Source organism: Tursiops truncatus, chromosome 5 (assembly GCF_011762595.2).
Source record: "Tursiops truncatus isolate mTurTru1 chromosome 5, mTurTru1.mat.Y, whole genome shotgun sequence".
NCBI lineage: Eukaryota > Metazoa > Chordata > Mammalia > Artiodactyla > Delphinidae > Tursiops > Tursiops truncatus.
Window position 1 is genome coordinate 87215151 of NC_047038.1, and position 142419 is coordinate 87357569.

A 142419-nucleotide genomic window follows, 5' to 3' on the forward strand; every position below is an offset into this window, starting at 1 on the left:
TATCATCCCTTCCCAAGTGGTATCTTTTCTCTGATCACAGTTCTAAGAAGCTTAGGCTAAAAGTACATCCATGACATTGATATTTTAAAAGTTTGTAATATATTCTAAGTGTCCATCCTTAAGATCCCCTAAGGGTTTCAAAAACCCAAACATGAGGGCTTCCCTGGTGGCGCAGTGGTTGAGAGTCCGCCGGTGCAGGCGACATGGGTTCGTGCCCCGGTCCGGGAGGATCCCACGTGCCGCGGAGCGGCTGGGCCCGTGAGCCATGGCCGCCGAGCCTGCGCGTCCGGAGCCTGTGCTACGCAACAGGAGAGGCCGCAACAGTGAGAGGCCGCAACTGTGAGAGGCCCGCGTACCGCAAAAAAAAAAAACAAAAAACCACCAAACATGAAAAACTAAAAACAAAATGCAAATAAAGTTGAAAAACACCTCTTGCTTTATTTTACAGGAAAATTAATAGTATTTGATTCTTACAGTGGTTTGGATTTCGTCCCTTTAAAACAGTATAGGCAGATGCTCTGTGCATTTTCATAAAGGAGCAGCATGGTTTGGCTTGTTTTTTGAATCTTAGCGTCCCTAAATGTATGTAGCAGTTGAATCAGCCCTTTATGTCACTAAAGGTTTTGTAGAGCTGTGATTATAATATTGATCCAAAAGCTAAAAGCATAAGAAACTAGGAACTTGGAGTATCATCCACCTTTAAAGAAAATGCCCATAAATAGCCTTGCCTGTAAATGTTAAAGGACTCATATTTCAGTTGATTTTCTATATTCATTGCACTGCCACTTAATGACATAAAGCATAAACAGAACTGTTTTAAAAGTAAAGAGGCACAAAAACCCCAGTATACTGCAAGATTCCACAGCATGTCAATGTTTCTAATACCTGTAGGTAACCTGGATAACTAGAAAGGAGAAATCTGGCGATTTAAACTAGACAACATTTTATACTTTGTTAACTTGGTGACTCCCTTGGCTTTTACTGCCCTTCCTCAAGAGTGATTTGTGTGGAGTCTGTTTTCTTTTCTTCTACCTACAATGGAATAAGTGTATATTCTTGTTAAATTCTTTACTGAAAAATTTCAAAACACCTGTGTGAAGGAACCTGACAAGAATACAATGATGCTTGGAAATTTCTGCATGCCAAAACAAGGTAAAAGGCCAGTTAAGGAATCACTTTGCTATCCTGCAGAAATTAACACATTGTAAATCAACTATACTTCAGTTTAAAAAAAAAAAAAGATCCAGTTAAGGTTGGGTATTAAAATCATATATCTGTAATGCTTTAGTTTTTCTCTTCAAGGTATTATACAGCTTGTAATTCCTAAAAGGCAAGTATGTTTTTTTATCAAGACTCTCGCCCTTAGAGAGACTGAAAAGACCCAACAAAATTCCAAAATGCTAAAGATATGACGAAAGAGCTCCCCCCAGCAATTCTGTTTTTATTACTGTAAGTTATATGTTGTTTTACTAAAATGATAATACATAGCTAATAATAATTATTTTCCCCTATTCCAGAACTGGAATCCAGGCTCAGAGAACAAATAACTTACTCAAGTAGGCTGTAGCACTGGAATCAACAGGTCATGGAAATGCCAGAAACTGAAAAACTACTAAGAAATTTTCTGACTCCTTGATGTTAGCTTCTTGTGAACACCTCCTTTTAAAATGTTTTGTTTAAAAGACTTGGTGAAAGATAGTATTAGACGTGTCACGGTAATTTCTTGTAATTTCAAGAGTCATTTTCAGAGGATAACAACAATAAAAAGGTTTACTTTTCCTTTCAGAGAAGCATAACTTCCTCTACAGAGGGAAAGACAGACCAGAGAAAGAAGGAAAAGCAGGTGTTCAAAATGTTACACAACAGTGATTTTTAATTATGAGTCAACATGGATTCCATGCTAGCATTTTGCAACCCGAACACAAAGCTAATCACCTAGGAAATACGAGGGCACGTTCATAGAATCTAGAGTTAAGGAATAACGATAGTAACTGGAAATTGTCTCTATTATAGAAGGAAATGTTTATGGGAATTACTGGATCAGTAATCGTCGATTCAAATATTCAAAATAAAGCAACAGTGGCCAATTACTAGTGAGACACAGGCACTATGAAAGTGAAAACTGTCGCCCTGTAACAGACGCCTGTCACATAAATTCTAAGCTGTTTGGTTTAAAACGTATTCATGCGCACGCGGAACCCCGGAAAACCAGGGAGTTAAAATCAGAGCAAATACAAGATTTCTATACAGGGCACATGACAGAGAACAAAAGAGGTGGGGGAAGGAAGACACCCACCCCTGGTGTCTCACATAAAAAGCTCATAAATCAAAACCGTGAATGAACGGTTATAGTGTATGCAAGGCATAGGGTACAGTTTAATACGGGAGGGGTGGGGGGAGCAGGTTCCTTTTTAAAACTGGCTTTCGCCTCTTCAACCCAGATCTTTGTGCCTCCGTGCTACCGATGAAGCTGGGCGGTTGCACAGAAAAGCGCCGCTAGATATTTGGCCAGGTCTCCCACCGTTCAAGCACCGGGGGGTAAACACACCTGACCGCTTAGGAGGGCCGTGCCGGGGGCCGGTAAGGACCAGGCACTGGGCACCGTACCCTCCCCCAGGGTCGGGAGTGAGCTCAGCGCCGCCGGAGCCGAGCGGAATGTGGGAAGTGGGAAGAGGAGGAGGCCGCCCCCTAGGGGAGCCGCGCCGCAGGCTGGGGGCCGGGGCGGGAGGGGCAGGCGGGAGGAGGCGGCCGGTAGGGAGACCGCGCCGTCGGGCGGGGCCGTCCCTTCAGCTGGCTCGGACCCCGGCGGGGCGGGCAGTAGACGGAACGGCAGAGCCCAGACGCCGGCCCGTAGCCAAGGAGAAAGGTGGCGGTGGCGCGGACGGGACGGGGCGGCGGCTCCCCGCCGTGACCCTCTGCTCCCCTGCCCAGGCCCGGGTGCGAGTCGGAGGCGGCGGCGAAGGAAGGAACGAGCATGGCTGAGACCTCGCCGCCGCCCACTGCCGGCGCGGAAAGTTGCAGCGAGGAACCGGCGAGGGGCGGGAAGCAGCGGCTGGAGGAGCCGCGCCGCGCTTCAGCCGGGGGCGCGGACCGAGAGGACGAGGCGGGGCCGCCGCTGGCCTCCCCCGCGGGGCAATCGGAGCCCGGCTCGCCGGTGGCTGCCCCCTTCTTCCTGCTCTACCCGGGCGATGGAGGCGCCGGCTTCGTAGCGCGCCCGCCGCCGCAGCAACAGCGCGCCTGGAGGACCCCGCCGTCGCCGGGCTCCCCGCTGCCCTTCCTGCTGCTGAACTACCCGAGCGGCGGCGGCGGCGGCGGCGGCAAACACCGTGAGTAGCGGCCGGGAAGGGGGATGCCGGTGGGGAAGGGGGGCCTCGGCCGGGAAGGGCCAGTCCGGCTCCGCAAAGCTCCGCCTCCTGCTGGCTCCCCGAAGCTGAGCAGGGCCCCGAGCCAACGGGGAGACTGGGCGCTGGGGGCGGCTCTCGGGAAGCTCCCATCCGGGGGCGCAGGGGGGCGGCCGCGGTCCGGGCGCCGGACTGTTTACCTCCTAGTCTACCAAGGCCGCAGGCTCCCGCCCGGCCTCCTCTCCCCTCCCGGGCCGGGCGCTCGTCCTCGCCAGCCTCCCACGTGCTCGCCGGGTCCCAGCCCCGGGTCTCCGGTGGGAGCCCTCCCTGAAGGAATGGAGGAGGGGGCGGTGTCCGGAGACCCGGCAGCCCAGCTGTCCCGCCTTCTGCGGGCTCCCAGCGCCGCTGCGGTCGATAGGTGTGGCTGCTGCGCCGCCGCCGCCCGCGTGGCCTCGGTTGGACCACTAAATTTTTTACTAGCGTTCACTCCACACCCGTAAATATCACATATCCGTCCCCCACAATGGGAAGAGAAATCAGGAACTGTGCGCGAGATGACGAGAAGGGAAAGTGTGGCTTTAGGAGGGCACTTCCCAGGATAATATCGTTTGATAGGAAGAGGCCTCCACCTTTTAAAAGCACTATCACCGGAGTCCTGTAAATGCAGCGCACCGCACTTTGTGCTGTATCGGTCAACAAAGGTCTAGTGCAACCTGCTGTGAGCGGGGCCCTAGAGTAGGCAATGTGTATAAAAAACTTGAAGAATATTAAATCTGGTTTAAAAAGACAAGATCTTAGAGTATGAAAATGTGACTGAAGATACAAGGCATGATATAAATGCCTAATACTTTGCTGTATGAGTTCTGAAAAGGGAAATTTGCCTAAGGTGAAGAGGGAATCAATCGATCAATCTGTCTCTGTCTGTCTCTCTCTGAGACACAGCTAGAGGTTTCTTGTTTAGCACGAAAGCAAACCTTTTAACTGTTCTGCACTGCCAAGAAACCCTGACTTTGCCTTTTCTGCCCCTGATCCGTCCCCTAGGAAAAGGTTAACATTAGTTGAATACTTTCTATGTGCATGTGCTGTGATTATCATAGTTAATTGTCACATCTCTGTAAGCCAGATATGCCACTTTTTCAGGTGAGGAAGCTGAGGATCAATGTGATTAAGTGATTTGTCCTAAGTAACAGTGTGAGAGAAAGAATGAAGTTGACCCAGATTCTTTGCCTACCGAGCCCATGTTCTTTAAGTGAATAGCAGACGTCCAAAACTGTGATTGGATGGTTCCTCCCTAGATTAGGGTCCATTGGATTCAGCTGGAGGTAATCCTTTGTTAGCTTCTCTTTATTACTTACCTAGAATGGGGGCCAACACTGACTATAGACCTAGAGTCTTAGTAAAGTCATAGTTTGTTGCAGTAATCCACTAATTTCCAAAAGAGAGTGTCTAATAATGTCAGAAATGAGTCTTTTGATAAGCAGAGGAGGTAAAGATAAGAATATTCGCAACACTGCTTTTCATTTTCTAAGGCATCTGCTTTCTACTTTGTTCTTTAAGCACAGCCTCTCTTTTTCTTCCTAAGAATTTCTATTTTTGTGTAATCTGCTTATTAACCAGTCATTATAGGATGAAGAAGACCCTCCTCTCACTTCTTCATAACTCTGTGTAACAGTTGTGGTAGAAGTTGTGATATAGAAAATTTTTTCAACTGTTGGCCAGTATCAGTTATGGGAATTATCTGAATTTCAGGTGATTTATTTGATTCCTTCTTCATATTAAGGGTTGACTTTATTTATTTTTAAGTATTGTCCGAAAATTGGGGCCTCAGCATGATCAAGATCAGCAACGGAGAACTTAAAGCTAAAGTTTCGTAACTGTGATCCCTTGGCCCTTACCTTACAACAGTAGCAGATGTATGGCATGATTTGTTAGCATATAAAGTTCTAATAGTTCGTCCTGGTCTTTAATTTCTGAAATAGTTTATTGGTGTGTAAGTACTCAGAAAATTTACTGGGAAAATACACGTGTCCCACTTGCACTGTTTTTAAAGACCAGTCACTGAGGACAGTTCATATTGTCAAAGATCACTGATACTTATTTTATTCAACTATAAAACTGACTTAAAGTAGTTTTTGTTTTGTACTGTTTTTATTTTTACCTGTTATTTTTATATGTACTTTAGAACACACATACTTGCAAAAAGGAATTCTCTGGATATTAATAAAAATACTTCCTTGTTGCTGCTCTGTAGAGTCAGTGCAATATTGCTTTATATGATGTACCTGGATATCAGAACTCGGGTTGTCCTGATGACTCATTTGAGCAACCTGAGACCAGCAGTTTTTCAAAGACTTCTCATTTCAGTTAGCAGGGCAGTACTTAGACTCAGCCTCAACAGCTAATGAACATTTGCCTCCTCAACACTGAATTTTTAACTCTCGCTGATGTACTTGCCAAAAGTGTATAATATATAATCATTTTGATAGACTGTTTATTAAGGCATTATTATCTCTTCATTTTAGAAGTCTTGACTGTACTCAGAGATTTTAAAATTAACCTTTACATTTGAGTTTAGAAGATTTGTTATAAATGACACCGATGAAGAACAGCAAAAATGTGTGCAGAGGAGGTAGCCTAAACCTTTCAGGGTTCATGACATGTAAGGTTTCAGTGTAAAATCTTGCAGGATATAATGTCCATGAAACATGCAGCGAGCTTAAATGCAATATGAAAGGTTTCTGATGTGCCTTGTTGGATTATGTCACTCTCTGACTCTGAGTGCTGGTAATCTGCTAAATTTTTATGCTCCTAGCTTTTAAATCTCAAATTTCTACCATGCCTTTTTTTTTTTAAGTAAAAATCACAAGTAGCACATGGATCTGTTCTCACTATTTAAATGTTTTATAATGCAAAGGTACATTGAGCACAAAGTGACTTTCCTCTTTGTGGGCCCCCAAACCCTCCTCTCCCCCACCCCCCATCACCACCACAATTTATTATCAGAGACTACCACTTTTGAGTTTGGTGAGTTTTCTTCCAGAACTTTTGCATGCATTCACAGAGATGTATGTGTTCATATTTCGTGGGGCCATTTCCCCCTTGGTGTATGACCGTCCATTCCAATTTCTCATCAACTCTATAAGAAGGAGCTACTTGCATGCCATGGTCCAATACTTTTGAAACCAGGTCCCCCTAAAACTGAGTTCTTCTGCCAAGTTTGTGATTAACCTCTCTATTCAAAACTCTATTTCCGGGCTTCCCTGGTGGTGCAGTGGTTAAGAATTTGCCTGCCAATGCAAGGGACACGGGTTCAAGCCCTGGCCCGGGAAGATCCCACATGCTGTGGAGCAACTGAGCCCGTGCACCGCAGCTACTGAGACTGAACTCTAGAGCCTGCAAGCCACAACTGCTGAGCCCACGTGCCACAACTACTGAAGCCTGCCCGCCTAGAGCCCGTGCTCCACAACAAGAGAAGCCACGACAATGAGAAGCCCGCACACCGCAACGAAGAGTAGCACCCGCTCACCGCAACTAGAGAAAGCCCGCGCACAGCAACGAAGACCCAACGCAGCCAAAATATATAAATTTATATTAAAAAAAACCAACAACTCTATTTCCTTTCTTGTCCCATACCTGTTCCCCTCAGGATTGAGGAGTATCAAAGTAAAGGGGGCATTGAAACCAAGCAGGACCCTGTGGGACTTTCCCAAGTACAAAAGTCCCATTTCTTATTTGTAGAAAAAAAGGCTTTAGACTCCTAGGCCTTCCCTGAGTTCCAAAGAGCAGATGCAAGCAGTCAGTGAAGAGGACAGTAGTGTCACAGGACTCCTGGTTTCTCCTGAGGGGATATAGATAACAATCTGATGCATATCTTTTTTTTAAATGAATATTTAGATTTATGAATCAGTAGATTACTTCAGTTCTTTGTGATTTTTTATTTTATTTTTTTATTTTTGCTGTGTTGGGTCTTCGTTTCTGTGCAAGGGCTTTCTCTAGTTGTGGCAAGTGGGGGCCACTCTTCATTGCGGTGTGTGGGCCTCTCACTATTGCGGCCTCTCCTGTTGCGGAGCACAGGCTCCAGACGCGCAGGCTCAGTAGTTGTGGCCCACGGGCCCAGTTGCTCCGCAGCATGTGGGATCCTCCCAGACCAGGGCTTGAACCCGTGTCCCCTGCACTAGCAGGCAGATTCTCAACCACTGCACCACCAGGGAAGCCCCTGATGCATATCTTTGAGTTGCTCTGTAGAGACTAAGACCCCCATCCAGGTGGACGATGGCCACTACATGCTGACCACAAGCAAGGTAGACCCCAGACTGGTTGGAACCAGAAGTTTGAGATTCCTGAAACATCAGCCTGTTACCTCACCACCAACCAATCAGAAAAAGGTCCACGAGCTGATCACGCATCCTACGACCCTCTCCTCTAAAACTGTCTTTAAAAACCCTTGCCTGAAAGCCATCCAGGAGTTCGGGTCTTTTGAGCATGAGCTGCCCATTCTACTTGCTTGGCGCCCTGCAAATAAACCCTTACTTTGCCGCAAACACCTGTTATCAGAGTTTGGCTTTCTGTGCCAAGGGCACACCAGCCCTTGCTCAGTAACACCTAATGCCTTCCTTTTCCATCCTAACTTTAGAAGTCATCTTGTGAGTGGACAGAATGAACAAGAGATGGCTTCTCCTTGGTGTTGGAGGGAAGAGGCACCCCTGCCATTTGCATGGTTATCAGCTTCTATTGACAGTTCTTTTCCTCTTTCAACTCTCAGAGCTACCACAAACATTTATATTTAAAGCAATGCCATACAAATAGCCCACATCTCTGTCCTTGTCTTTTCTCTCCCAAATACAGCAGTGTACCAAAAAAGAGTCCACTCACAAAGTAGCAGCTTTCTTTCTGTATTTGCATGTGCTATTTTGAGATAGGAGAGCTAGGAAAGGAATAGAAAGAAGGGGGAAACACGTCTTGGGAAGGACCGGAAGCATTACAGTGACTACCCACGTCAAAGTTGAGTATACTTAACAGTGAATGCCTTGGTTGAGCCCTGGAAAGTGCAGAGAATGAGGCTTCTAGAAGCATTCACTGTTTCTCATGGATGCTCTTTAAGAGTCCAGGATGTGGGGAATGAGTGCTCTCATTTACATACGAACCCAGGAATGTGTATTTAAGAGGAGAAAATCAATTTTAGGTTCACAGTTTCATACACACACCTACAACAGAAAGATATTATGTATTATATAGGTATATGTGCGTATATACATTATTTGTATGTGTATGTATGTATTTATTCATTGACTTTATTCTCCATGGGTATTTCTATTATTATGTCTCTCTCTTTTTTCTCTTTTCATTGTTTAATAGTACTCTAGAAAACATTATACCTGATTAGGAGTTGAATACACATTAATCAGTTCATCTGCTGTGTGCTTTTTAAACTTTGAAAAGACAAAAGTCACTTTTTTTGGATTTGTAAATGTAGAGGCATCAGCTCAAAATTGGGAGGTGTGCAGGGGAAGGGTTGAACCATCAGAACCAAAAAGTTTTGAGCATTCACCTCACATGAGTAGGTTTTAGCTTGATGTGTGACTTTTTAGAAGACAGCATTTTGTTATAATTAATGTAGAGCAGTGCCTTCATTTACAGTATTGTGATTCACAAATCTGTCAGCCATCAGCTCTTTTCCAGCTGTGTTCAGAATGCAAAGAGCCACTTTCTGATTCATTAAATGCTGTTTTGTCAAATAGCAGAAGTAAAGGCCCATAAGAAAAGGGGGGAAACCCTCAGAAACGTAGCATCTTCGGTGTGTAATTGTAGATTAGTGACTACCAGAGACCTGTAGTTTAGCCCTTAAGAGTATCTAAATGCAGGTGGGTCCTTTTCCACACACAGCTGAAATAACCTGGGATCTTGAGCATCTAAGGTCCTGGGAGCTGGGTCATACCCCCATTTCCCACCTCATGACTAAGCTTGCTGTCTGCTGCTTGCCTTCCTGATTTTGCTTTTATCACCACTGCTGCCTAAACTGTCAACAGTTTGTCTTCCCAGCCAATTGCTCCCCTTCTCTTCTGCCTGCTTTCTTTTGTTTTACCTCCTCTTCTGGCCTGGCATTATCAAAAAGTCCTGTTATGCTTCTTATTGACAAAGCAACAGTTTCAGAATATTAGATGTAATTTTTGAGTCTTTGTTTTGGCTGCTCTGCTATTGATAATCATGGGTTCATTCTTTCAGAGTTTTCTTTTTTCTTAGTTCTCATCTTAGCTTCATTCTGGATACTAGAGGATCCTAAAAGGTTCTTCATTAGATAACAGAAATTTTACTGTAGTTCTGTAACCCAAACAATTATGAATAAAGAATGTGACTAGTAAGATAGTAATGGTACTTAGTGGCTACATTTATAGAATATTTTTATTTTCTAGGCAGGGAGGCACAAACTTCACATGTATCAGTACTTATCAATTTGGGGGGTTATATTTATAAGAGGTATTTCTTAGAATTTCCATTAGATGGAAGAGCTAGTGCATAAAACTACTCACTTAACAATGAAAGCTGAAAAGAAAAAAATGGGGAGGAGTAGTTCACATAGAATTCATATAGGTAGGTGCAACATACGTTTTTCATCAGAGTATTTGATTCAGTCTTTTAGTGATATCTAAGCTATTATGAAATAAATTCTGATAGAGTAACCTTGGATTTAGAAGATTTTTCTGGAGATGTAGATTCTTTGGTTTAGGAAAAGTCTTATCTCAAACTTTAGCACACATCAGAGTCACCTGGAGGTCCTGTTAACACAGATTTCTGTCCCTGTCCCCAGAAGTGTTTTTTGGTTTTTGTTTTTATGTTTTTACTGATATATAATTGACATATTTTTAAAATTATTATTTTATATTGGAGTATAGTTGATTAACAATGTTGTATTAGTTTCAGGTGAACAGCAAAATGATTCAGTTATACATATACATGTATCTATTCTTTTTCGAATTCTTTTCCTATTTAGGTTATTACAGAATATTGAGCAGAGTTCCCTGTGGTATACAGTAGGTCCCTGTTGGCTATCCATTTTAAATATAGCAGTGTGTACATGTCAAACCCAAACTCCCTAACTATCCTTTCCCCTCAACCTTCCCCCCCGGTAACCATAATTGACATATTGTGTTAGTTTCAGGTATACAACATAATAATTCAATATTTGTATATATTGCTTTTTTTTAACTGAAGGACAGAGAATGAATTCATATTCCTCAATAGTCTGAGTATCCAAAGCTCATGTTGTTAATCACTGTGTACTCCCTCACCAAGGCCTTAAAGAACCCAGTTTGGGTAGAAGGCAGTAAAAAAGTTCCTGGGTGGGAGAGACAGCAGAGGAAAGGTGGCAAAGAAAGCAACTTTTCAGACTGAAATAATAGTATTGGCTTCAAAACATGTTCACCTGACTGTATTTTGTCTCTCATCTTTTCCCTTTTTTGTTTGACTTTTAACAGAAACCTATGTGTTAAACAGGTAAAATTTTATCAAGAAGCTGAGAACATATTTTTCTAGTGTATGTTATAGGTAGTAGAAAGTCTAGGTGGATGATGATGAGAGTTTAGCCAAATTAACTGGATGAAATAATGATAATTCCTTGTTGGCTAATATTTTTGAAAATTCCTTAAATAATGAAACAAGTTGCATAAAAGATATGCTGCTTCTCTATCATTACACAATAAGTAACCTGTAGCCATCATAAATAAAAGTAGAATCCCATTTTAAGGAACTTTGCAGAACATCACAACTTACATTTCTACACAAACCTTATTAACATTATAATGTCTTCCTACAGTGCGACGTGGCTCAAGTATGAGCTTTAAATTTTATTTTGGGAAGTTAGTAGTATACCATAAGCATAAAGAATTGGTTTGAAATTACGTGAAAAGAAATGCTTTTAGAGTTACAAAGGCAGTGGTACTCGAGAGGGTACCTATCAATACTGTCACGCCCTCTACTGTAGCTATGTTTGAATGATTGTGAAAAGTTCATAGTCTTCCTAAAACATAACAGATCAGGAATCAAGGGCTGCTGGGCCAAGATGATATTCCTCTTTGCACAACCCATCTTAGTGAGTGTCTGGTTCTAGACTTGCTCCATACGGAATGGACATGACACTCAGCATGTGTCAGAGGGAGTGTCATGGATGGTGGGGCAGAGACGGGAAAGTCTGAAACCTCATGATCCATAAGGAAAGGAGAGATTAGCAGACTGTGACAGCAAAAGGCATGTAGAAAGCGGGAGAAACTGTTTCAACATATTGCCTTTAAGAATATGGTTTTTCTCTCTAATTTTAGAATCTGTTTATGGACTGTCCACAGACATTTATCTGCTTCCTCTGCCTTTTTTATGAACTTAGGAAATCTGGTCACCTGTTATGAAGGCTTGGTAAAATTCTGACCCCTCTCTCCTCTTCCTTTCTCAAGTCCCGAGTGATGCCCCAGCATACCCTTTACTCAGATCGCCTTTTTTACTTCCCTCTACCTTAGTCCCTTGAACATTCATCCTTACTGACTTTCATTTCATGTGATTGATAGGGTTTTTGGGTTTTTTGGGTTTTTGGGTTGTTTCCCAGTACTCTCGAAAGCAGAATCACATATTAAAATGATGATAATGGCTGCCATTTACTGACTGCTTACTTTGTGTAAAGTACCATGTTGAGCATTTTACTTTCATTACTTCATCTAACTCTGAAGTAGTGAATATGAGTATCGCCATTTTGTCAGTGAAGGAACAGGCGCAGAAACAAGCACTCAGCTTCTAAGTGATGGACCTAGGATTGACTGTGGGCATTCTGGCTTGAGTCCACATGCTCTCAGCCTCCTTCACCACCTCCCATAACTGGAATCACATCCTAAACTGGAGGCTCCTCTTTAGGCAGCAGTAGCCCTCTAGTTCCTTGTTCTACCTGATAAAGCCCTATTTGCTAAAAATGAATGAATGTGAAATTCACAAGCCACCAGCGTGATAGAGAAAATAGTTAGGCATGTAAGCAATACTGAATAGCCATGTGTGTGACAGGGATTTAGAAATTTCTTAAACACCTGTAATTTTCTGTTTCTTGTCTATTGCCTTGTTCTTTCTTCATATCCATAGTGGCTAGACATAATAGTTGCTTGATACATATTAAATCATTGAATCTGTTGTGTATAAATGAATAAAGCCTGTGTTAGAATGACATGTTTGTTGGGGCATAAATATAGCTTGATTTTCTAGAACTTGGGGGTTTTCATGGTTGAAGTGAAACAGGAGGGTGGAAATATATCATTGCAAGAATATAGAGTGCTTTAGAGTTACATGTCTATACCAACAAGTATCTATGGAGTATCTGGTATTTGGTAGGTATTATTTTAAGCAAGTGTGTAATGGTGTGTAAAACAGGCAGAGTTCTTCTCATGGAGCCTGTGATCTTTGTGAAGCTAGTTATTTAGTTCCATGTTTATAGCTGAATAAATTGAGACAAGAGGAGGATAAGTTTCCCAAGATTGTCTACTAAGTAGTTGGTAGCTTTACATCTGTAAATTATTACCTACTGCCACGTAGCCATGAGATCCATTTTAGTTATTAAGGTAGGAGTTATTTTCAGTCTTATGCTGGTTAATTTTACAAGAAAAATATTATGCAATGTAATAGTCCTGGTGGTGTTTTTAGCAACCATAACTCAGCTTCTCAGGTATACTCATAGTATATATTATCTTCCTTGGAATATCTACAGAGTAATACTGAGCCTGCCAAGTATATAAACCTAAACTTGTAGCAATCTCAACATTAGAGGAGGATATAATAGATCTTCGTGTGGGGGAGGGAAGGAAGTGAGAGGGAGGACTGGAGCATGTGACAAAGTCATGATCTTTCAATTGAATAATCTTATAATTTAGCAGAAACATCTGGGCTTTCCCAGATGGCATCATGATGGTAATTCATCAAGGGAACCCTTTTGTGCTAACAGCAACTAGTGAACTTGGGGGGAGGGGATGAGACTTTTCTTCTTAAATTGTAAAACGGTGACCCAGGAAGCCTTGGGTAACAGAACTTGTGAGTTTTACAAATTGATGTAGTTGCACAAGTTGACAAATTTTAAGCACTATTGTGTGCAGAATAGGAACTAAGTAATAGGAGGAGTCAGCTAACTGTAAAAGAAGTAAGTGAAGTGGTCTCTTACCCTCAAACCTGTTGAAGAAGAATTGGCATACCTACCAGAAATCTATTTCTGAAAAGTATCTAAATAATATCATTTAAAACGAAAAAATTAGAAATAACCCAAATGCTCACCAGCATGAAAATAGATCAAAAATTGTTTATACATACAATGGACTGTTACCTTGTAACACAGCAGCCCAAAGGGTAAAGTACAAGCTACACACTACAATGTGGATAAGTCTTAGAAAATGCAGTTTTGAGTGAAAGGCTTAGGTTATATACAGTATCAAACCCTTTTCGCTACAGTTAAAAAAAAAAAACAAGCTAAAATATTATTTAGGCATCCGTGTATTTGTAATATTTCTAAAATAAGACAGTGATTTACACAAAATTCAGAAGTAGCTGCCTCAAAAGGGGAGGCAGGAATTCAGAACAGAGAAGGAGCATGTAAATGAAAGACACTGGTCTGTTTCTCCAGTTGGGCAATGGTTTCATGGGTATTGGTGATTTTTTTTTAAGAATTAAAATTAGGCATCGAAGTTTGTTATTTTAAAAAGTTCTGAAATGAGTCATTTTAGAAAATCGTTCCCCCCCACTTCATTTATCTTTTAACACTTCTGGATGTATCAGGTGTTCTTAATATGTCCACCCGGATAAGTAAATGTGGCGGGAACTCGGTAAGATGGTTTTTTCAATGGTACAGTTAAGCAAGTGACATCCTTCACAATAGTCAGGAAGAATCTGGTTTACCCTTCGCCAGCACAAGCAGAAAGATACATGCTGGATTCTCAGCTTCTCAGAAAATGCCCACTTGGGAATTCCCTGTGCTCAATGGTTAGGATGCAGCACTTTCACTGCTGGGACCTGGGTTTGATCCCTGGTCAGCGAGCTAAGATCCTGCAAGCCTTGCTGCTTGGCCAAAAAAAAAAAAGAAAGAAAGAAAAGAAAATGCCCACTTATTAAAAACGTAAACTAGATGTATAAGGGTGACTAAGTGGAATATATGGTTTGTGAAACATTAAGGTGTAAAGTATGAAAGCGGTTAAATTTTTTCTCTGCTTCAAATCTTAACTTTGTTGAAATAACTGTTTAGGAAATTTCAAGAGGACCTTGCCTGTGTTACTTTGTTTTTGCTTTTGTTTTGTTTTCCTTTATTTTCCCTGAGTAAAGTTTAATCCTTGGGGTGGAGTGCTGAAGCTGCAAAGTATAGAAGAAAAAATGGACTTCATGGGCATTCTAGAAGCAGCTGGGGATCCTGGTTCTGCCACTTGCTAATTGTGTGATCTTGGGCCAGTTATGTGGCTCAACTTTGGTTTCCTTGAATGTAAAGAGGGAATATCAATACCTACTTTGTAGGATTCTTTTTTTTTTTTTTTTTGGCTGCATTGGGTCTTCGTTGCTGTGCACAGGCTTTCTCTAGTTGCGGCGAGCAGGGGCTACTCTTTGTTGCGGTGCACGGGTTTCTCATTGCGGTGGCTTCTCGTTGCGGAGCATGGGCTCTAGGCGCGTGGGCTTCAGTAGTTGTGGCTTGCGGGATCCAGACCGCAGGCTCAGTAGTTGTGGTGCACGGGCTTAGTTGCTCCTCGGCATGTGGGATCTTCCCGGACCAGGGCTTGAACCCGTGTCCCCTGCATTGGCAGACGGATTCTTAACCACTGCGCCACCAGGAAAGTCCCAACTTTGCAGGATTCTTGTGAGGATTTGATATGATATTTACAAAGCACCTAACAGAAAATAAAAATTCAATAAATGGTAGCTACCTTAAGTAGTAATAATTTTTCCACATCGTATAACAGGGCCATTGGGTGTGACAAATCAGCCTTTGTCTTATAATAGTAGCTGAGTAAATATACTTTAAAGGAATGTAACTACTAACTTTGAAAAGTGAATCTCATTTGCTTTGAATCAACCATAATGTGGAAAATTCATGCTGGGTGAGCAGTTAGAACATAGTATTGTTCAGATCATTATCTTGGATTTGAACTTCACATAGCCTTGTTAATTCTGTTTTAGGGCCACAAACTGTACCCCAGACCTCCTCACAACTCTTTTACAAATATATGCTGTTATTCTCAAGTGGAATCAAATGAGAAAATAGTTCAATGCAGCTTATAATTAGTGTGTTTATGAGAAAAGATTATGAAAAAAAAGTTCAAGGTTTGTATGTCTTACTGATGACTTAATATTGCCCTTATATTCTAAGCTAATATGTTTACATAGTAAAAACATTACCAAGCAATATTTAAAATTATTTTTATTAGTCCTCTATTTAGTGCGTGTTTTCATAGTAAATTCATTGCTTATGAACAGAACAATGAGTAACTGTCATGTTGAAGACTCAAGAGTGGTTACCTGCAAACAGGTATAACTGGGTAAAAGTACAGGTTTTCCTGCCCACCCACAGTTCTTATTTCTGAAATAACTGCTAATACCCCCTCAAACTGATAGGTATGGGAAACTCAAGGGTAACCAGTGCAGACAGGTTTTTCTCTCCTTGGCAGAAGTTTTAGTTGCTTTCGGCTTCCTTCCTTGTGCCTACCTGGAGAGGACCTTTGGAAGGAATGTTAATCAAGTTTCTGTGCTTATTGACCTAGATGTTTTTGTTTTGCTGGTACGTTGTAATCAATCCAGATCTCCTGTTCAGGGTTAAATAAATGCTTATTGTTTGGTTGGTGGGAAGATTGTCCATCGTGGTTTGTGACAGGCTGAATTCAGATGTTGGTGGACACAGGCAATCCCAGAGCATTCAGATTAATTCACATATTCACAGTTCTATATTTTAAGAATGTATCAGTGACCTAGAGTCTTGATGTCATATGTACAGATAGCCAGGGCTCTTTGGTATTGTGGTTCCAGGAACTATTCAGTGTAATTTTAAAGATTTTAATGACTGCTTAATGGTGTTTTGAAGTATTACATGGCTTAAAGTGAAACTATAAACTATCTCCCTTTAAGTTTTAATCTATAAAGATGTCTGGAATTGCACTGTAATTAAATGTGAATGTGTTAAATAAAGACTTATATTCAGTATTTGGATATGTAAACTCTGCTTCCTTGAAGAAGTGATCTTGTCTTAAGCTGCATGCCCAGTGCCTGGCACATGGAGTACTCTCAGTGAATATTTACTGAATGAATGAATGAATGAATAGCTGTGGTCCAGATGTAGAATAATGTTGGAAGAGATTTAAATAGAAATGAATAAACCTAGTTGGAAAATTTTATTTTCCTTAGTAACTTGCTGATGTTCTTCCTAATTATAAATAAGCATATACGTATATATATTCTTACATTGTACCAGATTGCCCTCCCTCTAACAATATGGAAATACCTGTTTACCTACAGAATCTGGTTCTCAGCATTTTTTCTTTGAGTTGAATCTCAAATTAGGATGGAAGCATTTATGAATTTTTTTGTATTTGCTGTAAACACTTTATTCCAGTATGGCTTTCCTTTTCATTTACTTAAAAAAATTTGTTTTATTGAATTATAGTTATTTACAATGTTGTGTTAGTTTCAGGTATACAGCAAAGTGATTCAGCTATTTATATGTATGTGTGTGTGTGTGTGTGTGTATATATATATATATATATATATATATAAAATACTTGGGCTTCCCTGGTGGCGCAGTGGTTAAGAATCCACCTGCCAGTGCAGGGGACACAGGTTCGAGCCCTGGTCTGGGAAGATCCCACATGCCACAGAGCAACTAAGCCCGTGCACCACAACTACTGAGCCCACACACCACAACTACTGAAGCCCGCGCATCTAGTGCCTGTGCTCTGCAACAAGGGAAGCTACCACAAATAGAAGCCTGCGCACTGCAACGAAGAGTAGCCCCTGCTCGCTGCAACTAGAGAAAGCCCGTGCACAGCAACGAAGACCTAACGCATACAAAAATGAATAAATATTTTTAAAAATTTTAATAATACTCAAGGAGAAATTTTTCTTTCAGTTTTTAGATAACCCTCTGATAAGAAATCCTAGAACACAATAAATCATCTTGGGACATATTTCTTGAAGTTTTGTGCTCCTCCTAAAAACCAGACCCTTAAGTAAAAACAAACAAAAAACAAACAAACAAAAACTTGTTTTCAATCGTCCAAAACATTTTCAAAGAAAATCTTTGTCATCCCTTATCTCCTTGTTATTTATGTAGCTCAGAAAGCAAGTACCTAACTTCTTGCTACCAAGGCATAATGGTCTCCTTGGATAGTATAGATACGTGGGTGGGTGGGTAAACTGGTAGATTGGTTTAAGAGAACTGGATAATGTGCCCTTAGCATGTTCCAAGATGGGAGAATTTTTAAGGTACTAGAAAATAATCTAATGCAGAAACTTGGTAAATACAGCAATATCAGAAGGGGAGGGGGAAATTGCCATTAATCAGGAAGGATTTTACTTTTTTCACTTCAAGTTTTTTTTTCTTGCACTTCTGTCCTGTCTACAAAGTTAGGTCTTTGTACTTTAGAGAAGGAAATTATGAATGCCTGAGAGTATGGTATTTAAATGGAAAATCTGCTTTAGTTTTTCTTAAAACACCACCTTTAGCAGAGCAAAGAATTTTGATAGCTAAGTATATAAGGAAAAAAGAGGTGAATTATGTGCTTGTTAAAGTAATCTAACTACCTCTTTTACCATCTTTGCGGTGCAGTATTACCCAGTATTAAGTGTCTTCCTGTTATCCAGCCCTTTTATCCCACAGAGAGGGGAATTGATGAGGATATGTGCATTGTGTTATGTCTGATCACAGTTTGACTAGCATAGTCTGGAAGTGGGTTGTGCAGGATGAGAGCTAGCAGCCTAATTGCTCTCCCTGCATCAGCAGCATCTATAAAGCATCCTGGGAATTGCTCGCCCTACGTTCAGAGCAGCTGGTCACATGAGCCTGAATTTTCAGTTCAGTTCATTAGTCAGCCATTTTGGTCAACACCCTGCTTACTGCGCACGACCAATCCTATTAGAACTCAGCATCCCAGCTCCTCTGAGCAGATCCTGGAAGTGATTTCTGCAGTTCAGGATTTTTTTTTTTAAGCTAAATCGAAAATATTGGTTTATTTTTTGTTCGTTTTTTTTTTCTTTTGTACTTTTTTTTTTTCCTGCACAGAGAAGGAGGATTTTTCACTTACTCATACAGAGGCCAGTTTTTCAAAGCCAGCTAAGGTAGCATCGGCTGTGCAGGATTTCAAGCCTCTGGCTCAGCTGAAAAAGAAGGAGGTAGGGAAGGGAAGATAACAAGAGAGAAGCTGGAAGAAGACAAGCATCATCTTATTTTGCTAGGTGGTAGGAGCTGTCTATGAGAAGAGATAGGGTAGAATTGTTTATCTTGAACAGTTAGTTCTTAAACCATAAGGTGTGTTTTTTTTAACCTCCCCCACCCCGTTTCTTGAGAGCTTTGTTGCAGAGCTTTGGATTGGGGGTTTTTGTTGAGGAGGCTTTATTTTTGTGCGGGGTGTGTGTGTGTGTGTGTGTGTGTGTGTGTGTGTGTGTGTGTTGTGGTCCCAGCTGAGTCATCATGTCGGCTCTGACGCCTCCCACCGATATGCCGACCCCCACCACTGACAAGATCACACAGGCTGCTATGGAGACCATCTACCTTTGCAAATTCCGAGTGTCTATGGATGGAGAATGGCTCTGCCTGCGAGAGCTGGATGACATCTCACTTACACCTGACCCAGAGCCTACCCACGAAGGTATGGTTAGAACCCATCCACTAGTATCTCACCAGCATCCCCATTGTTACTCGGGCTGGGAGGGTCAGGGAAACGCAGGAAGAACCCATGCTGTAAACTATTAACAAGCCTGAAAACCTTTCATCCTTACCTACCACCAGCTCCCCTTCTCTACTTTACTGGGAAAAATAATTTTTCCCTGCCCCCTGAGGTATCCTTTCAAAAGATGCTGGTGCTTGTTCAGAGTTCTTTGTCTTGAAGCCTCTAAAAAGAACATTTGAGGTCACTTATCACATCTGACCCTAATCAACAATGAAAAAGCTATTAATTCTGATTAGATGCTAAAATATTATAGAAATTGTAGTGATTCTTAATAAAGATAAAAAAGCATGACCATAATTATAGGGTTGTACATGATATAGTTGAAACGCTCATGAAGGGTATCCTATCATCAGGATATAATGTTAAATAGGCTATGATATCTAGAAAATATTTGGTCAAACATTTTTTTCTTTAATAATATAGATTATAAGGTTAGATGAGAAAGCAGTTTTCCATTCAGTGCTTATTTAATGAATATGGTGTCTTAAAAAAGCACAATGCCTTAAAAAGGCATGATTGATAAGGTAATTTCTTCCCATGGAACCTATTGGCCATTGCTTTTTATAAGTTATTTGTGGTATCTATGATGACCCATTTGAAATTTCCACTGTCAGTACCTTTGAGACCTTTGTGGTTCTTGACTTGTGACTTTCTCCCAGAACCTTTTCTAAATTGTGAGAGCGTTTCATCTTCTACCCCTAAATTCTCTTAGTACAGTAAGAAAGAGAATTAACATGAGTCATAATTTGAGTCAAATTGTTTTGTATTTTTATGTAGTGACCTCTTAGCTAGTGTTTATTCTCTACCCTTAAAATAATGAAGACAGAAATGCTCACGTATGAGAATAAATTCTTCATAAAATCTGCCTAATATTTAGACATACTGCAGGATAGAGGGCACAAGGTGAATTGCACTTAGCAATTGGGTTAGGAAAAGTGATTCCTTTCCCTTGACCTAGTGTCATTGCAATCTTATCATGACTCAGATTTCACTCTTTGTGTCTGAAAAGGATTTTATTTTCCCAGTTAGACACTTTTAGAGAGGGTTAACATCACAACACAAAGCATTCATTTGGGTGTGTCTTTAAGGGCAATGTTTAAGTAGTTTTTAAGGCCCTTTGCATCTTTTAACAATTGATTTGTCAGCTGGACAGCTTCCTTTGGCTCTAAGTTTCAGAATGTACACAGGGGTTAGAGGACATCAGCTAGAACTGCATACAATGCCAGTACTGTTAAGAACAGCCTCCAAAGCTTTAAAAATCTTTAGGGAAGAAAAATACATTCTTAGAAGGCTACCAAGAAGTCTTTTAGCAAATGCCTCAATTTGCATATTTTGTTTTAAAATATATTCATTTTGAGAGTCATGTGATATCAAATATTCCCTTAATTATAAAATTTAATGTGTCAGTGTCTCAAAATAACTTTTAACAAATTTAATAATTTGAATACATGTTTGTTTTTTGAGCAAGATTCCTGTGAGTGAACAAAAGTGAGCTGTTTGGTTCACATAAGCATTTGTAGTGGTACTGTTTAAATTCAATATGGAGAACTCTGTGATGGAAAATGTATGAGGGCTGCAACCTAAGCTTAAGTGGCACATCCTTAGATTAAGGGAAACAGACAAATAGGAAGTTCCCAACACCTTAGAGTCAACTCTGGAGGGTGTGGAGGAAAATAGAGAAATGCTAACAAATGAATTTTGGAATTCTGCCTTAAATTGGGTAAAAGAAGAAACAATTTCAAATGATTAGCACTAGAAGTAATAAAAGAAAGTCCAGACCCAGGAAAACATCTATAGGTTTAGTGATCTAGGAAACCAGGTAAATAAAATACAGGGATTTTGTTTCCTTGCTCCACTGGCTAACTCTGGATGTCTAAACAGTCATTTGAACCAAAGAAATGTCTGCTTTAATATTGATGCTAGTGACAATTGTTAAGTTTAATTTAGCTACTAACATTTAAGTGGTGATCACCAGGCCAGTGATAATGGGAATCTTACTGTGTTGACAAAATGGAGCACCTGGTGCCCAGGCACAGGAGTATTCATAGAATACTTCAGACATCTGACCGCGCAAATCCTGCATTGGGGCCCTCTGACTCCCACAAGAGAAAGGGGGCAAAAGCATAATGTATCCTCTTAAGAGGATAATATAGACTAACTTTGTGGCCTCAGCACTACAAGCATTGCGGTTTCCAACTTTTGTTTTCTGAAAACAGTTCCTTCCTTCACTCTGCTGTCCAAAGTGTAGGCCTGGACCTAGAATTTCTGCCTAGCTTAACTCTTAAACACGTGGGAATAAAAACTCACTTAATTATTTCAGTGCTTATTGGTGGTCAAGGAGGTGATCTTTCTTTCACTTCTTCTAATACACTTTTTTTTGAAAAACCTGGAGCAAATCTCCAAATCTTTAATTGTAAGGAGAAGGTTCAGCAAAGGCTTCATCCAGTAAGTGACACTTGGGCTGGGCTCAACCTTGCGTGATAACTAGACCATCACCAGGCTGACACCGTGGCGGGTAGGGGTTGGAGGGGATGTTTCAGACAGTACATAGTGAGCTGGCCAAGCTTGGGTATAACAAGTAGTTAGGACTGGTACCTACCAGATAGTAGGTTAGGAGGATTAAATGAGATACTTAATGTAAAGTGCCCTATAAATTTAGTTATTTGTGTAATAGTTATTCATGGAGCAGTGGTTTGAGCTGCAACAGTTTAAGCCCCATTCTTAAATCTATTGCCGTTTTAGTGTGTATTTCTGTTTTTATATCTAACTTTCTGGAGTAGTGTAAACTAGTTGTTTACCAGACAGACTAAAGGTTAGTAGCTTAAATTCATATAAACGAGAAAATAATCGGTTAAAAATAAAACGCAGTTATCAAGAAATACTTCTTTTCCTATTAACCTTCTTTTAAAGAAGAGGAATCTGACACTGAGAGGTGAAACGCAGATGATCGGTTTAGTACAGTATAATATACCATTTGGTTATAAAGACAGCTATAAGCTTTGAATTATTTTTTTGACTTAGAAAATTTCCTTCTCAAATACAGATAATAAGAGGCAGACTACGAAGAAATGATACATTGAGCAGGCACATTGAGGAGAGAATCTCTGCTCAAGTCTTTGATTTTAGTGTTACTAGAGAGAACTGTATGTGATGGCCGACTTCAGACGTGCTGTTACCGCGTAACTCTGCAGTTTTCCCCTGGTAGTTGCATTTTGCTTTAGTGTTCATTAGACTACCTGGCACTTATACTGTAATGTATAAAGAGATAGCTTATATGTAACATCTGTGAGTGTAGTAATGATACTGCACCACATGCAAGGAGTGTGTTTTGGTCTGTCAGTTGGTCAGAAATATTTATTGGGCATCCCTTCATGCAAAGTCCAGTTCTAGAGACTAAGAAATAGGTGGCCCTTGCCCTCAATGAATTCACAGTCAAGGAAAAGAGAGAAAAGAGATGAAACAAAGATGTCAGAGGCTGCTGTAAAACAAGTGTGAACTACTTAGTTGCTAAAGGACAATCCTGTTCCTTAGGAACTGGACATGGAATTCAAAGCCAGGTAACACTTAGAGTGACCACACTTCCCAAAGGACAGTATGGGTGTAGATTTGGGATCAGGTTTTTCCATTCAGTAGGGAATACGCTACTGATATAACAAGCAAGGAAAAATCCCCTGAAGATGAAATGGAAAATGTTTGTTATCTGGTGACTGTGGAAAGTGTCTGGTGCTGAGATAACTCCATTGACATTTACTAACGTACTCTTACTCATTAATATCACTGCACACTAGTAAAACCCCATTCTGCTTGGGACCTGCATATGTTTTAATGAAAAAAGTGCCTGTCCCAGTGGGCATTTTGTCAGGGGAAGCCAAACGGCTGTTTACCAAGAAACTTCATAGCATGAATTCACTACAGTCTAGTGCAGGGCTTCTAAATCTGGAAACCATGATTCAAAAAATTATATGTAAAATTTTACATTTGTGCTTTTTTTTTTCCTAGGGGAAAAATCCTTAGGGTCTGTTAGAACCCCCAAAGAAAAAAAGCAGTGTTTAAAGAACACAGTTTTTATCATAAGATCAGAATTTATGCTCCACACTATGCTAGGTCCTGAGGTACAGCACAGTGAATAAGCCTGCTCCTCCGTATTTTCTGAGCTTATTGACAAGTGGGAAGTAGGGTAGTTCAACAAGTAAAATGGCAATCACTGCAGTACCATGGTACAGAGCCAATGTATGAAATATATATGTATGAAATTATATAAACCAGATTTAAGGCATCTGGCTATTGTAGTTTTCTGCTATGATTAAACAAATAGTGCTGTATGTGTTAGGCCATAAAAGAGGGATTTATGTGCTCCGTTCCACAACAGAAGCTTAATTTTGTCTTTCATTTTAGTTTCCGCAACTACCAGGATCTAATTATGTCACATCCAGATTCCTACACCTACTTTTAGCTTTTCTCCAAACCATTTCTCTTCCTATACTGATTCATTCTTTATAAAATTGCCAAATGAGTCTTCAAGAAAGTAAACTTTTCATTCTTGTACAAGAGCCTGTTTCAGGCAGCCTTTATATTGAATGTAGAATATTCCTGAAAAGGTGGTAGTGGTGGTGGTGGTGTAGCAAGAAGAGATGCTATGTTTTATTGAGCAGCTACTTTGTGCCAGGAACTGTTTCCTCTAAGTAATATATATGAATTATCTCATTTAATCCTTACAAAAACCCTTTGAGCCTAGGTACTGTTATCCCCATTTTACAAATTGACAGATTCAGAGATGTAGTAAGTGTTGGAGCCTCCATCCAACCCACATGCAGCTCACCTACACCGCAATTCAGTGAGTGTACGTCCAACAATAGACCTGTGTGTCATAAAGAACATCTTCCTCCCAGTCTCTGGTGACATATTTCCAGTAGTTTTGTACACAATTGAACGTGGCATTGACCAGCTTATGTCCAGTGAGCATCCAAATGAGGCCAAAAGCATGCCAATTGGGGCAGGCTTGCTGATTGCCATCAATTAAATTGGATACCTTAGCATTTTATCCACTTGGGGTTTTTTTTTCCTCTTTCCACCCGTTTTTATAAAGCCCATAAAAATATTTACATAGTTGTGCAGATGCTGCAAAACAGTAAAAATGGCACGCTGCTGAAACTGACCTGGTGGGCAGGCAGCACCTTTACGTGCTAAATTTAAAATGTTTCTCAAGTAGATGTGCAAAATGACGTGGAAAGCTGTTTGTGGTAGCAGTAATGTTCATGATTATGGATTGTCTGAAACAGTAACGACGTTGAATCCTTATTCTTTAGCTAACTATTCCCATGCCCTTCTTTTGGGTAATTTTACTTATCAAATGTTTTTTCAAACTCCTTTTCAATGCTTACCAATTTCAATCAGGCTGTGATTCTGCACTTTGCCAAAACCCTGATTATTCTTGTTGTTATACTATTCCCGCTTTAGATTCTCCGTGCTGACATTAAATTAGGAAAGGGTTCATCAGTGAACCTTTTCCAACAAGTCCAATATCCTTCATCTCCTGAATCGTTGGATACTGTCTGTGTCGCTTGATTGAATGCACTTTAAATCATTCTCCAGTGATTTATTTTAACCTATGTGATTCATACTTTATGAGATTATACAGAAAGTTCTTTAGGGTAAAACTTTTGCATCCTTCAGAAGGCCTTATATTACTGTGTACTGTTTATTGTAGCTATCTACCACACTTTAGGTGAACTCATTAATGCCTCATAACCCCAGAAAATAATCATTCTTAAAAGAAAAGTTTATGAAAAGATTATTGGAATACCTTCCCTCCGTTACACATAACTTATGTTTCTGGGTATTTTAAATTTTTAAAAATCATTTATCTCATATTATAGACTCATTGTATCTTATTTCAAAAATGGCAGTTTAGGGCTTCCCTGGTGGCACAGTGGTTGAGAGTCCGCCTGCCGATGCAGGGGACACGGGTTCGTGCCCCGGTCCGGGAAGATCCCACATGCCGTGGAGCGGCTGGGCCCATGACCCATGGCCGCTGAGCCTGCGCGTCTGGAGCCTGTGCTCCGCTACGGGAGAGGCCACAACAGTGAGAGACCCGCGTACCGCAAAAAAAAAAAAAATGGAAGTTTAGTACAACAGATAATTTGTTGTTGTTGTTTAAAATATCTATGAATAATATTCAGTGCTGATGAAAGTGGGAAGGCTCAGATAGGGCTCTGCTAGTAGGATATATATTGGTACAGACTTTTTGGAAATCACTTTATCGGTGTGAATCAAGAGCCTTGAAAAATTAAGTTCCAGTTGTTTTACCAGATATCTATCCTAAGGAGATAATCAAAGATAAAGGCAAAATATATAGGTATATATATTTATCACTGTATTATGATTTGTAGTAGCAAAACTTTAAATGCAACTTAAATAACCTAATAGGAAAATTGTTCAATAAATTGTAGAGCATCAATACAACAAACACTAATAATGGTGTTGTGGAAGAATATTTAATGGCAGGGAGTATTTTTTAAAATATAGTAAGTTTTATGGGCTTCCTTGTGGCGCAGTGGTTAAGAATTAACCTGCCAATGCAGGGGACACGGGTTCGTGCCCCGGTCCGGGAAGATCCCACATGCCGCGGAGCGGCTAGGCCCGTGAGCCATGGCCGCTGAGCCTGCGCGTCCGGAGCCTGTGCTCCGCAACGGGAGAGGCTGCAACAGTGAGAGGCCCACATACCGCAAAAAATAAATAAATGAAATAAAATATAGTAAGTTTTAAAAACTGTCTGCCAAGCCACATATACACTGTGGTCACAGTTTTTTTTGCTGCGTTGGGTCTTAGCTGCCACAATTTGATTTAAATATAGGTACACGTACACACAAGTGAAAGGAAATGTACGAAAAATGTAAAAAAGTGGTTTTCTCTGGATAGTGGAACTACAGATGATTTTTATAGTCTTCATACTTCATTATGTCTTCCAAATATTCTACAAGAGGATATATTACTATAATCAAGAAACAATGTTATTTTTTTCTTTAAAGAAAAAAGCTTAATGAAAACTGTAGATGTGCAGTCATCCATCTTTCTAACTCAGAGTTAAGTACCTTACATGACAGAGTTTCCAACAGCCATGAATAGGAGAAATAGCCTAAAAGTGGAGCTACTGGGCTTCCCTGGTGGCGCAGTGGTTGAGAGTCCGCCTGCCGATGCGGGGGACACGGGTTCGTGCCCCGGTCCGGGAAGATCCCACATGCCGCGGAGCGGCTGGGCCCGTGAGCCATGGCCGCTGAGCCTGCGCGGCCAGAGCCTGTGCTCCTCAACGGGAAAGGCCACAACAGTGAGAGGCCCTTGTACCGCAAAAAAAAAAAAAAAAAAAAAGTGGAGCTACTGCTTTAGATTCAATTGCCACTATAATTTTTTAATATTCCTAGTAAACATCTTGAGTTTTTCCAGGTCACAGGTCAGGGTTTATTTTTTGGCATGCTTTGTTTTCAGAGCTGTCTAAATGCTGCATGCTGTGCACAAGGGTGACCCACAGCACTTAGACTTAGGTGCATTTAGTACAGCATTTGATTTATTCCTTTCCTGTGTTCAGAAAATAAAACCTGAGTTGTTAGGATTCTCTGTTTTACAGAATCGTGTTGTTCTTTGCTTTCGCTCTGGCACTCCTCCTTTTGTAATCTGCCCTCAGTGAGATTATTGGAATATCTGTTGCCACCAACCCAGTTAGCCTCATAGTCAGGTTCTCTCGAGTTGTGATTACGTGTGCACAAGGCAGTCTTCGTGAACTTCTCAAAGTGAAGAGGTTATAGCTTTTACTACCATCTCAGAAGCCTACCAGACAAAGTTCTTTGGACAAGGTTCATCCCTTCTTGTTGTTCTGCTCTGGGAATAGTCTGGCTAGTCACCTTTCCAAGGTAAGTTTTACCCACTTGCCTCTGAGATTTTATAAAGTCCTAAATCTGGGAGAGAAGTATCAGCAGAGTTCCATTTGTACCTCAATCTGTAATGAAACCATAGAAGAGCTACATGTTTCCTCTGAGCTGACTGTAATGTGCTCTCCCTAAAATCAGCTTTCTCCTTCTGATTTCAGGTCTGCTTTCAATTTCTTCCCAACTCCCTAGTACTCCTGTCACTGGAGTCTGCTTTAGTGCCCTGTCATTAATCACAGTGCCTTACTACTGTCTTTCCTCTTTATTGGTGAGCTTTTTCTGGACAGTTTTTGAACGGAGCTTTTACTTTAATTTGTGACTTTCTTAGTGTAGTTCACATTAACTCTTCTTTGGGTTATCAGCGCCTAGTGCCAGAAGGTTATTTGTCCTAAGCTAATCATGGACATCTTTGTCATTTTCCAGAGGTACATGCTGTACCAGATTAGATAACTAATACTCAGTGATGGATCTCAGATTGGAATTCAAGCTGTTGGATTCCCAAGCCTGGGTACCTGTGAGACCTGGCTAGGAAGAGAGCAAGGCTGTCACTTGAGAGCGCCCACAGTATTCTCTGTGCTTCAGTGTGGTTCTGTATTATTTTGGGTTTGTTGGTTGTGCCCCTTTTTTGGGAAGGTGGAGAGTATAATGGGGCATGATTTTCCTTTGCTGTTGTTCTAACCCCACTGGGACTGCTATGAAGTACTTTTGAGTACAGGGAAGTAAATACTAAAATTCATTCCCTTGCAATTTTTTTGTATTTGAACTTTGCCAGAGAACAAATAGCTGAATTTGATGAGCTTAGAAACACATGTGTAGAGGGACAGTGAAACATACTTATAGTCAAATGACCCCTAAGTATTTATTTTTCATCATAATTAAATTTCCCCCAATAAAAAAATATTATATCAGCATATTGAAAATACTGGGGTTCTCTTAGAAAAATATATTTAGAATTATATATATATATATATGAATTTTAGTGAAAACAACTTTATTTTTAAAGTTGTATAATATACTCGCATTTAAGAGTCACAGAATACAGACAAGTAAAAATATACAAAACAGTAGAATTCACCTAAAATTCTAGCACCTATCAGTAACCACTGGTAAGGTCTAGCAACCTGATTCTCTTTTTTAATATATACACATGTGGTTCGTTTACAAACTCGCACAATTTTATGCATGTAAGGTCATCACATACCTGTCTTGTGTGACCTGCCGTTCTTCTCTCCACTTCAGTAAATAGAAATCTCTACTGCCTCATTTAATGTCTTCACTTGTTTGGATGTGCCATGATTTGTTTACTCCCTTATTATAGATATTTAGGTTATTTCAAAATTAGGCTACCCCAAACAGTTTTGGTACATCATTATGTTTATAAATTGAACACTTTTCACTTGAACAATTTCATTTTAGAAGTGGAATTTCTGGGTCAAATAGTAATATATTTTACTTTTTTTATACACATTTCCAAGCTGCAGTAAACATTAAAAAAAATTTAATGCCATGGTGTCATGAATTTTCATATTGGCTGCTTCTTTGCAACTCATTTTCATCTTTTGCCACTGCAGTTGGTTGTGGTTTCCCACACTATTAAAATCTGAACTTTCAAAGGAAACAGTTGTGGGGTTTTAGGACAGTTGATTCAGCAACTGCAAACTGCATGATAATATTTTATCTGTTTTTTTGGGGGGGGAGGTTCTTTGAGCTAGTGACAATGTCCTAGCAGAAGAGAATGAGTTTTACTGTTGATTGTACAGTGAGAAATTTCACACTTCTCTAAGATCGCTATGGTTTACTTTCTACAATGAAAAGGCTGCTGGAATTTCTTTTTTCTTTCTCCAAGAGCTGTAAAACTTAGGATATGTATGAGATGTACTCTGTGTTATCTGAGAATTTCACAGTGTCCTCTTTTACGGGCAGCAGCTACCCAGTTGAGGTCCAGTTAGTCAGAGACGTTATTTTCTGCCATTGCAGCCATTCAGGCAAGAGGGCAAAGGGTCTCCTGATGCAGTGGAGGCCCCTTTTTTTCATCCCCTCACTCCCCGTCAGGCCCTGTGTCACCTAGCTGCTCACCTGACTTAGGAATCTGTTTTATCTAATACCAATCCCTTTTTACCTTGTGTCATAGTTACATAGTTCTCCTCAAGGGCAGTGTCTGTGGATACTTCATCTTTGTCTCTTCTGTACAGATTAACTGTCCTAACTGCCTTAGTAAAGCCCTGTGCTCCCCCTTCGAAAGCCCTGTGCTCCCCGTTCGTGCTCAGCAAATATTAAACGGCTCAAATGTTGATAACTGTATTGGAAAAACCTGCATTCCTCCTCTTGTGTCTCTCTTTTACTTTCACACAGAACACTTCACTTCCGACACTTCTTGTCACCAAATGTGTGGGATTTTTCCCAATGCCAAGCAATTCCATGACACCAGCTGGGTGTCCCACAATTTAACTCCTTTCTGACTCTGTCTACCTGGAGATAACATCAGATCCCACAGATCAAAGGCTCAGACCCTCAAGACTGTTCCCTCCCAGCCCACAACCATAACACTTCAGCTGCCAAATGCAAGTTGTAGGGCCCCAGGTCACCCACCACTTCTCTCTGGCTGGGCTACAAATCACAGATTCCCATGACCTCTCTCTTATATTCAGTTATTTGCTAAAGAGCTCACAGAACTCAGGGAAACACTTAACTTAACGTTTGCCAGTTTATTAGAGGATATGATAAAGGAAACAGATGCACAGCCAGATGAAGGGATACGTAGGGTGAGGTCTGGGAGGGCCCAGAGCACAGGAGCTTCTGTCCCTGTCTAGTTGGAATGCATCGCCCTCCCCGTGTGTGAATGTGTTCACCAACCTGAAAGCTTTCAAACCCCATACTATTGGGATTTTAAGGAGCCTTCCTCACATGGATAAGACCAATTTTTAACTCCATTTTCAGCCCCTCTCGTCTCTTCAGAGAGGTGGGGGAGTGTTGCTGATAATTCCAAGCTTCTAATGATGGGAACCAGATCCCATTCAGGAGCCACCCAGAGTCACCTGATTAGAACAAAAGATGCTCCTACTGTTCTTAGCACTTAGGAATTTATACGGTTTCAGGAGGCCTCTGTCAGGGACTGGGCATGAAAACCAAAGATATATTTCTTATTATAAATCACAGTGTCACAGTAACTTTTTTTTTTTTTTTTTTTTTTGGTGGTACGCGGGCCTCTCACTGTTGTGGCCTCTCCCATTGCGGAGCACAGGCTCCGGATGCGCAGGCTCAGCGGCCATGGCTTACGGGCCCAACTGCTCCACGGCACGTGGGATCTTCCCGGACCGGGGCACGAGCCCGTGTCCGCTGCATCGGCAGGCGGACTCTCAACCACTGCGCCACCAGGGAAGCCCCACAGTAACTTAATATTACCTTTTCCAGGACCATTTGTATTTCTTTGCAGATATTTTTGTTTTTTATTATACTTTGAGGAGAAGATAGACCTTGGCCTAAATTACTGGTTTATTATATAGCAGGACCTCTTAGCATTTTTTTTAAGTTAGCTTGACAGTTCCTCTGCTAATATTTATTATTAGGTTACCAACCTAATTATATTATTGTTTAACAGTGTCTCAGCTGCTAAATTTGTCCTTGTTCTACTTACATTGACTTATGTTCTTTCCCTGTGTTTAATAGTTAGTTTAGCTTTTTTGTTTGTTTGTTTGTTTGTTTTCCCAATCCCATTACCTCTATTTCCTTTGAATAATTATGGCAAATATACTTAGAGGACTCCAGTTTGTAGCCAAATCAAAATACAGGGCACATATTGGTTTCTTATAAATGTAAAGTTGACATTGAGTACCTGTGATTTGCTAAGTACTTTAAATTAATTAACATTCACTTTCACAACAGTCCTTCAGAGTTATTTGTGATCAGTGGTTGGGGCTTCAGGAAGGCTGTGCCCTCAAGAAACTCTCAAGAAACTCTAGTAAACTTTTAAAAAGTAACACTCTAAATCAAAGACACCTAGCCTCAAGGAGACAGTGTAACTTGGTTGCTTTTGTCTCTAAACTTGACTGCAACTCCCTTGTCTATAGTAATAATACTCCTGAAGAGAGAACATATCGAGAAGAGAGATCTCACAAGCCTGGGTACATAAACAATGGAGAAGCACTTTGAGTCTATTCCAGTGCTTCTCAGGAGGGATGGAGCTTCAGCTCTCCCTCATGGAGAGAAAAAAGAAGTAGCTATGCAGGGTCCAGTGTCAAAGCTAGGCCCTCTTTTACCAGACCACACTGCATCATCATTGAGTCACCACGTACCGTAAGAACAACTATTTTACAGTACCACCTAATTAAATATTTCCAGAGCTAAGTAAATTAGTCTCCATGTTTAGCCGGGAAATGGTTCAGTGAACCTCAAATAACCTATGCTTCCTAATTCAGGGCCTTTGTATAGTTCCAGCCTGTCTCTTATCTCTTGACTTTAAAAGATGTCTTTGTTCATATGCATCTTAAAAATAAGATGATAGAGTCTGTTAGGAGCAGCATTTTTAACTGCTTTAAATCCAAGCGTTTAGAGTGGAGTGGTGGTCCTGACACTGCATTGGTCTCATGGCACCACACCCTGTGACAATCCACTTGGCATTTATAAGGTATGCACTCCTTTCCTTATGAGTCAGTGTTTTGAGTGAACTGAGGGTGTCTGTTCAGCCAGAGTAACTTTGGAAGCTCCCCTTTACCATTCACTTTAATATAGTGCACATCTGGCACAATTCTGATTGCTACAGCTCTGCACTATGCATTATCTAGAGCAAAATTTTAATCCAGACCTATCTTTTGTATCAACCAGCAAGGCTTTAGATTATGCTTCTTTGCAATTTGTGAATATGTATTATGATACAAATGAAAGGTAATATAGTTTTTTAGACCAGGCAAAACATGCTCAAGTCAACAAAGTATTATCCCTAGGAAAAGGAAATGTTCTGGGAAAGAGAAGAGTTGGTCATGCTGCCACCCACCTCTTTGATTCATGTATTACATACTTTTGTTTTTATTGTTGTTGTTTTAATAATTTGAACATATTCCAGAGGGCACAATTTTAAAAAATCTTTTATAAATCCTTCTTTGGGGGTTATAAAAGAGCATTATGGTATCCATTCTTTATTACAATAAAACTGTGAGCATGCCAAGGTAAAGTGGGTAACAACTTTAAAAGGAGAAAACATACCTTTTACCTTTCTGGGGAGGAGGGCTCTTTTAAATTGATTCCATCACTCTGACACTCATAATTTTAAATGTTGTTTTAGAAACAAAACAAAATATGTCTGGTTGGAACAGAAAAGTGCTCTAGGTGGCCCATGCCAAGGGGAAAATCAGAGAGATCCCTTGTACCCACACCCATTTCCAACTAGAAATTCACTTTCCTGAGCTCTTCTTTGCACAAATCTTGGAGTTTCTTTATATTTTGCTTTAATAGAGTAGACTTTTATTAGGTGACAAATGTAGTTTTTAGTTAAAGAAATGAAGAATAAAATAGGAAGTCACCTTACGGATTTTCACAAGGTCACATGGCAAGTCTGTATGGCAAACTAACATGATCGTTAAAAGAATATTCTTATGAATCTATAATCCTACATAATATAAATCTGTAACATATTATATTTTCAGAGGATTATACTTGAAAATCATATATGCAAATATATATATATGATGTCTTTTAACACAAATTCATTGTAAAATAATAATATTGTGCTTTTTCTGTATGAGATACTTTCTAAGTGTTCTAGACATAAATCCAAAAAAAAGCTCTTAAAGCCAAAAGCATTTTTCATAAATTTGCCTGAACTCATTTGATGCTAAAACATGACCTGAATTTACTTCAGGCTATTTATAGTCTTTATCCTATTTAATCTGAATATCCATATGTGTCCTGCAGAAATGCTGATGTGCTTGCTTGTGAAGTGCTGTCTCAGGCCCTGCTGGTTCTACACGTTGGCCTCGGTATATGCCGTTTTACCTTTCTAAAAAAAATAAAATTCTGCCTTTCAGAATACATTTGGCCAGAAAATATTCAGCTAAAAGATTTTGGACCTGTATTTACTCTTTTTACTCCTTGCAGCAGGGCTGTAAGATAGGTAATCCTCTCGTCCATGGTTTATAGATGAGGAAACTGACTGAGGAAAAACAGATGAAGTACCTGGACCAAGGTCATACAAACAGTCAGGGGTGGAGCTGGGACGTGAGCCCGGGTGTTCCAGCTCCTGAGTCTGTTCTCTGAACTATCATGTTCTCCTACCTCTGTTTATAAAGTGACTTGCTTGGGATGTTGACAGAAGTTAGGAATTTAATCCTGGTTCTCTGAGCTGTACTCCTGTGCTTGGTTTTCTAAGTCATTGATTTCTAAACTTTTGAATTGGGGAACGGTACAAGTGTAATAGGGTATAGGTACTTGCATTCTTTTTATATTACCTTTTATATTACTTTTTATATTGCTTATCTTTGTGTCTGACCTAACCAATAATCTCTATATATGTAGTTTTCAAAAAAGTTTCATTTTAATCACATGTCACTTTACTAGATCCCCATCTGCTTCCCTGTTTTCTGAATTTAAATTTTAACTTTTTATATATTTGTGGGGTTTTTTGCACGTCTTTACAGGATAACTGAACATATATTTCACATTAGAATGAATGCTTACATTCCACTTGAAAATCACTATGCCACGTGAGAACCAAAGTTGACCAGTTTAATTACAGTGTTAATATAATGAACTAGTGAGTAGGACAAATGATAAATTCTTTTTCTGGATCATTACTCCAAGTTATTGCTTCAGACCCTATGCTGGCTTCCATGATAAATTTTTCAAGAAAGAGGGCTTGTCATGGGCAAAGTATTCTTTGCCCATTTTGTCATTTCTGTTACGCTTCATCCTCTGAGAACTTACCTTTATTTGTATTTGCGTATTTACACATATAAAATTCACATGATTTGGTGGGTTTAATTATGAATATTGCAGTTGTGTATAATACCATGGTTTCAGAGTTACTGAAGGATGAACCTAATCCATTTTTAAAAAAATTTCTATAGGTTCTCAAAATTCATTTCAGAACAGATAATGATCTTACAGCTTTAAGACACTATTAGAAGACACTATAATAAAGTATCTATTATACTTGTAATCGTGACATCTGTGTCCTTTTGTCTCACATGGAATATTCTGTATACAAGAACACTGAGTTTATAGTAAGAGGGGAGAGAGAGTACTATACTTTTAACTGAATAAACATCTGTCTTTTTTGAATTATAAGTGATTTATCTTCAAAACAGCAACTTTTCCTTTATTTTTGTTTGGGGGAAGGAGAGCTGTTTGGGTGGAAGGCTCGGGAAGGTATTTAGGGTATTCTTTGGTTGTTTTAGGAAAAGTCACTAGTTTTGCATCATGATATTTGGCCTGAGTCTAAAAAACATTCCACATGTTTTTTTAGCTTCACTGAAGGGAACAAAAGAAATACTGAATGAGGTCAGTGTTGTGTACACTAGAATACAGAGTCTCATCTTGATTTTCAGTGGGAAAATAAAGTCTGTTATTTATGGGATATACAGATCCCATAGAAAATCTGTGAAATTAGAAGCCTTGAAATTATTAATCTTAGCTTTGAGACCTATTAACAGTCATAGTTGATATTTCTGCTCGGTTAGTGTCACATTCCTCTTTGGGTATGTTCCCAGCGCTTTTCACTGCTAATCTCTGAGTTAAGCCCAAAGAGTTCTAGGCATCTCCCTTTCAGTTATCCCTTTTGAAACCTTGTTTTTAATAACACTTTTCTTTCTTGGCTTGCATGACATTTTATCTTTCTTTTCCTTTCTTTTTGCTGTTTGCAAAGACTCTTGGGAGGATTTGACAGATTTGGTGGAGCAAATGCGCGATGATACAGAAGGTGCGTGCCACACCAACATCTTTCAGTTTTCTTTTTCTTTTCTTTTTCTTTTTAATCTTCTAACCACCTTTTGATTGTTTTCCATAAGAGGACGTGTCCGCTTTAGGTTTTATTTCCCATGACTGTAACTGGAGCAGTAAGCATATTCGCCAGATTTTCCGTGCAGGTACTTCGCACAGGATTAGGTTTTCAGAGTCTTGCATTTAAAAATCTTTATCTTTCTGGTTCCAAGTAAAGTGGGATTAATATATGTTTATGCTGTTCCTTTAAGATACTAATATGTTCAAAGGGGACTTTATTTCAAGATTATATCATTTTTCTATGGCTGTTTTTTCATGTGTTAGGAAGATGTAAATTTTTTATCATTCATGAAAAGAAATATATATATCTATATGTATTACCGTGAACAAGCAGTTTAAAAACAAACAGATCCCAGGAACTTCAAGTACCTGGAATGTTGCTCTGATTTGTAGATTTCCCAGAACATTAAGTCATTTTGAGCTTGGTCATGTAATAGCATTCCCTTCTGGTGGAATTACCTTGAAAAGTAGCACATATGTTCAAATGCATGAAGGTTCCCCAAACCGATAATTATTTCTTCTGTAATTGGCACCTAACTTTAGGGATCTCAAGGTGATTTACACATTTGATAATAAAGATAGAAAAATTGAAGTTTGGCTCCACTTTATCATTTTACATTCTCCCACTTTGGCTGGGCACCTACAAGTCCCCCAGCCTCAGTGTATGCTCTCCTAGCACACGCACACCCACCACTCTGTCCACACTGGCCTTTTCACTGACTGCATGAGCTGACCTCAGCCTCCTCTCCTGCGTTGTTCCTGTGACATCCCACCCGGAGCACTTACTTCCCTTCTCCCTCCCCCTGTGCCCCCTACATCCCCATTTAGTCTAGATGAGAGCTCTGTGAAGCGCTCCCTGACAGCTTTGGCCCAGTTCATTTCTCCATTCATTCAAATCCTGCAGAACTTGGAGCCTAAGGCTTTTTACTTGTTCTCTAATTCTTGTGTGTTTACATTCCTAGTTAAAGTGTAAAATCCTTGAGAGCAGAGATTGTCTTAAACTTCTTGGTATTCGTATCAGACTTAGGACGGTATTGTCCTCCGTAGACTTGGTCACACCAGACAAAAAACTAAGGCAGTTTTCTCTCTCCAGTGATGCCCAATAGTTTCTTCTTCAGCACTTTACTTTGAATGAGTAAATTATCCTGAGTTTCATCTCATTTCCTATAGTCAAACTATCTTTTTATTCCATCTTTGATTCTACTTTTAATATAATTAGTTACATGTATTTTGATGAAAAGGCAGATCAGTATTGTCTAGTTGATTGACAGTTCATAGACAAGAAAGAAAAGAGGACAGTGTTGATTCATTCAGTGAGTACTGATGTTAGCTGCCATTATCATTATTATTATTATTATTATTTACCAGGCACTAGATAGGTTTAAGGTTTTGGTTCCTTTAATAGACTACGTACTAAAGAAAAATGCTGCATATAGGCCAACAAATCTGTGCCCTTCTTAGAAACTTCTTCCCTATGACTTAGCCCTGGCAAAATTCTATTTCTTTGATACAAGGTACTACTGCAAGAATCAAGCCTACTCTAAGAGTCAGCCTCCTCCTTTTCATTTCTTTTTGCTGGAATTTTTGTGAATGATTGTCATAGGTGAAATCAAAAAGGGAAACCCCCAGAAGATGTGTGAATTTTTTTTATTATAGTATAGTTGAATTACAATGTTGTATTAATTACTGCTGTACAGTGAAGTGACTCACTTATACACTTATATACATTCTTTTTCATATTCTTTTCCATTATGGTTAATCACAGGATATTGAACATAGTTCCCTGTGCTATACGGTAGGACCTTGTTGTTTATCCATTCTATATATACCCATTTGCATTCGCTAATCCCAAACTCCCAGTTCATTCCTCCCCACACCCCCTCCCCATTGGCAACCACCAGACTGCTCTCTATGTCCCTGATTCTGTTTCTGTTTCATAGACAAGTTCATTTGTGTCATATTTTAGATTCCACATATAAGTGATATCATATGGTATTTGTCTTTCTCTCTCTGACTTACTTCACTTAGTATGATAATCTCTAGTTACATCCATGTTGCTGCAAATGGCATTATTTTGTTCATTTTTATGGCTGAATAGTATTCCATTGTATATATGTGCCACATCTTCTTTATCCATTCATCTGTTGATGGACATTTAGGTTGTTTCCATGTCTTGGCTACTGTAAATAGTGCTGCTATGAACATAGGGGTGCATGTAAGAAGATGTAAATTGTGTTACTTTGATGATCTTAGTAGATTACCAGTAAAGTGGTATATGGTAATGTTGGCCAAGAACTTACTTATAGAAAAGTCTTTCTGGAATATAGCTTAAAAAAATAAAGTCAGAAGGGGAAGGAAGGGGGAAGGAAAATGGCTTTTACTTGTTAACTTTTTTTGAGTCATTTCATCCTTGTCTTTTTTATACAATTTTCTACATCTCTTCTCATTTCAGTTATATGAAATGCTAGAATTTTACTGTTTACATAACTTAGAGTTTTTGTAAATGAGTACTTGTAACAAGAATGAACATGAGTTATGGAGTATTATCCACATGTAATACCCAGAGCAGCTCAGGGTCTGGGGAGGAGCCTGCAGTCCGAACCGGAGAAAGCTGCTGATGTATGTAGGCTCAGATCTTGTCAGGAGACCTTCACTGCTGAGCTGTTTTAATTCTGTTTCTTATCTGTTGTTATGGTTGTCTCATAAGAGGTGGCTTTTTAATAGGAAATGTGTTAACACTGGCTTCCAGCCTCCTGAAAATCTGCTTTTTAAAATAACAAACTCTAGGAGGTCACAGATTTGAACTGTTAGCTTTGGGGTTTGGTTTTTCTTTTATTTTGTTTTGATTTTGGCAAGATTGAAGGTTTTTCTGGTGAACTGATTTCTTACAGTGATGGTTGGTTTTACAGTCAATGTGTCTGTAACTCCCGTCTGGTAGAATATGAAATGTCTTCTTAGGGTGGAATCGTATCATGCTTACAACATTGATCAATTATCTCACATCTCATCTCATTATATGCTATTAATTTAGGTCTAAAAGTTTTGAAACTCACTAGAAAATTATGAAGATTAAATGAAATAATAAAAGCACATGGTTTACTACCTTTAGCTTCTCAATAAATATTGAATTCCTATCTGTACTTACTACAAACCTTTTAAACCGATTATGTGAACTTGCAGTTGCCCAGATTACTCATCTCTCTGAGCATTGGAGTGGCTGGGACATTACTTGAATTAGGGAAATAATATAACTTGTATGAAATAATACCTCATCAAGATGGCTTACTGGTTCCTTGATATATTTTGTGAGTTGAGACTTGATGTCCACCGTTCTGAAAAATGGAAGGAACATATCTAAGAAATTTTCTTAGCATCTAGCACTGTATCACATAGACATTCAATGAAGGTTTATTTTAAATTAAATAAAAATTTTAAACTTACTTATGGAGGACCATAATAATTTTGATAGCTAACAATTTTTTATTCTTTTTAAAAAAATTGTTTTTATTTATTTATTTTTGGCTGTGTTGGGCCTTTGTTGTTGTGCGTCGGCTTTCTCTAGCTGTGGCGAGCAGGGGCTACTCTTCGTCACAGTGCACAGGCTGCTCATTGCTGTGGCTTTTCTTATTGCAGAGCATGGGCTCTAGGCTCGTGGGCTCTAGAGCGCAGGCTCAGTAGTTGTGGCACATGGGCTTAGTTGCTCTGCGGCATGTGGGATCTTCCCAGACCAGGGCTCGACCTGTGTCCCCTAAATTGGCAGGCAGATTCTTAACCACTGTGCCACCAGGGAAGTCCCACAATTTTTTATTCTTAGTACATCCCAAGCATTTCTAAATGATTAACATACATGAACTTGTTTAATCTTCAAAACCCTATCATTATCTTATGGATGAAGGAAGTAAGGTCTACAGAGTTAAGAAACTTCCCCAGTGGATTACTACTCAGCAATAAAAAGGAACGAACTATTGATAACCTAGATGGATCCCTCATGAACTATGCTGAGTGAAAAAAAGCCAATTTTAAAAGTTACATACTGTATGATTCCATTTATATAACATTCTTGAAATGACAGCACTGCAGAAATGGAAAACAGATTAGTCGCTATGGGTTATAAGGGGGTAGGAGACAGGAGGGAAGTGCTTGTGGGCTGTAAAAGGTCAAAGTGAGGGATCCTTGTGATACAGTTCAGTGTCATATCCTGGTTGTGATAAGTTACTCTAGTTTTTCAAGATGTTACCTTTGGGGGAACTAGGTTAAGGGTACACAGTATCTCTCTATTTCTTACAACTGTATGTGAATCTATAATTGTCTCAAAATAATAAGTGCAAAAAAAAATGAAAGAAAAGAGAAAAGGAACTTGCCTAGGGTTACACAGCCAGGGGAAGAGTTCAAGTAGAGTTCAAAGTCCAACAGACTAGCTCCAGAGCTTGTGCTGTTAACCACTATACCAAAGTTCAAACCTAGTTGGCTCTCAAAAATACTTTTTCATCAAAATTCCATACACACATCATTTATTTCTAAATATCTAGAACAAAAGTTTCATGAAACAACGTATAACCTTACACTGTAGGACATACTAAATCGATTTTTATACCCGACTAAGGGGTTGTGACCTTTAATTTGAAAGATAGTCCAGTATCCCGTAGTGCCTCTCTGGTGTATATCCATTTCAGCTCTAGCTACCAAGATATAAGCAAAAGAGCTCTTCCAGCAATGCCAGTATGTTGTGTTCTGTTCCTAGCCTATAACTGTTGGCACCCTTTAAAGGCCAGTTACCTTGCATCCGTCTATTTCTCTTTAAACCATCTCCTCTGATGGAAACATCTTATTTCGAATCATTGGTACTATTATCCCTTGGCTAGTGATTATCCCAACCCAAACTTTAGTTTGTATTTACAACTATGTGATGAAAATTATGTTTCAAATGCTTCTACATCATTGTATCCTTTATTGTATCCAAAGCCAAGCTGATTTTACCCCTTACTTCCAAAACAGTTATTCAGTTTTTTTCATTTCCATTTTCAGCACAGTATTCGAGGCTCACAGGGCAAAAACTTTAGGTTATTCTCGACTCCTCTGTATCCTTAACAGGTCCAGTTCTTCAAGTGAAGCCATTTTGATCCTCTCCCCCAACTTCTTCAGATTCTCTTTGCATAAACCTTTCAGACTAATCATCCTGAAACAAAGTTCTAATCATGTGACTTCCCTGCTCAAAACCTACATTGGTTCCCATTGCCTGCTTCCTGGACATGCAGGTCTAGTTTTAGAGACCTGTCATTTGACTTTACCTTTCCTGTTTTCCAGTTCTCCCCAGGAAGAACTCCCCACACCATTCTTATTTCCTTCACCTCACTTCACATACCCATTCTCCCCATTTGGAATACTTTCTTCCATGTTTTCTGTGAATTTCATATTTAGGGTCTGCCTCAAATCCTGTACTGGAATTTATCATGCTTTTAACTATATTACTTTTGGTGTTGTCTCATTTGGAGCACAAGTGTACAATATTCCAAGGAGTTAAGGGTAGAGATTATTCCTATATTTTGTCAAGGTTGGGGTTTACTCTACTTACAAACTAAAAAATTAGCCTATTTCTTGGATACTGGTGAAGGACATGACAAAAGACTTTATTTCTCATGACACTGCAAGCAGTCTGAGCATCAACACATTTGTGTCAGTTCCTCTTGCACCAGAGTTGCACCTGGGAGACACTGTATTGCTTAGAAAAATGCTACACACGTTGTGGTTCAGTGTTGCAGCTGAGGAACACAGTTTGGGGCACCGTTGTTTTTATAGGAAGCAGTAGGAAAGCCTCCTCTCTTAAGATGATCAGTTGCATAAAGAACCCTGAGAAATGGCCTGGGTCAAAGAGCATTGAGAGCCTTTCAGTCTTGATACAACCCATAAAGACATGTAGTAGCACAAGAAGTCCATGGAGGATTGTCTGTCTCAGTATCTTACAGGTTAGATATAAAGAAATTTGTAATTTCTCCAATATCACCCAGGGAATATGAGAGAGACAGCTCTAACTCTTCTAGATCAGAGATCTAACTATGCTAGATCACTGTGTTGCCCCCTAATATTTAACTTATTTCTATGGAGTAAATTGAGCAGAGTAAGGAATTCCTGAATTTGTACTTATCACCTAAGTTTCTTATGTTGCATCAAAACAGAGAAGACTGACTATTGTCCCAACTTCTAGATGTTCCCAGATATCTGGGTATTCTTCTGTGGTGCAGAATTCTTCAGGTAAAGGTACTTGAAGATGTTTGGGAAACTTTCCCAAACTAAAATTGATTGTATTATGATATGGGAGGGCAGTGAAGAAGAAGAAAGTGTGGTTTCTTAGGAACTCTTGGGCAAGCTGGAATTAGAAACGGACATTTTTTAAAGATTAGAGAAATGGATACCTGAAAGAAAAGTGTTTTCCTCTATTGCTCACAACATTTCTGACACTGAATGTGTGGGGAAGTTTTCCCACACCCACCAGTTCTCCAACACCAGTTCAATTCTGACACTGTCTACTTGGGGTTAACACAGACTCCACAAGATGCCCCCTCACTTTAGATGCCAGTCACAAGTCTAGGCTATCACCTGTCCTTCTTACCAACCAGCTATAAATCAGAGGTTTCTATGACCCCTCCTTAAGTTTTATAATTTGCTAGACTGGCTCACACAGCTCAAGGAAAGAGTTTACTTGCTAAAGTACAGGTGTATTATAAAGGAACACAACTCAAGAACAGCCAGATGGAAGAGAAGCATAGGGCAAAGTATGTGGGAAGGAGCATGAAACTTCCATACTCTCTCTGGGCACATCACCCTCCCAGCAGCTCGATGTGTTCACTGACCACAAGCTCTCTGAACACTTTTCTTGAGGATTTTTATGCAGGCCTCATTATGTAGGCATCATTGAGTAAATCGTGGTCTTTGATGTTTGAGCTCTTTCTCCAGCCTGTCCCCCCTCCCTGGGTTTGGAGGTGGGGGAGGGAATGGCTGAAAGTTCCAATCCTCTTATCACACCACTGGTTCCCCCTGGCAACCAGCCTTCCCATCCTTAGGGGCTTTCTAAAATTCACCTCATTAGCATAAACTCTGTGTTTGAAAGGGACTTGTTATAAATAACAAAGATGCTCCTTTTATAATACCTTTAACTCTGGAGCTATTTCAGAACTAGAAACAAGAACCAAATATAACAAAAGATGCCCTTATCACTTGGGAAATTACTAGGTTTTAGGAGCTCTGTGTTAGGAAGTGAGGGCTTAGATAAATAGAGAAATTGATTGATTTCTTATTGTTCCACAATACCTGACGAAGAATAAGTAAGAGTACATAGACAATGGTTTTGGAATTTAAATAACCAAATAAGCTTGCTCATTTCAATGCTAATGCCAATCAAAACGGGAATATTGGTAATGTTCAGGGAAGAAAGCAGCACTAGACTCTTATTGGAGGCTAGCAGTTAAACCTTGTCCTGAAGCAAGAGAAAGCAGAACCTCTTTTTTCTTTTTTTTTTTTGGTTCGCGGGCCTCTCACTGTTGTGGCCTCTCCCGCTGCTCCGGACGCGCAGGCTCAGCGGCCATGGCTCACGGGCCCAGCCGCTCCGCGGCATGTGGGATCTTCCTGGACTGGGGCACGAACCCATGTCCCCTGCATCATCAGGAGGACTCTCAACCACTGCGCCACCAGGGAAGCTCCTCTCTTTTTTATTTTTAATTATGAGATTTTTCAAGTACGTAAAGTAGAGAGAGTAGCATAAGAAACCCTAACGTTTCCATCACCCAACTTCAATAATTATCAATATATTTTTTTTAATTTACATTTTTGGCTGCGTTGGGTCTTTGTTGCTGCTCTCAGGCTTTCTCTAGTTGCGGCGAGCGGGGGCTACTTTTTGTTGTGGTGCAGGGGCTTCTCATTGCGGTGGCTTCTCTTGTTGCGGAGCACGGGCTCTAGGCGCATGGGCTGCAGTAGTTGTGGTGCGCAGGCTCAGTAGTTGTGGTGCACGGGCTTAGCTGCTCCACAGCATGTGGGATCTTCCTAGACCAGGGCTTGAACCAGTGTACCCTGCATTGGAAGGCAGATTCTTCACCACTGTGCCACCAGGGAAGTCCTGCCATTTGTATTTCTTTGGAGAAATGTCTATTGAAATCCTTTGCTCATTCTTTTTTACTGGGTAATAGTAAGTCCCCTACCTACAAACGAGTTCCGTTCTGAGAGTGTGCTTGTAAGTACAATTTGTTCATTAAGTCCAACAAAGTTAGCCTAGGTGTCCAACTAACACAGTCAGATATATAGTACTGTACTGTAATAGGCTTATAATACTTTTCTCACATTAATACATAAAAAAACAAACACAAAAAATAAGGAAAACATTTTTAATCTTACAGTACAGTAATCTCACAGACGTCTGAGCTAACTTACATGATTGGACATGGGAATGCACGTTTGCATCTTTGAAAGTTCTCAACTTGAAGGTTCATATGTAGGGGACTTGCTGTATTTGTCTTTCATTGTTGAATTGTAGGAGTTCTCTACATATTCTGGATACTGGATCTGATTTATATTTTTTCCTCCCATTCTATGGGCTTTTTTTTCCCTGAATGATGTCCTTTGAAGTGCAAATGTTTTTAATTTTCATATAGTCCAGTTTATTTTTTCTGTTGTTTTTGCTTTTGGTGTCATCTAAGAAACCATTTGGTCATATTGTATAATCCTTTTTGTATGTTGCTAGAGTTGGTTTGCAAGTATTTTGTTGAGGGCTTTGCATCTATATTAACAAGAGATACTAATCTGTAGTTTTCTTACGATGTCTTTGTCTGATTTTTGTCTCAGATAATGTTGGTCTCATAGAATGTGTTGGGAAGTGTTTCCTCTTCCTCTGTTTTTTGGAATTGTGAAGAACTGGTAGTAGTTCTTTAAATGTTTGGTAAACTTCAGTAGTGAAGCCATCTGGTTTTGGCCTCTTTATGGGGTGTGTTTTTTATTATGAATTTAATATCTTTACTTATTATAGTTCTATTCAGATTTTCTATTTCTTCTTGAGTCAGTTTAGGTAGTTTATCTGTCTTAGAAATTGTCCTTAGAAATTGTTTCATCTAGGTTGCCTAATATGTTGGCATACAGTTGCCCATAGTATTCCCTTATAATCCTCTTTGTTTCTGTAAGGTCAATAGTGATGTCTCCTCTTCGTTTCTGATTTTAGTAATTTGAGTCTTTTCTCTTTTTCTCTTCGTCAGTATAGCTAAATATTTGTCAATGTTGTTGATCTTTTCAGAGAGCCAACTTTGGGTTTCACTGGTTTCTCTCAATAGTGTTATTTGCTGTTGATTTCTGCTGCGATCTTTATTATTCCTTTCTCCTGGGGGCTTTCTACTGATAAATGTATTTATTGGTTGGCCTTGAGGAAGCCATCTGTGAAATCATGGAATTATGACATGCTAGAGCTAGAAGAGCTAGGTCAGTGCTTCACTAACTTTAATGCACATACAAATTGCTTTAGGTTCTGTCCAGAATCTGATTCAGTAGTACCATTGGAGCCCAAGTTTTCCCATTTCTAAAAGCTTCCAGGTGATGCCAATGTTGATGTTCCAGGACCACACTTGGAGTGGCAAGGATCTAGTTCATTTGGTATCAGAGTGGTTGGTGGGGTTTTCCAAGCCATGTTGTTTCACCCCATTCCAGGCATATTAATGTGCCCCCTGCTTGAGAATTAGTGCTGCAATTAGTCATTATGATTGGTGCGGGTGTGTGATGTCTTTATAAAAAAAAATTACTGAATAAGTACGTTTACAGATGAGGAAATTGAGGCCCCAAAGAAGTAAGATTCCTTGCCTGGCATCATATAATAAGCTAATTAGCATAGATGATTCATATCAAACAGATTGAGTAGTGGGTGGATATAATCTTTCTGATGATAAGGCTTAATTTTAGCAAAGTATATCTTTGATTATGCTATTACTAAGGAAAGGTAGCAATCAGGATAAATAAATTAGTGATTAAATTTTCTTGATTAACTCCTTTAACAGATTTCAACCCAGAGAAAATATTGTTTAAGTGAATTTCCTCTTCATTATTCTTGAGTAGAAGCTTATGTGATATCTGAAATGCCATTAAGGAGAATAGATAAATACAGATATAGATGCATATATAGATAATCTAAGGGTCTTAAGACTTTATTATTTTTAAATGAGGATTGAGTAAAAGTTCATAATTATTTTGTACAAATAAGTGTCATCAGACTAGTTAAACGGTGTTTTATTAAAGATCTTTTTAGTACTTTCAGTGATTTCTTTCACTATCACAGACAACTCATTTTATGCTTAATTTTATACTCTAAGAACTATTACAGCAAAAGTTCAAAGTAGATTTATTTAGGAGTCATTGGTCTTCAGTCATTCTGAACATCAAGTAAGCTTTCCTTTCAATATCTTTCTGTTAGTTGGTCATTTTAAATCTCATATTAATGCTTTTAGGTACCATTGGGAAATTTCTGTAGGACAACTGTTCTGTTTCACATTAAGATAAAAGTAACTGTTGTGCTACCTATGAATTATTCCCACTTTACCAAGAATTGGGTATGATGTAACATACTTAATATTAACATAATGTTAAAGATAACTTACTTTTCCTTCAATTATTCATAAAACATTTCAATATTTCTCGGTATGAACCTTAGTCACTGCACTATAAGGAGATAAAATAGGGTCTTGGTTAGATGATTGGTTTGCAGAACAGTGTGACTCACTGTCGCTCTTAGCTATGTGACTTTGGGTCCATTTTTGTCATCACTGTTGACTAGATGAACCACATGACTCTGTAAAGTTTGTTAGAATTTCCTCATATGGAAATTAGCAGCCTTGAAGAGGTGTAATGAAGACCCATACGCTCCTAAAAGGACTTTGAAAACCAATATGGTTTATTATAACTACAGTCATTTCTACATGGTTTCTTTAGTCCACTGCTCCTACTGTGTTTCCCACCAAGGTGATTTGTACCACCGTCCAAATGTAGAAACAATCAAATAATCACCAAAACTAGAAACACAGAAGTTGCTCTCCATTCTATTTCCTTCTTCCCTCAATCCAGCTGGTGATCAAGTCCTGAAATCCTAACATTCTACCCCTAGAACATCTCTCAGAGCTAACTCCGTCTTCTCCACAAGCACACACTGCTCCAATTCCATCCCATATTATAATTTTCCTCCTCAGTTTTTGTGGTAAACCCTTACTTGCTCCCCAGCTTTGAGATTTTATTCCTTTTCGATCCATCTTCCACAAGATTGCTAGAATGGCTTCTCTAAAATTCAAATCAGTGACATTACGCCTCACATCAAAATCTTTACTGACTTTAAGGTAAAATCCATATTCCTTAAACAAGGTCCTTAGCAATCTCTCCCTTACCTATTTCCCTTGTCTTACCTCACAACCCTTACTCACGTGTATCATAAACTTACGGCATTTTCTTGGTTTTCCTTAGTATGCCATGTTCTTTCATATTTCTGTTCCTTTACCCAAGCTGTCCTTCCATCCTACTCCCTTCACAGCTCTACTCCTAACCCTTCCTGGCCTGACTAATTTCTCTTTGTCCTTTAAGATTGAACTCAAAAGTCTCATCCTCCGTATTTGGCACCTAGTTATTTCTATATATTAATTTTATATTCTGCTACCTCTGTGAATTATTATGTTTTTGTAAAAATTTTAGTTTACTTTGATTTTTTCTGGGTGCAAAATCAGATTGTATGAGAGCAGTAATATATGATCCACACTTTTACAGTTTATATGTCTCCAATTTCTTTATCTTCTCTAATTGCATTGGTCTTCCACCCTCAGTATAATGTTAAGTAATAGCCATGGGTAATGGACACTTCTTAAACTTTCCCTCAGAATACATCCAATGGCAGAGGAAATTGTATCAGACTCGCAGCTTGCATGAAATCCTACATCACTTTCATATCTACTATCTTAGCCTTAAAAATATATATAAAATTTGCATTTGATTCCATAGAATGCATATATATGGCTTAACATAAAAACATTTTAATTTATTTGTCCTGAAATAAAATTAATCTTTGTTGAAGATGATAATGTTTATCCTGAAGTTTCAAGTATTCTCTGTAAGCTGCCCTGTTTTGTTCTCCAGACATCTGTATAACCCAAGTTTGATAAATAATAAGAACTTGGATGTCGAGGACTAGGTCTTCTATCTCTGGATTCCCAGCATTAAATACAGTATCTAACACCAAGTAGATGTTCAATATTTATTGAAAAAAATGAATGAATGAATGAACGAACAAAAGTTCACTTTTGGAAAAATAGTGTTAAATGTTAGCATTGTGAATAATTGCAATTTTAATTATTTTTCTCATAGAAAAAGTATGACAGACAACATTGTAAAAGTCCCGCACTTTAAAATAATTTTCTGGTCTATATAATAAAACAGAACTTTTTAAAGCCTTTTATAGTTAAAAGTGTAAAATATATAAAAAAGGTCACATATTATAAGTACTCAGCTCAATGAATTTTCACATACTCACCTATTTCACAAAACTAACACCCCATCAAAAGGAGAAATTTACCTGCCCCTCAGAAGTCCCCCCATGCTCTCTTTTGGTCACTGCAGCCCTTCCCTTTTTAACAGCATACAGGGAATTCCCTGGCAGTCCAGTGGTTAGGACTCCACACTTCCACTGCAGGGGGCATGGGTCAATCCCTAGGCAGGCAGCTAACATCCCGCAAGCCGCATGGTACGCCCAAAAAACCCCAGCCAAACAAACAGCATACATTAGTTCCACAAAATCTTTTTTTTTTTTTGGCCGTGCCGCACCACTTTGATAATAGTAAGCATTAAATAATCATTGAACTTTTGCATTAATTAAACAATTAATAATGAGCAAAAAATTCTTTTGAGCTCTTATGTCTAGTTGTCAAATTACGCTGAATTTTGTTTGACTTTCTTTCATTTGTTTAGGGTAGTAGTTCTCCACAGGTAAGAGATGTCTTTCAGGGACTTATGGCGATATCTGGAGATATTTGGGGTTATCATGACTAGAGCGTGCTACTGACATCTAGTGGGTAAAGGCATGGGTTGCTGCTAAATTTAATTCACAGAACAGCCCCCCACAAAAAGAATTATCTGACCCAAAATATTAGTAATGCCAAGACTGAGAGTATTATTTTCTAAAGAATGGGTGGGTTGTTTATGTTTGATGCAGGTTAGTTCAAATAGGTTATAGCACCATACTAATGGAGTCTAAGGTATCAGGAATTTAATTTCCCTAGGCAGTAGTTCACCTTTCTGTAGTTTAATGCGTCCCAGCCACTGACCAGATGTCCTAAACATTTCTGCTACTGATGACAAGAACGAGATGAGGCAATGTAGAAGAGCCAGTACCACCACTTCTGGAAAAATGCCTCAAAGCATCGTGTTTTGTACATATTCCAAATCCAGCTCTCCCACGTGACTAGTTCTCACTAGGTTGGAATTAGATTATTTACTTTGACTAGGAGCATTGCTTAATTTTGTTATTAGCTCCCTGAATTATTGGTCAACAGACTTAAGGCAGAGGGAGTGGTACCTTATGGACTGCCAGTTAATCCAACTTCAGCCACATTTTCTTATGTTAAATGGAGAATCCAGGAGCTCTCCACAAACATTCATGCATACCCACACACCCCTGCCCTATTCCTTTCTCCCAGGGATTATAGGTCGGAAACAGTACAGTGCACATAAATGCTGGTAATAATGTTGGAAATTAATATCTGATAAAGTTGTTCTTCATGGCAGTTTGTCAGGGGGTAGTTTTTTGTGTATTTCAACGTCCCTTGTGGGTTTATTCCATTCTTGTCAAGTTGACCTACAATGAACAGAGAGAGCCAGATTTGAGGCATGGCCCTAAAACATTTGTTGGTGTGCAAGAGAGAATTCGTGGCAACATACACCAATTCTGACTTTCCTAATAAAGTATCCTCTAAAATTATTACCTCAGAGAACACTACAACAAACCAAGATTTGTATAGTGGGCACTGTAAACCTACAAGTCCTTAAACTTAATGGAGAAGATGAGCTTAGAATTTGACTATTTGATTCTGCTTCATTTAACTGTGAATGCATATCTAAATGAAAACACTGTGTGAAGAAAATTACTTGGGACAATTTGAATGAAATAATCTCTGCTTTGCGCTGTAGCTTATTTCTATTATGGGAGCATGGCTTTTATTAGTACTACTTTTAGTCCTCCTAAAAAAGGTAAAATATTTCATAGATCTCTAGGCCTTTTTCAATTCGTATAGAAATTTAACACATTTAACTTTTGGGAGGATGTCAGGTAAAATGTGGTACTTAGTCCCTTTCCTCAGGGAGTTTATTTGGTTGATGAGAGCCACGTGCTCTATGTTAAGTCTTAAAAAATCGGGGAGTTGATTAAGTTCTAATACTTCATTATACTAATAATGTTAATTATTTTTAGTCATTTAGTAATGCATAGTTTAAATAATAATGCTAACTAGTATAAATACTAATAATGCACATAGCGTATTTGGAACAAAGTTTAAGCACTTTGTCCTTTTTCTCTACATTGGCTTTATTTTTTTATTTTATTTTATTTTTTTTGCGGTACGTGGGCCTCTCACTGTTGTGGCCTCTCCCGTTGCAGAGCACAGGCTCCGGACGCGCAGGCTCAGCGGCCATGGCTCACGGGCCCAGCCGCTCCGCGGCATGTGGGATCTTCCCGGACCGGGCACGAACCCGCGTCCCCCGCATCGGCAGGCGGACTCTCAACCACTGCGCCACCAGGGAAGCCCAGCTTTATTTTTTAGAGCGCTTCACAAGCTGTAGAGAATGGGTGAGGCAGGGCAAGGGTGGAAGCAGCCCAGTGTGAAGACTGTGCAGTACTGAGTTGTGACGGACCCAAGTTAGGCTGGTAACAGAGGCAGTGGTGAGAATATTAAAAGACTGTACTCAAGGCTCAAAATTTTATAAAATAAATACATTTTTTACTGTTTCACCAAGAATATTCCTAAGGGAGACTGGCATCTTTTTTTAAAAAAAAAAAAGGAAAGCACATGGTGGGGAAGAATACAACAACTAATAGTATAATTTGGTGCCAAGGCCTTGATTCTTGCCAAGACACCAACAGTCTTACCCGCTATTGCTTTTGTGCCATCAATGCAAATGTCAACACAGTGAACTTATACTGAATATTTTAATGCGCTATTTCCAGTAACCAGGCTTCATCCTTTTCTCCTTTGGCTGCAGATCCTAATTATCTCATGGCTAACGAACGCATGAACCTGATGAACATGGCCAAGCTGAGTATCAAGGGCTTGATTGAATCTGCTCTGAACCTAGGGAGAACTCTGGACTCTGACTACGCACCGCTCCAGCAGTTCTTTGTGGTGATGGAGCACTGCCTGAAACACGGCTTGAAAGGTAGACCGTGGCCTCCAAATACAAATGTGCACACACCTGTTTCCTAGCAATACATGCTCCAGAAGAGAAGCATTCCTGGTGGAGCCAAAGAATAAGAGTCTTTTTCTTTTGTTTTTTTGCGGTACGCGGGCCTCTCACTGTTTTGGCCTCTCCCGCTGCGGAGCACAGGCTCCGGTTGTGCAGGCCCAGTGGCCATGGCTCTGGGAAGCCCAGGGAAGCCCAACTGTGAGCTTTTGAGGACAGGACCTGGTCTTGTTCACCTTGGCTTCTTTTCCTCCTCCTGCTCCAATCTTTGATAACCTGTTCTTGGATTACATATTCTTTTCCCCTGGACTGTTTTCTTCACTAATACCACACGGCTTTAAGCATGATATTGTTAAAATATTTTATCGTTATTATACAGCTAGTCCATAAATTCTTCCTGGAAGAGGAAGGACCGAGTCTTGGAAAGTAGGGGATTTTTGATTTTTATGAAATGTTATCTATTATGAAAGCATGAATAATTTTAGAACTGTCTGATAACCTGGGATTAATTCCCGGAAAAGCGCACTGAATAGATGGGAGAGGGTATGTGTGTGTTGAGAGTGTGTTTATGTTGTGAAAAATGTTAAAATATTGCTTTGTTTTTATCGCCTTAGCTAAGAAAACTTTTCTTGGACAAAATAAATCCTTCTGGGGCCCTCTAGAACTGGTAGAAAAGCTTGTTCCAGAAGCTGCAGAGATAACAGCAAGTGTTAAAGACCTTCCAGGACTTAAGTAAGTTTAAGGTTCAATTCTGTGTGTCAGGGAAAACATTCTTTTTAACTACCTCCTTTAGGAATGAGACTAAAGACAACGGTGATCATAATAATTTATTTCATGACAGTCCAGAATGCAAAATGCTGTTATGAATAAGTGATGTTACGAGAGAACTGGTAGCATAGAATAATGAGAAGTGTGAGGGATAATTATTCTTAATCTAAGAAAGGTTGTCTTCATGTTAAAATACCAAATGTTCTCTTTTTTTTAAAAACACTTGTGGGTATCAGCTAGTGAGTCTCAAGAAGTTAGATCTAGGGAGGTGGCGTGTTGGACTTAAGACAAACAATGTGTTTGATGAGAACCAAGATTAAAACAGTTGTCAAGTGAGCCTCAGGATCTGACACCCGGAACCTCCTTGGGACTTGAAAAAGAGTGGTAATCACCTTCCCAAATAGATTGGTCTAATTGTAATCAAGTAGAGGTCTAAGTGGCCTGTGTCCTGATTATTGTTATTCGGGTCCTTACATGATCCTCACTAAATTTATGAGGATTTACCAAAACTAGTCTGATGGAGCATTTTCAGTTTGGCCTTCCAGAGGTCTTATCTTCAAATCATAGTCTCAGTCAGTAATTAATTCCTCACGAGAGCATTTGTCCCAAACACACCCCTGGCTCCCACTGGCCCACACAGAAGTCCTCCCACAGGAGTGTGGTGGCAGAGGCTGTGAGGGGCACGTCCTGTGCACCTTACACTGGGGGGGCCCGTTAGCGGGAGTAAATGGACCTGTCCCACTGTGGCCTCTAGCTCTGCTACTTTTAGTTGGTTTCTATGTTTTTGTAGGACACCAGTAGGCAGAGGAAGAGCCTGGCTTCGTTTGGCATTGATGCAAAAGAAACTTTCAGAGTATATGAAAGCTCTGATCAATAAAAAGGAACTTCTCAGGTATGAAGATCTTCTCGTTGAGCTTCCTTCTTTTTCTCCCCATGTTCTATATCATATGAGGCTGAAGCATATAAATTTATCATTTTGGGGGGTCAGAAACATTCGATTCACGACAATTTCACGTAGCTCAGCTAATACCTTCTCCCACATCACACACACACATACGCAAGAACAGATGTTTTTACATTAAGTGTGTTCACACTGTCTCTGTGGCATATGTATGGTCCTTTGCAGGACAGGTCAAAACTTAACAGGGAAGGCTTTTGACACCTTAGCATATACCCAGGCTCACTAAGACAGGAAGTTGACGTGTAACATTAAATTCAAATACAGCACACAAAAAAATTTCCAGTTGGGTCATAGGTACAAATGGGAATGAGAAAACAATAAAGCTTTTAGAAGAAACATAAAGTAGACAAAAATTTCTTAAACACAAAAAGTTCTACCTGTAAAGGAGAAAATGGCTAAATTGGTTACATTAAAATGAAGAACTTCTGTCCGTCAAAAGTCACTCTTGAGATTAAGAGTGAGAGGTAACCGATAACTCTAAAGGAGATATTTGCAATACATAATACATATATTCAACAAATTATGCATACTCATGGTGTATAAAGAACTCCATCAGTCCAAAAAGAAAAAGGCAGACGAGCAAAGACAGAATTGGGTAAAGGACTTGAACAAGCCTCTCACAGAAGAAGAAAATTGAAATGGCCAGTAAAAATATTAAAAGATACCTAACTTCATTAGCCATGTTGTAAATTCAAGTTAAAACAAGAGTGTGATAACCTCACACAACCACCAGAATGGGTAAAATGAAAAAGACAGGTCATCGCAGGTGTTGGTGAGGATGTGAAGTTACTTCAATGTCCTGCTGATAAGTGAATTGGTATAGAAATTTAAGAAAACTGTTTGTCATCCTCTAGTAAAGCTGATCATGAGCATTCCTTGTGATCGAGGATTCTGCTTCTAGTTGTTATATCCAATAAAAAATGCATAGTTATATCCAACAAAAGACATGAACAAGAATGTTCATAGTTATTACAATGTTTGTACCAGCCCCAAATGTTTGTAATAGACCCCAAGTATCTATTCACAGTAGAATGGGTAGGTAAATTATGGTATACTCATACAATGAAATACCATATAGCAGCTACACACAGCCATATGGATTAATCTCACAAGTGTAATGTTGGGCAAATGAAACCAGACATGAAAAATACATTCTGCATTATTCCGTTTATATAAAGTTCAGAAACGTACACAATTTATCTTTCATGATAGAAGTCAGGAAAGAGCTACCATTGGCAGGGTAGGGGTAGTAAATGCGGAGTAGAAGGGAGCACAAGGTGGCTTTGGAGGTTCTGATGATGTACTGATTTTTAATATAGTGCTGGTTACATAGGTGTGTTCTCTGTGTGAAAACTCATTCCACTGTATTGTATGATTTGTGTACTTTTTAATATATACTTTATAGGTCATTAATATTTACTAAAAGAAATTCAAGTGTAGCAGACTGCCTCTGAGAAATATTGTAAGAAGAATAAGTAATCGAGAATTTAAAGACATGGCTGAATTTTTCAAGATCCTAGTTTTTACAAAAAATTGCACTGCAGATCCTAACATGGAGCATTGTTTTAATGTTGCTGCAGCTGCGTGTGCCATTGATTGCTGTTTTCTTGCCTAAGAAAATTAAACAAATCAGGGGAAAGAAGAACAGTAACCATTCTGGAGAGCTTATTTATTTCCACAAGGGGAAGGCTCAACTTTCCAAGGATCAAGCCTTAAAGTGGTGTAGGGTCTAGTGTTCAAGCTGTAGGCGGCTACAAATTTATATGATTCAATTGGGGTCTGAAGAATTAGCTCTTCATCCAGCAGAGCACTAGAGTAAATGCATTCAGTCTTACGAACTAGACGGAACACTTTTTTTTTTTTTTTTTTGCGGTATGCGGGCCTCTCGCTGTTGCGGCCTCTCCCGTTGCGGAGCACAGGCTCACGCGCAGGCTCAGCAGCCATGGCTCACGGGCCCAGCCGCTCCGCGGCACATGGGATCTTCCCGGACCGGGGCACGAACCCGTGTCCCCTGCATTGGCAGGTGGACTCTCAACCACTGCGCCACCAGGGAAGCCCGGGAACACTTTTTAATACATATTTTCACTTACTTGGACTCAGCACTTTCACACCCTAGGTATGTCTAACAGAAATGCATGTGTATATGTACCCAAACCCATGTGCAGTAGTGTTCAGCAAAGCACTGTAGCCTGCACAACTGAAACAGCAAATAGAATGAATCCATTGTGGTATATCCCTACCATGGAATACTGTCCAGAGGTGAAAGTGAATGAACTACTATTGCATACAACAATATAGTATATGTATTACTAAATCACTTTGCTGTATACCTGAAACTAACATAACATTGTAAGTCAACTATACTCCAATATAAAATAAAACAATTTTAAATATATATAAAATTAAATTTAAAAAATAAAGCGGATCAGGAAAAAGGCAATTTTTTAAAAACAAAATAATCGGTTTTTTTAAGACGCATGAAAGATTGAAAAATTATCCCCTGGTGCGTTACAAATACAGATATGTGGCAGAAGCATGAATGCTCACTTCAGTGAAAATACCATTCTAATCACTTTTCTTTCAGCTGGACTGTCTATTATCTAGAGTCTGTTCATATCCCTATTATCTAAAATAAAGTATCCAAGTAATCCTTGTTTTTACTTTTTTGCTGTTATTATAGATGACCATATTTAACCAAGAGGCAAGTGCTTTTCTCCTTGTCTCATGGTTACATCATTGGATTCTTGAGGTTTTATTACAGTAGACTGTTTCATGGATTTCTCTTACAGTGAATTCTATGAACCCAATGCCCTTATGATGGAAGAAGAGGGAGCCATAATTGCTGGTCTGTTGGTGGGTCTGAATGTCATTGATGCCAATTTCTGTATGAAAGGAGAAGATTTGGACTCTCAGGTATGAGGAAGATACTTGGTTACCTAGTGTGTCACTCTGAGTTCTGTTATCTCAGAATTTGGATTGATCAGATTATACCAACCAAATTAGGGGAACTTCTATGAGTCATAAATAGGATTTTCTTTATTTTTGATGTGAATATAAAAAAATCTGTTTGTTTTTCCTTCCAGCTTGGCTTATTTATGCATAATGAATGTTTTTCAAATTCTTGTCTTAACTGTGATCCCTGTTAAAAATATTTTGCACAGGGTAAAATATATATATATATGCTGTGTGCTGTGTGGTTCAGCAGCAAACATATGTATATGTGTTTGCCGTAGCATCTTATGGAAAAACCCAAACAAACTTTTTGGCCAACCTAATATATGTACACACATATAAGCCAAAATATATACACAGGGGTTTAGTAGCAGAATATTTTAAATAAGCAAGAGAGAAAGAAATGTTAAACCTTAATTTATATTAAGTATTCAGTTGACTTTCTTAGCCATGTCCTACTGACTTAATCTTGGTTCTTTATTTACAACCCTTGCCAATTCTTTTTTTTTTTTTAAGGAGGAGCATTTTTTTTTTTAAGTTACCTTTTCCAACTTTTTTTTTCTTCTCTTTTGTTGGCTACGTTGGGTCTTCGTTGCTGCGCACGGGCTTTCTCTAGCTGTGGCGAGCAGGGGCTACTCTTCGTTGCAGTGTACGGGCTTCTCATTGCTGTCGCTTCTCTTGTTGTGGAGCGTGGGATCTAGGCGCGTGGGCTTCAGTAGTTGCAGCACACAGGCTCAGTAGTTGTGGCTTACAGGCTGTAGAGCACAGGCTCAGAAGTTGTGACACACAGGCTTAGTTGCTCCGCGGCATGTGGGATCTTCCCGGACCAGGAATCGAACCCGTGTCCCCTGAATTGGCAGGCGGATTCTTAACCACTGCGCCACCAGGGAAGTCCCGTCAATTTTTTTTTTTTAACATCTTTATTGGGGTATAATTGCTTTACAACCGGCAATTCTTGATTATAATAAAACATTAAATTTTTATTAAAAATTTCTAGTAGTTGTCATGACCGTAATACTATTCTGAGTACCTAAAAAGAGACATTGTGTTATGCCTTGGGAAAAGTATCTAATTTTATATTGAATTCTGAACATTCTCTCTGTAGGTTGGAGTTATAGATTTTTCAATGTATCTCAAGGATGGGAACAGCAGTAAAGGTAGTGAAGGGTATGTACAAAGAAAATTAGTTTTCTTTTTTCTTTAATGTTCTTTGATAGTATTTAAAGTTTACAACAGTACTGCTTTAACAGATGTGCTGAAAGAATTTCTGATGAGATAGCTTTAATAGAATCTTGTCAAAAATATCTGACAATTATGCCTGCTAAACCCTAAAAGGGATTTTAGTTAAGTAGATTTTCCTACTATGTGGCTCAGGGGCAAACAAAATAAAAATTTTTATAAAAGGAATCAAATGCTTCATCTCTTAAAAGTAATGTTTGGAAACATGGTTTTCTTGACCAGAAGGATTGCATTGTCGGTTTGCTTAAAATTTGCACTATTACCTGTGCATCATGGGATTATGTAAAATGCTAATGTTAGGGGGAGCTGAGTGTATGGGAACTGGGCACTACTTTTACAACTTCTGTAAATCTAAAATAATTTCAAAATTTAAAGTTTTAAAAATATTCATATGGTACTTGGAAATTAGCGATCAGAAACTCACCTTTTACCTTTATAAATTTAGCAGTTGAAAGCATAATTAGTCTGAAGTTTTTAACCTTAGGCATTGAGCTAAGATTATATTGCTTGTCCTTTTAGTAGTCATAGAGGTATGTGGCCTTGAATTTTGTTTTTCAGTTGAAAAGTCTGTCTGTTTAACTTTCACCTATTCTAGATTATCTGGTCCCAGAAGTGAACCTTCTTTTTCCACACTTAATTTACTCATGTAATAATAAACACCTGATCTTTGTGAAAGCCTTTTATACCATTCACTTTGAAGCCAAACAGCAGTTAAAGGCAAATAAATATATAGCCTTTGAGAACAATAATTATTTCACCCAAATAAGCTTAATTCAATTCCTATGACAAATGGAAAATTGTTATGATAAATAATACTAACAAAGCTAAAATAAAAATCTGTCAGTTGTGAGAAGAAACTTTTTATTCTTTAAATGCCTCTAATAGATTGTACATTATACCTATAACCTAAGTTATTAAGATATATAAGCTATAGCAAGAGCTTTATTAATATGCAGGGGTGGTTTCCATTTTAAACCTCCAAGTCTCTTGTTGATATGCCAAGGGGATTATACATCAGGTCTGTCTTCTGATACAGTGTGTCTGTGCCATAATTTCCTTTCTATGTTTTATGAAAAGATTAGGGGTGGGGCATCTTGGTATTTCTAATATTATTTACTTTTTTTCTATTTTTTTTTTTTTTCCCTCAGAGATGGCCAGATTACTGCAATTCTGGATCAGAAGAACTATGTAGAAGAACTCAACAGACATCTGAAGTAAAGAATGAATAAATACTATTACTTTACTGGGGGTTTTGGTGTGGGGGAAGGGAAAGGTAAACTGATGAGCAGTTAGGATAAATTCAGACAATACTCAACAAATATATATAGAATTACTGCTTACCAGGCACTGAGCTAGACACTGGATATGTGGCATTTAAGTGTGCGGTGAGCTTTAATGAAAAGCAATATAAAATCAGTATGTAATTAGAATTTTAGTGATTATGTAAATATATTCAGTTAAGAACTCTTAAGTTTGTGACATAGTTGAAATTGGAGGTCTTCTTGGTTCGGTAGATCCAGCCACATATTTCAGGACTAAATCTTGGGTAAAGCACTCATCACTTTAGTACCTTTAATTGTATCTCGTTGGTCCCTTGCACTTCTCATCCACTGGATTGATAGTATTAATTTACCCTTTTTCCACCATCACTACCATTAATTTACCAAGTACTCACCAAGTATTTTTCATGACCAGGTTATAAAACAATCTCTTCTTTCCTGAGGAGAGCTATCCAAAATTTATTGGTATTCTCAAGTGTACTGATGGTCTAAAAACTGTTGAATAATTCAGAAGAATTAATATACCCATTAATTACCTTATTTATAGTTCTCTTATGAAAGATAATCATTTTAATTTAAGTAAGACCTAAAATGTGACTATACCAGTATCCATATAAATTATAGTCTTGGTTCCATCTAGAAAATTCAAGAACAATTTAAGTACATTTTCTCTGGGGACTGAGTACTAATAATGAACTGACAGTAAACTGTGGAGATGTTAACCTAGCAAAGATGTGGTTACAGTTGACAAATACAAATATGACCCTATTATTTACTCTTTCAATGCCTCCATTTCTTTATCTATAATAACAACCCCCTACCTAGCACATGGGGTTGTTGAAAGGAGTAATGAAATAATGCAAGTAAAATCAGAAGAGTGCTTGGTGTATGGCAAGCACATCATAATTCATGTAGCCCATTATTATTATTACTATTACTATTATTATTATTTAAGTAAACAAAGTTTACTGTGTTTACCTGTGGAGCAGGTAAGACACACATCACCTTCTAAGCTGTCTTAGAGCCTACAAGTCTGTCAAGAATTATGGACAGTAAACAATGAAAGTATAATGAGTATTTTAAAAGAAAGTACAGGATATTGCTCTGTTTATCAAAAGAGACTATATTATGTTTTTTCTTCTCTTGATAGTGCTACTGTAAACAACCTTCAGGCAAAAGTGGATGCGTTAGAAAAATCCAACACTAAACTGACAGAGGAGGTAAGTGTTTTTGAAGTTTTCTGATTTACTTATAGAATTTAGTAGAGTGTATTAGTGGAAAATAATTTCTCTGGAGCCTGGAAATAAAGGACTTGACTTTTCAGATAATATCTACTATAGGACTCCTTGTTCTGACCAGGAATGGCCAGCTGGCTTATCTGAGGGGTCTCAGTTATCCAGTTGGAATATGAAGTCATAGAACCTGGGCTGATCAAATATTTTGCTTTCTTTTGTGAATGTTTTGTCTGGGCTAGCCTAGAGTTAATGTTTAGCAGGTAGCGTGATATTCATCATTTATTCATTCATCAAACAATTTGGGTACTACGTATGGGCCAGAGCTAGACAAAGATTTATATCTGCCAGGCATTGATTTATGTGTGCCAGATTGGCAAGTTCCTGCCTTCAAGGGTTTTATTTTCTCCTTGGGGTGATGGGGTAGATGACATAAAGAACACAGGTCAGGAGACCAGTACTAATAATGAACTAACAGTAAACTGTGGGGATGTTAGCCTAGCAAAGATGTGGTTGCAGTTGACAATGAAATAACAAATATGACCCTATTATTTACTCTTTCATTGCCTCCATTTCTTTATCTATAATAATAACTCCATACCTAGCACATGGGGTTGTTGAAAGGAGTAATGAAGTAATGCAAGTAAAATCAGTTAGAAGAGTGCTTGGTATAGCAGTTTACATGTCATGTGCTCCTGAGCAAGTAAGTCACTTGACCTCCAAGAGGCCCAGTTCCCTAACTGGCAAATTAGAGTGTTTCCCCTTTTAGCTCACAATTACCCTGAAGATCAAGTAAGAATATACATGTGAAAACTCTTAGAAAAGTCCCTAAAATTAGAATGGAAAAATAACCTCATATTTTACTTCTGATTAATTTTTTTTCCCCGAACTTACCAACGGCTAAGCGACATATTTTTTTCTTCAGTAGCATTAGACGTTTCTATGAGAAACCTTAAATAAAATTTTTTAGGTGGCAAAGACTTTATCTTCCCTTTCTCAAATTATAACTATCCTATTACATACAGTGAGAAAAATTTGGTTAAGTACAACAACATAGATGGACCTGGAAGGTATTGTGCTTAGTGAAATAAATCTGAGAGAGAAAGACAAATACTGTATCTTATTTAAATGTGGAATCTAAAAAATGAAACAAACAAATGAATATAAAACAAAACAGAAACAGACTCACAGATATAGAGAAAAAACTAGTGGTTAACAGTGGGGAGGGGCAAGATAGGGGTAGGGGATTAAGAGGTACAAATTATTATGTATAAAATAAATAAGCTACAAGAATATATTGTATAGTATAGGGAATATAGCCAATATTTTATAATAACTTTAAGGTTATAATATATAAAAGTATATAATCTACATATTTTATATATAGATTTTATATATATAAAGTATAATCTATAAAAATATTGAATCACTATGTTGTACACCTGAAACTAATATAATATTGTAAATCGTCTATACTTCAAAAAAAATTTTTGGTCTAAAATAAGCAAGTTAAAGCACTAGTCAGGAAACGCTATCTAATCAGATTTTTTTCGGAAGGAAAAAATCATTGTTCATTGTTATGACTTTAAAACACCTTCCATATTACTCAGTTCTGGGGGCTTTATTTTTGGATGTAGATTCTTAAATTATATTAAAACTTTAATTTATTGATATGACCCTTAGAATTTTATGCCACAAGGCTTTGGAAACATTCTGCAGAGCAGTTTTCTACTGTGATTCTACTGCTGTTATATTGAGGCAGTGTGGCATATTAATTAAGCCTGCTCTCCAGAGCTAGACTTGAATTTGTGTCCCAGGTCTGGCGCTTGCTAGCTTTCTGATCCTGGGCCAGTTACTTGAGCTCCTGTTCTTTGGTTTACTTATCTGTAGAATGGGGATAAGAAGAAGAAGAAGAAGAAGATTTTTGTACAAATTAAATGATTTAATGCATAAGGGACTAGACTAGTGCCTGACACATCATAAGCACTCAGTAAATATAAATTTTATTCCCTCAGTCACAGGACTTGTGTTCTTGGCCTAAACTTATCTTACCAACAATATTAATTTATTCGTTTACTTATTTATCTTACCAGTAAGATTTATTTTCTTAAAGCTTTGAACTTTTAGAGATAGGAAAGCACTGTGTGTAGACTTTATAAAGAGCAGACAAGGCTAATAAGTTCTGCCCTCTCTCATTTCCATCTATTTTGGATTTAAAGGGACCAGTAAAAAACAAAACAAAACAAAAAAGGCCTCTTTTCCCCTCCTGAGTTCTGAACCAATATGACAAAATGAGAAGAAATGAGCAGATGAAGGTAAATAAACATCCACTTTATGTTGGTAAAGCTGACTTAGAAAGTGCACTTGGATCTGCAGTCGTCACTTGTAATATTTTCTCTGATGATGAGACCTTGGAAGAAGCAGTCCGAGGTGCGCTTGGATCTAGAGAGCAGACCCGTCTGCCCAGAGTTACTTCTTTACGCATTTTAGGCCCACAGAGCAGAGAGAGAAATGGGCTGCCATACCTGCCTCTAGAAAGCTTGCCTGAGCTTGGCTCCTCTGTACTTACATAGTAGAACAGGAACCAAGCAGAGATGACGAAAAGGGAGACTAGCCTGGCTGAGAGGAGTCTGCTCAGTTCCTTTCCTAGCCTCCTTCAGGCACCTTCCCACTCTCTGTGGGAACTGAGCTCAGTAGGTACAGAGGAGAGCGTTTCCACCATACTCTTCCCTCCAGTGGAATAGGGTTATAAACATTTCCCCTAGAGATACACTGCCAATAACATTACCTTGTCTTTGTAGGTGCTGAAAAGAAAAATCTCTTTAATGCTTAATGGCATCTTTTAGAGTGAGAACTTTGGAATCCATTCCTTACTCTCTTAAAAATTATATGTAGGGACTTCCCTGGTGGTCCAGTGGTAAAGAATCCACCTTACAATGCAGGGAATGCGGGTTTGATCCCTGACCAGGGATCTAAGATCCCACATGCCGTGGGACAGCTAAGCCCGCGTGCCTCAACTAGTGCCCACGTGCCGCAGAAACTACAGAGCCCACACGCTCTGGAGCCTGGGTGCCACTACTAAAGAAGAGAAACCCACACACTACAACAAAGAGCCCGCACGCCACAATGAAAGATCCCGCATGCCACAAGTAAGACCCAACGCAGCCTACAATAAACTAAATACATAAATAAATAATAAATAAATCTTTAAAAAGAAAGTTGAACATTTAAAAAAAAATTATCTGTTAAAGGTTTTATGGAGGGTTTGTAAGATGGGTCCCAAGGCATGAGGTGACCTCTTATACATTTTAGAAATAGTTTTTTTTCAGGAGACCTTCAAGATGGTGGAGGAGTAAGATGTGGAGATCACCTCCCTCCCCACAAATACATCAGAAATACATCTATATGTGGAACAACTCCTACAGAACACCTACCGAATGCTGGCAGAAGACCTCAGACTTACCAAAACCCATGTGGCTGACAGGGTCTTGGTGCTCCGGCCAGGTGTCAGGCCTGTGCCTCTGAGGCAGGAGAGCCAAGTTCAGGACATTATCCACCAGAGACCTCCCAGCTCCATGTAATATCAAACGGCGAAAGCTCTCCCAGAGATCTCCATCTCAACGCTAAGACCCAGCTCCACTCAACAACCAGCAAGCTACAGTGCTGGACACCCTAAGCCAAACAACTAGCAAGACAGGAACACAACCTCACCATTAGCAGAGAGGCTGCCTAAAATCATAGTAAGGTCACAGACACCCCAAAACACACCAACAGACACAGTCCTGCCCACCAGAAAGACAAGATCCAGCCTCATCCACCAGAACACAGGCACTAGTCCCCTCCTCCAGGAAGCCTACACAACCCACTGAACCAACCTCACCCACTGGGGGCAGACACCAAAAACAATGGGAAGTACGAACCTGCAGCCTGTGAAAAGGAGACCCCAAACACAGTAAGTTAAGCAAAATAAGAAGACAGAGAAACACACAGCAGATGAAGGAACAAGGAAAAAACCCACCAGACGAAATAAATGCAGAGAAAATAGGCATGCTACCTGAAAAAGAACTCACAGTAATGATAGTAAAGGTGATCCAAAATCTTGGAAATAGAATGAAGAAAATACAAGAAACGTTTAACAAGGACCTAGAAGAACTAAAGAGCAAACAAACTGGTGAACAGCACAGTAAGTGAAATTTAAAATTCTCTAGAAAGAATCAAAAGTAGAATAACTGAGGCAGAAGAACCGATAAGTGACCTGGAAGATAAAATAGTGGAAATAACTACTGCAGAACAGAATAAAGAAAAAAGAATGAAAAGAATTGAGGACAGTCTTAGAGACCTCCGGGACAACATTAAACGCACCAACATTCGAATTACAGGGGTCCCAGAAGAAGAAGAGAAGAAGAAAATATGTGAAGAGATTATAGTTGAAAACTTCCCTAATATGGGAAAGGAAATAAGTTTAGGAAGCGCAGAGAGTCCCATACAGTATAAATCCAAGGAGAAACATGCCAAGACACATATTAATCAAACTATCAAAAATTAAATACAAAGAACAAATATTAAAAGCAGCAAGGGAAAAACAACAAATAACATACAGGGGAATCCCCATAAGGTTAACAGCAGATCTTTCAGCAGAAACTCTGCAAGCCAGAAGGGAGTAGCAAGACATATTTAAAGTGATGAAAGGGAAGAACCTACAAACAAGATTACTCTACCCAGCAAGGATCTCATTCAGATTCAGTGGAGAAATTAAAATCTTTACAGACAAGCAAAAGCTAAGAGAATTCAGCACCACCAAACCAGCTTTACAACAAATGCTAAAGGAACTTCTCTAGGCAGGAAACACAAGAGAAGGAAAAGACCTACAATAGCAAACCCCAAATAATTAAGAAAGTGGTAATAGGAACATACATATCAATAATTACCTTAAATGTAAATGGATTAAATGCTCCCACCAAAAGACAGACTGGCTGAATGGATACAAAAACAAGATCCATATATGTCGTGTCTACAGGAAACCCACTTCAGACCTAGGGACACATACAGACTGAAAGTGAGGGGATGGAAAAAGATATTCCATGCAAATGGAAATCAAAAGAAAGCTGGGGTAGCAATTCTCATGTCAGACAAAATAGACTTTAAAATAAAGACTGTTACAAGAGACAAGCATAATGATCAAGGGATCAATCCAAGAAGAAGATATAACAACTGTAAATATTTATGCACCCAAAATAGGAGGACCTCAATATATAAGACAAATGCTATCAGCCATAAAGGGGGAAATCAACAGTAACAGTCACAGTCATAGTAGGGGACTTTAACACCCCGCTTTCACCAATGGACAGATCATCCAAAATGAAAATAAATAAGGAAACGCAAGCTTTAAATGGTACATTAAACAAGATGGCCTTAATTGATATTTGTAGGACATTCCACCCAAAAACAACAGAATACACTTTCTTCTCAAGTGCTCATGAAACATTCTCCAGGATAGATCATATCTTGGGTCACAAATCAAGCCTTGGGAAATTTAAATTTAAGAAAATTGAAATTCTATCAAGTATCTTTTCCAACCACAATGCTATGAAGCTAGATATAAATTACAGGAAAAAATCTGTAAAAAATACAAACACATGGAGGCTAAACAATATACTACTTAATAAACAAGAGATCATTGAAGAAATCAAAGAGGAAATAAAAAATACCTAGAAACAAATGACAATGAAAACAAGATGACCCCAAACCTATGGGATGCCGCAAAAGCATTTCTAGGAGGGAAGTTTATAGCAATACAGTCCTACCTCAAGAAACAAGAAATGTCTCAAATAAACAACCTAACCTTACACCTAAATCAGTTAGAGAAAGAAGAAAAAAAAAAACCCCAAAGTTAGCAGAAGGAAAGAAATCATAAAGATCAGATCAGAAATAAATGAAAAAGAAATGAAGGAAACAGTAGCAAAGATCAATAAAACTAAAAGCTGGTTCTTTGAGAAGATAAACAAAATTGATAAACCATTAGCCAGACTCATCAAGAAAAAAAGGGAGAAGACTCAAATCAATAGAATTAGAAATGAAAAAGGAGAAGTAACAACTGACACCACAGAAATACAAAGGATCATGAGAGGTTACTACAGGCAACTATATGCCAATAAAGTGGACAACCTGGAAGAAGTGCACAAATTCTTAGAAAAGCACAACCTTCGAAGACTGAACCAGGACGAAATAGAAAATATAAACAGACCAGTCAACAAGCACTGAAATTGAGACTGTGATTAAAAATCTTCCACCAAACAAAAGCCCAGGAACAGATGGCTTCACAGCCGAATTCTATCAAACATTTAGAGAAGAGCTAACAGCTATCCTTCTCAAAATCTTCCAAAATATAGCAGAGGTTGGAACGCTCCCAAACTCATTCTACAAGGCCACCATCACCCTGATACCAAAACCAGGCAAAGATGTCACAAAGAAGGAAAACTACAGGCCAATATCACTGATGAACAGAGATGCAAAAATCCTCAACAAAATACTAGCAAACAGAATCCAAGAGCACATTAAAAGGAATCATACACCATGATCAAGTGGGGTTTATTCCAGGAATGCAAGGATTCTGCAGTATACGCAAATCAATCAGTGTGATAAACCATATTAACAAATTGAAGGATAAAACCCATATGATCATCTCAAAAGATGCAGAAAAAGCTTTCAACAAAATTCAACACCAATTTATGACAAAAACCCTCCAGAAAGTAGGCATAGAGGGAACTAACTTACCTCAACATAATAAAGGCCATATATGACAGACTCACAGCCAACATCATTCTCAGTGGTGAAAAACTGAAACCATTTCCTCTAAGATCAGGAACAAGACAATGTTGTCCACTCTCACCACTATTATTCAACATAGTTTTGGAAGTTTTAGCCACAGCAATCAGAGAAGAAAAGAAATAAAAGGAATCCAAATCAGAAAAGAAGTAAAGCTGTCACTGTTTGCAGATGACATGACACTATACATAGAGAATCCTAAAGATTATGCTACCAGAAAACTACTAGAGCTAATCAATGAATTTGGTAAAGTAGCAGGATACAAAATTAATGCACAGAAATCTCTTGCATTCCTATACACTAATGATGAAAAATCTGAAAGAGAAATTAAAGAAACACTCCCATTTACCACTGCAACAAAAAGAATAAAATACCTAGGAATAAACCTACCTAAGGAGACAAAAGACCTGTATGCAGAAAACTATAAGACACTGATGAAAGAAATTAAAGATGATACAAACAGATGGAGAGATATACCATGTTCTTGGATTGGAAGAGTCAACATTGTGAAAATGACTATACAACCCAAAGCAATCTACAGAGTCAATGCAATCCCTATCAAACTACCAATGGCATTTTTCACAGAACTAGAACAAAAAATTTCACAATTTGTATGGAAACACAAAAGACCCCAAATAGCCAAAGCAGCCTTGAGATAGAAAAACGGAGCTGGAGGAATCAGGCTCCCGGACTTCAGACTATACGACAGTGCTACAGTAATCAAGACGGTATGGTACTGGCACAAAAATGGAAATATAGATCAATGGAACTGGAGAGAAAGCCCAGAGATAAACCCACCCACATATGGTCACCTTACTTTTGATAAAGGAGGTAAGAATATACAATGGAGAAAAGACAGCCTCTTCAATAAGTGGTGCTGGGAAAACTGGACAGCTACATGTAAAAGAATGAAATTAGAACACTCCCTAGCACCACACACAAAACTAAACTCAAAATGGATTAAAGACCTAAATGTAAGGCCAGACAGACTATGAATCTATAAAACTCTTAGAGGAAAACATAGGCAGAACACTCTGTGACGTACATCACAGTAAGATCCATTTTGACCCACCTCCTAGAGAAATGGAAATAAAAACAAAAATAAACAAATGAGACCTAATGAAACTTAAAAGCTTTTGCACAGCAAAGGAAACCATAAACGAGATGAGAAGACAGCCCTCAGAATGGGAGAAAATATTTGCAAATGAAGCAACTGGCAAAGGATCAATCTCTAAAATATACAAGCAGCTCATGCAGCTCAATATCTAAAAAAACAAGCAACCGAATCCAAAAATGGGCAGAAGACCTAGGTAGACATTTCTCCAAAGAAGATATACAGATTGCCAACAAACACATGAAAAGATGCTCAACATCACTAATCATTAGAGAAATGAATATCAAAACTACAAGGAGGTATCACCCTCACACCAGTCAAAATGGCCATCCTCAAAAAATCTACAAAGAATAAAGGCTAGAGAGGGTGTGGAGAAAAGGGAACCCTCTTGCACTGTTGGTGGGAATGTAAGTTGATACAGCCATTATGGAGAACAGTATGGAGGTTCCTTAAAAAACTGAAATTAGAACTACCATACAACCCAGCAATCCCACTCCTGTGCATATACCCTGAGAAAACCATAATTCAGAAAGAGTCATGTACCACAATGTTCATTGCAGCTCTATTTACAATAGCCAGGATATGGAAGCAACCTAAGTGTCCATCGACAGATGAATGCATAAAGAAGATGTGGCCTGTATATACAATGGAATATTACTCAGCCATAAAAAGAAACGAAATTGAGTTATTTGTAGTGAGGTGGATGGACCTAGAGACTGTCATACAGAGTGAAGTAAGTCAGAAAGAGAAAAATAAATACCGCATGCTAACACATATATATGGAATCAAAAAAAAAAAAGGTTCTGAAGAACCTAGGGGCAGGACAGGAATAAAGACGCAGTCGTAGAGAATGGACTTGAGGACACAGGGAGGGGGAAGGGTAAGCTGGGAGGAAGTGAGAGAGTGACATGGACTTATATACACTACGAAATGTAAAATAGATGGCTAGTGGGAAGCGGCTGCGAAGCACAGGGAGATCAACTCGGTGCTTTGTGACCATCTAGAGCGGTGGCATAGGGAGGGGGGAGGAAGACGCAAGAAGGAGGAGATATGGGAATATATTTATATGTATAGCTGATTCACTTTGTTTTAAAGCAGAAACTAACACACCGTAAAGCAATTATACTCCAATAAAGATGTTAAAAAAAAAAGAAATAGGTTTTTTAAATTTTTTTTTCGCTGCGATGGGTGTTCATTGCTGTGTACGGGCTTTCTCTAGTTGTGGCTACTCTTCGTTGTGGTGCATGGGCTTCTCATTGCAGTGGCTTCTCTTGTTGTGGAGCACGGGCTCTAGGCGAGTGGGCTTAAGTAGTTGTGGCTCGTGGGCTCTAGAGTGCAGGCTTAGTAGTTATGGCGCACAGGCTTAGTTGCTCTGCAGCATGTGGTCTCTTCCTGGACCAGGGCTCGAACCCATGTCCTCTGCATTGGCAGGCGGATTCTCAACCACTGTGCCAGCAGGGAAGTCCAGAAATAGATTTTATAACTAAATATAATTACAAGTTATCCATGAGGAGACCCTTGAGGTAAATAATTGTAAGATAACATTGTGGTACTGAAAAAATGTTTACACTAAAAGCAGTAATAGGAGATATTTTTTATTTTTATCTTTAAAGACATTTTTCCTAAGTTCCCTATAAGAACATTTTTATGGGGCTATAGATAGCTTTCTTTCCTTCTAAGAATAGCTAAGCCTGAAAATCATGTCCTAGCAGATCATGAATTATCTTATCCTGTGTTTAGTGAAAGAAAGATAACGATTATTTTTAAAATTTTATCAACAGCTTGCAGTTGCAAACAACAGGATTATTACCCTGCAAGAAGATATGGAACGAGTTAAAGAGGAAAGCTCCTACATATTGGAATCTAATCGGAAGGTTAATCTTACTGGATTTATGAAATATTCCCAGAGAGCATGTCATGTGTCATGGCGGGGGGGGGGGGGGGGGGGCTGCCTCCAGAGGACCACTTGGTAGCTGTGAGCATTTGCATATGTTAAGTGCACCGTTTTCACTGAGGCTCCAGGCACAATTGAGTGAATGGCAAAGGTTATGGGAGGGGCTATGTCCCTTCTCCTACAAACACTGCTTGGCTTCACCGCCACCCACATCTGTTTAGAGACTTCAATAAACAGTCTAATTGGACGTCTTGTTTTTACATACTAATGATTTGTACTATATTTAAGTGTTCTACTATATTAAATATACCATTATTTTTAGACCATGTTACTGTTTTGTAAAAAGTGTTTATCTGATATCACTGGGAAAGAGTTACCATATAAATGAATTTTCTAGATAACTCAATCCCTTAAAGTATAGGGTTGGTTCCATAACATCTTATGGAAAAGCCCAATCGACCTTTATGGCCAACCCAATACCAAACTTTTTATATATGTCTAAACAGATATTTTGCAAACCTTTTGTATATTGTACAGTTCTAAGCTTTCTTAAGTGGAGGATGTAATTGAACACATTTAGCCCTTTATGATGACTGAATATCATAATTATCAACATTGGCAATTCTGTACTGAGTTATAACGGTGCTACTTTGGTGGGGGTCGGCTATTGAAGTTGATAGAGCTTCTAGCTTCTGAGCTTAAATATTCCCAGATTACTGTGGGTGGTTTTTTCTGCCTTTTATTTCACTGGCATCTATTGCTTCTTACTGCTGTTAGCATTACTCTCTCTAGAAAGGTCTCCCTACTTATTCTAATGCTTCTAACCTGCTGTGACCTAGGAATCCAGAAATCCAGTTATTAACATTGTTCTTAAAGAGTAAGCACCTAGGCTCTGAGTGGGGACCGACATGAGTAATATGTTTGCCTTTAATGCATGGACTTTGTAAAAACAACTGTGACTACTCAGCATTTTCTGATGAGCTACTCATGTTTAGCTCTGATCTCTCTGTATGGGTGGAGACACCAGATGTGAGATCTCTGGAGTAGGACTACATTCCTGTTTGAACGTTTGGCCCAATTTATCATTTACAGTAAATGCTATTTTGTTTTCAGAGGCTGATTTTTAAGACTTCTACCACTTGGTTTGGTAAACTATCTTAGGACTTTAAACAAAATGGAAAGAAACTCCCAATTTGGCTTAAGAATACTTACCAAACTTCTTCAGTTTCTTTGTTGTCTTCGTTCATTATCATACATGTTTAGGTATGATCATTTCCCTTACTAAATAGCAGTGCTAGTGTCCACAAACTGTATAAATTCTTTAAATCCTTAAATATGTACTATTTTATTTATCTTTTCAAGGGCCCTAAGCCAGACAGAACTTCAGAAGGGCAAGCACTGAGTGAAGCAAGGAAGCACTTAAAGGAGGAGACACAACTACGACTGGTAAACTTTGCTTAGGTCCTAATAGTTCAGGAACACATTAAAACCCCTACCTAGGGGTTTTACCTCACAGATCAAGGAATATCAGTAGTGTTCTAGCAAATTTTATGGATCGTATGAAATAGTTTCTCATTCTTTTAACCCATATTCCCTACAGTGCTTCCTCAGTCCTTTTTCTGAGCATTCTCAACAGCCAATGGAATTTTACCTATTTTAATTTTTAACTTATTTTTGCTTTTATAGTTTGTGTTGCAAAAACATTAGGTATATAGAACCTACTTTTTTCTTTTCTTAATTAATTAATTTACTTATTTATTTTTGGCTGTGTTGGGTCTTCATTGCTGTGCGTGGGCTTTCTCTAGTTGCTGCGAGCAGGGGCTACTCTTCGTGGCGGTGCTCAGGCTCTAGGTGCATGGGCTTCAGTAGTTGTGGCACACGGGCTTAGTTGCAGAACCTACATTTTTAAACTATGCTATCTCCCCTCCTCACCCCGGCAAAGATATGTCTCCTTGGATTGGGCAGCTCCTCTTCTCCTTAAGAATCATTAATTTAGAATTGTATGCTTTTATTTTTAGTTGTTATTTCTGAATTTATTCTTGTTCTTATACATAAACAGAAAAATGTACATCAGTATTAGTCTTAAGATATTTTTAGAAATTAAAAAATATATATATACACATATAAAAGAATGTGTAATAAGGACTAATACTCCTATAATAGATTTTATCCAAATATTAGTATATTAAATACACCCGTGGTATTAGTACATTAACTCTTCCTGTAATTTAGATAGTATGACGACCAAATAATCCCCCTCCAATAATGTCTCTAACAGCAGGGAGAAGCCTAAAAATAAGGGGTGATCTGATTTGTAGTTTGTTATAACAGTGTGTAGAACAGAATTTCAGGTTATTTTATAATGTTACTTTAACACTGTTATTTAACATCCTTGAAATATTTATCATTTTCCTTCTATGTGTTTGTGGATTTGATCTCAAAATACTTTCCATAAGGAAGGTCCTAGAAATAATGTATGTCAGCATTTTAAGAAGCAGTCTGATTTGTCTTCGTTCATGCTAACCATGTACAGAAGAGTGCCTCAGTTAAGTGGCAAGTGAAAAAATTTTACATAAAATTTTCCACATTCTCGTACCACATTAAGATAAATGTTCATTAAAAGAGAAAGAAACCAAGCAAGTAGGCAAGGTTCTGAATGTGCCCTGGGCACAGCCTGGATGCAGAAGAACCTCGGGTCTTTGTACCCCTGATCATCCAAATAATGTTGCAGTAATAATGGTTGAAACAAAGATACATCTCATGATAAATGAATAGAAAAATTCAGTTAGCCGCTATATTTAAAATAGATAACCAACATGGACCTACTGTATAGCACAGGGAACACTGCTCAATATTCTGTAATAACCTAAATGGGAGAAGAATTTGAAAAAGGATAACGTGTATACGTATAACTGAATCACTTTGCTGTACACCTGAAACCAACACAACACTGTTAATCAACTATACTCCAATATGAAATAAAAAATTTTTTAAAAACTCAGTTAGCCATATTGACCATTGCCTGTAACTGAGCTGTTACCTTGGGGACCCAAAGTATCTTTTGGGTTCCTTGGGCTCTTGAAAATGTCAGTAGCCTCCAAATGAAGAGAATTCCAACTGCTTCATTTTGTGCTGGCTGCTGTAACACTTAATATATATTTCTATAATAAGATGTGACATCAATTGTCTGTTCTAATATCTAATGAAGTGACTCAAGTATTTTAGACACATTAGATAGCACTATGTTTGGCCTACGGAGTTTTTCAGATTCGTAAATTATTGAGTAAATGGTACTGTAATTATCCTAATTATTATTCTTTTTGTTAATGTCTCTGTATTGAATGATAGCTTATAGCTGTTTTGCCAGACTTTATACCTGAGAGTTTTGGTCTACCTTGTCCTGTGGAATTTTGTGATTTGCACTTAGTTGAGGAAAGAGAGAATAAGTAATTTGTTTTCCTTTCGGGGCAGGATGTTGAAAAAGAACTGGAAATCCAGATCAGCATGAGACAGGAGATGGAACTGGCTATGAAGATGCTGGAGAAGGATGTCTGTGAGAAGCAGGATGCCCTGGTGTCTCTGCGGCAGCAGCTGGATGATCTCAGGGCTCTTAAGCATGAACTTGCCTTTAAGTTGCAGGTAGGCTCACTGGCTCTCTAAAATCCCAGGGCTTCCCTCTGCCCCTCTTCTTCTCTAGAATCACACTTTAAATAGAAGAAGAAAGGGTCACATCTCATTTTGAGGCTAGCTACCAATAAACCACTTTAGGAATCGGTCTATCCTAGGATCCTGTATTGCTGTTCTGGAAAGTCATGGCCACTTTTTACATTGTAACTGGGCAAGAGGGTCTTTTTTATCCTATAAAATAATTTCTACTCTCCAGCCTAACTTGCCAACTGAGTTATATAGATAAATTGATGTACTTTCCAATGTTGATTTTTGAGACAAAACTACATATAACAATACTAATCTTAAATGTTGCTTCTTGCTTTTTCTACACTTGGTAATTAACTGATATGCAAATACATGAGCATTTCTATTTCTCTAGTTCCCGCTTACCATTAGGTTCAAAAGGTATGTGTGATTTGTTTCAGGATTTTATGTTATATGCAAACATAAACATCACTCATAATTCTTTTCCATAACAGAGTTCAGACTTAGGAGTAAAACAGAAAAGTGAACTAAACAGTCGCTTGGAAGAGAAGACTAATCAGATGGCTGCTACCATTAAACAACTTGAACAAAGGTAAAAGTGCTGTTTCTTTAGTGAAACACTTAGGGCGTTCAGTCCTGGACGTGAAGAGAATGCGCTATGCATTTGGCAGAGAGTATGTGGGAATCTCCAAGCTTAACACCAGGCATGCAAGTAGAAAGCAAGCCAGTTAAATTTTGTGTTTTTTAAAGATGTCACTAAAAACCATTTTAGTGTCATGTGTTAGAGGAGGGATACTTACAAGGATGAAAGGACTTTTAAATCTGTTTGTGATTCTGTTACTGTTCATCACTCAGGTCTTTGAAGACTTTGGTGCTAGGTGATGGAGGGGTACTGAGGGCCCTTCTAATAACTGTAACCCCTTTCCCTCCTCCCTCATCTCCTTTTTCTCTCTGCTTTCTCCTGAATAGTTCTATAGCTTCTACTGTCACATCCCGCCCACACTTCTTAGATCTGTCGGTCTCCCGCTCTGTCCTCAATCTGGAGACCAGTCTTGCATTTTCATCCCCTGACCAGTTACTTCCCACCAGTACCTACAATTCAATCTGCCCAGAGTACATCTTCTCCCTATGCTACTCTTTTCTCTTTCTGTCTGAAGCCACCATGTTCTTCCTGATGACTCAGCTGCCAAGAGAAATGGCTAAGGCTTGAAGATTGAATGAGCCAGGGCACCCATGGTCATTAAGCGTTGCCAGCCTGTGTTGCTACCTGTTAACACCCACTGATCACCCTTCTTGCACCTAAGCAAAACTAAACTACTTACTAGACATGCCTCCCATTTTCCCCATCCATGTCTTGCCTAATAGTTTCACCAATTAGAAATGCCCTTTGTCTTCCCACTTCCTTGTTCTTCAGATACATTTTTTATGTTCAGGCTTCAATGCCACCTACCCAAAGCTTCCTCTAACACTCCTTCCCAGCTAAAAGTAAACTGCGAATTTGTACTAATTGGAATTCCCATAGCCTTATATCCATACCTATCTATACTGCTTATAGCACTTCTGACTTTGTCCTACCTTATAAACCTTTATATACGTATCTTCTGATGAGAGTCTGAGTTCCTTGACATTAGTTAACTAATCCTTTAAGTTCCCTTGTTGGATCTGTCACAGTGCCTTGAGTGTCCAAGGCATTCATTTAGTAAGTGCATGGATGAAAGGGTGAATGGATGGCTTCTTTTATTCAGATGGCTCTTGACCAGGGTGGGTCCTGAACAGCACTGCATATTACTGTTGAATCAAAAGTTAATTGCAAATTAATAAATAAGCTTGAAAACTCTGGTTTGGCTGATTTGAAATGAAAAAGTATCAGTCTATCTCGGAAGTTATCTAAGTGCTTGCTCATAGCAGTTATATGTTTATGATTTAAGAAATCAATTTTAGTGTTCATAAATTGTGTTTTTGAAATGTATCAGATTATTTTTCAGTGGATTTTTGGCTTGGCATTTAAAGCAGACAGAACTAAAATAATGACTTACCTCTTCAAGTATTATTAAGCTGACTTGTTCTCTTGCTATTTTTGTCTTTCCTATTTATTCATTTTCTCATTCCCCTTTCATTCCCATTTTTATTTGTATTGTATTAATATAGTGAGAAGGATTTGGTGAAACAGGCAAAGACCTTAAATAGTGCAGCAAATAAACTGATCCCAAAACATCATTAGGCATTTTACAGCTGGTCACCTCGCAAGTTGGATACCACAGCTTAATTGTAAAAGGAAGAAATCTGAAAGTTATTGCATTTATGCTCTGATTCTATATAAAATGTCACCAAACATTGAATTTGCTGGACTTTTTAAAAAAAAACGTTTGATATATATAGGCTGTGTTTTCTTCTTTATTTTCTCCCCAGAGTTAGAAAATTGAGTATAAGTTCTCAATTAAATACCAAATAAACTTTGAGAAATTACTTGAGTTGACCAATAAATAAACACACCATTAAAAAACATCCTAGGGAATTGAAGCTCTGTACATATATGACTGATACCTTTACAGTCCAGTCCCCAACAATACCAGTTTCTAGGTGCGATGTCTGTGTCATTGAGCCTGTTCTGCCGTTGCGATGTAATGAACTAGAGGTGACTGCCACATGGTCTTGGACTCTTCTAAAGTAGTTCTGTGTCTCTTAGGCCATGACCCCTTTTCACTTTTGTCATCTAGGTTTAATCCCCAAGCCAAGGATAAGTACTTAGTATTCCACTACAGTTCTACTCTCAGTAACCAAGATTGCTTGCAACTATTTTGCCTTAGTGACTTTGGTGGGGGGCAGTAGGGTGAGGGCGGGGAACAGCATCCTTACATTTCTTTAAAGTCATAGAGATAAAGTTAGTGATTAGGTAACTTATGATAACATAATAATGTGGAAGCTTGGGAAAACCCTCCTAATATTTGTCATCTTCTACCTCTGCCATTTTCCTGCAATTCCACTTCCTATTTAGGTAGCTCAGAGAGAACCATTTTAATAAAAGCACATCTCTTCTATTAAAAAAAAAAATATGCTACACGTTTTTCACATCTATCCTGCTTTTCCTTTCGGAGTAAAGACAACAAGGCACAGACATGAGTGATGGTTTCCTGCCTCTTGTTCCTTGCTGGCAACGTTTACTTAAGAGTTTCTGTTACTTTTTGTTCAGATGGGAATTTGCTTAAGTTTCTAGGAGAATAACAATCTATTAGAAAACCATTTCAGAGTAGGAAATAGACAAATGATAAACTTATATTCATTATTATTATTTAGTCTAAAAATAAAGGTTCCCAGTAGGTATTCATAAACAATAATCAGCAGGGCTTCTTTTTCTAAGTGACCACAGATCTGACCATTCCTAGGCATTACATTGTAATAATCCTATAAATACTTTGATTTTTTTTAAAAATGACTTTTGATTGGGGGGAACAGGTGTTAGTTACATAAGCCTTTATTCCTTCAAAAAGTCTTGGGAAAATTTTTGTTTTTCTGTTTTTTCTCATTCTAGTAGATTTGCAGCATTTCAGCTGCTTAAGTGGGGACAAAGATAACCCCTTTGCTCCCAGCTCTTTAAATTCTTTACTGTCTTCTTGGAAAAAAACAGAATTAAGAGAGTAAGATAGATTTCATGTGTGTTTTTATAGGTCCTTGCAGACTTGAACCAAGGTCAAGTCAAAGAAAATATGACCAACTTCATGGAAGAGCCTGTACTTTTGAACTTAGTTTCTCTCTTATAATTTTGCACCTCTTCTTACCTTCATCAGCCTTTTGTGGTGATGAGGTGCCTTTTCTATGAGCATTTGGAAGGAGTGCTCAAACACCAAAATAAAACATTTTAAAGACTATACATAGTAGCATAGTAGCATGCTCCCAAATTCTATTACAGAGAGCCCCAGATATTTCACCTTAGAACATGCTTCTTTATAGGTGCAAAGTTATAGGATATTTGGAAGAAAACATTCACAATCTTCCAGAGAATATGGTCAGGAATCTTATGCAGGCCCAGTGCTGAATCGTTTGTCCACTTAGTCACACACCAGTTGGTAGAAATGGAAAAGGAAAGAGATAGCGAAAGGCTTTTCATTATGTTAAAAACCCGAAGCCTGGGTAAAGGTTGATGTATAGTGTCCAGTGATTTAATATAATTTGTGGTTTAGGGAAGGGACCAGGAAAATGTTCTAGTTCCACATATAAGAAGGTAGTTGCCCATTTGCAAGTTCCAGTGAGTATAAAACAGAAATATAAAGTACCAAACCTATTAGGAAATAAAAACAAAAAAGTGGATTTAACTTTAATTACTATGTACTTGAGGTTGGCTTTGGATATGGATTTTCTAAAAAGTGATGTTTTATTGTTTATCATCTAATGGCTGTAAACTGTAGTACTAGAATAAAAAAAAAATGGAAAATCAACTATTCCTCTGCCTGGTTCACCTTCATCTTGCTTTTTTTAAAGAATTTGTTTCTTCTCCATCTTTTCTCCCCCCATAATTTCTTCCCACGTCCTACAAAGTTTATTTTCCTCTCTCTGTCTCTTCATGCCCTTGGGTTGTTTTATTTTGTGTTTTGAACTTGGTCGTCCTCCCCACCATGGCTTGTGTTTTTTATCACAAGTTCATATGGCTCACATCCAGATTGCGCCAGGCTGAGCGAGGCCGCCAGTCTGCTGAATTGGACAACCGGCTCTTCAAGCAGGACTTCGGAGACAAGATCAACAGTCTGCAGCTGGAAGTGGAGGAACTCACCAGGCAGCGGTGAAGAACGGGTTGGCTTTAGCGGCCAGGGTGGTCATGGGAAGTACTAAGGCCAGACAGCAGGAGAGGGGCGGTCTCCTGATCAAGCCATGTCTGTTTTGTCCTGCCATGTCCTTTCTCCAGAATTAGAATTCAGAAAGCTTCACATACATAAGCATTCCCAAAATCTCGTCAACATCTTTTGCCATCAAAGAATTAGGAAATTAGAACCCAAGATCCCAGGTAAATAGGATGGAGTAAGAGAATTAATAGCCAACACAACACTAATAATAATAGGATTTCCTGAATTCTTACTGTGAGCCAAATACTTTACTAAGCACTTCATATGCATTCTCTCCTAACATCTTCCCATCGACCCTATTTGTAGGTGATCTTATTACCCCCACCTTCAGAGGAAATTGAGGCTCAGTGGAGTTAAATTGTCCAAATTCACACAGTTAAGCTAATAGGTAGCAACACTAATTTAAAAGCCAATTTCTCTGACTCCAAGCCCTTAACCATTCTTCCATACCATCTCTCAAATGAGACTCAACTCTGTACCTAAGGCACTGACTTCAAACAAATAGAACTTTGCTGTTGGATATAAAAGCACACAGTTACTAAGGATACTAGTGGTTGAGGGTGTAACTGGGGATTAACTACATAACTGTGAAGAGAGAGCAGCTAATTCATATGTAATGGGACTACAGAGTTAGTGCTTTCATACTGTATCTTGCTGAAAATTTAGAAATACTGTCTTTCAATTATAGTAAATCTTCAGTTGACCACAACTTTTCATGAAGAGTTAGTATTAAATGTTGCTATTCGGAGCCGTGACCCTCAGGCACTGGGAGATCCGAAAGTGCATTCTTAATCATCCAAGGAAGATTAAACATGTTGAATGTATTTCAGTGTTACTGGTTTGATTGTATTGTATTTTAGTACTTTAAAACCTGGTTGTCCATATATATCTGGTATCCTTTTTATTAATCAAGTATTAAAATTTAATTACTGAACTCTAAGAAAAGGGTTTGGCATTCTTTAGGAGTACAGAAATCCAAATTTTCATCGTTTTTCTCTCCCACCTACCCCAGGAACCAGCTTGAGTTAGAACTAAAACAGGAAAGAGAAAGAAGGTTACAAAACAACAGGAGCATCCCAGGAAAGGGTTCCCAGAAGCCAGAACCCAAAACGGTAATATTTGTTATTCCCATGTTTATTTACTTAATTTTTAGAGGCTACCTTGATGGGCCGGACAGTTTTCTCTTATGGAACACATGCCTTATTGCTATGGCCTTGAGTACGTAGGTGGCAGGCGAGAGCTGGAGTAAACACATGGAGGCTTGATTCTGAGTCTGCCCCTGGGACACTCTAACTTGAATTCATTTGGAAAAGGGGATTAATGACCATAATTCCCAGTGACCATCTTATTCCTTTCAGTTAAGTAAGATTATTTTAGTATCTAATATTTTTAATAATATGGTATAGTCATCCCTCCCCAACCCTGAATTGCCCTTTGACAGAATTGTCTTAAATATGGATTTGCTTCTGTACACCTTTTTCAAGTCATGAAGATTTCAATTTTAGTATACTCAAGGTACTTCTCTTGGGAAAATTAGAAAAAAAGGGAATTAGGCACGGGGAAAGGAAGGTAATATAGAGTTTAAAGAGCAGGAGTAGAAGCTTCTACAGAACAGTGTTAGGAAAGAGACCTCCAGCAACCTGTAGTGGTGAGAGAGCTAACATTGGATTACGATCATCTCTGGGACCCAGGAAACCAAGCCACTCTCTTCAAATAATAAAATCAGGAAAGCGTGAAATACTTTTTCTGTCAAATACAGGGAAAAAAATACCTTCTTTGTAAATATTATATATAACAAAGCAGGACAAATTTATAAGCTTTTTAAAATTTCTAGAGAGTGAGCTGCTAATTTGCTGGAGAGTAGAAAAGTGGTGAATGGAAATTTATTACACCTCTAATGTAACATGTGCAAAGAACCATTCTCTCTGTAGCAGGCTGTCTTTATCATCTTAGTTTAGTGAACATAAAATCTACGTATAAGGGCTTACAGAGATTTACTTAAAATCTTGGCCTGTCTTATCCTGTTTTTCCAGTGAGGCCTTAGATTTCTCAATCTTGAATCGCCGTGCAGTGCGAGCCTTTCCAGGAGTGCTCTGAGAACGTACATGCTCCTTTTAGAGGCTGATGGGCAAGGAGTTCAAGGCAGACAGCAGTGTTTGTGCCACAGGAAGAATCTGTCCCCCCAAAACTGCCCAGGCAGGGCTTAGCAGCATTGGTAGAAATGCAGTTTGGAATTTTCCATTGGTCCTTCAGAGTAGAAAACTCCTCGAGTTGTATAGGCTATAGAAGTTGTCATGATACTGAGGCAACTACTTGACCGAGCGTCTAGAGGATTACACAGTCTGCTGGACATGGCCATGCTCGGTTTCACTAGCTGTCCAGAGCTCAGCTGGGGGTTTGTGTGTGTGTATGTTTTTGTTTCTTTTTTTTTTCCTAAGAAGTAACTGATACCTTGAAGCCACTTTGTAAGTAAATAGGATACATTCTGAATTTCATTTGAGTCTCAAGCATTAAAGAAAATATCTACTCTGAAAATCATTTGTTGCAAACCCTATCAGAATCATTTGTTAAGAAACTATTTGGAACAAAGAATGATGGAAAATATCTCCAAAGTTAAACTCCTTCCCTAATTAAAAAAAAAAAAAAGGGCTTCCCTGGTGGCGCAGTGGTTGAGAGTCCGCCTGCCAATGCAGGGGACACGGGTTCGTGACCCGGTCTGGGAAGATCCCACATGCCGCAGAGCGGCTGGGCCCGTGAGCCATGGCCGCTGAGCCTGCGTGTCCGGAGCCTGTGCTCTGCAACGGGAGAGGCCACAACAGTGAGAGGCCCACGTACCGCAAAAAAAAAAAAAAAAAAAAAAAAGCTGCTTAGCTTTATACCCAAGCTAAGACAATACAGAAGAAAATGTCTGCAGCATCATCATTGTTTAGCGGTCTGAATAATTAATAAATTGGGCTGTTTTCTTTTGGCAGGATGAGAAGCACAAAATTGAAGAGGAAAATGTTAAACTAAAAAAGCCCCTGGAAGAAAGCCACAGGTGTTTATTAATGAAGTATTAACTAAGATATAAAGCTATTTTGGGGTGGTGGGGAAAAGGGAGCTTTTGATATACACTGGCAATGACACAGACCAGACACTGACTTGTAATATTAATATTTCAGAAAGACATTTTGAAGGGGGAGTGAATGAATAACAAGCCAGATATTAAACCAAACTCATTTAGTCCATTCCAGAAGAAAGAAAGAAAGAAAGAAAGAAAGGTGATCAAGCTGTCCTCTGATTCTTCCCTGGTTAATCCCCAAACTATCACTTAAAGGATTATGTCTAATCTAATCTTTACTGGATCAGTAGGACAAGTAAATGAAGCACAAACCGTAGCATTTCCTAGGTTCTTAAATGTACTTGGGCATGACTTGTTTCCACCTAAGTACTAAGTGAAAGGCAGCTATGTTTCAAATAAATACTCTAATTGCCCTTACTTTTTTTGTCTTAAGGAGAAAAACAGTTTTGCTTTATTCCTTTTTCTTAACTCTTCATCTCATTTCCCCGCAACGAAGAACATGGGATCATTCCAAGGAAGTTGACTTTTAACAATTATTTTAACAACAAAACATTACATACTGCCACTGTATTAAAAAATGAAGAAGGTCCAACTATGTGACATTCTGGAAAAGGCAAAACCATGGAGATAGTGATTGCCAGGGCTTAGAGGATGTGGATGGATGAAATCGGATTTTGTAGGGCAGTGAGAATACTCTGTATGACACTATAATGATAGATACATGTCATTATACATTTGTCCAAACCCACAGAATGTACAACACCAAGAGTGAACCCTAAGGTAAACTATGACTTATGATGTGTCAGTTTAGGTTCAATGACTGTAACATCAGGTACCACTCGGGTGTGGAATGTTGATAATGGCTGGAGGGTGGGAGGTCCAACAGAATATATGAGAAATCTGTGTCCTTTCTGCTCAGCTTTGCTGTGAACATAACACTGCTCTAAAATTTAAAGTCTATTATTAATGACAACAACAAAAATAGATTATTATCAAGGAAAGATACCATAGAGGGATTTTGAGAGACCTATACAGTATACATTTTTGGCAGCTGTACCTGTCCAGCCTTTAATGCCTTAAGAATGAGATAGGGTGTCATCTGGAGCAAAACTAGCTGCTGGGGAAGATAAATCACACAGTCCAACAGTGGGCTGATTTTGCAGGTACTTAGCCTAAACTGCTCTTGCTCACCTCCAAGGCCAGAATGATTCCAGTACCTTTAAGTTTACTCCCAAAGAACATGGTCTGATCTAGGACCAGCCTTATTAAACTACAGTCCATCTAACATTATAGATCAGCATGGGCCATGGGAAGGAATTAGACCACAAAATTAACCAGGGCTCAAAAGGGCCTTTCAGAGTCAGCCACGTTCCAGACTAAAATCAAGTCATTTACATTCAAGAGGGTCTTACATGCCAGGTTCTGATTTTAGGCCCTGGGAATATAAGACGATACAGTTGTCCCTCGGTATCCAGGGTTCCAGGAGCCCCTTCAGATACCAAAATCCATGGATGCTCAAGCCCCTTACATAAAATGGCCTAGTACAATGGATATAATGGGCTCTCTGTATCTGTGGGTTGCTCATCTGGGGAGTTAACCAACCACAGATGCGGAACCTGATGATAGGGAGGGACAAGTGTACTACCTTATATTTGTATTGTGCTCTGCAGCTTAAGAAGTGTGTCACATTCATTATCTCCTTACAAAAGTTTAATCATCCATTCCTACCTTACAGGTGAGAAAATTGAGGCCCACAGAGAGGCCCAAGTTGCCTCTCCTTATCATGTCTTCTGTTTTTAAGCCCTTTGTCTCTGCACTATATAATAGCTGCTGCCAGGGCCTATCCTGGCCAGAACTGCAATCCTAAAACATACCGAGGTTTCCTGGGATTGTGGTCCAAGGAACAGCTGAAAACCTGGTAACACTGATGGTCACACTGCCACTCAACCAAAGAGAATTGGAACCATTGTAGATCTGTGGTCCGTTTTTCCCAGAGCTGAGGCTTTGCTGAGGAGGAGGCTTTGCTTCTCCTCTTGTATAAGTTCTGTTCCAAGTTGGGAAGATCGGGGTTAGCTCAGCTGGTATCATGAAGCAATATTTCAATCTGAATGGGTACGTGGGAGAAGGGACTAATACGTGACATATGATAATGGGTAGGTTTCCATAATATTGGATAGGAAAAAAGCTATTAAAAGTATGGCCTTGGCCATTGACGTTTTACAGGTTGGGAAACATAACCACTATTTTCTTGGTAGTAAAAAGGGAACAAAATTTAACTCCAATCTATTTTTAAACAGGAAGCTACTAGCATAATGTAAGATCATATTCTAGTAATAGATTTAACAACCAAAATTTCCTCTCTTTGGAGGTCAACATTAATAATTACTTTGGTCTCAGCAACATAAAAGAACCATGGTATTGCTTTTTGTGTGCTTCTGAAATGATTAAAAAGGAAATATGTTGCTATTAGTTACTGTTTCTACTTTCCCATTGTAGGCTGCCGTCTCACCCTGTGAATGAACAGGTAACTGAGTCTCCTGTCCTAAAACACCTTGTATAAATTAAATAGTTGGCTGGACCATGCCTAGCTGTACACGAGGCAGCAAGGGAGGTAGATGAATGCATACAGGCCTCTGCTTCCCATCCTTTTAATAATATCCTGAACAAACATGCATTTGGCTGAAACGCTCACAGGAAGTAGTACAGTTTGGAGCAATTTACTAAGTAAACAGCAGCTCTTAACTTCCTATCTGAGATTCTCTTTGACATACCAAGGGACCTGAGAGCTCACTGTACCTCCCTTTCCGTTAGTCTTCCCTTATATAAAATGAAGAGAAAAAATACTTATTGATCACTTAGAAATAACCAAACATTTACAAATATAGTGGTAGATGACAACTCCATGAGAAAACTGATAAATGCTACTATGTCTGAGTCACTGCTGTCATCTATCTATTAGGATATAATGATGCCTACTCCCTCCATTCTTGGTGATAGAATAAGACAAGAGGGATGGGGCTTCCTTTTTTTAGCTTTTTACATTTATATACATGAATTTTCTTTATATAGATAAAATCACATTACTTCATTATAAAAATTAAAAGAGCACCAAGGAGAATGATAGGATTATCAGAGTTGTATATAAGGTGGTGAGACTGTATGTAATTTGTTCTAGTTTCCAGATAGCCTGTAGTGTGATTATGTTAATTTTGTAACTAAAAAATGCATATTCTGAAAATACTGGTCTTTCCGGGGCTAAGGGAAACTAACCGGCTCACTGTGTGGTTTAGGATCAGCCGCTGCCCTCCGAAAAGCCACAGATGTGTCAGCTGTGCCAGGAAGACTGCAGTCTAACAAAGGTAACAGTGGCGAGAAATGAACAGGTTCTTCACAGGGACACCCACTGCACCACCAGCCGCTTCTCACGATAGGGACTTCGCTGTATAGAGTGCAGAGAGTGGGGAGAAAAGCAAAAGGAGCAAGCATTTAGTGTGTACCTATTTTTTTTCAGTCCTATTAAGTCATGTTAGTAAGTCCCCATTAAAATATTAAATACAAATTAACTATATAAGTAATTTAAAACAAACATAAATTTGTAAGTAAATATTTATTGAGTGCCTACTATGCGGAATGTACTATTCCATGTGCCGGAGAAAGAGTAATGAACAAAATGTAGACCGAGTCCCAAGTCCTTGTTCTTGTTAAGCTTGTGTCCCTTGTGCCATCATTATATAAAGAACCTTGGGCTCAGAGGTGTCAAGTGCATTATCCCAGTTACTGAAAGCCCAGATGCAACCTGACTCTGGCTCCAAAGTCTATACGCCTTCCAGTACTCCATCCTGCTTAGTACAGAGAAGATAGGTTGGGGCGGGGTGGGGGGTTGGGTTCTTTGAATTATTTGGGGAAACAGCCTCTGAGAGGGAAATGAGCTCTTTCTCCACCAAATCACTTGTTCTCCCCTTGGATCCTCAAGGGTCTCTGCCTAAACCCCTACCCAGCTTGTTATCCTAGAGTCAGCAGGGTGAAGGAAGCATGCAGGAAAAGTAAAGTGTCTTTGACAGCCATAGCTGTGCCTTGTTCACAGTAGGATCCCCCAGCACCTAATATGGTACCCAGTTCATAGTAGATGCTCAAGAAATGTTATGGACAAATGAATGTCAGAAACAAGTGCTTAGAAGAGAAGGAAACGTGCCCAAATTCTGGGTTACAACCTGCGTGCCACCATTTGCGATCCTGCTAAATTTTAACAAGCAAAATTGTAGCATGACCTAGTCTTAAATTAGCAGAAGCAGATAAAGATAAACTGCCTTTATGGAATTGGAAGTTGTAATTAGAGAAATGTGTTCCCAAACAGAAGAAGCTGCTAATCTAATTCTGGCTTTTCTTTTCTAAGCCATGCAAACTAACTGCAATATGTCAGAGGAAGATTCCTCCCAGGCTTTCAAATAAAAATGACCCCCCCTAGCTCTGCTGCACCCTCAAGAAGATGAATTGTTTGGGGAAAAGTAGCATTATTTAGGGGGGAAATCATTCTTCACAGCCTTTAAATAGGGACCCTTGGAGCTATGTGTGCACCAACCTATCACAGCTTTACCAGTGGCACTGCCATAATGACCCACATGCTGTCCCACAGTTTGGCCACTAAAGACTCAAAATGCTTAATAAAGAGACTAACTTCCCAATAAAAAGGATGCAGGAAGCTGTGCTCCTGCTGCACTGATAACCCCAAAGGATGTGCTTGTAGAGCATCACAGGAAAGCACTGAGCACATCAGTGTATTAGAAATTATACTTTCAGTTCATGCTCAGCAAAGTTTTTAATCTTATGTCAGTTACCCAACCCTCCCCATGGCTAGGTCACTGCCTGCCTTATTTGAAGTATGCTTGGGTAATTGCAAACTAATTTTAGAAGTAGCCCACCTAAAGGTGAATATAAATGAAAGTATATATTATAAAGATAAATAATTATTGTATCTGTTCATTTGCATTCCGTGGAAATGCTTCTCTTCATTTAAATCTTAAGAACTAGACTGTATGCTTCTTTGTAGACAGATTGTTTAGTTAGATACTGTGTGGCACACAGCACACATTCAGCCAGTATTTTATTAGACATTGAGCATCTATCATATTTGGCCTCTTATATCCCATGCATCCTTATGCCCTGCTCTTCTGTTACCCACTTGATCTCCCCCTCTCCTTGTAGAACGTGTGTAAGAACTGCAGAGGAACCTTCTGTAATGCCTGCTCAACAAACGAACTGCCTCTTCCTTCAAGTATCAAGCCTGAGCGAGTTTGCAGTCCCTGTCATGAGCATCTGATGAAACAATATTCCAGCAGCCCATTGTAAGACTGGAGGCTGAGATCTGGACCAAAATGTCCCTACCTGTGTTAGATGTCAGGATCCCCTAGAGCCCAGACTTTAGAATCAACTCAAGAATTGACAGGAATGATTTAAATAAACCAGGTCCAGGGAGAAAAGGCAGTGGTTGGCAGTACTGGAATTTTGCTCATTTTCTCTAATGACTGTGTGAATAAAAGTTACTCAGTTGAGCCTCTCTCTGCTAAATCTAAACAACCCCACTTTGGAGCATTTGGAAGGGCTGTTCATTTTTATGAATAGTGATAATACTACTGGGGTGGATGTTATAGGAGAGAGGGTCCTTGGCGGATAAGAATAAAAAGGAAAACGATCATCCCTCTGTTACATTCTCAGATTCAAGAGGAAAAGAGAATTGTTAACTGAGATTGAAATGACAGATGTTAACATATTTTCCCAGATGCTGCTAGACACAAACATTATTTCTTCTTTACCCCCACTAACTACCTCTTCTTTAAAGTATCTCTACCAAACTGTGAACCCAAACTCAGGGAAAATAAATTAAAGAGTAATATAAATTTTGAATGTACTTAAAACTATTATAATATATTATAGTTTTAGGACCAGAATTTTCTAGTTCTGGCCTACATGTGTTTTCATTATCAGAATAAGGAGGAAGAACCTTTGCTGTTTTTCCACTTAGTGACTTCAAAACTAAGTATCTGCCCTTTTCAGAATCCCCTACTACACAACAAGCCCGCCTTCCCCACTCCCTCTTTCCTCTCAGTCATGGAAATTATAAGGGGTTTTAAAGATAGGGTTTGACTTTTGCAAGTAGGAAGTATTGAAGCAAAGCTATGTCGGGTGTAAAGTAAAACAAATTTAATTTGTCTTGGCTGAGAATAATTAGCTTAGAATATTTATTAAATTGTTTTGTGAATTAAGAGATCCCTTATTCCAGGCTCAGATTCAGAACTGGTAGGCAGGTTTCTTGGAAAGTAAGATACTTCAACATCTCTTAGTAACAAACCCTTTGGGGAAAAAGAGGGAAGTGCATTCAGCAGGGGAAGGAAAAGAAATGGTTTATGCTCTTTTGATTATGTTACATGTGTCTAGATTGTTTGATTCCAGTTAAGACCTAAGAAGATATGATTCTGTAAGTGGCTTAGAATTATGGGGTGGAAACATCCTGGAACTATGATATTTGATAAATTCTGTCTCCTGAAAAGGGTTACAGCCCAGAAAAAGAGTTGTTATTCCAGAGGTCTGACCTGTTACTTGGTGAAGCTGAGTTTTAAGAGTACTAGGGAAAAATAAAACCTAATAATTCTAGCCTCGTTTGTTGTCATTTTTTTCCCTTTAAATAATATTTATTTCTTGTGATTCTTCATTCTCCTTATTTTTTTACCACATATATGTGCCAGCACTGTTCTAAGTGCTACAGATAATGTGGGGAATTATCCTGAGTTAGCAAAAGTTATTTTATAATTAATTTTGAATTAAATTGAAAAGAGGCCACATGGAATGTAAGGAGGAATAAGTAATTCACCACTTGAGATTTGATTTTGAAATGCACATAAGCTATATAGCATTTCGTTTTTGTTTTTTTTAATAAAACAAAGCTCCAAAGATCTGTTATTAGTGCAGCTGCCCACAAAAGCAAGGGGACCAAGTCATGAATACCTCGACTTAATGTTAGGCCTTTCTTCCTTGAAAATTGTGCTTTCCACCATTTAGCATCACCAAGAATAACATACTTAGGAATAAACTTAACCACACAGGTAAAAGACTTGTACACCAAAAACTACAAAACATTGCCAATACTACCCAAAACCATCTACAGAGTCAATGTAATCGCTATCAAAAATCCCAATATTTTTGGCAGAAATAGAAGCATTCCTGTAGAACCTCAAGGGATGCCTAAATAGCCAAAACAATCTTGAAAAAGAACAAAATTGAATGTCTCTCACACTTCCTGATTTCAAAACTTACTACAAAGCTACAGTGATCAAAACAGTATGGTACTGGCATAAAGACAGACATAGTGACCAATCGAATAGAGAGCATAGACATAAACCCCCACATATATGGTCAAATTATTTTTGACAAGGGTGCCAAGACTATTCAATGAGGAAAGGAAAGTATTTTCAAAACTGATGTTGGAAAAACTGGATATCCACCTGCCAAAAATATTAAAAGGGACCTTTACATCATATACAAAATTAACTCGAAATGGATCAAAGATCTGAACATAAGGGCTAGAACTATAAAACTCAGCAGAAAACATAGAGAAGAGAAAGACTCATGAAATTGGATTTGGTAGCAATTTCTTGGATAAGACACCAAAAGCACAGGCAACATAAGAAAATATAGGTTGGGCTTCATCAAAATTAAAAACTTGTGGAGAAACTGGAACTCCTGTGCACTGTTGGTGGCAATGTAAAGTGTTACAGCCACTGTGGAAAACAGTATCGTGGTTGGTTCATAAAGAAATTAAAAGTTCCATTAATACAGCAATTCCACTTCTGGGTATATACCCAGAAATGAAAACAGGGACTCGAACCAATTATTCATACACCCACATTCATAGCAGCATTATTCACAATAGCCAAAAAGTGAAGCAACCCAAGTGTCCATTGACTGATGAATGGATAAACAAAATATGACAGATACATATAAGAGAGTAGTATTCAGTCTTAAAAAGGAAATTCTGACACATACTACAACATGGATGAACCTTAAGGACATAAGTGAGATAAGCCAGTCACAAAAGGACAAGTAGGTTTCCACTTGTTTGAAGTGCCTAGAGCAGTCAAATTCATAGATAGTAGAATGGCAGAGATGAAGTAAAATGGTGGTTACCAAGGACTTGGGGAAGGGGGAAATGGATACAGAGTTTCAGTTGGGGGAAGATGAAAAAGTTCTGGTGATGGATGGTAGTGGTGGTGTTTGCACAATATGAATGTACTTAATGCCACAAAAATGTACACTTAAAAATGATTAAAATGGTAAAGTTTGTTATGTATATTTTACCACGATTTTTAAAGTACCATGCTTTCCAGTCGGATACAGAAAATAATTAGATATGTATGTGTATATGGCTGGTACACAGACATAAAGCCCCATCTGCTGAGAGGGTCTGGAAGTCGACACCCCAGTAGCACTGGGCACACCCAGTGCCCAATCTTTCATTAGAAACCAAACCTTGGTTTCTAATATCATTCTCCAATAAAAGGAACCAGGACCCCTTGGAGAAATGGCTGATTCTCAAAGGGATACAGGAACAAGCTAAAAGCTCCCAAGGAGTAAAGCTGAAAAAATGTGAGCAGAATAACGTAGAATAGGATTATTACCCAGAGTATAAAATACCTACGAGTCCATATTAATATAAAGGATTAAATAAATGGTGAAGAAATGTCATCTCTCCTATACAGAAAAATTCCAAATAATTTACGTAGCTACTATTCTTTCAGGTAAGTGGAGCTTACCTCCCCACCTCTTGAATCTGGGCTGTGCTTAGTAACTTCGAGAAAGGAGACTATAGAAAGAGAAAAAAGGAACTTTATAGTAACCTAGGAGACACTATTTTGGTCAGGTGATCAAAATTCACATGGTCAGTGATAAGTCATGTTGATAACATGAATCCTTGATAAGATGAATGCAGTGAGAATGACACCTTTGTATTCTTTCTCTGCAAAACCAATAACCCCAGTCTAAACATGAGAAGAACCTCCAATTGAGGGACATATAACAAAATATCTGACCAGTACTCCTTAAAATTGTCAGGTCATCAAAAACAAGAAAGACTGAGGTTAAGGAGACACGAAGACTAATGTAATGTGGGATCCTGGAGTGAAAGATACTAGGGAAAAGCTAATAAAATCTGAATGAAGTCTGGAATTTAGTTAATGGTTATGTACTAAAGTTAGTTGTGACAAATATATTGTAGGAATGTAAGATGTAAACAGTAGGGAAATTGGGTGAGGTAGTAGTAGGAATTCTACTTTTGCAACATTTTTGTATATGTCAAGCTATTTTGAAATAAAGTTTATTTAAATTTTAAAAATCGTGCTTTCATACTCAAAACAACTACAGGTCTGACCTAATAGAACTTGACTAAACTCCCTAAATGCAGTTTATTTCCGAATAGAATCTGAGAATTTTCCTCAGCATGAGGATTTTAAATCAGATTTATAGCTCAGCACAACGTCCTTGGTTCATTCATTATTTACAGTCAAGTTATAAAAATGTATGATAATTTGAAAAGATACATGCACCCCAATGTTCACTGCAGCACTATTTACAATAGCCAAGACATGGAAGCAACCTAAATGTCCATCAATGAATGGATAAAGAATGGAATATTACTCAGCTAAAAAAAGAATGAAATAATGCCATCTGCAGCAACATGTATGGTCCTAGAGATTTATCAAACTGAGTGAAGTAAGTCAGACAGAGAAAGACAAGTATATATCACTTATTAGTGCAATCTAAAAAAAAATGATACAAATTAACATATACAAAATAGAAATAGACCCACAGACATAGAAAACAAACTTATGGTTACCAAAGGGGAAAGCAGTGGAGAGGGATAAATTAGGAGTTTGGGATTAACATATATACACTGCTATGCATAAAACAGATAACCAACAAGGACCTAATTTACAGCACGTGGAACTGTACTCAGTATTTTCTAATAACCTATATGGGAAAAGAATCTGAAAAAGGATAGATATAGATATGTATAACTGAATCACTTTGCTGTACACCTGAAACTAATACAACATTGTAAATCAACTATACTTCAATTTTTTTAAAAAAAATTTAATGGAAATAAAAAACACCTAGTAATAAAAAATAGTGAAAGTCAGGAAAAAAATGTATGATTTAAATTCTTAAAAGGGAATTTAACCATTCTGTAAAAGGACTCCAGGTATGGCCTAATGATTTTGAAGTAACTCTCAGGGCCCTCGCCTATATTACAGCCTCATTTCAGCTTTGCCCAAGAGAAAATGTAGCCCTTTTTAAAGAATTATATTTCAGAAGTAAGTGGCATGTTTTGATATATAGTAAAGCATCTTTCTAATAACTTAGCCTAATAACCCCACAAATGTTCTCCCAGGTCAAATCTTAATGATTCTTAGACATTTGTTAGCTTGGGGATTGTCAATTATTGAGGTTTTCTATTTTATTCTCAACATTCCTGAGGACAGTTGATTTTGTTGTTAACACATTAATTACTTTTGTATAAGAGATTTTGCAAGCATGTCAATCTACCAAATCAGAAATCAAGGATCTGATAAGCACAGTTTCTATACCTAGAATAAAAGACAAACTTTATTCAAAGACAGCATATCATCTTGAAATGTAAACATAGTTAAAAATAGAACCAGAGACCAACTGTAAGCAGTGCTGAGGATGTCAGATTCCTGAGTTAATAACTAAGCTTGGTAAAGAGAGAGGACTCAGGACTCTAATGGGTAGTGGGGTAGAAAGACTGAACAAGTCTCCAGGCAGCAGTACTACCATGCCATTTTGGGGTGCTGCTTTTCAGCAGATTAGGATCATTCATATTCAATTATAAGGTCTATCACAAATAGTTTACTCCTGTAAATTAGAGCAGGTTAAAAATTAGCCCAATATTATCACTTGTATTCCCCCATTTGCTCTCTTGAGGGGACAAGAAATGGATGGAATTACTGCCAGCCTATCAGAAATTCTGAGTAACTTGGTTTCTCAGTTCTGGTCTTTATTCCCAAATGTCATCATCAAGTGGCAGAAAGGTTGACAGCCTCTTTATTTCAGTTAGAACCAAGCACGTTTTGGGATCACAAGTCTTTGAATACACTTGTGAAGTTTCACAGGCTTCAAATTTAGTCTGGATCATTTGAGAAGCTTATTCTTAAATGTACCTTGGTGATCCTTGTGGGTTTCACTGAGCTGTCCATATTCTACAGTCTACATTGGCTACACAACTTCATGCTTTATCACCAGGTGCTTTCAAAATCATTTCACCGGGATGTCCTAATTCTGACACAGAACCTAGAAGCCATAAAAGGGGAAGATTTAAGAAATCTACCACATAAAAACAATTTCTGCCATGATAAGCAAATAAAGTGACAAACTGTCAGGGGGTGGGGGGGGCAGTATTTAAAGCCAGCTAATTGCAAGGTCTCCTGCCAATTAAGCCAATTAATTAAGAAAAAGACCAAACACAATAGAAAAGTGCTCATTTAACATCACTGAAAGGCCATCAGCGAAACTCAGCTTGTGGAAAACCTCTAAAGGTTTATTGCATTTCTTCAACAAATAAGAAGGGAAAAAAGAAATGGAAGGGGAAACATTAAGATTAAAAGAAATAAGAAACAGGCACTTCAATTTCACTAAAGATATCTGAATGGTCAATAAGCTTATGAAAATATGCTCAACATCATTTATTGGGACAGCAAATGAAAACCACAATGAAATACCACTATCTACAGAATGGCTAAAATTACAGGCTGAAAACATCAGATGGTGAGGATGTGGACCAACTGGAACTCTCATATTGTTTGTGGGTGTTTAAAACAGGATGACCACTCTGAAAAGGGTATGTCAATTTCTAGTAAAATTAAAAATGTATCAACCTTGCAATTTAGGATATTCTACTAAGTACTTACCCAAAAGAAATTAAAACGTGGGTCCACAAGAAGCCTTGCACAGGATATTCACAGCAACTTTATTCATAATAGCCAAAAACTGGAAACAGCCCAGCGCCCACAAGCTGTTCACCCGACAAGTGAAAGGTTAAACTATAGCATATTCATACAATGGAATACTACTCAACAATGAAAAGGAACAAAGAGCTGAAACACATAGATGAATCTCAACACATGCTGAGAGGAAGAAATTTACACAATAATACATACTGATTCCATTTCTATGAAGTTCTAGAATAGGCCAAACTAATCTATGGTGAAGACAAAATCCTAATAAAAAGGGATGGGAGAGGTACAGGAATTGACTACAGAAATTTTCTGACGTGATGGAAATGTTCCATAGCTTGTATAAGGGGTTTGGGTTACACAGCTGTATGTCAAAACTCATCAAATTAATATTTGTTCAATTCACTGTAAATTTTACCTCAAGAACAAGAAGTCTACTTAATGATATGGATGCCACAAAGCTTAAGATTCAAGTATAGATGTCTACAACTTTGACACACATAAAGAAAAAAGACTGATGGGTGCACAGATACATGATGAAGAAAATATGGCAAAATGTTACTTGTAGAATCTAGGTGGTAGGTATAGGCATGTTTTTAATCCAACTTTTCCAGATACTTGAATTTTTTTATTAAAACATGTTGCAGGGGAAAAAAGAGACATAATAACCATTGCAATGTGTGGACTGTTGTTCAGATCATGATTCAAATATACTTTTATAAAATGACATTTCATATAGATATTTGATAAGAAATTAGTATTTTTAGGAATGATGGTACTTTTTAAAGTCTTTTTTTTAAAAGAGATGTACACTGAAATATATCCAGATAAAATGATGCTGTCTTGAAGTTGATTTAAAATTAATGAGGATAAGTAGATGGGGATTATAAGAGAAAAAGAAAAATGGGGAGAGGATATGAAGACAAATTTATAAGAAAAAAAATCCCAAAGCCCCTTAAACATGAAGAAATGCTCCATCATAAGAGAATACCATTCTGTGTGTTTTTTTTAACCTTGGCAGACTGGCAAAGAACAGATTGCTAATACACTGTGTTGGGGGGCTATGGGGAAATGGACACTTGCATTGCATTGCTGGTGCAAACTAAGGAAAAACAAATTATAGATATCAATTGAATTTTAGATATAAATTACAAGTGCACATACTCTGATCATTTATCCTACAGAGAAATTTATGTATGTACAAAATGATACAAATTTATACAAGGTAATTCATTTCAGCAGTATAACAGCAAAAGGTTGGAAACAATTTACATCTTCATCAGTAAGGACAGGTTAAATGAAATACACCCACACTGTACAATCATTTTAAAAAATGAGGAAGGATTTTATATACGGATATAAAATATTTAGAATGTAATTAAATGGGAAGAAATGTACAGAATAGTATGCATACTATGCTATAATTTATATTTTTTAAATAAATGAAAATGCCTATTAATATTTGCTTATCTATACAGTAAAATCACTGGAAGTTTACATTAGAAACTGATAACAGGGTTGCCTGAGAAGGGGAACTAAGTGGCTGAAGTATAGGATGGGAAGGAAACTGCTCACTGTATAGCCCTTCATATCTCTTGAATTTTATTTCCTTCAAAAAACCACAAAATTTAAAAATTATTCTATTTATTTTCGTATCATCGAGGTTTAAGAACCAAACTAAACCTTCCTATATCCTCTTCCTGAAATTCAGTAAGAAAACCACCCAACTAAAAAAACTGGGCAAAAGATCTGCACACCTCACCAAAGACAATATGCCGATGCAAATATATACAGATGTCAACATCCTGCACATCATGGCACTGCGAATTAAAACTAAGTATCACTACACACCTATTAGAATAGCTAAAATTCAAAACACTGACACCACCAAATGCTGGCAAGGATGAGTTGCTACAGGAACTCTCATTCTTTGCTGGTAGAAATGCAAAATGGTTCAGCCATCTTGGAAGACAGTTTGGCAGGTTCTTACAAAACTAAACATAGTCTTACCATATGATCCAGCAATCACACTCCTTGGTATTTACCCAAATGAGTTGAAATCTTATGTATACATAAAAACCTACACACAAATATTTATAGCAGCTTTATTCCCTTCGTACAAACTTCAGAGATTTATTTTCTGATCTGCTGAATTCAGGCGGGAAAAATGTATTCCTACTACATTAGAGCAATTTTTTTTTTTTCAAAGCCCTGGAACTTAGGCACTTTACTGCTGAGAGATACCACTCTACTCTATAACACAGGCCCTACCAATTGAACGTGAACCCTTTCACATAATTTAGGGAAAACTCTCAAAATAATGGAATGTTTTAAATTATAAAATGATCAAGATGTAATCCAGAGAAAAATCTCCAAGTGAGAACCCGCTAAGGGACTGTTTAGGGCAGAGGATGCCAATAGGGCATGTTAACTAATAATAAGCAGGGTCACTGCCTCAAAATGTCACATAGATGGAAGTGGCTTTCTCCTGCTTCTTTCTCTCCACACCACAGAAGTGAGAAGGATTTAGAGCCTACTGCTCCACAGCAGAATCAGTCTCCCTTGCCACCTGGCAGAAGCGTCTGACCCAGACGTGGAAAGACAAGCACAAAATGGTTCTGCTTAATTCCCTGGCAGAAGTGAGTATATCAGATCAGATCACAATCTTCAACAATCTTCTCCTTGGTATTTACATGCTCCTTATGCGTCTTCCCTTGCAATTCCTTTGAGCTAGCCAAAGCAGGATATGGGTAACCTGGACATATCCAACCCCACTATTTCTGAGAGCTTTACCACAAAGGAAATTATAAAGACAAAGAGGACCCAAAGAGAAGAGCAAAATTCACTGTCATTATTTCTTTCAATAGCAAATGATGATGCATAATCCAGTCTTGTCAAATTTCAAGAGGGAGAAGTATGTCTTTAGATGGGATAAAAATAAAAGATTACTTTTATTCTATTATCTGTTTTTCTTCCCTTTCTAGTAATTTTCTAGTAATTTGCCTTGTCAGCAATTATTCATTTACTAATGTAAATTATGAGCAATAACCTACTAAAGGAAGTACAGGAAAGTATATGAATTCATAAGATGACTTCCCAAGAATGCCCACCTTTTTTCTGAGAACTTGGCCACTAGTGTGACAAGAAGATACACACTTCAAGCTTACCCACCACGTAATGTATTAATGCTTTGCTCTCATTCTTTTCAGAGAGACGTGCAAGGGAAACTCATTATCTTTTTTATTTTTACGTATTTATTTGTCTGCACCGGGTCTATAGTTGCGGCATGCGGGACCTAGTTCCCTGACTAGGGATCTAACTCTGGCCCCCTGCATTGGGAGCATGAAGTCTTAACCACTAGACCACCAGGGAAGTCCCTCATTAGGTTTAAAATAAAGTAATTGCAAATGAATTAATTCCTCACCAACCCCAATCCTAATCAACACTACAGATTTTTTTCCACAGACCTACTGCTAGAGGGAGAAAGAAAAGATCGCATTCTAGTAGCTCATATGGCTACAGAAACCAGTTCTTATAGCTCAATACATTCAACCACATATGAAAATACATTTCTATTTAGGTCGTAATACGGAAGATGTTAAGCTGGTTGACTGAATCATGCTCTTATAGGATGATAAAAGCAAACACAATTACAAATTAACCATTTCTTCTTATAATAATATACCAGGACTTGATGTAATAAAAATGTACTAGGTTGATTCACACACTCCAAAATAAATACTCTTAGGTAATCTTCAGCCTGAAACAAGCCTTCATTTATTGACTACTTACAGTACAGTGATTCCGTATCTTAGCTGGTAATCAAAGATGGTTATGTATTAAGTGAGAGAAGACATAATCTCTCTTCCAGATACCACCTCTCAGAAATCTGGGCTAATTAAACTTTAAGAACTAGAACTGCATCTCCTGGTAACCACGTGACAGTCGTCACCCTGAGAACAGGAACAAGGCAAAGAAAACATACAGGACTTTGATTCTCCTACACAGGTACACATAAAGTTAGTTTATTAATGACTACATTTTGAAGCCAGCCATTTTGATCCAATATTTAAATAACAAGCTGTTTAATATTAAAGCAGAAAGTACTGCCACAATGTGACAGAAATACAGCTTTATCCATAATCCTTTCACACGATTATACATTAAATGCTATTTGTAGTTAAGCAAGGCACCCCTACTTGTTCTAAAATATGGGATGTGCTACCCCACTGAAAAAGCAAATGAGACTCAGATTTTTTCCTATCTAGAGCTGGTTTAAATTCAAGTGAAGCCATTAATGTCCTTACCAGTCAGGACTGTTATGACATGTCACTTCACAGTATTGAGACTAACACACACCTTAAGGTCTACCCCAAAACCAAAAACAGGTGGGGGGGCAGGGGTCAGACAACTTTTACATTAAGACTATAATTGCCTCCTTAATTATACAGGCACCAATGTTAAATGCCTTCAGCACAAGGCTTAGAAAGGCAAAACATTTCTAAAGACATAAAACTGCCAAACTGTTGTCATTTACACTCACTAACCTGTGGTATTTGTTTTTTGTTTTGATTTTTTTAAAATTCCTACCCCTATCTAAGTAACCAAATACACCTAAAATTAAAATAACTCTGCCAAACCATAATGGTTCAAAGGTCTGAAACCTTTCCTTGCTTTGGTGAGTATTTGGTTAAAATAATCAGTATTTCATTCCATAAAAAGTTTCACATCAGAGCTCTTAATTCACAGGCAAAAAACAAAACCTCAAACAGATCATTTTTAAAATGGGAGAAAGATTTTAAAGGACAGCGCTGAATAAAAATATGTAGTCTTTACACTGGGTCACAAATCGTCTATGAAAACTGTTTAATCATATAAAATAAAGACCAGATTTTTTAATCAGATCCTGGACAGTTTAAACAAAAAAGTAAATCTGTGGTTTATTTCATAATCCCAAACTGAATCTTTCCTTTTTCTTTCTAAACAGTCCACTATGGAATTTTTCTTATAAGCAATTAACCCCAAACCCCCAAATGGTTTCTCTAGCAGTTGCTGCTAAAAACCTGGAACTTTAGATCCCATGTCCAAGAAAGATGTGCAAATGAAATGCTTCTTGCTTCATCCTGAAAATAAAACAAAAAATGTTGCATGCTTACTCAAAATGAAAATGTGTTGCGCAAGTTCCCATACCATTTAAAACTACAAATTCAATAGTTTTTTTTCTTTCTGATTTATTGCAAGTTATCTGACAAACCAATTAAGCTAAGGTGAAGAAAATTAGTTAGGCATTAGTGTTTGCAGCCTGGTATGAAGATAGCAGATTTTCAGAGTTGGGCGCAGAATATATTTTGCATAGATTTTAGCTAATGTAAATATTTAAGTCCCACGAGATTGTGGGACTTTATATCCAAAAATAGCCTATGACAACTATAGTAAACAAATGCCCCATGTGTTTTCAAGAAATCACTACAGGTAAGTGTCTTAAAGGAAAGCCCCATCACATGTAGAAAAATGATCACAATACAATATATTAAAAGATTTTATGGGGAAAAAGAGAACACATGGCACTGAGTCAGGGAAGGGACATCAATACATATTTAGTTGATTTGTCACAGATAAAACTCTGAAATCTATGTACTTCCTAGGACAATTTTCATAACACCATTTCAGGAAAAGAAGCAGTGTTACATTAAGTGTACAAATCCATGACACACCCTGGTTTCAGATATCTAAAAAATATCTTAGAACTGAGGAAATGTATGTAAATTTTATAGGACGACAAGCTAACACAAGGCACATTTTCAGTGTATTATAACATACAGCTACTAAAGATGAAAAGTTCTTTTTAAGCACATAGCATGATGAATGTTGGGAATGATGCAAAAAGATTCTAATGGGGAAAATACTCAAAGCTACTGTATGATCATAATGAATTCTATTTCCCAGGAGAATTTCATTCCCTATAGTCAGACTTCAATTATCATGATTAGTTTGATGTTTATTAAAATGGTTTTCAACCATATTATAAATCTGTGAGTTAATGATTAACTTATCAACTGAAAATAATTTACACAATTGCACCTCTTAAGTTTACCTTATTTTCTGGAATCCCTGGAAGTCTTATTTTCCTTTCGGACATGAATTCAGGAACAATTCAATATATCTATGGTCTGAGAATGACAAAAAAGGATCCGTTCTTAACCCTCTGCCTTTTGAAAGCAGATCGTTTTCACTGAGATGTTGGACACTACAGGTGTCTGTCCCCAGGCCAGCAGGGACCTCTGAAGCCTTCTTCATGGCCTGGCTTTTTTTCCCATCCCGTGGTTTTTCTAATGGGTATTTAGGACTTTTGTAATCTCACAGCTATCCAAGCTCCACTTCCTAATTTTAAGAACTTTAATCGAAAGTTAAATTGAAGGTACTGTTTGTAGACACTTAACACCTATGAAAGCCCAGCCATCATGACAAATCCCTGAGTGTTGTCTTCAGAAAATGATGCTGGTCATCACAGCTTCAGCATCTCCTGTTTTTTGATGCTCAGCTCCCCCTGCTGATCTCAGAGTTTCCTGGCTTCTCCTTCCCCCTCTCTCACCCCTGTGCTGTCCTGTGTAGTGATCTGGTGAGCGAAACTGCTGCTTATTCCTCCACCCCTACTTCTACCCCCCTGCACTACATATGAGTTTCAAGATTTATTATTGCAATAAAAGTGCTTTATGCTGGCTTTTCTCAAAACAAAAGAAACAAAAAAACCCCACAAAAAACAGAGAAAGGCATTTGTAAACAAAGATAGACATCAAAAATAACAAAAACCATGGGCAGCACTTACGAACATGGGACCGATCCTTGAGCATAGCTGCAACAGCGTCCTCGTGGGTTTCGAAGTGCACATCAGCTTCTCCAGTGGCCTTCCCACTGGAACTGTATTCCATGGTGATTCTAACAGGCTTCAGTGGAGCAAAAAACTAAACAACAAACAAAGGAAGCCAAAAGGAACATAATGTTACTAGGTCAATTTCTAGAAGTCTGGTGGCTCTGCATTTTTCTTTCAGACTTTCATTCATACACCTGATAAATTTATTTGTAGGAAATCTCTTTAAGCAACAATGTAGTTACACATCTACTACCTCTGCTGGCTCTTCTGATCTTCTGAGAACTCAGGGCTACATTTCAAGTATCTGTTCACAGAGAACTTAAACTATATACACAATACAATAATATACAATAGTTATCAAACTTTTCTTTATACCAACAAGGACCACTTTTATTATTCCTCCCACACACCTCCTTCCCCGTTTCTCAAAACTGTCCGTCAAATATACTTCATTTCTATTTTTTTTTAAATATTGATTGATTTATTTATTTGGCTGCACTGGATCTTACTTGTGGCATGCGGGACATTTAGCTGTGGCACGTGGGATCCAGTTCCCTAACCAGGGATCGAACCTGGGTCCCTCCGCATTGGGAGTGCGGAGTCTTAGCCACTGGACCACCAGTGAAGTCCCTACACTTCATTTCTTAATAATTCATTTTTACCATGTTTTAATCAAACATGGAGCTGATAATAAGTTTCTTATCAGCACTACCTAAACAGAGCTACCACACTGAGTGGTTAATATTCCAAACCAAACCAATTCTTTAATGAGACTGTGCAACCTTCATTTAGGTAAAAATATGATTCTTAATAGGTTTTTTGAAGTAATAAAGACAAATTCTGAGGCCCCACTACTAACTAATTCTGAGGCCCCACTACTAACTGGATCCTAGATTTTCATCTACCTTAAGCACACATCCTGGAGTTCAGGAAGTCAATAAGGACTCTGTTATTTCATCTTTTCATTTCATAGAGTACCTATCATAAAATGAAAATATTTTAAAAATTCCTTTTCTCAAAAATCAGGGAAGCTGGATGCAAGAAGGCTATATGGTGTAATGATAACTCCAGGCATTTAGGAGTACTAGATTCGTGTCTAGTATACAACTGCCCTGTGACAAATGCTCTCGGAGTCTCCTTTTCTTAAACTCAAAGATGAATGGGTTGAGGGACTTCCCTGGTGGCACAGCGGATAAAACTCTGTGCTTCCAATGCACGGGGCCCTGGCTCAATGCCACAACTAAAAGTTTGCGCATGCCACAACTAAGAAGCCCATGTGCCGCAACTAAGACCCGGTGCAACCAAATTAATTAATTAATTAATTTTAAAAAATGAATGGGTTGAACTAATTTAGAGAAAGACCAAGCTTTTTTACATTGAATACTTAACCTACGCCATATTATTTTGCACCTATGAAATGTTATCATCCATTATACACATGACCTTAGAATGTAATAAAACCCACACCTCTCAGCCAAAGAAAATAAAACAAGGCCCCACAACTGTGGAGATGCCACCTTGTTGTCCAAAGATACTGCAGAAATACTATATTTTTCTTCTCTACCTTCCCTAAATAGAAGTTCAAAACTTTAGAACTTTTGTTCAAAGCTACTGAGATTGGATATCTTACTGCCACACACATTTATAATGTCTTGGGCATTGGCTTGGAAAGGCAATCCTCTCATGTGGACAAAATGTAGTGAAGACGTAGTTCCAAAATCAACAGCCTCTGGGATCTTTTCTGACATCTCCTTAGGCAATTCTAAGAAATGGGACAAAAAGCACTGTCAAGAACATAAACACTTCAAAAGTTATTAGCAGATTATAATTAGGAATGACCTTTATGACAAAATCCTCAATTACTCTTGAAATACCCTAGTAACGAAGAGGGTTTCAATTTTAAAAGCCAAGATGATCTGAAATTTCTGCTGCCTAACAAGTATCACCGGAACACTCATAAGGATTTAGTGTCTCAAACCATTACCAGGTTACAAAAGAACGTACCTTTCTCTAACAACTGAGAGACGGAAAAATGATTATGAACGTAAAAATAAAGACAAGAGAAATTCCCTGGGTTATAGTCACTTTGAAAAAAAAAAAAGGAATAAATATGGTTAACAGGATAATCCTAGAGCACAAATTTAAAAAGTATTTATCAAACTTTTAAAGATTCCAAATGTTGCTTTGGGATTAAGAATCAAAGGAATAATTAAACACAGAGGCAAACAAAACACCTTACTTTAATCAACAATCCTGCTCTCTACACACATCATTTCCCACCTTAAGTTTAAATGTTGACATCTTACTTCTTTTTGTTGTATATGTGCAACCCAGGTTTTGATACAGAATCTGCAAAAATGATTAAATTAAAAAAAAAAAACCAATGAAATAATTAAGACCATCTTCAACCCTCCATATCTGTGAATGTGGAACCCGTGGATATGGAGGGCTGCCTATGGGACTTGACCATTCATGGATTTTGGTATCCATGGTGGGTCCTGGAACCAATCCCCTGGGGATACTGAGGGACGACTGTATTCATAGCACATACTACACTCAAAGGCATATTAAATTAAACATTTAACTCAATTTCCTTTGTCCTATAATCTACAATTTGATACAACATGGTCATAAAAAAATTTTTTTTAACAAATATCAAAACGTACAAGGCAGACACAATGAGTTTCAATAAGAGGCAAATCCTGACCTATTTCCTTCTCACTTTCAAAAGCCGTCATGGGTCGGATATCCTCAGTTACTTCATGTTCTTCAAAGACCATTTCTGGCTCAGCTATATACTTAGCAGTGGGAGAAGATGCCGTTTTCTTTCCCTTATGAGAACCAACATGTGTTCGAACTTCATTCCTTCTGCTTGGAAATATCTCTATGTATCTATGTCAAAGCAAAAGTGAACAGGCATAAATGGTACAAAGTAACTTTACATTGAACTCTTTTAAAATAAAACATGCAGGGCTTCCCTGGTGGCCCAGTGGTTAAGAATCCGCCTGCCATACAAATTGTGAAATTTTTTGTTCTAGTTCTGTGAAAAATGCCAGTGGTAGTTTGATAAGGATCGCCACTGGCATTTTTCACAGAACTAGAACAAAAAATTTCACAATTTGTATGGAAACACAAAAGACCCCGAATAGCCAAAGCAATCTTGAGAACGAAAAACGGAACTGGAGGAATCAGGCTCCCTGACTTCAGACTATACTACAAAGCTGCAGTAATCAAGACTGTATGGTACTGGCACAAAAACAGAAATATAGATCAATGGAACAGGATAGAAAGCCCAGAGATAAACCCACGCATATATGGTCACCTTATCTTTGATAAAGGAGGTAAGACTATACAGTGGAGAAAAGACAGCCTCTTCAATAAGCGGTGCTGGGAAAACTGGACAGCTACATTTAAAGTATGAGATTAGAACACTCCCTAACACCACACACAAAAATAAGCTCAGAATGGATTAAAGACCTAAATGTAAGGCCAGCAACTATCAAACTCTTAGAGGAAAACATAGGCAGAACACTCTATGACATAAATCACAGCAAGATCCTTTTTGACCCACCTCCTAGAGAAATGGAAATAAAAACAAAAATAAACAAATGGGACCTAATGAAACTTAAAAGCTTTTGCACAGCAAAGGAAACCATAAACAAGACCAAAAGACAACCCTCAAAATGGGAGAAAATATTTGCAAATGAAGCAACTGACAAAGGATTAATCTCCAAAATTTACAAGCACTCATGCAGCTCAATAACAAAAAAACAAACCCAATCCAAAAATGGGCAGAAGACCTAAACAGACATTTCTCCAAAGAAGATATACAGATTGCCAACAAACACGAAAGAATGCTCAACATTATTAATCATTAGAGAAATGTAAATCAAAACCACAATAAGATATCATCTCACACCAGTCACAATTGCCATCATCAAAAAATCTAGAAACAATAAATGCTGGAGAGGATGTGGAGAAAAGGGAACACTCTTGCACCGCTGGTAGGAATGTAAACTGATACAGCCACTATGGAAAACAGTATGGAGGTTCCTTAAAAAACTACAAATAGAACTACCATACAACCCAACAATCCCACTACTGGGCATATACCCTGAGAAAACCATAATTCAAAGAAAGTCATGTACCAAAATGTTCATTGCAGCTCTATTTACAATAGCCAGGAGATGGAAGCAACCTAAGCGTCCATCATTGGATGAATGGATAAAGAAGATGTGGCAAATATATACAATGGAATATTACTCAGCCATAAAAAGAAACGAAATTGAGTTATTTGCAGTGAGGTGGATGGACCTAGAGTCTGTCATACAGAGTGAAGTAAGTCAGAAAGAGAAAAACAAATACTGTATGCTAACACATATATATGGAATCTAAGGGGAAAAAAAAAAGGTCATGAAGAACCCAGGGGTAAGACAGGAATAAAGACACAGACCTACTAGAGAATGGACTTGAGGATATGGGGAGGGGTAAGGGTAAGCTGTGACAAAGTGAGAGTGGCATGGACATATATATACTACCAAACGTAAAATAGATAGCTAGTGGGAAGCAGCCGCATGGCACAGGGAGATCAGCTCGGTACTTTGTGACCACCTACAGGGGTGGGAGGCAGGGAGATGCAAGAGGGAAGAGATATGGGAACATATGTATATGTATAACTGATTCACTTTGTTATAAATCAGAAACTAACACACCATTGTAAAGCAATTGTACTCCAATAAAGATGTTAAAAAAAAAAAAAAAGGAATCTGCCTGCCAATGCAGGTGGATCTTGCTGTGTCCCGGAAGATCCCACATGCGGAGGAGCAACTAAGCCCATGTACCACAACTACTGAGCCTGCGTTCTAGAGCCCTCGAGCCACAACTACTGGAGACCGTGCACCTAGAGCCTGTGCTCCGCAACAAGAAGCCACCGCAATGAGAAGCCCACGCACCGCAACGAAGAGCGGCCCCCGCTTGCCGCAGCTGGAGAAGGCCCGCAACGAAGACCTAACGCAGCCAAAGTTTTTTTTTTAAATAAAATAAATTAAAATAAAACATGCATACATATTATTTCTGATAGCTAACAAACAGAGGTGTCCAAAGACAACAGGTGGGGCATAAAGTAAAAATGGACATAGATATTCACCCATGAAAAAGTACTCTCAACAGAGCAGGTCACTGATTTAATCCTCCCAAGGTAAGTTTTCTTCATATGCATTTTAACAAATGTTTTCTACCCTGTTTTGCTTCATGCGGACAAATACGCAAAGGTTAACTGTGTGTATGACAAGAATCTAGTGAGAAAGGTTTCATTTTGTTTTTTACAGTTGATTAACAATCTCTTGAGGTCTTACAATTCAATTCTGTGAAAATTATTCATATGTGTTTAAGATATTAAAAGTCACAATATATGAGGAGCTAACTTCTCCCAGGACTTCACTAAGAGGCTAATGAGAATTAATGAACTAAATGTCAATTCTAACTTGCTGTTTGGCTGTGGAACTGTTAAATCCAAGTTTCTGGAACCAGTTTTCTGTTTCTCAACAATGCTTTTCCAAATTAGGTTATTAAGCTTGAATTGTACAAATCCTTTGCATTTACAGACCCAGATGTGCAACATTTCTTAATTTACTGAAGAGATCTATACACTGCCTTGATGTTCCCACATAAAAACATATTACTGGCGTGTTCCCAGTTATAAGAAAATATGAAGAGTACTGAAAGAAAATTAAGGGGGGCGGTGTGTGTTTTGCATGTACTTTCTTCATTAAAAATTTTTTAATAAAGACCTTTGAACCAATTCTATACGTAGATCCTGAAATAGAACGACTTTGGAATGACTTTTTTAAACTTCAAAGAATTCAAGAAAAAAGGTCAGAAAACAAGCAAGACAATGAATTAAAATTTGACACTTTTGAGTACTCCCCCAAAGTTAAAACACAAATGAGCACACAAAAAAAGAGTAAAATAAAAGAGAAAAAGAAATAAAGAAAACTAAAAAACAGAAATGAACTCAGCCCATCACTACGTGTATCCTAGTGTGATGTGATATGCAGTATACAGTATTGCCTATAGAGTATTATCAAAATTGTTAACCTGAATCAATCTAAGACTTTAGGTCTAACTTCCAGTTTTCAGGAAATAATAGAGGATGCAAAGGAACAAGTTAAGTGACACTGTGAGGAAGCAAAAGGATAAACACAGGACGTGAGACACTGTACAGGACAAATGACTCAATTTCTTCAAAAGCCAATTGCATCTTGAAAAGGGGGAGGGGAATTCCCTGGTGGTCCAGTGGTTAGGACTCCATGCTTTCTCTACCGTGGGCCTGGGTTCAATCTCTGGTCAGGGAACTAAGATCTAGCAAGCTGCTCCATGCAGCCAAAAGAAAAAATAATAATAATAAAAAGGGAGAGGGAACATAAAAATAAAGGAAATGGGGATTTGCTCTAATTGAAGAGAAATGGAAGCATAACAATCAAATACAACGTATGGACCATGTCTAGATTCTGGTGAGGGAAAAAAAAAAAGCAACTGGAGAAAGACATTTTGGGTATAAATGGGAACATGTGATTACGGACTGGCACTAGATAATAAATTATCACTAATTTTGTTAAATGTGATAATATTGGGATAATGTAAAAATGTTTTCTTAAAGATGCATACTGAAAAAACAGATGCAACAAATACAACAAATGTTAAGAATTTGTTAATCTAAGTGATGGGCATTTGACAGCTCATCATACTACTCTCTCTACTTTTTCTGTGTTTAGATAATTTTACAGTCATATTATACTGCATTCATCAAAACGACCCAGTGTATTGGCCAATATGATCCTTCTGCAACATTAGTATCTGCTTCACTCACCGGTTGCCAATTTCTTCCCTGTGTTTCAAAAGGGCTTGGTTGGCCATTTCTGGTTCTTCAAACTGCACATAGGCTTCTCCTGTTTTTCTTCTCCCTCTATAATCCATGACAAAAGTAATGTCTACTATGTTCAGTCCTAGGATATCAAAAAATTATTACAAATTAGTGCTGCTAACAGAAGCTTTTTTATTCTTAGACTTAACACATTCATTCAAATACTAAGAATTTCTTTTTAAGTTTATTAGTAAAATTGTGGGCCTATTTTGCCAGTCCCAAAGCTGAATACATGCCTAATGGGAAGAAAATTATTATGCAGCCAAAAGCTAATAACACCCACACATTCCCAGAACATTTAGGGTCCAAGCAGTCCATCTAAAACACACAATTTGTTTTTTTGCCATTAGTTATATACAGAGATTTAGACTAACATCACTACTGGTGCATATTTTACCCCTAAGATGATAATGCTTTTTTTTTTTTTTAAACGGACGTGCTGTGCAGCTTGCAGGATCCTAGTTCCCTGACCAGGGACTGAACCCGCGCCCTCAACAGTGAAAGCGCAGAGTCCTAACCACTGGACTGCCAGGGAATTCCCTAGATGTTAATGCTTTTAGATCATATAAATCACTATTGTCTAAGACAAATACAGCCACTCTCATGAGAGGATATTTTCCTCAATAGTAAAAAAAAAAAAAAAAAACCTCCACATTAAATTATTTTGAAATATGACACCCCCCAAAGATCAGTGTTTTAGATCAAAACACTTATATAATCTATAAATACTGGCAATCCAAGTGAAGAGTTCTCCCCTAAACAACCTAATATAACTGCATGCAGTTACCAAGAGAAGGTTCACCTAAGATAAAGAAGGAAACAATGGGGGGAAAAGATATGAGGCCCCAACACGATATAAGTGAAAAGCACCTGCGAAGAAGTCTATAATGTCTTTCTCATTGCAACTATAAGGAAGTCCTCTCAAACGAACCACACCATCATTTACCACAGGTGTAGATTTGACATGCAGGCTCTTCATTAAGGCATCCACATCTTCATTGTTTATCTCATATACTAAGAAAAAGAGCACAAAAGGTATGCAATATTTACATAACAAAGGAAGAAGCCATTAAAAAAATAATCACACTGGGTGAGTTATCCAGGAATCTAAAAACTAGCATTTTTAACCTTACGTACTTCTCTGGAGAAAATAATAAATGACATTTATCAAGTATTTACTATGCGCCAGCTGTAACATCACAACCTCTGAAGTAAACTGGGTCAACACCCTCATTTTATAGATAAGAAACTGAGATGATTTATGTGCTTCATTTTCACACCCTGGAAAAGGGTTTTTCATAGAATCTAACTACTTCACTATTCATAATATCTAATACAGGATCAAATGAAGCTGCCTTGAAAAGTACAGTCAATGTAATGAACCCGAAAAGCTATAACACGACTTCACATACCTTCCACATACCGCTGCCCCATGTACATGCGGTGTTTTTCTAAGGCTTTTTGCACATCCTGCTCTGACTCCATTTCAATTAAGGCATCACCCCTTCGTTTCCCATCTCTATTTAAGAGGAAGTGGATTCCATTCTCACCATTGCGAATTCTGCAGTCTGAAAGTATGTGAGTAAAATCAATTAAAACCAGAAATCAAAGTTTTACATCAATCATACAAGTCACTAGAATTGCAATCTTCCAAAACCCAAACAAAGCAATATCCAAAATGCCTGTCATTTTCCTTACACAAACCCCCATCACTGAAGACGTCCAAATGCTGATGAGCTGGTAGTCTCTAAAATGTTCCATGTGGAGAAATAAGCGAACCTTAGCACAAAAGCTTATGACCCCTTGATCATTAAATGGCAAATCAGGCTAGGCTCAATACAAAATGTAATATGGACTTCCAAATGCTTCTACAATCAGTTTCAAATCACTTAAGGAATTAAAATACGGTTTCTGCGTGTCTTCTTTCGTTATGATCATATCCATAAGAACTCTAATATATCTCCTATAAGAATAATTTAACTTTTCCCCCTTTTCATTACCAAAGAAAGACATCCCCATACTGCACACTACTTATACTGGGAGCAAGCTGAAGATGTAAGTGGCTTTATAAACTGCTTGATCCACACAAATGCATATCAGGTACTTAATACAGTTACATTGTTTTAGAACATTTAAGGCAACATCTTCTAAAGGCTTCTTAAGAGGGAGGAAAATTAAAAATCAGTCAGATACAGAAACTTTAACTACAGATGCATAAACCTTCAAACATGTTATTAAGGGAATTATATCACTTGCTAAGTGATCTTGTATTCTAAATGTATGTTATTACATAAAAAGCTACCCAATCTATATTCTCACTAACACATTCCCGCTAACAGGTTTCACCTTTTGATATGTACGTATTAAAACTTCAGAGAAAACTGGTTTTGCATCATGTAGTTTTTTAACATTAAAATTTTTTCGGTATTCAACCTGGTATATATGACAAATGATACACATGATGTCACTATGCATATGTAACCAGCCAGAATGAGACAATTCCCATGCATCAAATAAGATGTCTACAGCACAGCCTAACTTGAATTTTATGGGACTACCTTTCAGTCAGATGAAATTACATATTCAAAACATACATAAAATATACCTGAGAAAAAGCTAAGCACATCTTCTACAGTGCACGACCACGGTAATCCTTGAGCTCGAATGAGATAAACGTCATCCACTTCCTCTCCTAACTTGGACGGAGGCAATTCATATTCAGGGAGAGGTGGAAGGTCTTCCAGGTAGGTAGTTTTGGACTCCTTCCAAGAGAAATGAAGAAATGTAGAAATATTTCTTGAACAACTTACTTAGAAAATTTATTTTCAAAGTTTGTTTCTACAAATTAACACCCTGGATATTATTATTTGGGGACCATTAGTATTTCAGAGGCAAGAAGTAAAATTCACAAATCTAACTCATCCTATTTTGGCTTAAATTGTACATCCTAAAGCAACAAGCATGTATAGCCTGATGGTTTGGCAGGACATAAATTTTATTCCAGGCTTGTTTTTAAATTCATCAGTCCCGAAGTACACCTCATAATAGTGTTTTAGTTAAGGCAGGACAACAGGGGTCCCTTCAATTTAACAAATATGTATCTCCTAATCACAGCACACCATAATTAGGCCCTCATCTCAAAAAGCGTACCATCCAGACTAAGACAAGCACACAAGACAGATGCTTTAAGGGCTATAATTAAGGTACAAGATATTATAGAAATTCATAACAGAGCACCAACAGAAGAATCAAGACATGATATGAGATGAGCCTTGAAGGAAGGCTAGAATTCTGAGAGAAATATATAAAGGATAGGCATTCCAGTTTGAGAAGTGAGGGGAAGAAACAGTATGAACAGAAGCCCATTTGCAAAACAGCAATAATTCCATTTGGCTAAACTGTAGGGTACAATTAGGAGCCAAAGAAGATGAGCTGGCAAAAAAAACTGGGTACCACATAGCAGAGGAATTGAGGGTTGAGCTCAGTGTGTGTCGTTAACCTGGTAGGCAAAGGGGAGCTAATAAAAGACATTTAGAAGTGTGTAAATCAACAAGACAGCAGGATGCTTGGAAAGATTAATTTGTCAACTAGTATGTCAGACCAACTGAATAAGGGAAAGATCATAAAAGGCAACAGCAGTAGTGTGAGGTAACAGGAGCCTGAGACATACCCAAAGAACTCTATTTTACAACACTAAACAAAAACCGAAATGTTATAAGATTCCAACAAGCACAACCATAACCAGGGAAGACAACTCAGGTTTTAAGACTTGCACTCTACTAGGCTAAGGAAATAGATTTCTCTGTACCATCCTACCATTTACAGGAAGATTTATGTCTAATTTTAAGGAGTCAATGATAAATGTAAACCTCTAGCAGAGGCCTCATACATTATTTAATAAGAATGCAACAAGCACTTCAATTATCAACATGGGAAGACAACTCAGGCTTTAAGTCAAGTGACTTGCACTCTATGGGGCTAAAAAGAGATACTTCACTCCTTTGTATATCCCCATCATTTTCATGGAAATTTACACATAATTTTGTGCAATCAATAATAAAAGTAAGCACAGAGGCTTACTTACTCGCAGAGCCTCAACAGATCATTATGCTAGTCAAATTCACAGAAAAAAATAATCAAGTAAAGAGAGTAACAAGGTCACAAAGGCTTATTAGAGACAGTTTTTTTGTTGCTTTTTTTTTAATAAGAGCAACATTCCCCATTTTCCCAGAATTCCATAAGCATCACAAGCTTTCACTGAAAAGGGCAGCAGAAAGTATTGGGCCAGGATTCAAATCAATTAGCTCAGCCACTGGCAGACAGCAGCCACGCTGATTAGCTTCCCAGTTTCCCTAAGTTCAAGGAGAAGCACAAATTGAATTAACAATATGACCCAAGGCATCAGGAACATGGTAGTCAAAAAGTGTGCGGACATTTCCCAGATGCCACGTAAGAAGCATAAAAGAAAGCTTCCTACGAGGCACAAAATATTTGCAATGTGAGTACTTAAAGCACACACTGACTCAAAAAAAAAAAAAAAAAATACTGTAGACTCACTCCTGGGTCCCCAAACCATCGCCTCAGCCCCAGACGCCTCCTCTCCTCGGTCCCCCTCCCCCAATGTCAGTCTCCAAACTGTCCTTCCCATCAGCGGTGACCCACGGTCCGAAAGGACCTTCTGTCAGAGGAAGTGAAGGTGCAGAGGTGACCTTCAGTAACTGGGGCAGCCCGCCTTTCCCAAGGGACACGAGAGCGAGGAGAGCGCTGGGGTCCAGCCTCCTTCCCCACAAACCTAGCCCACGCAAGTGTGTGCGTGAACCTTCGTAGCAGCGGGCCGCGAGGCGCACCAAGGGCCGCCCAGGCCTAGTGCTCGGGCGGCACGGAGAGTCCCAGCCCTCCGGGGGTCCGGCCTCCCAACTTCACCACCTGCGGGCGGAGAGCGACAGAGATGCGCGGTGGGGGCGTCAACAGCCTCACAAAACCTACCATGGGCGGGCGGGAAACAAGGCCTCAACATTCACCCCCAGCCACACTTACACTGCCCAACCGACCAGAGACTCGAGAGGAGAACAAAACAAGGAGAAAACCCGAGCGCTGGGAGACCGTCCCTTGTTCTGGGGCCCAATAGGAGGACTGGGCGGGTGAGGGTGGGAGCGGGCGGGGGTCTGTGGCGCGTGCCGCGGATCCCCGGGCGCGCACGCGAGGCGCACGCGGAGGGGCGCGGGGGCGCGTGCGCACTGCCGGGGAAGGGTCCCGCGCGCGGCCCCTCTCGGCGCCCACGTACCTGGCTGTAACCACGCGCCGGGCCCGCCGCCGCCGCCGCCGCCAGCGACTGCGGCAGCAGAGGGGCGCGCAGGGCCGGGTAAGAGGCGGCGGCCGCGGCGGCGGCGGAGGCGGCCGCTGGGGGAGGCCCCGCCAGCCTCCCGGCCGGCACAGGCCCAGTCTGGAGGCCCCGCGTGTGAGAGGCGGCGGCCGCGGCGGCCCCGAGCAGCAGCAGCAGGCGGCGACGGCCCGAGACTCCCGAGGGGAATGAGCCGGCGGCCGAGTAGAAGGGCAGGCAGGCGGCGCCGGTGCGCCGGCAGCTGCTGCAGTTGCAGCCGCAGCCCCGGAGCAGCGCCCCGAGCACCCAGCGCGTCCCGGCCATGGACTCCGGAGGCGGCGCGGGGCCTGAAGGCGGCTGCGGCTGCAGCGTGAGCGGAGGGGAAGTGGAATCCAGGGCCGGGGAGGGGTTGCCGGGCACATGCGCCGCCGGCACCAGGGGCAGCGGCGAGTCGGGAGGAGGCGGAGGAGAGCGCGCTGCTCCGCCCGGTCTCCGCCCTCGGGGCGGGGCAGGGCTGCCCGCGGGCCGGGAGGGGCCGGGGGCCGGTATGATCGCCCGGTTATTCTTTCACTTGGTGGAAACTGAGGCCTGAAGAGGACAAGGCTTCCTTCTCTGGAGGGCTGAGCCCTGGAACGGATATCTACCGACGCTCTGCACTTTCTCCACAGTCTTGTGACGTGAGGGGCAAAAGGGCCGTTCCTGGAAGGAATTGTGATACTCTGGTTATAAAAAGAGGTTGGGATAATACTGGCGGAGATTTAATAACGCCCCCTCCACGCCCCCCAGCTTGGGTTATGTGCGGAAAGCCAGCTTTCTTTGTTTTAAAATGAAATCTATAGATACTTGTTATATGTTAATAACGAATACAGGTATTCCTCCGCTGGTAGAAAGTTCACAACAGGCCGCTTCGCTTTTACCGAAGACCCATATTAGTACCTATTTTTGCTAGTGGAAAGAAATGTGATTTTCACTTTTATGGGAAAAGGCGAAAATTTAAAATAGTAGTCGGCGTTTGTTTTACAGCAGCCGTAGTAGAGGCTGCAGTGGCATCGCCAAGCTCTGTCTTGGGACACTGTACTCAGCATCTCCCTGCTATAGCTTTGAACTGTGTATTTGAACATCTGTGCTTTATTTCCTTAGCAAGATGTCTTCTAGGGTAATTGCTTCCTCACTTTATGCCATTTTGGCTTCCAAAAGGTTTCATAGGAACGCTCTGCTTTCGGACAGCAGGTGAAACCTGTATAACAAAGATTAAAGCCCCTCCTGAGGTTTCAGGAATAGACAGGCAGAGGTTTGCGAAGGAATGGTTGTGCAGTTTTCCTCCTCCGGTGGCCAGGACCCCTCTCAAGGAAGTTCAGAGAGTGAAAAATAGAAAAAGCTAAAATTTTAAAACTTTTTATTGTGGAAAATCTCAAAGAAAAGTATAATAAACTTCTAGAATTTCAGAAATTGTATCAACATTTTTCATTCTTGTTTCATCTCTCTCTTGTTTAAAATATCTGGACTATTTTAAAGCAAACCCCAAAGATCATGTCAATCATCCTTTCAGCATTCATCTTAAACTGATAATGACTTAAAGGGGAAAAAATGACATTCAGATTAGTTGTGTTAAAAAAATTCAACTGAGTAAAATTTAAAGATATTGGCTTTATCCAACAATTCAGGAATTGGGCAGCATCTCATCTAGTAGGTAAAAAGGAGCTGTATAAAATGAAAGACTTTTATAGGCAGAAGAGGGCGGGACAAGGAAATCATACTAGCAAAAAGTGAATTGGGGGGCTTCCCTGGTGGCGCAGTGGTTGAGAGTCCGCCTGCTGGTGCAGGGGACACGGGTTCATGCCCTGATCTGGGAGGATCCGGCATGCCGCGGAGCGGCTGGGCCCGTGAGCCGTGGTCGCTGATCCGGTGCGTCCGGAGCCTGTGCTCCGCAACGGGAGAGGCCACAGCAGTGAGAGGCCTGCGTATCGCAAAAAAAAAAAAAAAAAAAAAAAGTGAATTGGTTGTGTGAAGGTTGCTTTCCTTTAGGGCGTAGTTGGGGTCCATCGGGAAGACTACCTCACTAGTGCTGATCAGGTAATTCCTGATTGACTAGTTTAAGATTCCATTTCTGCAAAAGCCCAAAAGTGTAATTAGGTTTGGTGATGTGGGGCTTAGCATAAGTGACTCCATTTTGGACCTGTTTTGTTTTTAACAGCTGGTTTAAAGTATGAAAGATTATTGCATTTAAAGTTTGATTGTTTACTCTGGCCTACTTTTAGGGAAAGGAAAGTTCAGTATTTCCTAGAAAACCCTTTCCTCACCAAAAAAAGTGAAGAACAGGAAAAAATCTGATTGGCTTGGCTCTATGGACCTGGAATATCAAAGAGAAGGGAACTTCTGCAAGATTTAGGAATCCTAGAGTTTGTTTTTTCCTTAGATTTCCCATTCAAGAAGGAAAATGGGTTAGCTCTTCATAACAGATTATCACTACTACAAATCACAATTTGGGGACATGTTAGGGATTCTGTCCATATTTACAGAATCTTGCCTTCATCTTCTTAATAGCCAAAACCATCATCCATATTGTGTAATTCTGAGTGGATTAGAAACCTAAATACATAGAGTGAAATCTTACAGATTATAATCAGGAGTAACACCTAACTACCAAAATGGAAAGCTTTAGTTTTTATTTAGAGGAAGTTGGGAGAAAATAAAAGAGAAAAGAAACTAACTTTGAACACTTATTCATCTAACAAACACTTATTAAGTGCTTTTTGTGTTCCAGGCACTGTGCTATGCTCTATGCATTCAGGGATACAATAATAAGTTTACAGACTAAATATCAAAATGATGTTTAGACTTACATATGTTTGGATTATATAAAGAGAGAATAGCAAATTTCGAAAATTGAAACTAATGTCTTATGGAACACCAGATTTTAAAAGTTGTGTTAATAAATATTATTTTAAACCCAAATAACTATAACTAGTCCTCTTTAGTGCTAATTTTATTATGGAAATAAAAAGACTCTTGAGCAAAAAAAAAAACTACATTGAGAGACTTCTTGAGTAGGGTTATGACAATGGAGATGAAGAGAAGAGGCAAGAGTTGAGAGATTTTTTTAGGAGGTAGAATCAACAGAATTTGAGGCTAGATTAGAAAGGGGGAATAGTGTTTTCTGTTATTTTGTTATTATTTAGAACTTGGAGGGATGGATGGCGATGACTTTCATACCTGGGAAAGTTTAGAATTCAATATAGATATATTGGAAGCAAATCAACCCCATTTTGGGTTAAGCCAGAGAAGTCTGTCCTAGAAATATTTATTCAGTAGCTGTCGGTATAAATGAAGCTGCTGGTTGAATGAGATTGCTAGGACTAAGTTTAGAGTGAGAAGAGAAGAAGACCTAGAAACAAGGCTTGAGGTACTACAACACTGAATGCCCCGTACAGGAAAATAAACTAACAAAAGGGGAGAAAGGAGCAGCAAGAGAGTTAAGAGTAAATTAAGGAAAGCCAACAGAGTATTTCTGGAAGGAAATAGATAGTATTCAACAGTGTCAAGTCCTTATTAAGATCAGGATGTACTCATCAAGTGAGGTGAGAACAAGAAAAAGTCTTGGATTTAGTGATATGGGAAGGTTTCAATAACCTTATCCACAATTGTTTGGGGGAGTGAGAGCAGAGGCCAGAAAAAAGCACAGGTGAGGAAATGGAGATAGAAGTGCAAAATAAGTTATTTTGTAGGTGAAAAAACAATAAGGCAGTAAAGGAAGTATAGGTCAAAAGTGGCTTTTGTTTTGCTTTGTTTGGATTAAACTGAATGAGAGTAAAGCATGCTGAAATGCTGGCGGGAAAGGATTCAGATGATAAAAATTTGAGTAACCAGAAGAAAATAGGCATAATTGGTGTGTGGGTTCCTAGAAAGGTGAAAGAGGAGAGGCATCAAAGCTCAGAGGCAGAGATTAGCTTTAAATAGGAGAAAGCTCCTCCACCGTTTCTATGATAAGTTAATCATAAAGCACATTGTTCTTCTAGTGTGGTCATTTAGCACTTATTACAGTACTAAATACAGAGTAGCACTGAGAGGGTGTCAGCCTGCTTCTCTGAGGAGAATTCCTGAGGTAGAACTACTTAGTCTAAATTGGTGTAAAGAAACACTGGATGTGGGGGAGCGTAAGGAGAAGGAAGGAGAAGAACGACTGCCTTTCATCACTAGGAAAGAATGTTCTAAAGAAGCCCTCTTGGCTCTAAACAGCACATTATTAGGAGCTGGGAAAGGAGCTGGAAGGGGACAACTGTTCTAATTACTAATAAATAAGTGAAGGAACTCATTTTATTTTCCATGCCCCTCAATCCTTGAAAGGTGAACACTTTCTTCTGATATGCAATGAGGTTGAGTTAATCTCAAAGGATCCCACCCCACAGCTACCTTTGCATTTGAAAGAAACAAAAAATCATGAACCATGGATGTCAATAAGCCTAGGGTGGCAAAAGGAAAAGGAATTGAAGTCAAGTACCATAAAGAAATGGTGCCCATTTGTGTAACCTGTGATTAAGGTGCTATTCATCATCCAAGATTAAAGGAAGAAGTTTATTACGTTGAGTAGATACAGAGAACTTCAGGAATTGAAGCTACCAGTTACTTCCAAGGAAAGACAAAGAGGTGCATTTTATCACCACTATCACTGCTTTATTCTTTTATCTGACAAGAAAAATGGATCCACTGGATCCACAAGCTCAAAGATTTGTTTCTGCTGCAGTGATGTGTTTCTTAGGTTAACTTTGTCATTTGGTCTATATTCACTATTAACAAGTCCCATGCTAACCAATTTTTATCTCTCCCATAGATTGCATTTGGATAACCCTTCTGTGATGGAATAAAAATAATAATCATAATATTTATGATTGACACATAACAGACTAATAAACCTCTAAATACTGCAGCTTTTTCACTTATTAATATTAACTTGTTAATTAAAAGCTTTTGCACAACAAAGGAAACCATAAACAAAACAAAAAAACAACCCTCAGAATGGGAGAAAATATTTGCAAACAAAGCAACTGACAAGGGATTAATCTTCAGAATATACAAACAGCTCATGCAGCTCAATATCAAAAAAACAACCCAATCAAAAAATGGGTGGAAAACCTAAATAGACATTTCTTCAAAGAAGACATACAGATGACCAACGAACACATGAAAAGATGCTCAACATCGCTAATTATTAGAGAAATGCAAATCAAAACTATACTGAGGTATCACCTCACACAGGTCAGAATGGCTATCATCAAAAAAATCTACGAAAAATAAATGCTGGAGAGGGTGTGGAGAAAAGGGAACCCTCCTGCGCTGTTGGTGGGAATGTAAATTGGTACAGCCACTATGGAGAACAGTATGGAGGTTCCTTAAAAAACTAAAAATAGAGCTACCATATGACCCAGCAATCCCACTCCTGGGCATATATCTGGAGAAAACCATAATTCGAAAGGATGCATGCACCCCAATGTTCATTGCAGCACTATTTACAATAGCCAGGACATGGAAGCAACCTAAATGTCCATCGACAGAGGAATGGATAAAGAAGATGTGGTACATACATACAATGGAATATTACTCAGCCATAAAAAGAAACGAAAGTGGGTGATTTGTAGAGATGTGGACGGACACAGAGACTGTCATACAGGGTGAAGTAAGTCAGAAAGAGAAAAACAAATATCGTATATTAACGCATATATGTGGAATCTAGAAAAATGGTACAGGTGAACCTGTTTGCAAGGCAGAAATAGACACAGACGTACAGAACAAATATATGGACACCAAGGGGGGAGGCGGGGGGTGGGATGAATTGGGAGATTGGGAGTGACATATATACAGTACTATGTGTAAAATAGATAACTCATGAGAACCTACTGTATAGCACAGGGAACTCTACTCAGTGCTCTGTGGTGACCTAAATGGGAAGGAAATCTAAAAAATAGTGAATACATGTATACATATGACTGATTCCTTTTGCTGTATAGCGAGAAACTAACACAACATTGTAAAGCAACTATACTCCAAAAAAAATAATTTAAAAAATAAAATACAATATACAAATCAATTTTCACTGCAAAGTAAAGGAGCTGTTACAGTGGAGGATTCCTGGACTGAATGTCAATATTATGACATAGTATGAGTGTGTTTCGTGTTCGGTAATTGCGATCATTGTTGCTTTTGTTGTGGTCATCCATTTACAATGCTTGGTGTCAGTTTATTTATCTCTTGTAAAAATAAAATACAGTGTGTGTGTGTGTGAGTTGTGAAAAAAAGAGGAAACTTTAAGAAAAACAGTAAAACAAAATAAAATAAGATACAAAAGAAAAATAAATAAATAAAATGAGCTTGTTAAAATTAAAGTAGGTGTCTGGGAAAGAGAGTAGCTGATTCATTGTTTAAATGAAAAATACCATCAAGAAACAGTAATTAAAAAAATAAAAGGATTATCTTACATTAGTAGTCCATTTTTTCCCATGGCAATTTTTAAATGAACAAGACTGGAAACCTGAACTGGGTTCCTGAGGGAATTCTCAGAATACAATGTCAACACGATTATCACAAGGAACTGATTTACTCCAAGGTATATGAGGTGGTCACAAAACTGAATCCTCTATGGGTGCTGAGTCAGTACTACTGTGTAAAGCTCACATTGTGGATGTACGGAAAGTGGATGATGGGCTATGGCATCCTCTGGCCATATTTACAGAGATCAGGTGGTAGTGCTTTTGACTAGTCAGCAACTGAGCTGACTAGCTTTTCCTAGGAGGGCAAAAGCTAGGGTGCAACAGGAGCCAAGGCTCTGTGCATCAACCTTCTCACACGAGACACAGAATAACCGAGAAGCCTTTGTTAATAGGTCTCATTCTGAATAATCACCTCTTTAAAATAGGTAATGCAGAATCTTACTGTTTAAAAAAAAGTCAAGCCATGCAAGATTATATATACACACGTGTACAAACATGTGCATACACCACCCGCCCACACACACACAGAGTAAGGTTTGCCTCTAACCACTGGCCTCCAGTCATCCAGTTCTCAAATATGTTACCAGTTTTTTGTGTACCCTTCCCATGATGGTCTGTGCAGTGTTTCATCACTTTTAAATTTGGTAATTCTGCTGTACTTGGGATTTTGACAAGTTTTCCACCTGCTGTGAAAGGATGTTCTGAAGACAGTTTGTTTCTAAATTGAGAGCAAAAGGAAAAGGAAACACAATAGACAAATTGGCTTCTGTGTCACAAGGAACAAAGGACACTGGAGAAAAGAGGCATGAAAGAAAGGTGATATTTGGAAGAATAATTTTTTCCCTATTTAAAAATAGCTTAATTACGAAAAACAAGACTTTAGAATCAGTGTCTGATAAAATCCTGGCTATGTCACTGTCGAGCTACATGACTTTGGTCATTACTTAATCTCTCTGAGCTTTGTTTTCCTAAATTAAAAAATAGAGATAATATTAACTACCACATAAAGTTGTGAGTTACCTGGCACATAGGAAAAAATTAATAAGTGGTGACTATTATTATTTTCTTAGGCATTGTTTAAAGGAAATGGTTATTGTTGTATTTTAATTCTGTTTCTTCCCTCTGATCCCATCTCAGTATTTATTTATTTTTTTAATTGAAATGTAGTTGGCATATAGCCACCTCAATATTTATTTGTTAACAATGTATCCAAGGATTTAAGACAGCTTCCTCCCTAGGAAAATAAAATTTTCTTCGAAATAAATTCTATTGAATTAGAAAACACCAAGTTTAATGCTAAACTCTGAAGAGACCTGTTTAAGCATGTCCTAGGGTCTAGGGCAGATATATATACCCTAATGGTCTAATGGTCTGAAGGTCATCAGAGGATTGAGACTCATCACTGTAAAAAGATCTTGGAAGTACCTATTTCTTTTTCTTCCTTTTTTTTTTTTCAATTGGAGTATAGTTGCTTTACACTGCTGGGTCAGTTTCTGCTGTTACAGCAAAGTGAATCAGCCATATGTATACATTTATGCACTTTTTTTTTTGATTTCCTTCCCATTTAGGTCACCACAAAGCACTGAGTAGAGTTCCCTGTGCTAAACAGTAGGTTCTCATAAGTTACCTATTTTAAACATAGTAGTGTATATATGTCAATCCCAATCTCCCAGTTCATCCCACTCCCGGAAGTACCTATTTCTTATGTATTATATTTAGTCTGTTTTCCCAACTACATTTTTTATGAAACAAGGGTCTGTATCATAAAATCCTTATATCTACCTCTCTACCTACATACCTACCTATCTGTACCATACATATATATGAGTGTGTGTATATGTGTGGGGGTTAAGGCAGGGGTCCCCAGCCCCTGGGCTGAGGACCAGTACCGGTCTGTGGCCTGCTAGGAACTGGGCTTCACAGCAGGAGGTGAACAGTGGGTGAGCAAACTAAGCTTCGTCTGCCACTCCCCATCGCTCGCATTACCGCCTGAACCCTACCTGCCGCCCCCCCGCCCCAAGTCCGTGGAAAAATTGTCTTCCACAAAACCAGTCCCTAGTTCCAGAAAGGTTGGGGACCACTGGGTTAAGGGATATAATGCTGGTTTTATAGGTAACATTTCTATTTGATCAAGAGGTAACAAAAATGAAAAAGCTAATGGTAAATTGGACATTGGAGAGGACATTTTTCTAGTAAAAATATAAACCTGTATTTTAAAATAATCTTAATATGTATTTTTAATTTGACTATTTGTAGGCTCCATTTATAACAAACACTTACTAGAGGCCGCTATAAGTACACATATAGTACCTAATTTATATTGAAGTCACTTGAGCAAATACTGTTATCATTTGTAGGGTTGCATGTGAAGGGATTCACCTAATATATAATTTTACTATGATCACTTGTTATACTTCATTTACACAAAATTACTTATTCCATCTACTATTATAATCACAAATTAATCCTCAAGATTTCAAGGAGAAAAAAGAGTTAACTAATGCGTAGGGCCTGCTTTCTAGGTATTTTTCTTCAAATAAAAACACAGGATAGTTGAAATCTAAGCTATCACAAGGGCTATCCCTGGAATAACTCAAGAAAGTAATTGCACTTCTACCAATTCTATTCCTATTCCATTCTTACAACTTCGTGGACATATTTTTGAGATTCTAGGTCTACTCTCCATTCAGAATTTGTATGCTGGACTGTATTTCAATAGCCAACCCCACAGTTTTTTCCACTCATTACAATTTCTATAGGTGACAGTTATCTTGAGGGCTAACCATGAATCTGACCTCATAGATCATGGACTTAGGAGTGATCTATTCTGAGACTCATTAATTTCAGAAATATTTATTATTGCATTTTTTGTACTAGACACTGAGAAATATATAATGAAACTAGTCCCTACTTTCAAGGCTGTCACAGTCTAATAAGGAAGATGGATAAGAAAATCAATTCCAACACACTGTATTTACTGTGATAATGAGATATATCAGGATACCATTGGACTTCAACAGAGGGACACTTTCACACTCTTATGGGTCAAAGACCATGTCAACAGAATTGATAACAAAGTTGGCTATTGAGGGAACCAATAAAGATTAGCAAAATAAAGGGAATGCTGTTCTAGGCAGAAGGAGCAGTTTTTACACAATCTCAGAAACATAAGATCTAGAGAATTTAAGGAATTGCAAATGGTTTGTGGCAAGAATACTAACATAGTGGGAATGATGAAAAGGCAGATCATTAAAAAGCCTTATACATACATCGTAAGGAATGTGAACTTTATCTGGAAGGTAATGGGGTGCCCATTGAAATTGATATAAGCACAATTACATTTAGAAATTGGGCTCTGGCAATAGTTCAGAAGCTGAATTCGGAAGATGAATATGAGGACAAGAGACCAGAAGTAATTAGGGGGCTAATGCAATAATTCACAGGAGAAATAAGGAGTGCCTAGATCACGAGAGCAACTTCAAGAGCTCTTTGGACTGTCTTTCTGTCCTGAAATTGTCCTCTATAAGCCTTATGGCAGCCCTGGACAGAGGCTTCCAGGGAAAGGTCAAACTGAAGGAGCTAACAGACATATATCAAAAGTAAAGGCTTTCAGGACATGGAAGCAACCTAAATGTCCATCAACAGATGAATGGATAAAGAAGATGTGGCACATGTATACAATGGAATGTTACTCAGCCATAAAAAGGAATGAAATTGAGTTATTTGTAGTGAGGTGGATGCACCTAGATTCTCTCACACAGAGTGAAGTAAACCAGAAACAGAAAAACAAATACCGTACGCTAACACATATATATGGAATCAAAGAAACGTTACTGATGAACTTAGTGGCAGGGCATGAATAAGATGCAGATGTAGAGAACGGACTTGAGGACACAGAGGGGGAAGGGTAAGCTGGGACGAAGTGAGAGAGTGGCACTGACATACATACACTACCAAATGTAAAATAGATGGCTAATGGGAAGCAGCCACGTAGCACAGGGAGATTGGCTTGATGCTTTGTGACGACCTAGAGGAGTGGGATAGGAGTAGGAGGGAGGGGATATGGGGATATATGTATACATATAGCTGATTCACTCTGTTGTAGAGCAGAAGCTAACACAACATTGTAAAGCAATTATACTCAAATAAAGATGTCAAAAAAAAAAAAGTAAAGGCTTTAATCCTACTTGTCACAAACTGGGGAAATATTAAACCAAAAGAGTAATTTTTACTATGTCAAAGGATTGTAACGTCTTTGGGATGAAAAGAAAAAAAAAAACGTTAAAATTATTGAGAGATTCTAACCCAATGTTTGAATCCCCTTACAACATCCCTACTAAGTGGGGACCCAGCCCAAGTTAAGTAATTCCAGTGAGAACAATCCACTATTCCATAAGAAAGGTTGCATGCATTTGCTCTCATTTTTAAAAGAAAAAAGAAAAAGCAGGGAGCTTTGTAGGGACTTGCTAGTCAAGATTCCAGGTGCTATCCAGATTTTCCATTGACTTTGCTTGCACTTTCTCTTCCTGAAATTCATCTCTTTTTAGTGGTGCGTAATTTATATGTAGGGCTGACTTTATGGGAAGGTAATAAAAGGGAGCTTTCCCTAAGTAATGCCATTTTGGGGGCCAGGAAGCAAAGCTTCTCCTCCCTCATCCACCCCCACTCCATGCTATCAGAGTCCCAAATTCCACCATTAGCATTTCTGAAGAAATGGCACATTAAATTAAGTCACACTAGGATGTTAATGACATATCAGATAGATTTCATTCTGACATTGGGAATCCTGAGAAGTACAGAGCCACTAGCAAGGGAAAGAGCACTAAAAATGGAGAAAAGAAAAACAGTACAAGATGAGCCAGAGGTTCCCAATAAGAAAGACATGAAATTTGTTCAAAATACTCTTTCTAGGACTCCTCTTATTATTTTGTCACAATAGATCTGGGGCAAATTTCTGGGCGATTCTGATATGCAGCTAAATTTAGGAACTATTAGCTGTGAAGCCACATAAAAAAAAACCCAAACGACATGACCCTCACCTCATAAACACACAAAGTCAATGTTCCTATAATGCTGAGGGCCATCTTGGTTTGTTCATACAAAGCTCTTATCCTAAAGTTTCTAAAGTAAAGGTTAAGAGGAGAGTCAATGGCACATTTGGTGCCTGATGAAATGTGCCACTGACTTCTCAAGTTTCTAAGTCTACTTCAACGACCGTAGGCTTTCAATGAGCAGAACTATGATGATGAGTACAGAATGATACATAACACTTTGCTTTTAAATTTTCTTTGGGCTATTTCAATATCTATGTCTCTTGGGCTGAGAAGTTTATGAATTTGTAACAAACATTAGATCATTGGGCTCATGATAGCTTTTGAAGAAAGTGGCAAATTTTAGCTCTGATTTTTTTTTTTTTCGGTACGCGGGCCTCTCACTGTTGTGGCCTCTCCCGTTTGCTCTCCCGTTTGTGGAGCACAGGCTCCGGACATGCAGGCTCAGCGGCCATCGCTCACCGGCCCAGCCGCTCCGTGGCATGTGGGATCTTCCCAGACCGGTGCACGAACCCGTGTCCCCTGCATCGGCAGGCGGACTCTTAACCACTGCGACACCAGGGAAGCCCTTAGCTCTGATTTTTCTTAAGAAAATGGACAAGGAGGTAAAAATGCATTGTTATAATAGTGCAGTGACAAAAAAAGTCACAATGATAGCTGAAGCACTCAGATGGAAGATATAAAAACAATAATTAGCATTTGTTTAGCATTTATAGTTTACAAAATTCATTTGTAGATTTGATTCTTCCAAGAATTCTGTAACATAGGTAGGGTAGGTGTTGAAGATGAAGATTTGTGGTACGCGGGCCTCTCACTGTTGTGGCCTCTCTCTTTGCGGAGCACAGGCTCCGGACGCGCAGGCTCAGCGGCCACGGCTCACGGGCCCAGCCGCTCCGCGGCATGTGGGATCTTCCCGGACCGGGGCACGAACCCGTGTCCCCTGCATCGGCAGGCGGACTCTCAACCACTGCGCCACCAGGGAAGCCGGAAGATGAAGATTTTATAGATGAAGATTTTATTTTATTTATGTATTTATTTATTTTTAAAATAAATTTATTTGTTTTATTTATTTATTTTTGGCTGTGTTGGGTCTTGGTTGCTGTGCGTGGGCTTTCTCTAGTTGTGGCGAGTGGGGGCTACTCTTTGTTGTGGTGCAGGGGCGTCTCATTGTGGTGGCTTCTCTTACTGTGGAGTACTGGCTCTAGGGAAGTCCAGATGAAGATTTTATAGGTGACATTTCTCAAGGCTCAAAGTTTGGACTTCCCTGCTGGTGCAGTGGTTAAGAATCTGCCTACAAATGCAGGGAACACGGGTTCGAGCCCTGGTCCGGGAAGAGCCCACATGCCTCAGAGCAACAAAGCCCGTGCGCCACAACTACTGAGCCTGAGCCCTAGGGCCCACGTGCCACAACTACTGAGCCAGCGTGCTACAAGTACTGAAGCCCGCTCACCTAGAGCCCGTGCTCCACAATAAATGAATCTACCGCAATGAGAAGCCGGGGCACAGGAGGAAGAGTAGCCCCCGCTCACTGCAACTAGAGAAAGCCCATGCATAGCAACGAAAACCCAATGCAGCCAAAAATAAATAATTTTTTAAAATAAATACAATTTTTTAAAAAGACTCAAAGTTTGAAGGGTTTTCTCAAGGTTTAGAAGAGTATTCTAAGTTTTTTTTTTTTTAAATCCTGCTATGAGGCAGAATATCATACATTGTTTTCCGTTTTCTAAATAATTCTAGTAAACTCAATATGTTAACTCAGAAATTTTAATGATTTATACAAAGACTTGTTTAATTACTCCTGGACATATGCAGTAAATAATAATAGAACTACCTTTTATTGAGAACCTACTCTGAGCTAAGCACTGTGTCAGGTGTGTAAATTATATCTAATTATAACAATGCTGCAAGATGTTAAGATGTTATCTCATTTTGCAAAAGAGGAAACTGAGATTCAGAGAGGTTAAGTGAGGTGCCCAATGCTTAACAGTTAACAAGCTGCTAAGCTGGCAAACTCCCATCTTTCTGATTCCGAACTTCTTTTCATTACACCTTTCTTAAATGATTATAAGGATGTTTACTTACAGTCATCAATTTTTAGTCACTTTAGAGTTACTCATTTATACACATGCAGTGTTAATTCATTCATTTGTATCCCACATATACTGTAAACGTTTTTGTCGCAGACAGAGTATTTCTAGGACCTGGACATTAGCTGGGTACTGGATATAAAAAGGAGAAAAAATATGCCTATATAGAGTTTGTAGGCTAGCCTGGAAACTGTAACAGTGAATGAATAACCAGGATATAAAGTATGAATACTGCTTAGGAATATCCACAAAGCACTTTAGCAACTAATAGAGAGCTGTCACTGCCTCAGCTATGCTTTCATGTGCTAATTTTGAATATGTAAACTATTCAATCAAACCTTTAGTGGAAAACATTTAGTTGGCTTATTTGACATTATGTAATGTGCTAAAAGTTAATTTTGAAAAGTAGACTTTTAAAAAATTCTTTGCCTTCTGAAATGGAAATTCCAGAATAGACACAGATAGAAGGTAAATAAAAACTTTCAGAGGTTTCTGTAATCACTGATGTGGCTAAAGCAATTTTCTCAGTTTAATACTTATAACTATTACAGACCTCACTTTTACTCCTGCTCACATGGTTGTAGCTGACTTTTATAACTACTATTAATTCCATAGTCCCGTTGCCCTGGTTCCTTGACTGGCAGGGTGACCCAAACCTTCATTTCTGCCACCCACATTGGGTTGCTGTAGTTTTTTCCTTGACTTAAATCTCAGGACATGGGAGTAAAAAGAGCACTTTGGGAGATCTCCCACAATTCAGGCTTATCCTTCCTTATCACCATTATGCAGTAGTAACACAATTTCCCCTTGGTAGTTAGGATCAATCACCACAGTAAGTACAGTAATCACCTGTTTTGCCTGTTGATTCATTGGTATGAGGAGCCCAAAGTGGCCAGGTGGCAGTCTCAATTTCTAGTTTAATGGAACCATTATTGTGACCTCTAGTGGAAGCGTTCCTCCCTTTGGAACTAAGACCTCTACATTAACAGAACCTAAAGTCACAGGGATAGAAAGCAAAAGTTTGCTAGTGGATCACTAGAGATAATAATGAAAAAAGCCACTCCCATTTTCACCTCCTTAATTCCCAGAACCTATGAATCCTGGCTATAGGAGAAAGAACACCATCTATATTATTATCTAATTTAGAGCAAATACTGCACCCTGGAGGACATTGACTCAGCTGCACAAGTTATGCCATAGGCCACTTAGCTGGTACCATAAATAATTTTTCAAAAAGCCATTCCACCATTCTGTCAAGCCAGTGGATTTAGGAAGGGAGGAGGGCAGGGTAAGACTGGTGAATTCTATGAGCATAGTCCCATTGCCACTCTTTATTTCTATACAAAGACTTCCTTCATCAGAAGTGATGGTGTATGGAATACCGTGACAGAAGATAAGCCACTCCATGAGTCCATGGATGGTGGTTTTGGCATAAACTTTATGTGCAAGGAAGGAAAATCTATATAGAGAGTGTCTACCCCATTGAGAACAAAATGCTGCTCCTCCCATGACGGAAGTGGTCCAACAAAATAAACCTGCCCCCAAATAGCCCATAGATCTCCTTCAGGGAATGGTTCTGTATAAATGGCTCAGTTTTTATTTGCTCCAGCAACAAAATCACATCTGAACAGCAGCTACAGTAGGAATAATTATCTAAGTTCATAATAATCCACTGTCATGCTCCAAAATTCATCTCTCTTCTATGCTCTCCCTAACCCTTACTTTACTGCCCAACAGATAATGCTTTACAGATGGATTTTTTTCTTCTTAATGTTGGTATAAGGCAACATTTTTAGATGTGAACACTTTCAGAATATAATCAAGAGTAGAAGGAAAAATAGAAAAAAATGGAGAACATTTTTCTTTAAAGCACTGCATTGGGAACCTCAGCGATAAAGGAAAAAGCAAGCACTTCTATCTATATATTTATAATGACAGTTACCATTACTACTGTGTATTCATCCTCACAATAACCTACGAGCTAAATATTAACCCCATTTGTTAAACTGGAAAACTGAAATAGAGTGAAATTAAGTGACACGACCCAGTCCCATAGCTAATAGTGTAGAGCAAGACCTTAAGCCAGATTTCTTACCTCAAAGCTAGTTCTCTTCACACTATACTACATTCTAACAAATGAGATTATGTTCTTTATTCTTTTCCCAGAATATAAATTGCTCTGGTATTGCATGATATAATTTTATTCTTAAAAGGGATGGGGGCTACCCTGGTGGCGCAGTGGTTGAGAGTCCACCTGCCAATGCAGGGGACACGGGTCCGTGCCCCAGTCCGGGAAGATCCCACATGCCGCGGAGCGGCTGGGCCCGTGAGCCATGGCCGCTGAGCCTGCGCGTCCGGAGCCTGTGCTCCGCAACGGGAGAGGCCACAACAGTGAGAGGCCCGCGGACCGCAAAAAAAATAAAATAAAATAAAATAAAAATAAAAAAACACATCAAAATTGGTGAATTTTTGTGTAGCCATTTTAATATTGAAGATGGAAGAAAAAAGCAACATTTTCAGCATATTATGCTTTATTATTTCAGGAAAGGTAAAAATGCAACTGAAACGCACAAAAAGATTTGTGCAGTGTATGGAGAAGGTGCTGTGACTGATGGAACGTTTCAAAAGTGGTTTGCGAAGTTTTGCGCTTTCTCACTGGCCGATGCTCCACGGACGGGTAGACCAGTTGAAGTTGATAGTGATCAAATCGAGACATTAATCGAGAACAATAAATGTTACACCTCGCGGGAGAGAGTCGACACACCCAAAATATTCAAATCAAGCGTTGAAAATCATTTGCACCAGCTTGGTTATGTTAATCGCTTTGATGTTTGGGTTCCACGTAAGTTAAGCGGGGGGAAAAAAAACCTTCTTGACCATATTTCCCCATGCAATTCTCTACTTAAATGTAGTGAAAACGTTCTGTTTTTAAAACAAATTGTGACAGGTGATGAAAAGTGGATACTGTACAATAATGTGGAATGGAAGAGATTGTGGGGCAAGCGAAATGAACCACCACCAACCACACCAAAGGCTGGTCATTATCCAAAGAAGGTAAAGTTGTGTATATGGTGGGATTGGAAGGGAGTCCTGTATTATGAGCTCCTTCCGGAAAACCAAACGATTAATTCCAACAAGCACTGCTATCAGTTAGACCAACTGAAAGCAGCACTCGACGAAAAGCATCCAGAATTAGTCAACAGAAAACATATAATCTTCCATCAGGATAATGCAAGACTGCATGTTTCTTTGATGACCAGGCAAAAACTGTTACAGCTTGGGTAGGAAGTTCTGATTCATCTGCCGTATTCACCAGACACTGCACCTTTGGATCTCCATTTATTTAGGTCTTTACAAAATTCTCTTAATGGAAAAAAATGTCAATTCCCTGGAAGCAAAGGAACCGTAAAAGGCACCTGGAATAGTTTTTTGCTCAAAAAGATAAAAAGTTTTGGGAAGATGAAATTAGAAGATGAAGTTGCCTGAAAAATGGCAGAAGGTAGTGGAACAAAAGGGTGAATATGTTGTTCAATAAAGTTCTTGGTGAAAATGAGAAATGTGTCTTTTATTTTTACTTAAAAACAGAATGCACTTTTTGGCCAGCCCGATAGTTAAACTATGTCTTCAAGCACTTTTTTCTTCAAGCACTTTTAAATTTTGTTTTAACATGCATTTTGAATTTCATAAATATTTTTGTGTTTACCTCCTCCATATCTTCTGTTCTTCAAGGTACTTGAGGAGAAATATGATAATAATTGTTGTGAAACAATCAATTTTTATGAGCGTAATACCTATGAAAAATGTTTGAAAATCTGCAGTTCCTATGTGGATGTTAGTAATTAGTATTTATTGACTTGTCCCATCCTTCTTTGTCATCTGACTACTATGAGTCAGTATTTTTAGAAATGTGAAATCTCCTATTTGAAATTTGGTTTCATTTGCCCAAACCTGAATAAAAGGTAGAGTTTGAGTTGTAATGATGTAATCCATCAATACAATATGTGATTTTGTGAAAGTAACCTGATATTAACTAATAACAAAGCCATTTCATTAAAAAAATTAAAGTGGTGTTTCTTTTATGCAGCTAAATAGAAACTTAAAGACAGTTTCATATTAACAGTAGCTGTGGGCCTGATTTTTCATTGACTTACTAAGGCGGTTGTAGAAAAGTAAAATTGAGAGCAGTTTTCAGTAGTATTAATTCTAAGTAGACAGAACTCAGTTAATTATTGCTTGACAGTCACTGGTCAAATTTTTAAAAAGTGAAACTAACATACTGAATAGATTGTATTACAAAATACACTCTTTAGCAAGTGAATAGAATTCTATTAATATATTGAAAAGTAATTGATCTGCTTCTCTCCTTTCAGTCATAAGAAGATTACTTTTGTCAGAATTAAGAAATAAGTCCAGGGCTTCCCTGGTGGCACAGTGGTTGAGAGTCCGCCTGCCGATGCAGGGGACACGGGTTCGTGCCCCGGTCCGGGAAGATCCCATGTGCCACGGAGCGGCTGAGCCTGTGAGCCATGGCCGCTGAACCTGCGCATCCGGAGCCTGTGCTCCGCAACGGGAGAGGCCACAACAGTGAGAGGCCCGCGTACCGCAAAAAAAAAAAAAAAAAGAAAGAAATCCAGTTTTGTTTTGCTTGTACTTTGTTATTTACATTCAAGAAAGTATATTAGAGGGTGGGGGAATGAGTGAAACAGGTGAGGGAGATTTAGAGGTACAAACTTCTAGTTAAAAAGTAAATAGGTCATAGCATAGGGAATATAGTCAATAATATTGTAATAACTTTGTATGGTGACAGATGATAACTGGACTGATTGGGGCGATCATTTTGCAATGTACAAAAATATCGAATCACTATGTTGTACACCTGAAACTAATATAATAATGTCAGTCAATTATACTTCAATTTAAAAAAAGAAAGTATATTGGGTAATTTTTAAATCTAGCAACTATAAACTACATATTTTGTTCAAAGTAACTATAATAATTCATGTTTGCTGAGCTAGATCATGACAGTAAGCTGCTTTCAGTGGAAGTAAACCACTTCTAGGAGACAATATTGATTCAGATAATTAGGGCAATAATTATGAAGGAATCTTTGATTAATTTCCTTTAGTGACTAAATATTTGAAATAGCTGTTGTGCCCTTGAAATGAAATATAAATTCTTATCCTCCTAGCAGGCTGGATGCATTATGAGACACATTGGGTGGTATGTGTGTAGACATCTAAGGAGGGTGTAAAGCCACAGCTAGACAAGCAGCTTACCCATTATTTCATTATAAGCTGAGTGTAGAGCAAAATGTCACTCTAAAAATGGGCTACAATAGTGTTTTCCAAGATTTTCAAACCTACGTCTTTTCTTTCAGATTAATCTCATACAAAACATAATAAATACTATGAAGTAGATAAATAAGGCATTTACCTTGTGGTCCTGTCCCTGTGTCTGGGGCTGGGGATGGAGGCAGAGTTCTCACCCAATTAGTTCCTCCCCCAGCAGCTTCTGCTGACCCCTACAAGCATGTTTCTGAAAATCTGTGTCCTAAATCCCACCTATCAGAACCAAACCTACTAATCAACACTACTGCTTTACCCCCTGGCCAAAGGTCAAGAAGATACTTGGGGCTAATGAATAATAAAAATTTGCTGAAATTTTTCCCACTCCACTTCCATTGACAATGGAGAAATTCTGATTCACTTGAAACAGTAGTGTTTAAGTATGAACCAGATATCCGTAGACAAAAGATGAAGAATCCAGCCATTTATCCATAAGAGCATAAAGTAAATGCTTCTTTTCATAGCAAAATGAATTAAAAATTGGTATCAGCCTGATGGTATGAAGAAATGGCCTAGATTAACAACAGAGACAACTAAATTATAGTTTGTGAATCTAAAAGGGGGGGTTATAAAATAGTAGTAAAGTTTATCTTATATTAGTAAAATCTATAATTACAGCTTGTTTTTAAATTACAAATATGACTGGTAATCATCTGCTTAAAAATCTCCCACAGTTCTCCACTGCTCATCAGGTCAAGCTAAGATCATTACCCAGGCTACAATATTGGTCTTGGTCTGGTTCCAACCGTATCTGAACAGCCTCAATTCCTACTGATCTGTTCTAGTTGCACAGGAATTTAAAATGTTTTCTGAACAGAATCTTGTCATAATGTTCTTTTTTTTTGTATTATAAAAAGAAAATATGATCTATCAGAAAATGCTGAAAAGAAAAAAATTAAAATAATTTCCATAATCTCACCACAGTTAACAAAGTGGTGTTTCACTTTGAAAATGGAGGAATAAAGCCACAAGTCAAGGAATGCAGGAAGCCTCTAGAAGCTAGAAAACACAGGGAAGTGGATTTTCTCCTAGAGGCTCCAGACGGAACAAAGCCCTGATAAGTTGATTTTAGCCCAGTAAGATACCACTTTGGATTTCTGACCTCCAGACTGTAAAATAATAAATGTGTGTTCTTTCAAGCTGCTAAGCTTGTGGCAATTTGTTACAGCAGCAATAGGAAATTAATATAGTACCTAATGAAATTTAAGACACAGCAGAAAAGCATAATATATGCCTATTTTAAAATGTATCTCGGCACTAAAATTCAATGATTATATTTGGCCCCATATTTTCTGAGGGAGTATATTTGGGAAGTTTCATATTGTTATAAAAATTTTACAGGTAGTATTTTATGATGACTTTGGGTTATAAATTAAAAATAAAAGTTGTTTATACAATGAGGCCATACACCAAGAGACATAATCTCAATGAAGCTAGGAACCATATTGATTTTGTTCATTACTGTATGTCTTGTACCTATAGAGTGCTGGGCACATGGTAAATGTGCATGAAATGAACTGAATGAGTGAAATCAGACACTTAAACATTTTTCTGAAAGAAACTACATGACTACCCATTCATGGGTAACTAACCATTATTGTGCTGTTTAAGTAGTACACATACAAAAGTGGGCTTTTTTCTACTGCCAGTGATGGAGGCAAATTCGAGCTCTCTGGTCTTTTTTTGTGATACATACATATGAAAATGATATATAAATGCATATATATAAATGATAAAAAGAAAAGAAGCTGTACTAAAGAAAAATATACACTAATGAAAGAATAAACTAACAAAAGGGCAATTTCTAACAAGTGTTCTAGAGCTCAGTAGCTCTTCTGAAACTGTGAGCTCTGCTCCTTTGGTAAAGTATTATCCACTTAACATTTCAGCCATTTAACACTGCTGAGCAGTTTATAGTATAGACACTCCGTGGTGGGTTCACTGAGCCAGCCACTGTCTCTCTCCTTCAGGTGGACGAGCTCAAGGGCTGAAAAAAGATTATGGCTTCCAGATTATTGTCACTCCAATGCCTCATTATTGACTACTTAGAGAAACTTGTGTTCAGGTCAATTGTATGAGTTAACTCAAATAAAGTTATTTGAGAAGGGGCACTTTTCTGGGACTTTTACTAAATAGAATATGATGGAGAATCAAAACGTGAACAACAACAAAATAAAGTTTTTCTCATAAAAGGTGTTACAGAAACCATAGATATTCGTTCATTTCCTCCTCTTAATTTTAGACACAATAAGTTTACTTATCTGTTTTCCAGCACAGATAAGAAATAGTGAATTAGCAGCAGCAAGATGGCATTGCAAGAAAATAGCAGAAAAAGAAACTATACGAAGCCATAAGTATGGCCATTAATAACAGCAGGAGGTTACAGTAAAATTACCAGAGTAGCATAATGATTTGGGACACTGATTCCATTTCAACAGTTCAAGTTCAGCTTTACCATGTACTGACTGGTGATCTCAGCTTCCCCAACCACACAACTGGATAATAATAATAGTTACCATGCGGTAGAAAAGATCACATTAGATACAGCAAGTAAAAAAAAAAAAAAAAACAGTGTTTGGACATAGTAAGTGTTAAGTAAATGTTACATGTTTTTCCTTTATTAATTTTATATTATTATTACCATATATATATATGTCATATAATCTTAGGAAAGTTAATCTCTCTGAAACTCATTACCCTAGTTTGCCACACATGATTGTAACAAAAATCAACTAAGAAAATATATGTGTAAGCTATTTTTAAGCTGCCAAATATTAAATAGATTTTTAAAGGAACAAATCATACTCTACCCCTTCATAACCCCAAAGAGCTATAGTGAAATGGACAAAAAAAAAAAAAAAAGGGTGATGGTGGTCAAAATAATCTTGAATCATCAAAAATGCATTTAACTAATTTCATTCATGTAGTCAGTTAACACTTATTAAGGTGCCTCAACATGCCTTGTGCTGGACCAGGCCCTGGTGGTCTGAGCAAACCTCAGAATTCTCAGTCTGATACAGAATAGTTCAAATACTTTAGACATAATATGATAAATACTGTAATAGACCACAGAAGTAAGAGAGAAAGTACTGAGGGGTTGATGCAGAGAAAGTATGGTTGAATTAAGTGGGTATTAAAAGCTCAGAAGGCATTTACCTCTCTGTTGGGAAAAGAAAATATTCTGTATGGGTATAGAGGGGTAAAAAGGCATGACATGTTTGGGAAATTATAGAAAATCCAGGTATGTACTGGGAATGAGGTAGACTAGAGATAAGCCTAAAAATAAAGGAGGGTCCTTGTATGACTTGCTAAGGGGTTTGACTGATATCTGGAATTAGGGTTTTTGACCGCAAGAAATAGGAAAAAAATCACACATTATTACTTAGTTTTCGGGATTCACAACATCAGCAAGAGGCTGAAGATAAGATCTGGAAAACAGAAAAAAACCAAGATGCTCCTTTGGGTCAAAAACCACAAAGTACAGGGACTTCCCTGGTGGTCCAGTGGTTAAGAATCCACCTTCTAACACAGGGGACGCAGGTTCGATCCCTGGTCAGGGAACTAAGATCCCACATGCCGCAGGGCAACTAAGCCCACACCTCACAACTCATGGTCCTCAACCAGAGAGCTGGCATGCCTCAATGAAGATCCCACATGCCTCAGCTACGACCCGACGCAGCCAAATAAATAAAAACAAAAACAAACAAGCAAAAAACCACAAAGTACAATGGCTGTTTTTAATTAAAATGGAACACCTCCACCTGTGTGGGATGCGTCTGCAGATTCCCATGATAGAGCTAAGTGTCCCTGGCTTCAGTGTAACCACCTCCAGAGTCAATGCCCTGGGCAGGAAGATCCCATTTCTTCCCCCTTCAGTTTCCATAGAAAATGATGGAGCACTGAGTCCTACTGAAACCATACACAGTAGCAGATTCTCCCAAAATAGGAAAAGGGAGTTGGATAATAGACAGCAAAAACAAAAACAAAAACAAAAACAAACCCACAAAAACAATTCTGGCAAGCAGCAATAACATCCAAAAAACCAATACCGAATTTTAAGTAGGCATTGACAAGATCAGACTCATATGTTTAACAGCATATGGCTATGAAATGACTTAAATGATGCAAAAGAGGATACGTTGAAAAATAATTCTTCCTAATTCTGATCCCAGGTTGATATTTTCCCTTCTCAACAACACTTTTACTGTTTTCTTGAGTAATCAAGAACATAGATATTTCTATGTATTTTATAATTTTAGTTGCTAGATGGATGGGATGTTGCCTTTTTATATTAATTTATACATTAATTTTATACTCAGCCACTCTAATGAATTATTTTATTGCTTATAATAGTTTTTCAGTTGATTCTCTTTGGCTGATCAATTTGCTTGGTGGTAGGCAGAATAATAACCCCCTTTTCCTAATCCCTGGAATCTATGACTATCAACAAAGACTCTCTCCTTGATCAAACTTTAGTCAGGCTCTTCTGAGCCATCTTTTCAAGTAGGTCTTGAACTTTGGGCCGACATGTTTGTCTGCATTGTCCAGTTTTAGGAAGAATCCTGCTAAATCAGTTTAGCCAGAATCCCCACTCTTGAGAACTAATCACCCTCTATGTCTGATTCCTTATCCTCTACCATATCCTTTTTTCTCTTACTAATATATCTGAAAGATAATTTAAGATCAGTTTATATAGATCTGCCTCATTTACTTACCAGCTGTAAAATATTCAGTTTATGTATTTTTCCCTCTATTTAAAAAAATTGTGTTGTGATCTTTTTCTTATTGAATTATAAGAGCTATTTATAAAGTGAAGAAATAAGCACTACTTCTGTAATATGTTGTAAATATTTCTCCCAAATTATCTATTTTAAAATTTTGTTATTAATATTTTTCATTATTGGCAATTTTTTTCATTTATCAGATTTATCAATATCTCCTGTGAATATCTGTGTGGCTTTGGATGTCAAGTTATGTCAAGCTTGGAAAGGCTTTCTCCCTGATGAAATTATAAAAAAATTCTTCAATGTTTTTTCTAGTATTTTTATGGATTCAATTTTTATGTTTAAATCTTTGATCCATTCACAATTTAATTTGGTAAGAAATTAAAGTAGGGATCCAAGATTTTTCAGATGGTTCTCCAGTTGTCTCATCATCATTTACTGAATAATCTATTTTTCTTGTTTTCTTCCTATTCCCTTTCATTGATCGAGATTTCTTTTCAAGCTTTTAAACATTGTAACTTTATAATGTTTTAATATCTGGTAGCCTGATCACCTCCTCATTACCCTTATTTTTTAAAATTTTCCTGGCTAAACTTGCCCATTTCAGTTTTTCTGAAAATTCTTTTTTTTGAAGCCCCCATCCTATGGGTATATCTGTTGAGTAGAGAATTGTATTACATTTATAGTCTAATTACAGAGTACTGATGTTTTTACACATTCTATTTACTTAAGTCAATTTCTTGATTTGTGCGAGAACATATTGTGTAGTGTGAAATGGCATTCATTTAGGTTTTGAAAGACATTATTAAGCATGGAGACCAAGCACATCCTCCCCACAAGCTGGCCAGTGGCCTTTGATGTGGCCTGCGTAAAGGGTTTAGTCCAAAAATAGATGAGGTATTGGCTAAGTCAATCATCATCCCCATCCTGGAAATTTGAATTACAAATGCAGAAATAATTTGCCAGTTGGGAGCAGGACAGAAGAAAGTAGAAACATTTATTATAGCTGAGCCATATCAATGCAGAGCATAATAAGGTCCACAAATTCTGCTGCTGAGTAGTCCAGAGCTGTCTTGAGTCTAGAATCAATCACCAGGTCTCCTTGAGATCTGTTTGGCTTTATTAAAGCACCAGTTTTGAAGTTTCTTTGGCATTCATGCACCATTGTTTTTCTATGAGTGTTTGTACAATAAACTCCACTATGAATCATCTAGTTCAGTAGATCGATTGTTCTTTTAAAAAAAGACCTTTCCAAGAGAAGATATCTTACAATTACATATCAGTTTACAAATCAGTTTACAGTGCTTTCACTTATATTATCTCATTTAATCTATCAACAACCCAGGAAACTAATGAACTTCAGAGATAGAGTTTTTCAGGCATCTAATCATTAAAGGCAAATAACTTATAAGGCTGAACAACCTGAGGCTGAAATTTCATTAAAGGCACTGGATAACTTCCAGAGACAAATTTCTTTTAACGTCCTCTGAAAATGGTTGCCTGTGAATGTGAGGTCCCAAACTGCTGTAGTCAATTCATCACCAAGCAGAGGATGAAGCTAGCACACACAGAAGGGCAGACTACAGAGAACCATAGAAAATCAGAGCTGGAGCCACTGAATTAACATTACTCTGAAACCTCCCAATCTCTGAACTTCATTTCTGTGAACCAATAAATTTCCTCATTGTTTCAACCATTTAAGAGTACAGTTTTCTGCTGTCTGTAACTGAAAACACACTGATATGGCATCAATTACATTTTTACATGAATTCAAAAAGCAGGGAATAGAGCACTGGGGGAAGAGAAGAGTACTCGATTGGGGAGGGGGTGTATAAGAAGTCTGGATGAAGGATGTTGCCTAGTCAGTTTAGGAGAATGTGTGTAGAGGGAGGTGTTGGGTGGCACACTAGAAGGCAGGAGAAGAGAAGAATAAAGATGTTCCTATTCCCATTTTATTAATTGTTTTGTGTTCGTTATTGTAGGTCTTTTCGTTCTCTTGTGTTTCTTGCCTAGAGAAGTTCCTTTGGCATTTATAAGCAGCTCATGCAGCTCAGTAACAAAAAAACAAACAACCCAATCCAAAAATGGGAAGAAGACCTAATAGACATTTCTCCAAAGAAGATATACAGACTGCCAACAAACACATGAAAGAATGCTCAACATTATTAATCATTAGAGAAATGCAAATCAAAACTACAATGAGATATCATCTCACACCAGTCAGAATGGCCATCATCAAAAAAATCTAGAAACAATAAATGCTGGAGAGGGTGGGGAGAAAAGGGAACCCTCTTGCACTGCTGGTGGGAATGTAAATTGATACAGCCACTATAGAGAACAGTATGAAGATTCCTTTAAGAACTAAAAAATAGAACTACCATATGACCCAGCAATCCCACTCCTGGCATATACCCTGAGAAAACCATAATTCAAAAAGAGTCATGTACCAAAATGTTCATTGCAGTTCTATTTACAATAGCCCGGAGATGGAAACAACCTAAGTGTCCATCATCAGATGAATGGATAAAGAAGATGTGGCACATATATACAATGGAATATTACTCAGCCATAAAAAGAAATGAAATCGAGCTATTTGTAATGAGGTGGATAGATCTAGAGTCTGTCATACAGAGTGAAGTAAGTCAGAAAGAGAAAGACAAATACCGTATGCTAACACATATACATGGAATTTAAGAAAAAAAAAGTCATGAAGAACCTAGGGGTAAGACAGGAATAAAGACACAGACCTACTAGAGAATGGACTTGAGGATATGGGGAGGGGGAAGGGTAAGCTGTGACAAAGCGAGAGAGAGGCATGGACATATATACACTACCAAATGTAAGGTAGATAGCTAGTGGGAAGCAGCCGCATAGCACAGGGAGATCAGCTCGGTGCTTTGTGACAACCTAGAGGGGTGGGATAGGGAGGGTGGGGGGGAGGGAGACGCAAGAGGGAAGAGATATGGGAACATATGTATATATATAACTGATTCATTTTGTTGTAAAGCAGAAACTAACACACCATTGTAAAGCAATTATACTCTAATAAAGATGTAAAAATAAATAAAGATGAATTTCATGTACTTACTAGTCTAGCCCCTTCTAAGTTGTTTGAATACTTTTAACTTTGATAGGAAACTTAGAATGTTGTCATAAACCTGCAAATAAAAATAGTAATTTCTGATTTTTAGAATTAAACTTCAAATAGTACTGTCTTAGAGCAGTGTTTCCCAAACTTCAATTTTTCCTGTTACGTGTTTAGATGTTTGTCATATCTAAATATGGCTTTTACCTAACGTTTTCCCCTAAATCAGTCGTTCTGAACCAGGGATGACTTTGCACCCAGGAGAACATTTGGCAATGTCTGGAGACATTTTTGTTTGTTATAACTGGGTGCTAGTGGCACCTAGTGGATAGGGGGCAGGGGTACTGCCAAACATCCTACAATACATAGGGCAGCCTCCCACAGCAAAGAATTACCTGGCCCACAATGTCAGCAGTACCAAAGATCAGAAATCCTGATGTAAATCAGCTCATTTTCTTTTAAACTTCATCGTAACTAACATTTATTGAGCAATAGTATATATTTTTTTACTGAAGTATAGTTGATTTACAATGTTGCGTTAGTTTCAGGTGTATAGCAAACTGATTCAGTTATTCATAAATATATCTATTTTTTTCAGATTCTTTTCCCTTACAGGTTATTACAAAATATTGAGTATAGTTCCCTGTGCTAAACAGTAGGATATTTTAAATATTGTTCTAAGTGCCTGATGTACAATATTTCATTGAATCTACACATCAACCTTATATAGTAGATAACACCATAAAACTTATTTTACAAGTGAGGAAACTGAGGGTTAACTAACTTGTCCAAGGTCAAACAGCTAGAAAGTAGCTGAATCTGGATGGTTGGATGCTAGAGGTCCTGAGCTTAACTAACAGGCCCAATTTTATATCACTAGTATAAATGAAAGCTAGTATTTTAAAAAAATTATTTATTTTTGACTGCATTGGGTCTTCGTTGCTGCATGCGGGCTTTCTCTAGTTGCGGTGAATGGGGGCTACTCTTTGTTGCGGTGCGTCGGCTTCTCATTGTGGTGGCTTCTCTTGTCGCAGAGCATGGGCTGTAGGCACGCGGGCTTCAGTAGCTGTGGCACACGAGGTCAGTAGTTGTGGCGCACAGGCTTAGTTGCTCTGCAGCATGTGGGATCTTCCCGGACCAGGGCTCGAACCCGTGTCCCCTGCATTGGCAGGTGGATTCTTAACCACTGAGCCACCAGGGAAGCCCGAAAACCGGTATTATGTGTCTCATGTAGCAGAAGAACATGTAAATAAATTCAATTAGAGCAAAATACTATTAGGCTCTAGCTAGATATTGCTGCCTGCTGAAGTCTCTGGGTCTAAAGCCTGGGGCTCTTTTATAAAAAGGGAGGCTAAGTGTTAGAGAGGTGTTAAAGACATACTAGCATCAAACCAAGACTTTCTTTTTGATATAATCAGAAGAAATGGAAATGAATTTAAAGGTGACAACTTCCCTATTATGTAATTCAATATTATATAATGCTGTGTTTGTGTACTACCTAAAATCCCAACTCTTTAAATATACAAAGCTCTAGGATGTTTTGATTCCCCATGAAATAGATAGACCTAGGTTCAAATTCTGGATCTACTACTTATTACTGGTATTACGTATATTAGATATGATTTAATATCCTCATCCAGAGAACTGAGACAATAACATCTGCCTCATAAGGTTGTAGTGAGAATTAAGTGAGATATAAAGAGCTTTGCAAGATACTGGCAGAAAATTATACAACAGAAAATAAATATTAGTTCCTCTCATTTCCCGAAGATTCTGTGGTTCCTTTCCAGCACTGGCTTAGATTCTCATATGCTTCCATGATTATACAAGCTCTCTAAGAGCCATGGCAGGACAGGCAGCCACAGTTGGCTCCAGAGTACCACAGGGAACAAAGAGCTGCTTTATCCAGAATAACCACTGAGGCCTCCTGGGAGGAACTGGCCTTTTGAGCCACGCTGTGTAGCCAACACCTTCCTCCCTGCCCCCAGCTCCTGTGAAGGTTGTTGATGATCTGGGGAAGAGTTATGGAATTTGCAAGCATGACAGCCCTGAGACAGTGACTCTGATAGATGACACAGGTCCCTGGAGGTTACCAGAGGGAGGAAAGAACAAGGAGAGAAAAAGGCTTTGTTCCCGGGAACACAGTAGTGGATCCATCCTAATTTCTAAACACACACACACCTGCTCCAATTTTAGGCCTGCCATTTGGCCACACAGCCATTGAGTTTATGGCTAAAGGCTGTATTTTAAATATTCACAGCACCTCCTACTGGACTGGATTTGTGATTCTGTGATATCAGCTGAAGTGGAGTTCAAATGAGCATTGGAACTATTGTCTGCTTTTGTTTTCAGAATTTTGACTCTAAAATTTCTTCCCTACTTGATTCCTGATACCTTTATTCTTCTAAAATTTTCCTTTAATAAGGCTTGAGATTTCATGCTATAATCAGGGATAATTAAAATGCAAATACAACTAGAGAGGTAATACTGACAAATTCAGAATATCTCCTCCTCACTAGAATGTAAACATCCTGGGGGTAGGGACTTAGTTTTGTACCCTACTATATCTCCAATGTTTACATAAGTAACTAGCATATAGTTAGTGCTTAATAAATATTTGTCGAATGAATAAGGGTTCATACTAAGGTGTAAATGGTTGTAGCAGTCAACAATTCCTTTGCCTATACATGTATTTTTTTCATGACTCTGGGATTTACACGTGCTACATCACCTTTCTGCAATGCCATTGTCTGCCCCTTACTCCTCCATCACCCGTTCCTTACCTGGAGAAAGTCTACTAACCCTTTAAGACTTGCTTTTTGGGTAAAACTCTCTTGGACCCTATCTTCCTCCTCAAATTAACACTTTCACTAGCTGGGCTCCTGTAGTCCTTTGCATATAATCCTGTTATAAGAGGGATGGTTTCGTGCTGCAATTATTTGTTTATAAGTCAGTCTCTGCCACTAGAAATGAGCTCCCTGAGTGTGGTAACGTTGCACCTTGCTTTTGTATCTTCACCCTTAGCATGGGTAACTGGTTTATGGTAGATCTTCAAAAAATGTTACTGACTCACTGATTCTTATAAGTGGTCCTTTATCCTGCAGGGCTCCAGGAAGATCTCACTCCTTATCCCTTAAGGAGTACATTACAAGATTACTTCCTTTAAAAGCTCTATTTTGGATAGGAAATCTGCCTGCCCACTATGGTTTTATTTTACTAAATCTCTTTGTCCTATACTCAAATGGAATGATTGGTGTGGAAACACAGAGTACAGCCTATATAAATAAGGGATCTGGATATACTTGGTCAAATTTCAAGGTGGGACTGATTATCTTGGTCGTCTTCTCTGTAGTTGCTTCCTGGCTGCCCTGATGCCATATAGACCTTAAGGACAGTCATATTCTGGGAGGGTTGGAATATTTCTCCTGAGGAAAAACAAATGGTTTGACTATCTGGGACCAGATTCCTATTGGTGCAGGACAGGGGAATTATATCGTGTAAAGCAGTAGCTCATGTCTCCAGCTATAAGAGGATTGTGGTCTGCTCAGGTTGCTGTGGTTGTGACTATGACAACTATGGAAAACACGAGACAGATGCCAAGAAGAGGGTGTGGGAGCAGCCACGGGCAAGAGAGAACAAATGGCCAAGGCTAGGGGCCACTTAGGGTCCCTGAAGTCCAGTGGTTGTCTAGGCAGGGATTCAAGATCTGACTTCCACATTTCATTATTTATATTGATGCAAACCTTGAACCGCTCATAAGGTGATCTCTTTCATTCATCCATTCTGCTTTAAGTTACTCTGAGGAAGGGAATGGAGATGGGGGAGGCAGCATAAGCACCTAGGGCACAACCCAAAGGGTTGCAGCGCTTGAGAACAGGAGCAATTTAATTAAGCCAACTGTGAATTTGTGTGGGTGAAAGTAACAGCTGCTGATCCTTAGGATATTTTTAAGTTGCAGCCAGTTGGGATACTCTCTATGTCTATATATGGTCCTTCATGCTAAAGGACCTCATGGAGATGGGTGGGCTAAAAACTTAGACTCCTTGAAACTGCATCATCATCTCTTGGTCTTTGA

At 38.6% G+C, this 142419-nt stretch overlaps 2 protein-coding genes across 11 annotated transcripts; one reads left to right on the forward strand and one right to left on the reverse strand.

Annotated features, from left to right (window-relative positions):
- Positions 1–2779: 2779 nt before the first annotated feature.
- RUFY3 (RUN and FYVE domain containing 3) lies at positions 2780–87090 on the forward strand. 10 transcript variants are annotated; one of them, XM_019932674.3, is made up of 18 exons: positions 2790–3326; positions 50425–50598; positions 51237–51354; positions 52181–52282; positions 55141–55264; positions 56409–56470; positions 57691–57756; positions 58973–59042; positions 68775–68867; positions 70250–70333; positions 72359–72526; positions 73036–73133; positions 77196–77315; positions 78389–78488; positions 80349–80413; positions 82934–82961; positions 83728–83796; positions 85640–87090. In XM_019932674.3, the coding sequence occupies exons 1-18, from the start codon at positions 2975–2977 to the stop codon at positions 85781–85783; spliced, it is 2037 nt and encodes a 678-aa protein (XP_019788233.1). In that variant the 5' UTR covers positions 2790–2974; the 3' UTR covers positions 85784–87090. The 10 variants fall into 10 exon arrangements, 9 of the variants coding, with proteins under 9 accessions (XP_033713012.1, XP_019788234.1, XP_019788235.1 ...); XM_019932677.3 differs by lacking the exon at positions 2790–3326 and adding an exon at positions 17242–19186; XM_019932675.3 differs by lacking the exon at positions 70250–70333 and having other exon boundaries at positions 2785–3326.
- A 9370-nt stretch (positions 87091–96460) lies between these two features.
- GRSF1 (G-rich RNA sequence binding factor 1) lies at positions 96461–111960 on the reverse strand. Its single transcript, XM_033857123.2, has 10 exons — positions 111535–111960; positions 108856–109012; positions 107663–107818; positions 107121–107264; positions 106197–106332; positions 102036–102220; positions 100969–101090; positions 99284–99419; positions 98552–98627; positions 96461–97580 (listed from the first exon to the last, which is right to left on the reverse strand). The coding sequence occupies exons 1-9, from the start codon at positions 111892–111894 to the stop codon at positions 98578–98580; spliced, it is 1446 nt and encodes a 481-aa protein (XP_033713014.1). The 5' UTR covers positions 111895–111960; the 3' UTR covers positions 96461–97580; positions 98552–98577.
- Positions 111961–142419: the final 30459 nt, after the last annotated feature.

Coding starts and splice junctions, on each gene's coding strand:
- RUFY3 (XM_019932674.3), top strand. CDS start 2,975: ATGGCTGAGACCTCGCCGCCGCCCACTGCCGGCGCGGAAAGTTGCAGC. Junction 56,471..57,690: donor AGCAGTAAAGGTAGTGAAGG/GTATGTACAAAG, acceptor TTTTTCCCTCAG/AGATGGCCAGATTACTGCAA. Junction 72,527..73,035: donor AACTTGCCTTTAAGTTGCAG/GTAGGCTCACTG, acceptor TTTCCATAACAG/AGTTCAGACTTAGGAGTAAA.
- GRSF1 (XM_033857123.2), bottom strand. CDS start 111,894: ATGGCCGGGACGCGCTGGGTGCTCGGGGCGCTGCTCCGGGGCTGCGGC. Junction 109,013..111,534: donor CGGCGCGTGGTTACAGCCAG/GTACGTGGGCGC, acceptor TTCTCTTGGAAG/GAGTCCAAAACTACCTACCT. Junction 107,265..107,662: donor GGGGCAGCGGTATGTGGAAG/GTATGTGAAGTC, acceptor TCTTTTTCTTAG/TATATGAGATAAACAATGAA.